Source organism: Coregonus lavaretus (assembly GCF_964263955.1).
Source record: "Coregonus lavaretus genome assembly, chromosome: 10".
Lineage (NCBI taxonomy): Eukaryota > Metazoa > Chordata > Actinopteri > Salmoniformes > Salmonidae > Coregonus > Coregonus lavaretus.
In genome coordinates, this window is record NC_139997.1 from 61861514 (window position 1) to 62005692 (window position 144179).

Sequence of the window (144179 nt, forward strand, 5' to 3'; positions counted from 1 at the left end):
TGAATCCGGCGTCGTTTTGCATATCATTTCATAAACACTATGCCATGGAATCGGTACGTCAAAAATCTCTTCCCAACCATTTTGCAATCTATATGGGACGGGTGTCAATCCTTTGGGCCTGAAATGAAACTGGTATACTTTTTTATCTATCACAATTTTCTTTAACCAATTATGTTCTTTAATGCAGGGCCGACAGTCAAGTTCCTTACTTTTTCCCCCTTCCACTTTCCTCTTCCATTTTTGCGGTAATGCTGCAATTACAGTGAGGGAAAAAAGTATGTGATCCCCTGCTGATTTTTTACATTTGCCCACTGACAAAGAAATGATCAGTCTATAATTTTAATGGTAGGTTTATTTGAACAGTGAGAGACAGAATAACAACAACAAAATCCAGAAAAACGCATGTCAAAAATGTTATAAATTGATTTGCATTTTAATGAGGGAAATAAGGTGTATTTTATACAGGTAACAAGCTGAGGTTAGGAGCACACTCTTAAAGGGAGTGCTCCTAATCTCAGTTTGTTACCTGTATAAAAGACACCTGTCCACACAAGCAATCAATCAATCAGATTCCAAACTCTCCACCATGGCCAAGACCAAAGAGCTCTCCAAGGATGTCAGGGACAAGATTGTAGACCTACACAAGGCTGGAATGGGCTACAAGACCATCGCCAAGCAGCTTGGTGAGAAGGTGACAACAGTTGGTGTGATTATTTGCAAATGGAAGAAACACAAAAGAACTGTCAATCTTCCTCGGCCTGGGGCTCCATGCAAGATTTCACCTCGTGGAGTTGCAATGATCATGAGAACGATGAGGAATCAGCCCAGAACTACACGGGAGGATCTTGTCAATGATCTCAAGGCAGCTGGGACCATAGTCACCAAGAAAACAATTGGTAACACACTACACCGTGAAGGACTGAAATCCTGCAGCGCCCGCAAGGTCCCCCTGCTCAAGAAAGCACACACACAGGGCCGTCTGAAGTTTGCCAATGAACATCTGAATGATTCAGAGGAGAACTGGGTGAAAGTGTTGTGGTGGTGTTTTTCTGCTAAGGGGACAGGACAACTTCACCGCATCAAAGGGACGATGGACGGGGCCATGTACCGTCAAATCTTGGGTGAGAACCTCCTTCCCTCAGCCAGGGCATTGAAAATGGGTCGTGGATGGGTATTCCAGCATGACAATGACCCAAAACACACGGCCAAGGCAACAAAGGAGTGGCTCAAGAAGAAGCACATTAAGGTCCTGGAGTGGCCTAGCCAGTCTCAAGACCATAATCCCATAGAAAATCTGTGGAGGGAGCTAAAGGTTCGAGTTGCCAAACGTCAGCCTCGAAACCTTAATGACTTGGAGAAGATCTGCAAAGATGAGTGGAACAAAATCCCTCCTGCAAATCAATTTATAACATTTTTGACATGCGTTTTTCTGGATTTCTTTGTTGTTATTCTGTCTCTCACTGTTCAAGAAAACCTACCATTAAAATGATAGACTGATCATTTCTTTGTCAATGGGCAAACGTACAAAATCAGCAGGTGATCAAATACTTTTTTCCCTCACTGTATTTGGTTGTAATTTTGGGTAGAGCAGACATTTCCATATGTTTTTATTAGCTGCATGTACGACATAACTCCACCAGTCCTAACTATGATATCATTTATGAAGATTACACCTTTTTGAATATTTTTTTCAAAATATAATATTTTTCTATCAATTAGTATTTTTGAGTTTAACCACAATATTTGTTGCATTATTTGTTCTGTCGTTTCTGGAGGATTAAATTGAAATTGCAACCAAATTTCTATGGCTTGTTTTAGAAATAGTGATATTTGGGAGATTATTTCCTTTTCAAATAACTGAAAGTGAGTTGTGTGTGTTTGTTAATCTTTTGTGTGTGTGTGTGAGGGAAGGACAGGACGAACACAGTGTGAGTTACATGCCAGTCATAGTCTTAACTCTCACTTTCTTTTACTCAATCTCTTTATTCATCAGTCTCATACATTTACCACGACAATCACAGTGACAGGCAATAGTGATGATGATGGTGATGAAGAAGAAGCTGATAATGATGTGGATGAAGAGCAAAAAGTTCTGAGGTGTTTTCGCTGTTCTGCGTCCAGCCTCTGGAAGGAGTCGTGGATGTATTCTTTCATGTTACTGCTTCTCTCAGTCATTCCCTCTATCTGTCTTTCTTTCTTTCAATTTGGCCTTTCTTTTTTTGTAGTTCTTTCTTTTTGTGCCAATAAGCACCTGAGGCCCGGCCTGAAATCCTGCCTGGACTAGCCTGATTAGTGGAACATGGAGCGGCGAGGGAGAGGAGGCGCAGGAGAAGGGAGAGAAGAGAGGGAAGAGGAGTAGGAAGTATAACAAGAGGAAGAAGAAGGAGAGGAGGAGTAGAAGAGGAGGGATGGTGTTTCCTGCTCAGTGCTGAATCCTCCTGATGGACTGGATCTGAGGGGTCTGAGCGTGGGAGCCAAACTCACGGTAACACTTGTACTCTCCTCCATGGCAGTCGCACTCCATGATGTACTGGTGGCCACGGTAGCCGGGGAACTGGTAGCACACGAAGCTACAGGGAGAGAAGAGATCAGGCCAATCAGATACACTGTTACTGTGAGGTGAGTCAGAGTGGGCCAATGGGAATGAGGGTGAGGATCAACTTGGCAATAGGACAGAGTAGTGCAGGCAATATAAGTGCAAAAATCACTACAGTAGTGTGGTATTGGAGTAGCAGCTTCAGGTATGCAATTATAGAGTAGAGGTTGGCCTTTGGCGGTAGTGTTGTTGTAGTAGTAGTAGAAGTATAAGTAGCAGTTATTATTAATAGTAGAGATTGGTCTGTGCCGGAAATGTACAGTAGTAGTAGCACTAGTAGTAGAAGCAGTCATTATTAGCAGTAGATATTGGTCTGTTACGGTAGTGTACAAGTAGTGGTAGTACAAGTGTAGTAGAGTAGTAGTGTACAGAAGTAGCAGTGGTAGTATATTTAGTGTGAAGTGGCAGTGTCCCTGTCATGGAATTAATATGCTTACGCTCCACTCTGGATGTGCATGGATCCAACCTCATTGTTGAACCAGCCCATGGCCTGCAGGGAGGGGTAGTCATCACACATCTCAAACTGGCGACCAATCATGTTCTCCTTCTCATAGATGGTCATACGGGACTCCTTGTGGCTCTGAGAGAGATGGAGAGAGGGAGATAGAGAGAGAAAGGAGGGATGGTGAGAGCGATGAGCAAGAGAGACATGATGGGATGAAAAGACAGACATTGTAACACACAGTTTACATTCTTATAGTATTTAATATATTGTTATTGCTAATCAAATGTATCATAAGGTTATACAATGTTATGCAATGTAAATATTATCTGGTAACATTGGCATGATAATGTAATGTGATCGGATGTTATGTTCATTATGTAATAAAGTAAAGGTAATGCAGTCTGATGTGATGTATTGTAGATACTGTTGATAATGTTGCTATGATAATGTGAGGATCTGTGATAATGTGGAGTGACTCACAGCGGAGCAGATGGGTCTGAAGGAGATCATCCTCTCGATGCGGTAGGAGTTGCTGCCGCTGTAGGCCTCGAAACGGGGGTAGTCTCCCTTCTCCAAGACAAACTGCTGGCCACTGAAACTGGAGTGCTCATAACCCACCCAGCTAGAGGGAGGAAGATGGATGGATGGATGGAGGGAGGGATGGATGGAGGGAGGGAGGGAGAGAAAGGGAGATGGAAAGAGTGAGATAGTGATGGAGGGAGATGGAATGAGAGAGAGGGCGATGTAGGGAGACAAAGGAAGGTAGGGAGAGGAAGGAAGAGAGAAAAGAAAGGGAGATATTTTGATTGAAATCAAGGAAAGAGAGACAGTGATGGATGGAGAGAGAACAGAAAGAAGAGATGAATAAGGAGAGAGAGAGATTAGTCAGTGCCCAATGTAATAATGGCTGCCATTGGCTCATGCTAGCCTGCTGGAAAACCTCTTTCATGTTTTGGGAAAGGTTTTGGGACTACTTACACTCCACACTCGACCTTCAGGGAGCGGATGTTCTCCATGCCACACTCCATGATGTTCTGGCAGCAGGCGGTGAACTCCATACGTTTTCCCTGGAAGTACTCCTGGTCGTACACAGTGATCTTCCATGGGCCCATGGGCATGGGGTTCATGGGGTTCATGGGGTTGGTCAGAGCCATTATGTCCTTCTGTCTCAGTGCTGACCTGGAGACAGAGAGGAGGGAGGGAGAGAGACAGGGACGGGAGTTAAAACAAATAAATAAACATGCAATCATCCATACTGACATTTTTCTCCAAGCATGTCTCTGCATATAGACAATCATCACTGTATATACATATAAATAATTCACTAAGACATCCCACATTGTCTTGACGCTCCCAGTGAATGGCCCATAGCCTCTGGTCCCCGGACATGTAGCTACAGAACAACACAGTTCATTGACTCATGAGGTAAAGCCTTCAGACAGATGCTTGACCAGCTCTATCCACCTTGTTATTCTGCTGCTCTTCCAAAGCCCTAATAAGCTCTTTTAAATAGAGTGATCTATGCATGATGACCAGCCATTCATACCTCTCCCACGGGGGGCCAGTATGAAAATGTATGCACTCACTAACTGTAAGTCGCTCTGGATAAGAGCGTCTGCTAAATGACTAAAATGTCAATGTAAATGTAAGCTCCCTATCATCATAGCCTCAATGGTTCTTAGACTATTTTATACCATGATCCACCTAAACTGAAGCCGTTCAAATAATAGTATTGTAATCCTCCAAAGAAGATAAAACAAAACAAAAATGTATTGTCTTCAGTGACAACTCCCAGGCACCACCCACCACTGGTTCCAGATACATCATTTAGGAAACACTACCCTATTGTCCCCTGCTCTAATAGCCCTGCTAAGCTCTATCACACAGACAAATAGAAGTCTATGGGCTGGATTCCGGGACCCAGATCAAGCCTGAAGCCTAACGTCATGAACTTAAAAAAACATGCTCAATGGAGAATCTCCAATGATCTAGCTTTATAGTTAGATAAACATAAAGCTATGTGTCAAGGCCCATCAGATCAGACCTATTCAAACAGATAGGACTAAATTAAGTCTGTTAGATAAACATGAAGCTATGTGCTAGCAGACCTACCTAAAACGTAAGCTGTGTGTCACAGGGTTCCACTGAGCGGTCTGCCAGGGAGGTGTGTGTGTGGGTATATATACACCCCCGAGGCCTGGGGCTAGGGGGTCGGCCACACCCACTTCACTGTCAGCACTTTGTTTTGGGATCCATTGTTACTGAGCTTGAGTCTGCCTGAGATGGGGTTAACACACATACATATACACACACGCACGCACACGCACAAATAACGTAGGAACACAGACCTACAGACACATACTGTCACACCAATGTAGACACAGACAGACCAACATAGAAAAACACAAACAGAATTCACACACTGTACACACGTTAAAACAAACACACCTAGAGTATACGATATCCACTGAGTATACAAAACATTAAGAACACCTGCTCTTTCCATGACATAGACTGACCAGGTGAATCCAAGTGAAAGCTATGATCCCTTATTGATGTCACTTGTTAAATCCACTTCAATCAGTGTAGATGAAGGGGAGGAGACAGGTTAAAGATGGATTTCTAAGCCTTGAGACAATTGAGACATGGATTGTGTATGTGTGCCATTTAGAGGATGAATGGGCAAGACAAAAAGTGTTTGGTGTTCCTATTGTTTGGTATACTCAGTGTGTAAAAACTATTATAAACCGGGTAGTTTGGGTCCTGGATGCTGATTGATTGAAACAGCATTTCAGCCGTGTGTATATCATTTACATTTTACATTTTAGTCGTTTAACAGACGCTCTTATCCAGAGCGACTTACAGTTAGTGAGTGCATACATTTTCATACTGCCCCCCCGTGGGAATCGAACCCACAACCCTGGCATTGCAAACGCCATGCTCTACCAACTGAGCTACACGCAATGCAATAGACCAAGGGTATGACACAAAAAATACTTGTTTACCGTTCTATTGATGTTGGCAACCAATTTATAATAACAATAGGCTTAGCGTCGTGCATAAGAACAGCCCTTAGCCTTGGTATATTGGCCATTATAAACCGGGTAGTTTGGCTCCTGGATGCTGATTGGCTGAAAGCCATGGTATTTCAGGCAATATACCACGGGTGTGACAAGAAATTACTTGTTTACTGTGCTAATTGTGTTGGTAACCAGTTTATAATAGCAATAAGGCACCTTGGGGGTTTGTAGTATGTGGCCAATATACAACAGCTAAGGGCTGTATCCAGGCACTCCGCGTTGCGTCGTGGAAAGAACAGCCATTAGCCATAGCATATTGGACATATACCACACCCCCTCGGGCCTTATTGCTTAAGTATACCACTAACTCTTTATTATGACAACAATATAATATAACTTTACTTACTAGGCATTTTTAGCTCAGTGTAACAGTGTTGGTCAAAAATACACTTTACGGGTCATTTGGGAATTACATAACTGATCAGCGTTTTGGAAATAGTAGTAGGACATTTGTTAGGGTGAGGGGGCAGTGGTACAATGCCAGGGGGGCAATGAGGGGGAAATAGAAACCTGGCCTCTGCCATGGGGGAGGGGGTGGTGGTTGGGTAGATCTATACATTGGCAAAGACTGGTGCTGTTTTTTTGGTATTGGCTGGTTATTTCTGATTGCCAGCGTGAATGGACCATGTGAATGGACCATGATTAAATAAAATATTAGATGTGGGGGTGGTGTAAAAGTGAGAGAAAGAGAGAAATAGATGGAGAAGTTCATTGATGAAAAAGAAGAGCTCTTCTTGCCATGGATACAGAGAGCAAATAGATCTGTTCTCCTCTGAAGTGATGTTGCAATATATGGATGAGATTCAGAAGAGTTGTTTGTCAATGTTACTCACTGTTCACATAGGCAATGTTCATTAGTTTGTGTTCTAAAGTAGTGTATAGTTAAGTATGTACCTAATTATTTACACAAGCTATCAACATCAACATTTCAGTCATATTCAAGATTCTTCCAAGATATCTTTGGTTTTTGTCTACAGTTCCAGTCAAAAGTTTGGACACACCTACTCATTCAAGGGTTTTTCTTTATTTGTGATATTTTCTACATTGTAGAATAATAGTGAAGACATCAAAACTATGAAATAACAAATATGGAATAATGTAGTCACCAAAAAAGTGTTAAACAAATCAAAATTGGTGTTATATTTGAGATTCTTCAAATATCCACCCTTTGCCTTGATGACAGCTTTGCACACTCTTGGCATTCTCTCAACCAGTTTCACCTGGAATGCTTTTCCAACAGTCTTGAAGGAGTTCCTTCACTCTGCGGTCAGACTCATCCCAAACCATCTCAATTTGGTTGAGGTCGGGGGATTGTGGAGGCCAGGTCATCTGATGCGGCACTCCAACACTCACCTTCTTGGTAAAATAGCCCTTACACAGCCTGGAGGTGTGTTGGGTCATTGTCCTGAAAAACAAATGATAATCTCACTAAGCCCAAACCAGATGGGATGGCGTATCGCTGCAGAATGCTGTGGTAGCCATGCTGGTTAAGTGTGCCTTGAATTCTAAATAAATCACAGACAGTGTCACCAGTAAAGCACCCCCAAACCATAACACCTCCTCCTCCATGCTTTACGTGGGAAATACACATGTGTAGATCATCCGTTCACCCACACCGCATCTCACAAAGACAAGGCGGTTGGAACCAAAAATCTCCAATTTGGACTCCAGATCAAAGGACAAATTTCCACCAGTCTAATGTCCATTGCTCGTGTTTCTTGGCCCAAGCAAGTCTCTTCTTATTATTGGTGTCCTTTATTAGTGGTTTCTTTGCAGCAATTCGACCATGAAGGCCTGATTCACGCAGTCTCTTCTGAACAGTTCATGTTGAGATGTGTCTGTTACTTGAACTCTGTGAAGCATTTATTAGGGCTGCAATCTGAGGTGCAGTTAACTCTAATGAACTTATCCTCTGCAGCAGAGGTAACTCTGGGTCTTCCTTTCCTGAGGTGGTCCTCATGAGAGCCAGTTTTATCATAGTGCTTGATGGTTTTTGCGACTGCACTTGAAGAAACTTTCAAAGTTCTTGACATTTTCCAGATTGACTGACTTCGTGTCTTAAAGTAATGATGGACTTTGGTTACTCTTTGCTTTTTTGAGCTGTTCTTGCCATAATATGGACTTGGTATTTTACCAAATAGGGCTATCTTCTGTATAACACCCCTACCTTGTCACAACACAACCGATTGGCTCAAACGCATTAAGAAGGAAAGTAATTCCACAAATTAACTTTTAAGAAGGCAAACCTGTTAATTGAAATGCATTCCAGGTGACTACCTCATGAAACTGGTAGAGAGAATGCCAAGAGTGTGCAAAGCTGTCATCAAGGCAAAGGGTGGCTACTTTGAAAAATCTCAATTATAACATATATTCTGATTTGTTTAACACTTTTTTGGTTACTACATGATTCCATATGTGTTATTTCATAGTTTTGATGTCTTCACTATTATTCTACAATGTAGAAATAGTAAAAATACAGAAAAACCCTTGAATGAGTAGGTGTGTCCAAACTTTTGACCGGTACTGTATATGCTTGTGTGCAGTGGGGAAAAAAAGTATTTAGTCAGCCACCAATTGTGCAAGTTCTCCCACTTAAAAAGATGAGAGAGGCCTGTAATTTTCATCATAGGTACACGTCAACTATGACAGACAAATTGAGAAAAAATTCCAGAAAATCACATTGTAGGATTTTTAATGAATTTATTTGCAAATTATGGTGGAAAATAAGTATTTGGTCACCTACAAACAAGCAAGATTTCTGGCTCTCACAGACCTGTAACTTCTTCTTTAAGAGGCTCCTCTGTCCTCCACTCGTTACCTGTATTAATGGCACCTGTTTGAACTTGTTATCAGTATAAAAGACACCTGTCCACAACCTCAAACAGTCACACTCCAAACTCCACTATGGCCAAGACCAAAGAGCTGTCAAAGGACACCAGAAACAAAATTGTAGACCTGCACCAGGCTGGGAAGACTGAATCTGCAATAGGTAAGCAGCTTGGTTTGAAGAAATCAACTGTGGGAGCAATTATTAGGAAATGGAAGACATACAAGACCACATGCAAGATCTCACCCCGTGGGGTCAAAATGATCACAAGAACGGTGAGCAAAAATCCCAGAACCACACGGGGGGACCTAGTGAATGACCTGCAAAGAGCTGGGACCAAAGTAACAAAGCCTACCATCAGTAACACACTACGCCGCCAGGGACTCAAATCCTGCAGTGCAAGACGTGTCCCCCTGCTTAAGCCAGTACATGTCCAGGCCCGTCTGAAGTTTGCTAGAGTGCATTTGGATGATCCAGAAGATGATTGGGAGAATGTCATATGGTCAGATGAAACCAAAATAGAACTTTTTGGTAAAAACTCAACTCGTCGTGTTTGGAGGACAAAGAATGCTGAGTTGCATCCAAAGAACACCATACCTACTGTGAAGCATGGGGGAGAAAACATCATGCTTTGGGGCTGTTTTTCTGCAAAGGGATCAGGACGACTGATCCGTGTAAAGGAAAGAATGAATGGGGCCATGTATCATGAGATTTTGAGTGAAAACCTCCTTCCATCAGCAAGGGCATTGAAGATGAAACGTGGCTGGGTCTTTCAGCATGACAATGATCCCAAACACACCGCCCGGGCAACGAAGGAGTGGCTTCGTAAGAAGCATTTCAAGGTCCTGGAGTGGCCTAGCCAGTCTCCAGATCTCAACCCCATAGAAAATCTTTGGAGGGAGTTGAAAGTCCATGTTGCCCAGCGAAAGCCCCAAATCATCACTGCTCTAGAGGAGATCTGCATGGAGGAATGGGCCAAAACACCAGCAACAGTGTTTGAAAACCTTGTGAAGACTTACAGAAAACGTTTGACCTGTGTCATTGCCAACAAAGGGTATATAACAAAGTATTGAGAAACTTTTGTTATTGACCAAATACTTATTTTCCACCATAATTTGCAAATAAATTCATTAAAAATCCTACAATGTGATTTTCTGGATTTTTTTTTCTCATTTTGTCTGTCATAGTTGACGTGTACCTATGATGAAAATTACAGGCCTCTCTCATATTTTTAAGTGGGAGAACTTGCACAATTGGTGGCTGACTAAATACTTTTTCCCCCCACTGTATGTACACTTGTATGCTGGAGGCAACTTTCCTTTTCTTTTCTTTTATGAATCTAAATGAACATGAATTGTGGAGCTGCCATTATTTCCATGTACAGTTTATTGCCTATCCATACGTAAGGCAGGGCTCGCTCTGTCTGGTACAATGGGAGAGCAGAGAGGACAGAGGATATAGTAAAACGCTACAGACTCTTCTAAATCTCTATGGCTCTATGCCTCTCTCCCATGTATGTCATTGTGCTGCTAAAGCAAACAAGCAGAGATGGGACAAAACAATATAGAGAGAGACTGGTGGGACTGTACAATGCTTAACATCTAACAGAGGCTACAGCATCCATCCACTCCACTCCTCTCACCAAACAATGAACTTATTGGGAACAGCTTACTAAGGTCAGCACATTTCTCAGGCCTCTCTCTCTCTCTGTGTGTGTGTGTGTGTGTGTGTGTGTGTGTGTGTGTGTGTGTGTGTGTGTGTGTTTCTCAGTGAATGTGGGTCTATGCATATGTTTTGGATGTGTTGGTGTGCTGCGGCTTTGCTGCTAGAATGTGTATAAAGCATATCAATGTGTGTGTGTGTTTGTGCGTCCGTGTGACACCCTTAGCATTTATTCCTCTGTGTGTGTGTGTGTCTGTGTGTGTTTCTGCTGATGTTTGCAGCAGCCCAGACGTGACAAAGAGTCAAGCACTGTCAGCAAGCCTATGGGAGGAGCTCTCTGTGACCATATATACTCTACCGTATACAGACATCAGCCATTCAACACACACGCACGCGCACACACACACACATACACACACATACACGCCTTAGATCTATGCTAAGGAACATAATCACTGTATCAGATGAACATTTAAAGTAAGGGAAAAAAGTATTTGATCCCCTGCTGATTTTGTACGTTTGCCCATTGACAAAGAAATGATCAGTCTATAATTTTAATGGTAGGTTTATTTGAACAGTGAGAGACAGAGTAACAACAAAGAAATCCAGAAAAACGCATGTCAAAAATGTTATAAATTGATTTGCATTTTAATGAGGGAAATAAGTATTTGACCCCCTCTCAATCAGAAAGATTTCTGGCTCCCAGGTGTCTTTTATACAGGTAACGAGCTGAGATTAGGAGCACACTCTTAAAGGGAGTGCCTGTATAAAAGACACCTGTCCACAGAAGCAATAAATCAATCAGATTCCAAACTCTCCACCATGGCCAAGACCAAAGAGCACTCCAAGGATGTCAGGGACAAGATTGTAGACCTACACAAGGCTGGAATGGGCTACAAGACCATCGCCAAGCAGCTTGGTGAGAAGGTGACAACAGTTGGTGCGATTATTCGCAAATGGAAGAAACACAAAATAACTGTCAATCTCCCTCGGCCTGGGGCTCCATGCAAGATCTTACCTCGTGGAGTTGCAATGATCATGAGAACGGTGAGGAATCAGCCAAGAACTACACGGGAGGATCTTGTTAATTGATCTCAAGGCAGCTGGGACCATAATCACCAAGAAAACAATTGGTAACACACTACGCCGTGAAGGACTGAAATCCTGCAGCGCCCGCAAGGTCCCCTGCTCAAGAAAACACATATACAGGGCCGTCTGAAGTTTACAATGAACATCTGAATGATTCAGAGGAGAACTAGGTGAAAGTGTTGTGGTCAGATGAGACCAAAATCGAGCTCTTTGGCATCAACTCAACTCACCGTGTTTGGAGGAGGAGGAATGCTGCCTATGACCCCAAGAACACCATCCCCACCGTCAAACATGGAGGTGGAAACATTATGCTTTGGGGGTGTTCTTCTGCTAAGGGGACAGGACAACTTCACCGCATCAAAGGGACGGTGAGAACCTCCTTCCCTCAGCCAGGGCATTGAAAATGGGTCGTGGATGGTCGTGGATGGGTATTCCAGCATGACAATGACCCAAAACACACGGCCAAGGCAACAAAGGAGTGGCTCAAGAAGAAGCACATTAAGGTCCTGGAGCGGCCTAGCCAGTCTCCAGACCTTAGTCCCATAGAAAATCTGTGGAGGGAGCTGAAGGTTCGAGTTGCCAAACGTCAGCCTCGAAACCTTAATGACTTATAATATAATAATAATAATATGCCATTTAGCAGACGCTTTTATCCAAAGCGACTTACAGTCATGCGTGCATACATTTTTTTTTTTTTTTTGTGTATGGGTGGTCCCGGGGATCGAACCCACTACCTTAGCGTTACAAGCGCCGTGCTCTACCAGCTGAGCTACAGAGGACCACTGGAGAAGGACTTGGAGAAGATCTGCAAAGAGGAGTGGAACAAAATCCCTCCTGAGATGTGTGCAAACCTGGTGGCCAACTACAAGAAACGTCTGAACTCTGTGATTGCCAACAAGGGTTTTGCCACCAAGTACTAAGTCATGTTTTGCAGAGGGGTCAAATATTTATTTCCCTCATTAAAATGCAAATCAATTCGTAACATTTTTGACATTAGTTTTTCTGGATTTTTTTGTTGTTGTTCTGTCTCACACTGTTCAAATAAAACTACCATTAAAATTATAGACTGATCATGTCTTTGTCAGTGGGCAAACGTACAAAATCAGCAGGGGATCAAATACTTTTTTCCCTCACTTTTTTCCCTCACAGGTTGCTGTTTGTTTAGGATGAATGAATGAATCCTGTTTTGTAACAGATTCTTCTCTCGCTGCAAAAAAATGTGGGGGTGAAAAAGCAAAAACATTATCTACAAAGAAAAGACTGCTAATCATTCTCCACAATCATAGAGTCCGCCCTTTTCTTTTGCAGTGTTCTCTTTCCGTTCTTGCACCTTTTATGGAAATGTACTATAGAAAACAAACTCAGCAATGTAATTTTTCCAAATGGACTTTTCAGGACAAATTAGAAAATGCTCCCTTTTCAGCATTGATGACACCCAAACCATGACAACCAACCCATCCTGAAATGTCCACTGTGACTGGCTCTGCAGTAGATGCAGCTGGCCTTTAGGATGTAGCATTTCCTCATGGATGAGTGAGAACTTGTAGAACTGCTGTGACATTCTGGAACAACTGTGACATTCCAGAATCTGTTTGACATTCCAGAATGTCTGGGATATTCACTAGAAATCTCATGGACTAGACTGTATGTCATTGGCCATACTGGCATAGGCCTGTCTGTTTTACCATATGGTACATTTTAATAACCTAAAGTTGCCTTGTCCACATGCACCTTCCTTCTCACTGATCTGAAAGAACAGGCCAGCCAGGTGAATGCAAACCTCAGCTTGACATCTGCTGTATTGCAGAGGCAAGGAGAGAAGGCCGCTTTTTTAATATGCAACCTATGACCCTATAGGAAATAAACCTAAATGATGTATAGACTGCTGTCTAGTTCAGTGACACTACACGGTCTGATCAGTACGGGGTTTGGTACTAATAGGCTATGTTATCCAATGAAATACTAGTCTCGGAAAGTCAGACCCACTCTCCGCGAAGTCGGCAGAAAGCAGATGTTTCTGGTTTTCAAGGGTACAGTATTTTCAACCTAACTTCCGTTTCCCCTGAAAAACGGAAGTTGGGATTCGGCTCAGGCATCTTTCTACGCCTTCTACGTTAGGTTAACTCAGACCCTAGGCAAGCCGGAATATTGGTACATCGTGTGAGGTAACTCGTATCTCTACGGAGACTAATTAAATACTACTAAGGCATTCAGTGTTGTGGTTCTGATCTATTACTCAACTGCACTTCCTAATGCATGTGCTGCAAATAATGAAATAATCTGGAGAAATATAGGCTATATAGGTTTATAGGCCTACCCCATATGATTAATATATCTGTTTGGTCCTCTGACAAACCAATAGGCCTACTTGCCTTCAATTGATGGAATCAGCAGGCAGCATAATTTCAGCTGATAAAACAAAACATTTTTTGAGTGACATCCAAACGGACCATACCATAATTATGAGAGAGGGGTAGCGCCCAATAGGGATCAAATAGGATATTATATCAGATGTCAAAGCTGCAGTTTGTGGATAAGCTGCAGTTTGGCCATTTGGATCTTAACCAGGGCTCGACAAAAGAAGATGATGCGCTGCCACTTCCTAGAGACGGTTTAAAAAACCATCAACCCACCACACCCCTTTTTCCAATTATTGACCAAAAGGCACAAATCTCACTTTGCCTTGCAATCTTTACGAGGCAGCTGCAAGCCAGCAGACGACACCACCAGAGACTGTTTTGGACATAGGATACAGTGCGTTGTTGGTGGATTTGTTTGATGAAGGGAGGAGAGAGAGCAACACTACAGCAGCATCATCTCCTGCAGACCTCAGCTTGGAAAGAAGAAGGGATTTGAATTAAGCACCAAGGAGCTACAGACAGCAGCTGTGCAGCCTTCGCAGAGGGAGAGAGAGAAGGAAGAGGGGAGGGAGGGAGGACGACTGTTTTGTATCTTGCAGGCCCGGGCTAGGAGAAGGGGGAGGAGGGACAGAGAATGAGCTATTCTTGCACCAGCAGACGCAACAGCCAGGACCCGTCAAGCCCTAAGAAGTCTACCGGTAATAATCCTGGCAGTTGCGGTGGCGGAAGAGATAGCGGAGGAAGCAGCAGTAACCCGAACGCAAGCCCAAACCCGAACGCAAACCCAAACCCAACCGCAGCGATGAAAGTCAAGAAAGGCTGCAACTCGACGGACGTGGGGGTCCCGGCGACCAAGGAGGAGGACCTTCTCGCGAACACAGTGATCACTCCTGAGGACGTACTGGGCTTGCAGAAGATCACCGAGAGTAAGTTTGATAGTCCACATACCACACTAGGCTAACCGATTGACTGGCTGCTTTGGGTAGTCTAATAATATGATGCTTAAAACACACGCATAAAACCCCACTCTTTCATTGAATGAAGAGTGAAGGGGCCAAAGCAAAGTGTTGCAGAGAGTTTATTTTTATTTTTATTAAACAGCTTCCTTCCTTTCCATTCTGTTCATGCATTCATTGCAACAATGTAACCACGTTCCATCTTCTCTGGTTAATCAATACATTGTCAACAGCTGATGTTTACAGGAAACTGGGCGCTATATTTGTTTGCATATCGTGCATAACATAAAGCCTCCTGTCCTGATCTGTGTCGAGGTAAGGCTACATGTTAGTGATCTGGCATAAGCTACAGCTTGTGTCATTGTCAGTGGGAGCTTATGTGTTTGAGAATACAACTAGGCTACCTATCTAGCTGGGGCTTGTTCATGAAGGCATAACGTTACAAAACAATAAAGATGAATTGTCTACAACAGACATGAATATACAGGTAACTGCCAGAATTATGGAAACACTTGAGTAAATGAAAGATACAAAGGTGTGTTTCCTGAGTTATTAAGCAATTAACATCCCATCATGCTTAGGGTCATATATAAAAATGCTGGGCAGGCCATTATTTTGTCCATTATTTTGGCTACCATGGCTATGTCCCCATAGGATGGCAATGGAAAAACACTTGGTTAGTTATGAAAAAAAAAAAAAAAAAACGCTATTCATAAATATGAATACAGAACTTGTTTTTGCGTGGATTCCACGACCCGGTTAGCTTTTAACAGCTAGGACCGCTATTTATTGTCCCGGAATCCCGCTTAAGAGAAAGGTTGTAGCCTGCTTGACAGAGACGCTAAGCTGCTAGCCACCAAGCTAACGAAGTTGGTACCATATGAGTTTTGCAATGGAGCCCTCTTTGTCTGGAGAACTAGATGAATGGTTCCAGCGCTGTAGGAGCTGTATCTATTACGCTTTGTTTCGGGACAAACCGGATCACTCGGATTTCCAATGCGGCAATAGTTTACTTGCCGAGGATTATAGGCTTGAGGTGGCTTCCTTGATCACGCAGGTCGCCAGCCTACGTAAGAAACTGGGGAAAAAGCAGAGTGGAATGTCTAAATTTTCTACGCCAGTGGATGGACGGTGTTCGTGCTTGTTGGATGCATCTCCGCCTTGTCGTTTGTCGTTATCCGACTGGCCGGTGTTGCCCGGAGCTCCCTTATTTGATAGCGCCGTCGAAGGAGCACAGCATGAGGAGAAAGGCAATCAACGATGGTCGCATGTCACAAGCCGTGGAAGCCGAAGACAGCAACCTCCCGCAAAGCACTCTACATTCCCAACAAGAGGCCCGGAGCGGATACAAACAACGAATAGTTTCGCCGTCCTGGAGCCTGATCTTCCCGCACCTTTGTCGCTGTGGGTGCCTGTGTCTGCGGCCGCAGTGCCTACTACTACGATTTCGAAGTCGACGTCGACAACTTTCCGTCCCTGCTCTGGATCGAGCAGGGCTTCTCCATCTGTCGGAGGCCTGCATCCTGTGAAGCGTGGGAGTGGGTGGATTTCCTTGTGCTTCTCGCCAGCCTTGATTTTGGGCAACTCCATGGTAAGAAATGTGACCGTTCCTGGTGCAAAAACAATGTCCTATCCCGGAGCTCGAGTAAATTACATTACTAAGCTGCTCTCTAATGTACTATGTCAGAACATGGAAATCGATTCTATCGTAGTCCATGTGGGTTTTAATGACATTATGAAGGGCAGCTCTGAACAGTTGAAACTGGATTTTAAAGAGCTGAAAGAGCTGCAAGACACTAACAAAAAACCCATCATATCTGGCACTGTGCCCTCTCTGAATTGTGGCATTGAACGCTTTAGCAGGATTCTTGCTCTTCACAACTGTCTATGTGATTATTGCAGCTCAATGGGGTGTAATTTTTGTTGACAATTTTGATACATTTTGGAAACAAAACACGTTTTATAAGGAGGATGGGATCCAACCAAATCATTTGGGTTCCTGGATCCTTTCACAGCATTATAAGGCTGCATTGAGACAATGACTTAGCAATTACCCAAGCCCAGCTCAGCTAATCCCTACCATTGTGACGCAGAGTTGTCAAAATGCTTCAGCAAATGTACATTACATCAGGGGCGTCGGTAGACACAATGTGGGTAACCTGGTTTGTGTCCCTTTAGCTGCCCTGGGTGCCTCTGCTGATCCTGCAGCTGTTGTTTGCAGTGATCATGTGCCTAGTAACCAGATTTATACTGTTAGCACTGAGCCGGTGTGCCTGAGGTGGTAGTCCACTGTGTGCAGCTCACCCTACACTAACATAAAGAACATGAGCACATCTAATGCTGGTAAGCTTCCCAGTAAAGCAATAAAAACAAGTAAGCATCCCAGAAGAAAAGTGCTCAAAATAGCCCACGATAACATATGTAGCTTAAGAAACTAGGTTAGATAACACCTTTGATGATACAGTGGTAGCAATACAAGGTTACAACATTTACAGAAAATATAAAAATTATAATGGTGGAGGTGTTGCTGTTTATATTCAGAACGACATTCCTGTGAAGATTAGAGAGGATATAATGTTAAATACTTGAAGTAATATGGCTACAGGTTCATCTGCCTCACCTAAAGCCAATTCTGGTGGGAAGCTACTATAACCACCAAGTGCTAACAGTGTACTTTCTGGGTGATTTAAATATTGACTGGGTTTCATCAGGCTGCCCACTCAAGAGAAAGCTTCGAACTGTAACCAGTGCCTGCAACCTGGTTCAGGTTATCAGTCAACCTACCAGGGTGGTTACAAACAGTACAGGAATTAAATCATCAACATGTATTGATCATATCTTTACTAATGCTGCAAAGATTTGTTTGAAAGCAGTATCCAAATCCATTGGATGTAGTGATCACAATACAGTAGCCATATCCAGGAAAACCAAAGTTCCAAAGGCTGGGCCTAATATTGTGTATAAGAGGTCATACAATATGTTTTGTAGTGATTCCTATGTTGTTGATGTAAAGAATATATGTTGGTCCGTGGTGTGTAATGAGGAGCAGACAGACACTGCACTTGACACATTTATGAAATTCCTTATTCCAGTTACTAATAAGCATGCACCCATTAAGAAAATGACTCTAAAAACTGTTAAATCCCAGTGGATTGATGAAGAATTGAAAAAGTGTATGGTTGTGAGGGATGAGGCAAAAGGAATGACAAATAAGTCTGCCTGCATAACCGATTGGCAAACATATTGCAAATTGAGAAATCATATGACTAAACTGAATAAAAAGAAGAAGAAACAGCACTATGAAACTAGGATAGATGACATAAAGAATGATAGTAAAAAGCTTTGGGGCACCTAAAATGACATTTTGGGAAAAAAGGCAAACTCCACTCCATCATTCATTGAATCAGATGGCTCATTCATCACAAAACCAACTGATATTGCCAACTACTTTAATAATTTTTTCATTGGCAAGATAAGCAAACTTAGGCATGACATGCCAGCAACAATTGCTGACACTACACATCCAAGTATATCTGACCAAATTATAAAAGACAAGCATTGTAATTGTGAATTCCATAAAGTGAGTGTGGAAAAGGTGAAAAAATAATTGTTGTCTATTAACAATGACAAGCCACCGGTGTCTGACAACTTGGATGGAAAATTGCTGAGGATAATAAAGGACGATATTGCTACTCCTTTTTGCCATATTTTCAATATAAGCCTACTAGAATGTGTGTGCCCACAGGCTTAGAGTGAAGCAAAAGTAATTCCGCTACCTAAGAATTGTAAAGACCCCTTTACTGGCTCAAATAGCCGACCAATTAGCCTGTTACCAACCCTTAGTAAACTATTGGAAAAAATTGTGTTTGACCAGATACAATGCTATTTTACTGTAAACAAATTGACAACAAACTTTCAGCATGCTTATAGAGAAGGACATTCAACAAGCACAGCACTTACACAAATGACTGATGATTGGCTCAGAGAAATTGATGATAAAAAGATTGTGGGGTCTGTTTTTTTAGACTTCAGTGCGGCTTTTGACATTATCGATCATAGTCTGCTGCTGGAAAAACGTATGTGTTATGGCTTTAGACCCCCTGCTATAATGTGGATAAAGAGTTTCTTGTCTAACAGAACCTAGAGGGTGTTCTTTAATGGAAGCATCTCAAACATAATCCAGGTAGAATGAGGAATTCCTCAGGGCAGCAGTCTAAGCCCATTGCTTTTTCCATCTTTACTAACGACATGCCACTGGCTTTGAATTCATCCAGTGTGTCTACAGTGGGGAGAACAAGTATTTGATACACTGCCGATTTTGCAGGTTTTCCTACTTACAAAGCATGTAGAGGTCTGTAATTTTTGTCATAGGTACACTTCAACTGTGAGAGACGGAATCTAAAACAAAAATCCAGAAAATCACATTGTATGATTTTTAAGTAATTAATTAGCATTTTATTGCATATTGTGGGAAACTTGTGGAAGGCTAACCGAAACGTTTGACCCAAGTTAAACAATTTAAAGGCAATACTACCAAATACTAATTTAGTGTATGTACACTTCTGACCCACTGGGAACATTACTAAATAAATTAAAGCTGAAATAAATCATTCTCTCTAAAATAAAGTGGTATTCCTAACTGACCTAAGACAGGGAATTTTTACTAGGATTAAATGTCAGGACTGTGAAAAACTGAGTTTAAATGTATTTGGCTAAGGTGTATGTAAACTTCCGACTTCAACTGTACATCTCGTAATGAATAATGTGGGTATTGAGCAAGTTGAGGAGACTAAACTGCTTGGAGTAACCCTGGATTGTAGACTGTCATGGTCAAAGCATATTGATACAACAGTAGCTAAGATGTGGAGAAGTATGTCCATAATTATACGCTGCTCTGCCTTCTTAACAACACTATCAACAAGGCAGGTCCTACAGGCCCTAGTTTTGTTGCACCTAGACTACTGTTCAGTAGTGTGGTCAGGTGCCACAAAGAGGGTCTTGGGAAAATTGCAGTTGGCTCAGAACACGGAGATCTAACATTAATGACATGCATGTCAGTCTCTCCTGGCTTAGAGTGGAAGAGAGATTGACTTCATCGCTGCTTGTTTTTGTAATAGGTGTTGACAAGCTGAATGTACCGAGCTGACTGTTTAAACTACTATCGGAAAATCCATGCATACCCCACAAGACATAACTCCAGAGGTCTCTTCACAGTCCCCAAGTCCAGAACAGACTGTGGGAGGCGCACAGTACTATATAGAGCCATGACTACAAAAACAGGTAAAAAGACACCTTATGGAACAACGGGGACTGTGAAGAGACACACACAAGGGTATAGACACATGAATACACACACATTGTGATATTGTTGTATGGTGGTATTAAACATTTTGTATTGTAGATAGGTAGTGGTGTAATAATGTCATATGATGTACTGTTTTATATTTTGTTTTATATGTAATGTAAAGTGCTTTAATATGTTTTGACCCCAGCAAGTGTAGCTCCTGCCTTGGCAGCAGCTAATGGGGATCCCTAATAAATGCAAATACAAATGCCTCCATCCAAAGGTCATGAGTGGTCACTGAATGATGTGATGAGCATGAAAACGATGTGAAACGTATGACATGGCCATCTCAGTCACCAGATCACAACCCAATTGAACACTTATGAGAGATTCTGGAGCGGCGCCTGAGATAGTGTTATCCATCACCATCAACAAAACACCAAATTATGGAATTTCTAGTGGAAGAATGGTGTCTCATCCCTCCAATAGAGTTCCAGACACATTTAGAATCTATGCCAAGGTGCAAATGCAGCTATTCTGGCTTGTGGTGGCCCAAAGCCCTATTAAAGACACTTTTTATGTTGGTGATTCCTTTATTTTGGCAGTTATCTGTATATCTATCTGCCTTACAGAACAGTAAAGAAGAATTGTGTTTTCTGCATTCAATTTCTATACATTCCATGTAGGCTATATCTATGTTCTAAACCTTGCACCCCACTGACTAGGCTAAACCCCTTATGATGCTACTAACCAAATAGAAGGCTTTCCTTCTAACCATCGGAGACAGGGGGGAGTGATGTTTTAACATGTAACTTGTCTCGCTTACCTAATGACATCTTGTTTGTCAAAGGAGGGGGGATAACACCGTTTTTAGGCCTAGTTAAGTGGCCTACACATATTAAGATAGTTGATTGATCCTCCAACATCTTTTAATTCTGTTTCACTCTTTCAAAGACTCAAATAAAAGAGGGGGAGAGGGAGATTGGCGTACTGATAAAGAGCGAGAGAAAGAGACTGATACAGAGTGCATTTGGAACATAGGAGGTTGGTGGCACCTTAATTGGGGAGAATGGGCTCGTGATAATGACTGGAGCAGAATCAGTGGAATGGTATCAAATGTATTCCAGGTGTTTGATGCCATTCCATTTGCTCCATTCCGGCCATTATTATGAGCCGTTCCACATTTTGTAACGTTAAAGCCTTATTCTAAAATTGATTAAATTAATGTTTTTCCTCGTCAATCTACACACAATACCCCATAATGACAATGTGAACAGGTTTTTATACATTTTAGCAAATTTATAAAAATTAAAAAGAAATACCTTTTTTACATAAGTATTCAGACCCTTTGCTATGAGACTCGAAATTTAGCTCAGGTGCATATATGTGCATCCTGTTTCCATTGATCATCCTTGAGATGTTTCTACAACTTGATTGGAGTCCACCTGTGGTAAATTCAATTGATTGGAGATGATTTGGAAAGGCACACACCTGTCTATATAAGGTCCCACAGTTGACAGTGCATGTCAGAGCAAAAACCAAGCCTTGAGGTTGAAGGAATTGTCCGTAGAGCCCCGAGACAGGATTTTGTCGAGGCACAGATCTGGGGAAGGGTACCAAAACATTTCTGCAGCATTGAAGGTCCCCAAGAACACAGTGGCCTCCATCATTCTTAAATGGAAGTAGTTTGGAACCACCAAGACTCTTCCTAGACCTGGCCGCCCGGCCAAACTGACCAATCGAGGGAGAAGGGCCTTGTCAGGGAGGTGACCAAGAACCCGATGGTCACTCTGGCAGAGCTCCAGATGTCCTCTGTGGAGATGGGAGAACCTTCCAGAAGGACAACGATCTCTGTAGCACTCTACCAATCAGGCCTTTATGGTAGAGTGGCCAGACGGAAGCCACTCCTCAGTAAAAGACACATGACAGCCCGCTTGGAGTTTGCCAAAAGGCCTCTAAAGGACTCTCAGACCATGAGAATCAAGATTCTCTGGTCTGATGGAACAAAGATTGAACTCTTTGGCCTGAATGCCAAGCGTCACGTCTGGAGGAAACCTGGCACTATCCCTACAGTGAAGCATGGTTGTGGCAACATCATGCTGTGGGGATGTCTTTCAGCTGCAAGGACTGGGAGACTTGTCAGGATCGAGGGAAAGATGAACGGAGCAAAGTACCGAGAGATCCTTGATGAAAACCTGCTCCAGAGCTCTCAGGACCTCAGACTGGGACGAAGGTACACCTTACAACAGAACAACCACCCTAAGCACACAGCCAAGACAACGCAGGAGTGGCTTCGGGACAAGTCTCTGAATGTCCTTGAGTGGCCCAGCCAGAGCCTGAACTTGAAACCGATCGAACATCTCTGGAGAGACCTGAAAATAGCTGTGCAGTGAAGATCCCCATCCAACCTGACAGAGCTTCAGAGGATTTGCAGAGAAGAATGGGAGAAACTCCCCAAATACAAGTGTGCCAAGCTTGTAGCGTCATACCCAAGAAGACTCAAGGCTATAATCGCTGCCAAAGGTGCTTCAACAAAGTACTGAGTAAAGGGTCTGAATACTTATGTAAATGTGATATTTCCGGGGGGGGGGGGGGGGGGGGGGTTATATACAGTAGAAGTCGGAAGTTTACATACACTTAGGGTGGAGTCATTAAAACTCGTTTTTGAACCACTCCACAAATTTCTTGTTAACAAACTATTGTTTTGGCAAGTCGGTTAGGACATCTACCTTGTGCATGACACAAGTAATTTTTCCAACAATTGTTTACAGACAGATTATTTCACTTATAATTCACTGAATCACAATTCCAGTGGGTCAGAAGTTTACATACACTAAGTTGACTGTGCCTTTAAACAGCTTGGAAAATTCCAGAAAATTATGTCATGTCTTTAGAAGCTTCAGAAAGGCTAATTGACATCATTTGAGTCAATTGGAGGTGTACCTGTGGATGTATTTCAAGGCCTACCTTCAAACTCAGTGCCTCTTTGCTTGACATCATGTGAAAATCAAAATAAATCAGCCAAGACCTCCGAAAAAATATTGTAGACCTCCACAAGTCTGGTTCATCCTTCGGAGCAATTTCCAAACGCCTGAAGGTACCATGTTCATCTGTACAAACAATAGTACGCAAGTATAAACACCATGGGACCACGCAGCTGTCATACCGCTCAGGATGGAGATGCGTTCTGTCTCATAGAGATGAACGTACTTTGGTGCGAAAAGTGCAAATCAATCCCAGAACAACAGCAAAGGACCTTGTGAAGATGCTGGAGTAAACAGGTACAAAAGTATCTATATCCACGGTAAAACTAGTCCTATATCGACATAACCTGAAAGGCCACTCAAAAAGGAAGAAGCCACTGCCCCTAAACCGCCATAAAAAATCCAGACTACGTTTGCAACTGCACATGGGGACAAAGATCTGACTTTTCGGAGAAATGTCCTCTGGTCTGATGAAACAAAAATAGAACTGCTTGGCCATAATGAACATTGTTATGTTTGGAGAAAAAAGGGTGTGACTTGCAAGCTGAAGAACACCATCCCAACCGTGAAGAACGGGGGTGGCAACATCATGCTGTGGAGGTGCTTTTCTGCAGGAGAGACTGGTGCACTTCACAAAGTAGATGGCATCATGAGGAAGGAAAATTATGTGGATATATTGAAGGAACATCTCAAGACATCAGTCAGGAAGTTAAAGCTTGGTCGCAAATGAGTCTTCCGAATGGACAATGACCCCAAGCATGCTTCCAAAGTTGTGGCCTTTTAGGACGACAAAGTCAAGGTATTGGAGTTGCCATCACAAAGCCCTGACCTCAATCCTATAGAAAATTTGTGGACAGAAAAAGCGTGTGCGAGCAAGGAGGCCTACAAACCTGATTCAGTTACACCAGCTCTGTCCGTAGGAATGGGCCAAAATTCACCCAACTTATTGTGGGAAGCTTGTGTAAGGCTACCCGAAACGTTTGACCCAAGTTAAACAATTTAAAGGCAATGCTACTTAATACTAATTGAGTGTATGTAAACTTCTGACCCACTGGGAATGTGATTGAAATAAATAAAAGCTGAAATAAATCATTGTCTCTACTATTATTCTGACATTTCACATTCTTAAAATAAAGTGGTGATCCTAACTGACCTAAGAAAGGGAATTTTTAAATGTCAGGAATTGTGAAAAACTGAGTTTAAGGTGTATGTAAACTTCCAACTTCAACTGTACATTTGCAGAAATGTCTTAACCTGTTTTTGCTTTGTCATTATGGGGTATTGTGTGTAGATTGATGAGGGGATAAAATGATTTAATCAATTTTAGAATAAGGCTGTAATGTAACAAAATGTGGAAAAGGTCATGGTTCTGAATACTTTTGAATGCACTTTATAGAGAAAGAGCGAGAGACTGAAAGAGACTCATAGAGGGTGATAGAGAGCGAGGGAGAGAGAAACTTATAAAGATAGAGACGGCGCTTCTTATGTGTGCAGAGAAAGGATCAGCAGCTACATCTATCCATCTCTGATGCCCTAACCCCACTAACCTCCATGTGCAGGAAGCAAGCTGTTAGGTAACAGGTGGCCAGTAGGGCCGGTGACTATTTTAAGTAATACCTTCTTACACAACAGGTGACGTCCCAAATGGCACCCTGTTCCCTATATACGTAAGGGATAGGGTGCCATTTGAGACATATCCAAACACCCTCTCTCCCCTCACACACAGCCTATAAAATGCTGGTTGTTGTTTTACTTAGCTGTTGTTCCTCTGGATAGCATGCTCACCTCCAGCCATACACTATTAGAAATAAGGATTCTTCCTCTGCACTACAGGGATGAGAGTTCCACATCCAGTAAGGTTCGGAACCTTCTCTATGGAAGAAATTGTTCTAAAATGGTTCTTTGTTAGGTGAAAAGGTTCTACCTGGAAGGGTCATTCTACATGGACAAGCTGGAGAACCCTTTATTTTCTTATACAGCGCTACTGCCATGAAAACAGAACAAACAGAATTTCTCTAGAGTAGTGTTGAACAAGGTCCAGCTGGGAATATTGTGATGGTTTTCTGGGAATACCCTAATGAGCCCAATTCCCAAGCTGGGACTGGCTCTGACTCGGAGTGTCGGGACGAGAGGGGAGTCATGCTTGGATGGCTGCTGTATCTTGGAAAATCTCTCCATGGTTACAGCAGCCTCTCTCTCTGTGGCCAAACAGGAACACACACACACAGACAGTCCTCTCTGTGTCAGGAGGGAGAGTCTGTCTCTCTGTCTGTCCATTCGTCCACCTGACTGTCTGTCTGCCTGTCTGTCTGCCTGCCTCGTTGGCTTGCTAGCTGGCTCATTCACTGTCTGCCTGGCTCATTCTCTGTCTGTCTGTCTGCTGGCCTTGTTTCCTCTGTCCCCTCAAGAACAAAGGGATCTCACTCTTTCAGAGGCTAACACCATTTCTTCCAGTCAGAGAGAAAGAGAGAGAGGGAAACCTTATAGTCAGTGTTTGTGTGTGAGTTTATTGAGTTCTAACAGAGCACACAATGGACAGGACAGGAGTCTGACAGTGTCTTTCATTTAGTTCACTGTCCTTTAAAGACAAGGTCTGGGACGAATTGGGCTAAACTATGTTAGTATTTTTTAAACATCCCGCTTTGGGCTGGATGTGTCAATGTGTAGTTCATACATGTATAATATATGAGCAGAATTACTGTCTTACCTTAATAAGCCATGAAATCCCTAGTTTGAAAGCGAATGTTTTTCGAAAACTGTGCGGCACCATTTTCCCTATTCAGGGAATCTACACACATTTTGGTGACGTACTGCAAGCTTGGCCCACGTCGGCCAGCCCCCTAGCGATTCGAGTTCCAGCCCCTTGCCATTTTTTTCAACATGTCAGCCAAAGAAGGTATTCAAGCTACAGTATGCATAGTGTTTTTATGAACACTGATTTACGAACTGATGTATTTTATAAAATCACTGTTTGTTAGTCGAGCTAGGCTAACCAGTTAGATATAGCCATAGCCATATATATATATATATATATATATATATATATATATATATATATATATATATATATATATGCCATATATAGAGCCATATCTAGAAATACATGGCTCTCTGGCCATAGCTAGCTAGTTTATCATAATAAGGCTCTAGATTATTTGAAAAATAAATAGAAAGGAAAATACTCCACATAGTAGCTTTGTAGCTAATGCAAATATTCTACTGATAAAACTACAGGATTAGCAGTACCTGTTCATAACTTCAGTAATTACATTTTATTACTTGCAATTTACATATGAAATTTAAAAACCATAAGTCTATTAGTAGCTTGCATTCCATATTGATAATCAACTTATACAATGTGTTGCTCATTATCAGACTAGCCGAGGGAAAGAACATGGTCCATGGATAAAAGGAGGACGAGGACGGGCTGTGCAAGGTGCTCCCCTGGGCCAGGCTTGAGCTACACAGGGGTGACGTTCAGCAGAGAGGGCTGGAATAGATGCTCAGAGTCTAGGGCCGAGGACCGAGAGAATGCGCTATGAAAACAAAGATAAACTATGAAACAAAGATAAATTACATAAAGAATGATAGTAAAACGTTTTGGAGCACCTTAAATTAAATTTTGGGAAAAATGGCAAACTCAGCTCCATCATTTATTGAATCAGATGGCTCATTCATCACAAAACCAACTGATATTGCCAAAGTACTTTTTTTCATTGGCAAGATTAGCAAACTTAGGCATGACATGCCAGTAACAATTGTTGACACTACACATCCAAGTATATCTGTCCAAATTATGAAAGACAAGCATTGTAATTTTGAATTCCGTAAAGTGAGTGTGGAAAAAGTGAAACAATTATTGATGTCTATCAACAATGACAAGCCACTGGGGTCTGACAACTTGAATGGAAAATTACTGAGGATAATAGCAGGTGATATTGCAACTCCTATTTGCCATATTTCAACTAGAATGTGTGTGCCCCCAGGCTTGGAGGGAAGCAAAAGTCATTCCGCTACCTAAGAATAGTAAATCCCCCTTTACTGGCTCAAATAGCCGACCAACCCTTAGTAAACTATTGGAAGAAATTGGTTTTGACCAGATACAATGCTATTTTACAGAAAACAAATTGACAACAAACTTTCAGCATGCTTATAGAGAAGGACATTCAACAAGCACAGCACTTACACAAATGACTGATGATTGGCTGAGAGAAATTGATGATAAAAATATTGTGGGGGCTGTTTTGTTAGACTTCAGTGCGGCTTTCGACATCATAGTCTGCTGCTGGAAAAACGTATGTGTTATGGCTTTACGCCACCTGCTATATTGTGGATACAGAGTTACAGAACACAGAGGGTGTTCTTTAATGGAAGCCTCTCCAACATAATCCAGGTAGAATCAGGAATTCCCCAGGGCAGCTGTCTAGGTCCATTACTTTTTTCAATCTTTACTAATGACATGCCACTGGCTATGAGTAAAGCCAGAGTGTCTATGTATGCGGATGACTCAACACTATGCATGTCAGCTACTACAGCGACTGAAATGACTGCAACACTTAACAAAGAGTTGCAGTTAGTTTCAGAGTGGTTGGCAAGGAATATGTTAGTCCTAAATATTTCAAAAACTAAAAGCATTGTATTTGGGACAAATAATTCACTAAACCCTAAACCTCAACTAAATATTGTAATAAATAATGTAAAAATTGAGCAAGTTGAGGTGACTAAACGGCTTGGAGTAACCCTGGATTGTAAACTGTCATGGTCAAAACGTATTGATACAACAGTAGCTAAGATAGGGAGAAGTATGTCCACAATTAAGCGCTGCTCTACCTTCTTAACAGCACTATCAACAAGGCAGGTCCTACAGGCCCTAGTTTTGTCATACCTGGACTTGTGGTCAGGTGCCAAAAAAGAAGACTTAGGAAAATTGCAATTGGCTCAGAACAGGGCAGCACGGCTAGCCCTTCGATGTATACAGAGAGCTAATGTTAATAATATGCATGTCAATCTCTCCTGGCTCAAAGTGTAGGAGAGATTGACTTCATCACTACTTGTATTTGTGAGAGGTATTGACATGTTGAATGCACCGACCTGTCTGTTTGAACTACTGGCGCACAGCTCGGACATCCTAGCGTACCCCACAAGACATGCCACAAGAGGTCTCCTCACAGTCCCCAAGTCCAGAACAGACTGAGGGAGGCTAACAGTACTAAATAGAGCCATGACTACATGGAACTATATTCCACATCAAGTAACTGATGCAAGTAATACAATTAGATTTTTTTTTAAAAGATTTAAAAAACACCTTATGGAACAGCGGGGACTGTGAAGTAACACAAACATAGGCACAGACACATGCATACACACACGATAACATACGCACTATTCACACACGTACGCGTGGATTTTGTACTGTAGATATGTGGAAGTGGTGGAGTAGGGGCCTGAGGGCACACAGTAAGTTGTGAAATCTGTGAATGTTTTTAAAATTGTATGAACTGCCTTAATTTTCCTGGACCCCAGGAAGAGTAGCTGCTGCCTTGGCGCCATAATAAATACAAATACAAAAAATATCTTATAAATAAATAATATATACAAATGCGGGATTAGATGATGACACAGTAGGATAAGAATTTGCAATTGCGCTCAGCATAGCAAAATGTCAATGGATAATGTCATAGGCCTAATGAATTATAAAATACATAACTTCTAAACAAAACTTTTTCCCACTGTAATGCATTGATATTTAATAGAATAAATAAACAATATTCAATATCATTCCAGTAGCCTATGAAATGTTTTCTAGCACAATAGTCCATCGTGTTACACCTGTATAACTGTGCCACTTATGGCCCTTTCGAAAGGGTCTCTATGAATCATGAGGAATCTTATATGGGTACTCCTGAAACATGTAACTAACATAAGTGGGCTATATCTTATTAAGTAGGCCACATTCATAAAAAAAGCATAATACAGAACTACATGCTTGACAGTATATTGTCACGTGAGAAACCGGAAGGTTGCTTGATTGAATCCCCGAGATGACAAGGTAAAGATTTGTCATTCCGCCCTTGTGCAAGGCAGTTAACCCCTGGCTGATGTCAATTAAGGCAGTTAACCCCCACAAAAACTTCTCCCCGGGCGCCGATGATGTCGATTAAGGCGGCCCCCTGCACCTCTCTGATTCAGAGGGGATGGGTTAGATGCGGAAGACACATTTTGATTGAATGGATTCAGTTGTGCAACTGACTAGGTACAGTGTATTCGGAAAGTATTCAGACCCCACTTTTTCCTCAAAAAATTATGTTTCAGCCTTATTCTAAAATCGATTAAATTAAAAACAATCCTCATAATTACAAAGCAAAAACAGGTTTTTAGAAATGTCTGCAAATGTATTACAAATAAAAAATAAAAAATAAAAACAGAAATGCCTTATTTACATAAGTATTCAGACCCTTTGCTATGAGACTCGAAATTGAGCGCAGGTGCATACTGTTTCCATTGATCATTCTTGAGATGTTTCTACAACTTGATTGGAGTCCACCTGTGGTAAATTAAATTGATTGGACATGATTTGGAAAGGCACACGTCTATATAAGGTCCCACAGTTGACAGTGCATGTCAGAGCAAAAACCAAGCCATGAGGTCAAAGGAATTGTCCGTAATTCTCAGAGACAGTTTTGTGTCGAGGCACAGTTCTGGGGAAGGGTACCAAAACATTTCTGCAGCATTGAAGGTCCCCAAGAACACAGTGGCCTCCATCATTCTTAAATGGAAGAAGTTTCGAACCACCCAGACTCTTCCTAGAGCTGGCAACCCGGCCAAACTGAGCAATCGGGGGAGAAGTGCCTTGGTCAGGGAGGTGACCAAGAACCCGATGGTCACTCTAACAGAGCTCCAAATTTCCTCTGTGGAGATGGGAGAACCTTCCAGAAGGACAACCATCTCTGCAGCACTCCACCAATCAGGCCTTTATGGTAGAGTGGCCAGACGGAAGCCACTCCTCAGTAAAAGGCACATGACAGCCCACTTGGAGTTTGACAAAAGGCACCTAAAGGACTCTGACCATGAGAAACAAGATTATCTGGTCTGATGAAACCAAGATTGAACTCATTTTGCTTGAATGCCAAGTGTCACGTCTGGAGAAAACCTGGCACCATCCCTACGGTGAAGCATGGTGGTGGCAGCATCATGCTGTGGGGATGTTTTTCAGCGGAGTCAGGATCTAGGGAAAGATGAACGGAGCAAAGTACAGAGAGATCCTTGATGAAAACCTGCTCCAGAGCGCTCAGGACCTCAGACTGGGGCGAAGGTTCACCTTCCAACAGGACAACCACCCTAAGCACACAGCCAAGACAACGCAAGAGTGACTTCGGGACATGTCCTTGAGTGGCCCAGCCAGAGCCTGGACTTGAACCTGATCGAACATCTCTGGAGAGACCTGAAAATAGCTGTGCAGCGACGCTCCCCATCCAACCTGAAAGAGCGTGAGAGGATCTGCAGAGAAAAATGGGTGAAATTCCCCAAATACAGGTGTTCCAAGCATGTAGCGTCATACCCAAGAATATTCAAGGCTGTAATCGCTGCCAAAGGTGCTTCAACAAAGTACTGAGTAAAGGGTCTGAATACTTATGTAAATGTAATATTTCAGTTCTTTTATTTTTAATACATCTGCTAAAAACTTCAAAAAAACAGTTTTTGCTTTGTCATTATGGGGTATTGTGTGTAGATTGATGAGGGGAAAAACAATTGAATCAATTTTAGAATAAGGCTGTAAGGTAACAAAATGTGGAAAAAGTGAAGGTGTCTGAATTCTTTCCGAAATGCATTGTATAAAACGTTGGCGAGCATCCACACTAGAGGAAAGTTTATCATTCTACAGTTGCCTACACCTGTCAATCAACTGATCAAAGCATCCTACTGGACACTGTATAGGCCTATTATTAAATTATTGGATGGCTCACAACTTCCTCCAGCTAAATCAAATCAAGACAAGACCAAGGTACTTATTGTTGGAGCCAAAGCACAGAGAGAGAATCTAGCCGCACATTTTAATTCACGGGCAATAAAGATAAAACACCAGGCAAAAAACCTGTATCTCCCCTTTCCCTTTCATATATGTTGTGTGTTTTTATATAATATTGGCCTTTAAAAATGTGTGTACATTTTCATATGGGACATTACAAAGTTATTACAGCTTACTGGAGCCACAGCTTCATAGAAGTCTTGGTGTATTATGAAAACCCATGTTGACATTTGTCTGTGTGAATTTATTTTTTATTGGGATGGCACAGTCCATCACTCTAAGACGTGATACTGAAATTGTATATGGTTATATTATTTAAAAATAATTGTGTGACACTATTAAATGTAATATTATTTTATAACAAATGTGCTTTCTCCCACAACAGATATGGTCGCTGTCAGCGGTTCTGAAACAATCTTCAGTGCGCTGTAGAATTGGCGCCTTTCCCCATGTTGCTATATGCATAATAGCAAAATTATCCAGAATATTGGGATTAAGAACAGCAGCAGAGACGAGGAAACAGCCCTTGCCTAAAGCCCTATTTGGATAGAATTAGTTTTCCTGGGGGGTGGTCAGGTATTGTAATTATGCGCACAAGCATCTGTCATTTTAGACCCTTCTGAATCTGCCATGTCAGTAACAATTCCATCTCCAATAACTCCAAGGTCCTCTGATAATACTAGTCCTGTGCGAATCGACATCCCTGTGTTTTGAGTAAAATGTCTGAGTTTGACAAGTGTTGCTCACGGTTTGAGCAAGAAAACAACAACTGACTCGATAAATTGAACGAAGTGCTGCGCATAGCCTATATATGAATGGCCTACATGTATCAACTTCACAGTGAATGCTTTTCTTCATATGTTTTGTGCATATGAATTGAATATTGCCAAATGCTTCAGTAAAAAATATTGTGCCTATTTAATGTAACCCTTGCTGTTAATAGATCGTAAAGTAGGATACAACTGACCTAAACGTTTGGAAATGATAAATTCACTTTCACGTCCCATAGCCTTAAAACGCATCTCAAGTGCAAGTGCACTGTTTAGCTCACATCTGAAGGCTGGGGGGAATTTAGGGCGTCTACTGCTGATTGCTAAAATATCCTAATGATTATGATCATACTTCCTCAATTCAAATATTATGGCGACACTATACCAAAGATGGTTTGGTATAGTTTAGAAACTTGTAAACCAAGCTCGAGTTATCAGTGTAGCCCTGTTATCACCTGGAAATATCTTCAAGCCTAGCAAAAAACCTCCAGGCTTCCGTCATAACTGTCAATTTATTGGAATAAGAAAAATGACTACAGGGGCAGTTTAAAAAAAAAAATAATCCCGTCCGAATCATCCTCTGGAAAAATGAACATTCTGAGGTAATAATTACATAACCAACGTTCTCTAGTAATACTAGTCATACTGGCTAGTAATACTAATAATAATACTAGCTAGTAATACTAGCTTTTACTTTTTTGGTCCTCTGTAGCTCAATTGGTAGAGCATGGCGCTTGTAACGCCAGGGTAGTGGGTTCAATCCCCAGGACCACCCATACGTAAAAATGTATGCATACATGACTGTAAGTCGCTTTGGATAAAAGTGTCTGCTAAATGGCATATTATTATTATTATTATTATTAGTCCTGTGCAAATAGGGATTAGCCTAATTATCTAAGAAGATTGAGGAGAGAGCAAACCCCAACTTATTAGGTCTATTATCAAAAGCCTAACTGTTAAATGTGCCTGGCTTTATAAATCATCCATATATATATATATATATATATATATATATACATACAGAAATAAGACAACTTGCTTCTGTTGCCTGTTTGAGTGTTTGTTTAATAGCCTGCTGATTCTGTGAGCACCAAGCCTCACGCAATTTCACAGATTTGACCATTTTTAATCTTTGCTATGCTGTAATAAAGGCTTTAAAATTATTATTATTATTATGATCATCATTATAGTAAAAAGTACTGCCGTTATCATTAGTAGGCTTTGTATAGTAGCCTTGTATAACCACCATCAAGCTGTAGGCCTAAGAGTGCATCCTGTTTAGTCTTAATACCATAAGTTACTTAGGCCTATATTTCAATATATATATGATATACCATATCAATCATTCATTCATTCATTCATTCATTCATTCATTCATTCATTCATTTGTTCCTGCCATCACACAGCATACGAGACAATCATGTTTTGAAATGCAATCATGCATTTTAGTTTAAAAATTAAATAACAAAAGGAGCTTTGAATAATTAGCCTAAACAATAAATAAACCGCAATTCACGAATGCATGCAAATGTTTTTAGTCTGCTGTAATAAAGGATATCTTTTTTTTATTTGTTAGAACAGACTCTCTGGTACACTTATTTATTTAGTGTTCACACTGTTCCAAATGGTCAGAAACAAATTATAATATTGTAATCTAACAGCAACTGTTCGGCACAAATAATACCCATGCAACGCTTGCTCCTATATCCTCCTTTTTCTTGATCTCCAGTAGTTTCCACAACTAAGTCAAATGTCGTCCACAGATCTAACTTCCCCTTTCCCTCCTGAGCAACCAGTAAACATTCGCCCGTTTCGAGTTTCTTTTTCACGTCCTCCACATCCATTTTGTTGTCGACATTACCGTGTTCGGAGTTTGTTATAACCAATTTATTGATGTGATTATGATAGGCTATAGGTCAGGCCCTATTGGTCACATGCATGCGATGCTTACATGTTTCACGTAAAGAGAGCAAGGGTTGAGGGAATAGGGAATGTTTTTCCTAAACAAATTAGGGATTTTGGTGACATAACTTTTCAGTCAGAAACAAGTAAGAAACTAAATGGCTGAAATTATTTTGCAGCTTCAGCACGGACAGTGCAATAAACACTTCCTGTGGTGCCTTTTCGCTGCAGAGAGACACAGTCACTCGCTGTCATTTTTATTTTTTACACAGTGTGACCAATTACTATTTTTGGAGTAATTTGTGTGTCTTAATTATTTAATCAAACAGTGTGCTTAAAGCATCAGACAAGCTCAGTGTATATATAGTTGGTTTTGTTCAAACACGTAGGGTGTGTCTGTCCATATATGGACAAATAAGTTAAAACTTTTCGACCAATCGATTGGTCGAAAGAATGGGACGGCTCTCAGTCGACCAAGATAATGATTTTTTTGTCGGGGGACAGCCCTACATTTAGCAGATGTTTTTATCCAAAGCGTGCATACATTTTACATATGGGTGGTACCGGGAATCGAACCCACAACCCTGGTGGTGCAAGCGCCATGCTCTACCAACTGATCCATACAGGACCAAAAAAGTAAAAGCTGTCCACCAGATTTACCTAAATGTAAACATGTCGATATTGTGGATTGATGTTCTTATACCTTGTCCTCTGCTCATGTGAACCCTAAAGTAGAATTGGCTATGAGTGTGTTAGTGGATTTGACATTCGTGTGATATGATCAAACACTTTAAAACCACTAGCAATCTCAGCATCATCTTCTTGTCCAGGTGTGGAGTGCAATAGAGATTGCGTCATCTGTGGATCTGTTGGGGCGATATGCGAATTGGAGTGGGTCCAGGGTGTTGAAATTTGATAAACTTGTAACCCCATTTTTTAGAAAATGGCCATTGAATGTTTTGGTACATCTAAAGCATTGTTCACACCCTCTTAAGCCTTAGTCCCACCCATCTCTTTAAGGATTCACATGTGAGGCCATGTGATAAACACACGCTATATCAAATAAAATCTACAGAAGATGTAAACGGTACAGTGATAGTACTTCCATACTTGCATAGTAGCAATATCAAAAACAGAAAGTGTCCAGATAAAAATATTTTATAAATATTTTATCGTTATTAGATTACGCTTACCTGACACACTTCTAAATTGATGGGTCACGTGAAGGAAATTATTTAACCACCCCTCACCCACATCTAGCTAAGTGGATGGGTCACTATTGTCTACACAGATCGTACACGTAACGATAGCTAGCGAGCCAGCAAGCTAACATTTGCTAACTAACGGTATGCTTTAACTTGCAATAAAAATGACTTTCTGACAAAATTAGAAACGTATATCTGAAAAATGTAGCTAGACTCTTACCCGTATACATGGATGAATGCTTCACGGCAGACAGGAACCATTTAACTCAGTTTTGTTAGTAGCTACATCTTGTTTGGCCAGCTTTGTGTTAAGTCGCTCAGGTTCACACGTACCGTGATGTGGTCCTCTGTAGCTCAGCTGGTAGAGCATGGTGCTTGTAATGCCAAGGTAGTGGGTTCGAACCCCGGGACCACACATACACGAAAATGTATGCACGCATGACTGTAAGTTGCTTTGGATAAAAGCGTCTGCTAAATGGCATATTATTATTATTATGTGTGCATAAAGTAGCGCATCACTTTTTTCTACTGATCTGTCAATAGTGCCTGCTAAATTCAGGGCATCAATGTTGTTGAGAAAAGTGGCTAACATTATATATTTCAAAAACGGCGCGGTAGAATGGATTGTCAACACATACTGAACAGCTCACGTTATAGACAGAAGCGTGCTACATGGCATACCAATCCAAACTCATCTCCCGGCATGTCCAGCCCATACATTATCTCAGACAATCATGGCTAGTAGGAAGGTTCCTGTCTTTTTCCATGGTTAAACCAACTAGGCTCGTAATTTAACAATTGCATTCGTATTTATGGATGGAATACACTTTTTTATTAAGGCACATGAAAGTGCACATGTTCCAGAAGGCATTTATGCCAAAAAACACATTTTGATAAAAAATTAATGTTTACATTCAAATGCTGCTCCTGTGAAGTAGTGACATGCTACATATGCCTAGTTTCCTGAAACGAGTCACATATATGGAAATCAGTCATTTGAAAAAATGCATTAGGCCCATATCTATGGATTTCACATGACCGTGCAGGGGCGCAGCCATGGGTGGGCCTGGAAGGGAATACGCCCAGCCACTTGGGAACGGGGCCACCCACTGGGGAGCCAGGCCCAGACAATCAGAATGAGTTTTTCCCCACAAAAGCGCTTTATTACAGACAGAAATACTACTCAGTTTCATAAGCTGTCTAGGTGGCTGGTCTTCAAACGATCCCACAGGTGAAGAAGCCGGATGTGGAGGTCCTAGGCTGGCGTAGTTACATGTGGTCTGAGGTTGTGAGGCCGGTTGGACGTACTGCCAAATTCTCTAAAATGTTGTTGGAGGCGGCTTATGGTAGAGGAATTAACATTCAATTCTCTGCCAACAGCTCTGGTGGACATTCCTGCAGTCAGCATGCCAACTGCATGCTCCCTCAAAACTTGAGACATCTGTGGCATTGTGTTGTGTGACAAAACTGCACATTTTAAAGTTGCCTTTTATTGTCCCCAGCACAATGTGCACCTGTGTAATGATCATGCTGTTTACATTTTAGTCATTTAGCAGATGCTCTTATCCAGAGCAACTTACAGTTAGTGAGTGCATACATTTTCATACTGGCCCCCCGTGGGAAACGAACCCACAACTCTGGCGTTGCAAGCACCATGCTCTACCAACTGAGCTACACGGGGCCCCAATCAGCTTCTTGATATGCCACATCTGTCAGGTGGATGGATTATCTTGGCAAAGGAGAAATTTTCACTAACAGGAATGTGAACAAATTTGTGCACAAAATTTGAGAGAATTAAGCTTTTTTTCTACAGTGGGGAAAAAAGTATTTAGTCAGCCACCAATTGTGCAAGTTCTCCCACTTAAAAAGATGAGAGAGGCCTGTAATTTTCATCATAGGTACACGTCAACTATGACAGACAAAATGAGAAAAAAAATCCAGAAAATCACATTGTAGGATTTTTTATGAATTTATTTGCAAATTATGGTGGAAAATAAGTATTTGGTCAATAACAAAAGTTTCTCAATACTTTGTTATATACCCTTTGTTGGCAATGACACAGGTCAAACGTTTTCTGTAAGTCTTCACAAAGTTTTCACACATTGTTGCTGGTATTTTGGCACATTCCTCCATGCAGATCTCCTCTAGAGCAGTGATGTTTTGGGGCTGTCGCTGGGCAACACGGACTTTCAACTCCCTCCAAAGATTTTCTATGGGGTTGAGATCTGGAGACTGGCTAGGCCACTCCAGGACCTTGAAATGCATCTTACGAAGTCACTCCTTCGTTGCCCGGGCGGTGTGTTTGGGATCATTGTCATGCTGAAAGACCCAGCCACGTTTCATCTTCAATGCCCTTGCTGATGGAAGGAGGTTTTCACTCAAAATCTCACGATACATGGCCCCAGATCAGTCGTCCTGGTCCCTTTGCAGAAAAACAGCCCCAAAGCATGATGTTTCCACCCCCATGCTTCACAGTAGGTATGGTGTACTTTGGATGCAACTCAGCATTCTTTGTCCTCCAAACACGACGAGTTGAGTTTTTACCAAAAATTTATATTTTGGTTTCTTCTGACCATGTGACATTCTCCCAATCCTCTTCTGGATTATCCAAATGCACTCTAGCAAACTTCAGACGGGCCTGGACATGTACTGGCTTAAGCAGGGGGACACGTCTGACACTGCAGGATTTGAGTCCCTGGCGGCGTAGTGTGTTACTGATGGTAGGCTTTGTTACTTTGGTCCCAGCTCTCTGCAGGTCATTCACTAGGTCCCCCGTGTGGTTCTGGGATTTTTGCTCACCGTTCTTGTGATCATTTTGACTCCACGGGGTGAGATCTTGCGTGGAGCCCCAGATCGCGGGAGATTACCAGTGGTCTTGTATGTCTTCCATTTCCTAATAATTGCTCCCACAGTTGATTTCTTCAAACCAAGATGCTTACCTATTGCAGATTCAGTCTTCCCAGCCTGGTGCAGGTCTACAATTTTGTTTCTGGTGTCCTTTGACAGCTCTTTGGTCTTGGCCATAGTGGAGTTTAGAGTGTGACTGTTTGAGGTTGTGGACAGGTGTCTTTTATACTGATAACAAGTTCAAACAGGTGCCATTAAGACAGGTAACGAGTGGAGGACAGAGGAGCCTCTCAAAGAAGAAGTTACAGGTCTGTGAGAGCCAGAAATCTTGCTTGTTGTAGGTGACCAAATACTTATTTTCCACCATAATTTGCAAATAAATTCATAAAAAATCCTACAATGTGATTTTCTGGATTTTTTTCTTCTCATTTTGTCTGTCATAGTTGACGTGTACTATGATGAAAATGACAGGCCTCTCTCATCTTTTTAAGTGGGAGAACTTGCACAATTGTTGGCTGACTAAATACTTTTTTTCCCCACTGTATGTATATATATATATACAGTTCCAGTCAAAAGTTTGGACACACCTACTCATTCCAGGGTTTATTTTTATTTTTACTATTTTCTACATTGTAAAATAATAGTGAAGACATCAAAACTGTGAAATAACACATATGGAATCATGTAGTAACCAAACAAGTGTTAAACAAATCCAAATATATTTTATATTTGAGATTCTTCAAAGTAGCCACCCTTTGCCTTGATGACAGCTTTGCACACTTTTGGCATTCTCTCAACCAGCTTCATGAGGTAGTCACCTGGAATGCGTTTCAATTAACAGGTTTGCTTTGTTAAAAGTTAATTTGTGAATTTTGGCTTGTGGTGGTAAATAGACAGCTACGACAAATATAGGTGAAAACACTCTTGTAAATAGTATGGTCTACAGGTTATCATGAGGTATTCTAACTCAGATGAGCAGAACCTCAAGACTTCCTTAGTATTAGAGATTGTGCGCTAGCTGTTGTTAACAAAGAGACACACACCTCCTGCCTTGAGTTTAACCAACGCTGCCGTTCTGTCCTGCAGATGCATAGAAAAACCAACCAGATGCATATTATCCATGTCCTTGTTCATCAACGACTGAGAGAAACATAGGATATTACTGTTCTTCAGGTACCGTTGATAGCATAGTCTCGAACGGAGCTCGTCCAGTTTGTTCTCCAGTGATTGTACGTTCGCCAATAGAACAGAGGGTAGAGACAGTTTATGTACTCACAACGTAGTTTCGTCAGGTTGCCCGCACGTCGGCCTCTCTTGTGCCGTCTATTTTCCCCCCGAGTTTATGGATTAGGGCCTGGTCCGGATTGAGCAGTATGTCCTGCGCCTCCTTCATACAAATTGAGGTTATTGATTGCTGTGCTAATGTACAGAAGCTCTTTTCAGACATAGGAAACGATGGCGAAAACATTACGTACAAAAAAGGTTAAGCACCAGCATTGCAGTGCCATTCTCTCGATTGATTGATGGAGGTGAACCAATCACCTGGGCTGATTGTAACAACCGGTTGTTCGTAAGCATTCTGAATTTGTAGACCCTGAAGTGCTTGTTTAGGTCATGCAGGTCTAACATCGGAAGCAAAGTCCCGCCCCTTCTGGGAACCAGGAAAAAACGGTTGTACCAGCCGTCCCGGGCCTCTGACATAAGAACCACTCTGCCAAAAACATGGGGGACACACAGCGAATTGTAGCCTGTACCTCAACATAACTGTTCGCACAATCCAGGGTGACATTGCGCATGCGCGCCATTGGTCAACACAGACAGCGAGTCTCCCGTAAAGTGCAATCTGAAGGGGCGGAACGCCACCTTGTGGACTGGGAGGATTTGATTATTTTTCCATTCATTTGTCTTTTTCACCATTCTTGACAACCCAGTGTCTGACTGTGGGGAAGGGACTATTTTTATACAGCTCACATGTGGAGGACACAACACTCTTGACACCTGTGAACACCGTGGAACTTGGGGTAGAAAATATGTGTTTAAGTCACAACGTTTGCCTGAAGCCCAGTCCACTCTGGGTTCGGGGGCTTCAGCTACCAGTGACACACCCCGATTGGCCCTTGCCACTTGGGGGTACTGTTGTCACAGCGAACATCTGGGGAGGGCGGCAAGAAGGCACCCCATGCCACCTCCCCTCCCATCATGCTAGGTGTGCAAGGGCTTCACGCATAAAAAATAGACCCTTTTAACCATCAGCAATGAATCCTAGTAATAAGCCAACTATTGGGCAGTGGTGCCCCTTGTGGAGAGAGAGTGCCTGGCCCCTTTTATGGGCACAGGATCTCCAGTAATGGCCGACGTAGTACCCCATTCTGCCGCAGCTAAACACTGAGGCACTGTTGTCACAGTACCGTATGCTAGCCGACGTCAGTCATGCGGCTTTTCAATCTTGCTAAGCCAGTAGCCAGCTACCTGGCATTATCCCCGCAGGCTAGCATTAGCCTAGCCCACTGTCAACACAGGGCTAGCCAAACAAAACCACGTGGTGTCTTCCTTCGGTCTCAAGAATGTATATGACCGCAGCACGGCACATTTAGAATAACCAAGAGACTGAGCACTACATATGCTAAACGAGAGAGCTACACAAACAATTCCACCTCTGGAGGCAGGAATCGCCAGTGGCAGTAGGCTAGCTATCTCGCCTTGACGAGTCAGCTAACCTGACTAGCACGCTTTGCAGCACTGTTTAGTTAGCCTAATCCCGTCCACATAACAACGGATCGTCGACCAAGTCTGGGAAGAGAGGTAAACAGTGTTTGACCGAGGCAGGCACAGGCGGCAAGAGTGCCCACCGACCCAGCCGTCCTCTTGCTTCAAGTCGCCTCCCTTACCCTTACCCGTTGAGATAGAGCAGCTTTCGCATGCCTAAGCCCACGCAGACAACACCAAATTCATCCCTGGGTCCCGTAACTCAGATCCAGCCGATGTACAGGCACCTGTGAGAGGAAGCCGTAAGAATTCCACACGTTTACCAAGGGAACTAGGGGAACAGTGCGAGGTGTGGTCAAGCCACTGTTATGTGTTCGTCCTGCACACAAGCTTACCCGAGCGGGGGCAGCCGGCGCATGCACCGCGCCGAGACATACCCAGACATCAGGAGCATCTTTTAATTTATTTGGGCATGGTTTTGAACCCGAACCCGGTTTGTTAGCTTTTGTTGTTTTGGTTGTGTTAGCCATCTTACTCAGCCAGTTAGCAAGGCTAAACAGGCCTAAGAATAACTAACAGATTCAACAGGAAACTCACAAAACCAGTTACCAAGCTTTAACACACAATGTCCACGTCCTCTTTAAGTGGGACAGTTAAGTGGGAGTAAAGCCTGATGGATTTCACGTTTCCATGTTTATTTTAAAGAATGCGTGAAATTGTTCTACTCAGCTCGAGGTGAATAGCGGAAGATTTGAAGGAATTAATCTGTGCCTCGGTTATCAGCTGTGGCTTCCGGTGAGGCACGGTGTTCATTGGCCTTGTCAGGCGTGATTCTAATGTTCTTCAGTAGAGGGCGCTAGCGCAAACTCCCCAAAGCTGTGTTGTATCGAGTTGACCGACAAAGGGAACTAAACAAACACTCCCAATAACAGCCTCTGCTTTAGACTTAGGTGTCAAGTCTCTAATATGCTGGCCAAATTACTACACTCTGTCTCTGTTCTGTGAGGGTTCTCTCTCTCTGTCCCCTGCTTCCGTCTGTCTGTCTGCCTGCCTGCCTGCTTGTCTGTCCGTCTGTCTGTGTAGTGTTGTGGTGTTGTAGTAGAATAAAGTGACCCATCCTCTGATTGGAGAGGACTACAAGGTCACACCATGGATCACCAAGCCCTGGGGAGTTAGTGTTCAGAAGCAGGGCTGGACATACACTACATGACACTGTTATGAACGCGTTAAAATATTAATTTCCTGTTATGAATGTGATATCAGATTGTTTCAGATCTACAACGGGCCATTAAGTGGTGTCTTAGGGTAGATGTTAGGGTAGGGCCTGATTTTGGAACTAGGCATCTGTCTTTCACCTGCAACACGGCCCCAGCTCCATCCTCATCCCCATAGCCAGCCCCAACCCGATCCCATTTGGGCCAGCACAAAACATTTTGGCAGCAGACCACCTTACTGTACCCTCCTTCCCTCCCTCTTCACTCAGATCTCTCCTCCTCTGCCTCCCCACCTCACCTGCTCCCTTCCTCCACTATCCACTAACCATACTGTACTCTCCCCTGCCCCTCCAGTCCTAAACCTTCTCCCCTGCACCCTCCCTTCCTCCCCCTGCCTCACCTCTCTCCCCCCACTCTCCAGTGAGTGATGAGATGGATTTGCGTCCTTCCGAGTCACTAAACCGGATTAGTCGGTTGAGCTGTGTTGAACTGCAGTGGCTTCCTGCTCGTCCCTGATTGGCTGTTCAAACAGACCTCAGTGGTCGCTCATTGGCTGCACACGTATTCTTTTATCATCCTGTTTTATTCTCCTCTCCTTTGATGGCTAGAGAGTTACACAACATGGTCATCATGATCTTCAAGTTAATCTATTGAGTGTGAAAAGGAAAAGACAGGCAAACTAAGCTTTATATGATGTTAGTTTTGAGAAATACAACTTTGTTATCTATCAACCAAAAACTGTAGCCTAGCCTAACACTAACACTAAAAGCTTCACTCCCCACAACTCCAGTTCAAACCAGCAATGTTTCCTTTATGAGGCCTGCTAGATGTATGTAGCCTTCAGACAGTATGTCTGTTTAATTATATCCTTACACAACTAAAAGCCAAACTCTGTGGTGACAGTGACACAGACTCTGCCGTTAATTTCACAACTCTGTTTTATGTAATCCCTACTGTATGTATTTACAGCCACATCCTGATTCACATTCTGATTGGCTCAGTGGAGAAAAAACAAGTCCTCATTGGTCAAAGGCCGGAACAACTGTGATGATGTAAGGGTGATGATGTCATCAAAACATTGGCAGTTAATGGTGTCATCATACTCCATTACATCTCCAGGTGGGGGGGTTCGGGTGGAGAGGTGAAGTGACCAATTTGAGCAAGCGATTCGAGGGCAAGGGACAGAGAATTAGGTTTCCATGGTAACACTGCTGCCAGCTTCCAGTGATTAGAAGGCCACCCATCTCTGTGAGACTCAGTTGGCCTTTTCAGGGTTGTTATACAGTCCAGCTGACGAGGACTGGGTCAAATGTACCTACAGTTAGGGATCGTGGAGAAGGGCTATTTGGGCTGTATGGATAAGGTGGTCTCCTATTGTTATTGTATGAAGCCTATAGCTTACTTAGTGAATGGACTGATAATGGTGATTTAATATAATACCTGTTCTGCTCTCCTCTCTTGTTCTTTTTTGGTTCCCATCTGCTCCTCCCTTGTGCTCCGTCTCTCTCTCTCTCTCTCTCTCTCTCTCTCTCTCTCTCTCTCTCTCTCTCTCTCTCTCTCTCTCTCTCTCTCTCTCTCTCTCTCTCTCTCTCTCTCTCTCTCTTCTTCTCTCCTCTAATGTCAATTTTCTCTCACCATGTTTTCTGTTCTCTAAACACACACACACCCTGCAAATCCCCAGGAGGCTAATCTGGGATCGAGGATTAGTGTCTAAATAAGGCCACCGTCGTCCCTCAGCTTTCTGTCCCCATATACCACCATCACATGACATCACCCACATGACCCAGGCCAAGAGTTATACCTCACCTCACCATGTGACCTGTACAGCATCCCACTGCTGGCTTGCCTCTGAAGCTAAACAGGGTTGGTCCTGGTCGGTCCCTGTATGGGAGACCAGATACTGGTAAAAGTGGTGTTGGAGGACCAGCAGGACAGGTGTCCTGAATCTCTATGATCACTGAAGATCCCATGGTACTTATTGTAAGAGTACAGGTGTTAACCCTGGTGTCCTGGCTAAATTCCCAATCTGGCCCTCATACCCATGTATGGGTAGCTAAAGCCCAATATGGCGACCGGAGTATGGGCGAGTGGGTTTGTCGAAAGAAGTGGGTGTATGTAAAGGGAATCAGCTAATTGAGCAGATTTGTTGACACTCAAGACCGTTTTGCATGGCTGATTGGGCTGCACTACGAGTCGATAGTAGGCTACCAGTGCTCCGGTGTTGTGCCTGCCAACTTGAAGTTATTCCTACTGGGTAGCATGGTCGTGTCACCGGCGGTAGCTACAGTGCAGAGCCCTTCCCTTTTTCCACATTTTGTTACGTTACAGCCTTATTCTAAAATTGATGACTTTCATTTTTCCCTCATCAATCTACACACAATACCCCATAATGACAAAGCAAAAACAGGTTTTTAGAAAATGTTGCAAATGTATTAAAAATAAGAAACAGAAATACCTTATTTACATAAGTATTCAGACCCTATGAGATGTTTCTACAACTTGATTGGAGTCCACCTGTGGTAAATTCAATTGATTGGACATGATTTGGAAAGGCACACAACTGTCTACATAAGGTCCCACAGTTGACAGTGCATGTCAGAGCAAAAACCAAATCATGAGGTTGAAGGAATTGTCCGTAGAGCTCCGAGACAGGATTGTGTCGAGGCACAGATCTGGGGAAGGGTAACCAAAAAATGTCTGCAGCATTGAAGGTCCCCAAGAACACAGTGGCCTCCATCATTCTTAAATGGAAGAAGTATGGAACCACCAAGACTCTTCCTAGAGCTGGCCGCCCAGCCAAACTGAGCAATCGGGGGAGAAGTGCCTTGGTCAGGGAGGTGACCAAGAACCTGATGGTCACTGTTGACAAAGCTCCAGAGTTCCTCTGTGGAAATAGGAGAACCTTCCAGAAGGACAACCATCTCTGCAGCACTCCACCAATCTGGCCTTTATTGTAGAGTGGCCAGACGGAAGCCACTTCTCAGTAAAAGGAACATGACAGCCCGTTTTTCAGCGGCAGGGACTGGGAGACTAGTCAGGATCGAGGGAAAGATGAATGGAGTAAAGTACAGAGAGTTCCTTGATGAAAACCTGCTCCAGAGCGGTCAGGACCTCAGACTGGGGCGAAGGTTCACCTTCCAACAGGACAATGACCCTAAGCACACAGCCAAGACAACGCAGAAGTGGCTTAGGGACAAGTCTCTGAATGTCCTTGAATGGCCTAGCCGGAGCCCGGACTTGAACCCGATCAAACATATCTGGAGAGACCTGAAAATAGCTGTGCAGCGACGCTCCCCATCCAACCTGACAGAGCTTGAGAGGATCTGCAGAGAAGAATGGGAGAAACTCCCCAAATACAGGTGTTCCAAGCTTGCAGTGTCATACCCAAGAAGACTTGAGGCTGTAATGGCTGCCAATGGTGCTTCAACAAAGTAAAGGGTCTGAACACCTATGTAAATGTGATATTTCTGTTTTTTTTGTTTTAATAAATTAGCAAATATTTCTAAAAACGTGTTTTTGCTTTGTCATTATGGGGTATTGTATAATTTTAGAATAAGGCTGTAACGTAACAAAATGTAGAAAAAGTCAAGGGGTCTGAATACTTTCCGAATGCACTGTATGTAGTGATTTTTTTTCTCTCACATGATTTTATTTCAAGTAGGATAGCAACCTACACAAGAAATAACTGATAACCATCTATACTGAACAAAAATATAAACGCAACATGCAAAGTGTTGGTCCCATGTTTCATGAGTTGAAAGAAAATATCCCAGAAATTGTTCATATGCACAAAAATCAGATTTCTCTGCAATGTTGTGCACACATTTTTTACATCCCTGTTAGTGAGCATTTCTACTTTGCCAAGATAATCCATCCACCTGACAGGTGTGGCATGTCAAGAAGCTGATTAAACATTATGATCGTTACACAGGTGCACCTTGTGCCGGGGACAATAAAAGGCCACTCTAAAATGTGCAGTTTTGTCACACAACACAATGCCACAGATGTCTCAAGTTTTGAGGGAGCGTGCAATTGACATGCTGACTGCAGGAATGTCTACCAGAGCTGTTGCCAGAGAATGTAATGTTCATTTGTCTACAATAAGCCGCCTCCAATGTCGTTTTAGTGAATTTGGCAGTACGTCCAACCATCCTCACAACCGCAGACCACGTGTAACCACGCCAGCCCAGGACCTTTACATCCGGCTTCTTTTCCTGCAGGATGGTCTAAGACGAGCCACCCAGACAGCTGATGAAACTGTGGGTTTGCACAAGTGAACAATTTCTGCACAAGCTGTCAGAAACCATCTCAGGGAAGCTCATCTGCGTGCTCATCGTCCTTACCAGGGTCTTGACCTGACTGCAGTTTGGTGTATTAACCGACTTCAGTGGGCTAATGCTCACCTTCAATGGCCACTGGCACGGTGGAGAATTTTTGTTCAGTGTAGATGTCACCTTGATACATACAATACAGTCTACTACTCAATGGTGAGGGCATGAACGGCAACAACACGGCAACAATACCGGGACACAGTGCTCTTTGCTCCCGCTTGACAAGCACTACTGTCTGGCAATGGCATGGGAAGTAGCTACCTAGCCAATATCAGGGTGTCACAGTAAGCACACGCATACAACACATGAAGAAACAGTAGACCCATCAGCAATACTTTTAATAAAAAATAAAAAATTGTTAGTTTTATAACTGAAAATGTGCAATTATTTGTGTAAATCTAACAGTGAAATACGACTCAGACTCATCCTCTGGCTTAAAAACTCATTCTCACGGTACGGTAGCTCAATACAGTAGTTGCATGGTAAGAAACGGAAGAAGGGACACACCCACTCCTTTCCACACGCCCACTACTTTCCTTTCGACGCACCCACTACTTTCCTTTCTACACACCCCACTACTTTCCTTTCGACACCCACTCGCCCATGCTCCGGTCACCATATTGGGATGCAGCTACCCCCTTCTCCTCATGCCATCATGGCCACCTAATCATCCCCAGCTTCCAATTGGCTCATTCATCCCCCCTCCTCTCCCCTGTAACTATTCCCCAGGTCGTTGCTGTAAAAAATTATGTGTTCTCAGTCAACTTACCTGGTAAAATAAGGGGGAAATTAAATTAAACAGGGAAAAACTCTATGATACATTATTGGCCAGGTAGTGTACACTACAGAAATGGGCCCTGCTCAGATATGAATTAGATGAGATTCAGGGTAGATATTGAATGTGCAGTAGCTGGGTTACAGTGCCTTCAGAAAGTATACATACCCCTTGACTTATTCCATATTTTGAATTAAAAATGGATTACATTTATTTTATTCTTTTTTGCACAAAATTGCCCATGTTTTAAGAAATGTTTGCAAATATATTGAAAATGAAATACAGAAATATCTCATTACATACACTACCAGTCAAAAGTTTGGACACACATATTCATTCAAGGGTTTTTCTTTATTTTTACTATTTTTTACATTGTAGAATAATAGTGAAGATATCAAAACTATGAAATAACACATATGGAGAAAAAAAGTGTTAAACAAATTAGCCTTCCTTCTTTTCACTCTGTCATTTAGGTTAGTATTGTGGAGTAACTAAAATGTTGTTATTCTATCCTCAGTTTTATCCTATCACAGCCATTAAATTCTGTAACTGTTTTAAAGTCACCATTGGCCTCATGGTGAAATCCCTGAGCGGTTTCCTTCCTCTCCGGCAACTGAGTTAGGAAGGACACCTGTATTTTTGTAGCGACTGGGTATATTGATACACCATCCAAAGTGTAATTAATAAATTCACCATGCTCAAAGGGATATTCAATGTCTGCTTTTTATTATTTTTAGCCATCTACCAATAGGTGCCCTTCTTTACACAGCATTGGGAAACCTCACTGGTCTTTGTGGTTGAATCTGAGTTTGAAATGCACTGCTCGACTAAGGGGCCTTATAATTTTATGTGTGGGGTACAGAGACGAGGTAGTCACCCTTCCAAATATAATGTGGGGAGGTCAGAATATTGAAAAACTATCTACCAAATACATTCATTTTAAGATGATGATAACTTCTTGCCATTACCATTCACCTGTTGATTAGACAAGACGTGAAAAAATTTATGTTTTGCTAACATATGATAGGGGTCCCTGGGTCGCCGTTTTGCCTGGGAGGGGGTCCCTGGGCAAGATTACCTCATAACCCTGAGCATGCTGCCAGGACAAGATTATAGCCTCCCTGTTCCCTAATGCAGGACACACACACACCTACTACACACACACCATATTTTCCTCCCCATCGTTCTCACACAACAACCTCTCACATCAACACACAAATGCAGTTCCTCACAGCAACACAGAAACTACAGAGATCTGATCCCGGATCACGTTAGCTTTTATCAGATGGAGGTGAGCTTTAATAGGTTTCAGAGAGGAGAGGGGGGTAACAGGGTAAACAGCTAATATTCTTATGTAAAGGCCATGCTGTGTACCCTAACAGAGAAACAAAGCATTTGTGGAAGACACACAAAAAAACACGCATACACACCAAACAAAACACCTAACACAGACACAAACGTGCAAGCAAAAACAGGAAACTGTCAGCAAAGGACAAACCACTTCAGTCACGCTACAATAAATCCCTTTCTCACTCTCTCTCTCACACACATACACACACAAACACAAACACACACACACACACACGCACACACATACACACAATTCCAGCTAACAGTACACCACACAAAGCACAGACAGGAAGTCACAGCTCACCAAAAAAGGCCTTTCTCTCATCATGAAACACACTCACACGGTTGACAGCTTCTTTCACACTCAGAGTGGCTGAACTCTGTCTCAGTCACCATCACCTAGCAACCAGCCTAGCAGTGTCATAATTGGCTAATCCCCTGCTTCGCTGTCCCCTTTCCACATATAGAACACTTCAAGATTAATCAACATTTAACATACATCTAACATTTATTCTACCTACAGTACCAGTCAAAAGTTGGGACACACCTACTCATTCTAGGGTTTTTCTTTATTTTTACTATTTTCTATATTGTAGAATAATAGGGAAAACATCAAAACTATGAAATAACACATATGGAATCATGTAATAACCAAACAAGTGTTAAAGTAGCCACCCTTTGCCTTGATAACAGCTTTGCACACTCTTGGTATTCTCTCAACCAGCTTCACCTGGAATAGTTTTCCAACAGTCTTGAAGGAGTTCCTACATATGCTGAGCACTTGTTGGCTGCTTTTCCTTCACTGCCGCGTCCGTAGGGGAGTTGCAGCGATGGGACAAGACTGTAACTATCAATTGGATGGGGCAAGCGTGATGAATATCTATTTGGCCTATATTAATAATAGGCTATGACTCACATTTAAATTGCAAAGATATAACATATACAGTGAGGGAAAAAAGTATTTGATCCCCTGCTGATTTTGTACGTTTGCCCACTGACAAAGACATGATCAGTCTATAATTTTAATGGTAGGTTTATTTGAACAGTTAGAGACAGAATAACAACAACAAAATCCAGAAAAACGTATATCAAAAATGTTATAAATTGATTTGCCTTTTAATGAGGGAAATAAATATTTGACCCCTCTGCAAAACATGACTTAGTACTTGGTGGCAAAACCCTTGTTGGCAATCACAGAGGTCAGACGTTTCTTGTACTTGGTCACCAGGTTTGCACACATCTCAGGAGGGATTTTGTCCCACTCCTCTTTGCAGATCTTCTCCAAGTCATTAAGGTTTCGAGGCTCACGTTTGGCAACTCGAACCTTCAGCTCCCTCCACAGATTTTCAATGGGATTAAGGTTTGGAGACTGGCTAGGCCACTCCAGGACCTTAATGTGCTTCTTCTTGAGCCACTCCTTTGTTGCCTTGGCCGTGTGTTTTGGGTAATTGTCATGCTGGAATACCCATCCACAACCCATTTTCAATGCCCTGTCTGAGGGAAGGAGGTTCTCACCCAAGATTTGACGGTACATGGCGCCGTCCATCGTCCCTTTGATGCAGTGAAGTTGTCCTCCTCCAAACACGGCGAGTTGAGTTGATGCCAAAGAGCTCGATTTTGGTCTCATCTGACCACAACACTTTCACCTAGTTCTCCTCTGAATCATTCAGATGTTCATTGCAAACTTCAGACGGCCCTGTATATGTGCTTTCTTGAGCAGGGGACCTTGCGGGCGCTGCAGGATTTCAGTCCTTCACGGCATAGTGTGTTACCAATTGTTTTCTTGGTGACTATGGTCCCAGCTGCCTTGAGATCATTGACAAGATCCTCCCGTGTAGTTCTGGGCTGATTCCTCACCGTTCTCATGATCATTGCAACTCCACGAGGTGAGATCTTGCATGGAACCCCAGGCCGAGGGAGATTGACAGTTATATTGTGTTTCTTCCATTTGCGAATAATCGCACCAACTGTTGTCACCTTCTCACCAAGCTGCTTGGCGATGGTCTTGTAGCCCATTCCAGCCTTATGTAGGTCTACAATCTTGTCCCTGACATCCTTGAAGAGATCTTTGGTCTTGGCCATGGCGGAGAGTTTGGAATCTGATTGATTGATTGCTTCTGTGGATAGGTGTCTTTTATACAGGTAACAAGCTGAGATTAGGATCACTCCCTTTAAGAGTGTGCTCCTAATCTCATCTCATTACTTGTATAAAAGACACCTGGGAGCCAGAAATCTTTCTGATTGAGAGGGGGTCAAATACTTATTTCCCTCATTAAAATAAAATCAATTTATAACATTTTTGACATGCGTTTTTCTGAATTTTTGTTGTTGTTATTCTGTCTCACTGTTCAAATAAACCTACCATTCAAATTATAGACTGATCATTTCTTTGTCATTGGACAAAAGTACAAAATCTGCAGGGGATCAAATATTTTTTCCCTCACTGTACGTTCAGTCTTTTATTTTTCTTAAAAGGCATTTGAAATTAAATGAAAGGTATGATAGGTATAGCTCATGACTGATTTTGATTTATTTCATTTTATTTCCAAGATATCTTCCTCAAATTACTCAAACTGCTTAGGCTATTTCAATGATGTTTTCTTTTAGGCCCAACAACATAAGCCTAAAGGCATGTCATGTTCCCAATGGGCACAGGTCAGTTGTAAAGATGTCATAATGACGTCTTTTCCCGACGTCGTATGCCGGTCAGATTTTGGTAGATTTTTAAAGGTTTTAGATGTCTTTTTTAGACGTCAATATGATGTCTTCTAGGAGACATCTAAAATACATTCATATACAACCAGAATCCAACTTAAGATGTCTTATTTACTTATAACTCATATCCAGACAAAATATGACCAGTTTATGACCTCCCAATATTAATAATGTGCTCATGCATCTCACAGCAGCAATGGTCACTGCAAATCCTTATACAGCTCTGGAAAAAATTAAGAGACCACTGCAAAAATATTAGTTTCTCTGGTTTTACTATTTATAGGTATGTGTTTGGGTGAAATTAACATTTTTGTTTTATTCTATAAACTACTGACAACATTTCTCCCAAATTCTAAATATTATGTCATTTAGAGCATTTATTTGCAGAAAATGTCAACTGGTCAAAATAACAAAAAAGATGCAGTGTTGTCAGACCTCGAATAATGATAAGAAAATAAGTTCATGTTCATTTTTAAACAACACAATACTAATGTTTTAACTAAGAGTTCAGAAATCAATATTTGGTGGAATAACCCAAATTTTCAATCACATATTTCATGCGTCTTGGCATGCTCTCCACCAGTCTTTCACATTGATGTTGGGTGACTTTATTTACATTTTAGTCATTTAGCAGACGCTCTTATCCAGAGCGACTTACATGAGCAATTAGGGTTAAGTGCCTTGCTCAAGGGCACATCGACAGATTTTTCATCTAGTAGGCTCGGGGATTAGAACCAGCAACCTTTCGGTTACTGGCACAACGCTCTTTACCACTAAGCTACCTGCCGCCCCCATGGCACTCCTGGCGCAAAAATTCAAGCAGCTCGGCTTTGTTTGATGGCTTGTGACCATCCATCTTCCTCTTGATCACATTCCAGAAGTTTTCAATGGGGTTCAGGTCTGGAGATTGGGCTGGCCATGACAGGGTCTTGATCTGGTGGTTCTCCATCCACACCTTGATTGACCTGGCTGTGTGGCATGGTGCATTGTCCTGCTGGAAAAACAAATCCTCAGAGTTGGGGAGCAATGTCAGAGCAAAAGGAAGCAGGTTTTCTTCCAGGACAACCTTGTACGTGGCTTGATTCATGCGTCCTTCACAAAGACAAATCTACCCGATTCCAGCATTGCTGAAGCACCCCCAGATCATCACCGATCCTCCACCAAATTTCACAGTGGGTGCGAGACACTGTGGCTTGTAGGCCTCTCCAGGTCTCCGTCTAACCATTAGACGACCAGGTGTTGGGCAAAGCTGAAAATTGGACTCATCAGAGAAGATGACCTTACTCCAGTCCTCTACGGTCCAATCCTAATTGTCTTTTGCAAACCTCAGCCTGGCTTTTCTTTGCTTCTCATTGATGAAGGGCTTTATTCTAGCTTTGCACGACTTCAGCCCTGCCCCTAGGAGCCTCTTTCGAACCGTCCTCGCTGTGCACTTCACCCCAGCTGCCGTTTGCCATTCTTTTTGTAGGTCACTTGATGTCATCCTATGGTTGTTGAGTGACATTCGAATGAGTTGGCGGTCATCCCGGTCAGTAGAGTTGTTTTCGTCCTCTGCCGGTCTGTAGCTTTGTTGTCCCCAATGTCTGCTGCTTGACCTTGTTCTTATGAACCGCCGTCTTTGAAATTTTAAGGATGGAAGCAACCTGACGCTCACTGTATCCCTCTGCCAGTAAAGCCAGAATTGAACCCTTCTTTTCCTCACTCAAAATTTCCTTTTAAACTCTTTTGGCATGGTCAATAGTTATTTTTTTATTAATATTACTTTTGAGGTACTATTAACACTGTTTTTGCCATCCAGCTGGTCCTATTGCAAGAGGATAGTGATGACCACAGCAGTGGTCTCTTAATTTTTTCCAGAGCTGTATATAGTACTTTACACCACTATATCACAATATCCAGTTACTATGACAACGGTGAGATGATCTACAAAGATGAAATAGGCTATTTAAAATATAGAAAATATCCTAGGGTCCCATTAACAATAACTGTTGAACATTTATTTTGTACCACCATATAAAATCACATCAGTAAAGAAATACAATTTCTAGGTCAAATAACATGTATTTATTAACCAAACAATAAATCATTTTTGTGTCCGTCCTCCACTACCGCGTCTGTCCGGGGCACTAGTCCAAGGTCCTGCTACACCTGTACCCCCAGAGGGGTCAGGTCTCTTCGTCGCCCGGCGGAGGTATTCAGCCATGTTGGTTCCGACCTGTCTATTAGAGGATTTGCTTATAAAATGTTGAACCAATAATTATAAGACACATGGCATGTTTACACGTGTGCACACACACACACAAAATGTGACCTTTCCTATTGTTCAGAACATGTTATACTCATAAGTCTATCGCTTTGTGCAGGATGTTAATCTGTATGGTGTTGAGTCTCTGCCACTTTTTCTGTGGTTTACAATTTAAGACATACTTAATATTTCACCTATATTTTCATCTATACTTACAGGTTGCAAGTCAATGAATGACTTTCTGGGCTCGAGGATGGTTGAGCGGACATTATTTTTCCAAACTCGGTACATTGGTGGTGGGAGCAGCATCGAGAGCGCCATCGGGCCATGTGGCCTTTTTTTTTATCTAGGGGAGAAAGTCGATAAAAGTGGATGAACATTTGAGACTACGTTTATTTCAAATCTGATCCAAAAGTCAAACAAGCACTAGATGGCACGCGCAAGAGCAAGATGAAACATCATTGCGCGAGCAAACACTTGAGTCTAGAGAGAAAAAATGTGGTTGAGCAAGAAGAGGATGGTTTCCGTGAGCGCAGGCCAGCATGGTGCGCGCAAATTAAACTTGAGAGCTTATGAGTGTGACTTTGAGCAAGCAGAACTGCATTTCCACATGCAGTGAATTAATTAGAGAGCAGAGATATATACAGTACAAGTCAAAAGTTTTAGAACACCTACTCATTCAAGGGTTTTTCTTTATTTTTACTATTTTCTACATTGTAGAATAACAGTGACGACATCTTTTATTATAGCCTAACTCTTTCTCTCTTTTACAATTTAAACACATTTAACATATACATTGACTTGCAAAATATTAATTCCCCTTGGCGTTTTTCCTATTTTGTTGCATTACAACCTGTAATTTAAATTTATTTTTATTTGGATTTCATGTAATGGACATACACAAAATAGTCAAAATTGGTGAAGTGAAATGAAAAAAATACCTTGTTTCAGAAAATTCTAAAAAATAAATAATGGAAAAGTGGTGCGTGCATATGTATTCACCCCCTTTGCTATGAAGCCTCTAAATAAGATCAATTACCTTCAGAAGTCACATCATTAGTTACATAAAGTCCACATGTGTGCTATCTAAGTGTCACATGATCTGTCACATGATCTCAGTATATATACAGCTGTTCTGAAAGGCCCCAGAGTCTGCAACACCACTAAGCAAGGGGCACTACCAAGCAAGCGGCACCATGAAGACCAAGTAGCTCTCCAAACAGGTCAGCGACAAAGTTGTGGAGAAGTACAGATCAGGGTTGGGTTATAAAAAAAATATATGAAACTTTGAACATCCCACATAGCACCATTAAATCCATTATTTAAAAAATGGAGGTAGCTTAGTGGTTAAGAGCGTTGTGCCAGTAACCGAAAGGTCGCTGGTTCTAATCCCCGAGCCGACTAGGTGAAATCTGTCGATGTGCCCTTGAGCAAGGCACCTAACCCTAATTGCTCCAGTAAGTCGCTCTGGATAAGAGCGTCTGCTAAATGACTAAAATGTAATATGGCATCACAACGAACCTGCCAAGAGAGGGCCGCCAACCAAAACACACAGACCAGGCAAGGAGGGCATTAATCAGAGAGGAAAAAAAGAGACCAAAGATAACCCTGAAGGAGCTGCAAAGCTCCACAACGGAGATTGGAGTATCTGTCCATAGGACCACTTTAAGCCGGACACTCCACAGAGCTGGGATTCACAGAAGAGTGGCCAGAAAAAAGCCATTGCGAAGAAGATACTCTGGTCAGATGAAACTAAAATTGAGGTTTTTGGCCATCAAGGAAAACGCTATGTCTGGTGCAAACCCAACACCTCTCATCACCCCGAGAACACCATCTCCACATTGAAGCATGGTGGTGGCAGCATCATGCTGTGGGGATGTTTTTCATCGGCAGGGACTGGGAAACTGGTCATATTTGAAGGAATGATGGATGGCGCTAAATACAGGGAAATTCGTAAGGGAAACCTGTTTCAGTCTTACAGAGATTTGAGACTGGGACAAAGGTTCACCTTCCAGCAGGACAATGATCCTAAGCATACAGCTAAAGTAACACTCGAGTGGTTTAAGGGGAAACATTTAAATGTCTTGGAATGGCCTAGTCAAAGCCCAGATCTCAATCCAATTGAGAATCGGTGGTATGACTTAAAGATTGCTGTACACCAGCAGAACCCATCCAACTTGAAGGAACTGGAGCAGTTTTGCCTTGAAGAATGGGCAGAAATGTGCCAAGCTTATAGAGACATACCCCAAGAGACTTGCAGCTGTAATTGCTGCAAAAGGTGGCTCTACAAAGTATTGACTTTGGGGGGGTGAATCGTTTTTTTGTCTTATTTCTTGTTTGTTTCACAAAAATATATATTTTTCATCTTCAAAGTGGTAGGCACGTTGTGTAAATCAAATGATACAAACCCCCAAAAAATCAATTTTAATTCCAGGTTGTAAGGCAACAAAATAGGAAAAATGCCAATGGGGGGTGAATACTTTCACAACCCACTGTACAATGTAATTGTTGTTGTAATCTTAGGCAAACCATCTTCATTATCACAGTGGCACCTCCAAGTGCCACTAAGACCTTCTGGGAGAGAAGTTTCCCAGTTAACTCTTGCAGGACTCCAACCTTAAATAAGTGCTCAGCAATCAGTGTATTCCTCTCAAAGAATTCAACATCTCTCTCTATTCTTTCAATATGAATGACAGCTTCAGTCCAGACAACTAAGTCTGAATACAGGACATTGCATGTGTTCATCTTGGTGGTAGTATTGGTGGTAGTAGTAGTTGTGCATATGTTTTAAGCTAAGGATCCCATCATCTGCTTCAGATATTTCACACTTCCATGCTCATATCCTGGTTTGACAGCATCCTTCCTCTGGCAGAAAGGACATTACATTTCCACACAGCCCATTCCACAGCAATCGCAACTGACAAGTCCATCTGGACTGGCACCAATAAAGGGGTACTGCTGGTTGATGAATAGACCTGCCTTCATAATTACTAAGTTCTCATGAGAGCAGGTCATCATGCTCTGATACTGAGCCCGTGCAAGACTTTCATGTGAGCAACCCCATGCAGTGGCTGCAGACTTGAATTTGCCCGCTTCAGGGTAGCAGATTGTTTTGACAAGGCTTCTGGGATGGCTTTAAGGGGTCAGTTTTGCAAACAGATCCAAAGCGGGATGCTGTAACCCTCCCAGCTCTGTAGCGAAACCACAATTTGCTTGAGGATTATTCTTGTTGCCTCTTCAACATTCTTGGCCTGTTCTTCTGTCACTGATATTTTGATGGTGTCACAGTGGGCTTTTAACTCCTCAGGACTCATTATGCTGCAGGCTTCGCTCCACAGAACCGGGAGTACTTAGGGGAAGTCCTCTGTAGCTGACCTTGGTGTGTATTTTTCGGAATACTGTGAAATGAGTGACAGGATGGCGTGCTTGGACTTGCACATACTGAGCTTCTCCAAGGGACTTGAAAGATCAGCTGGAGAGGTTGGCTTTATCTCAGAGCACATGGACTTCACTCGTGGGGCTTGTGGCTGAGCTGAACAAGCTCCTTTGATTGAACAGTCCAATGACTGCTGTTTTGACCTGACACTCTGAAAATCAATGTCAGCTACTGGCTTGTACTCCAAGTTGTGCATGACAGATGGTAGCTTCCAGTAAGCTTTCTCCGCTGTGACAGTCTTGGTGTCTCTGATTCTGACAGCAGCATCAATGTAAAATAGGACTGCAGCTATGTGGGAGCAAGCTTCGTCCAATTACGCCATGCACAGTGAGCTGCCAGCACTTTTCCTGACTGTTCTGCCATAATCCAGGGAGAGGTTGTGGTTTCCCGCAGAGTGTAACACCTGTCAAACAGGTTAAAAACATATTGGCTAATGTTAGTAGCCTAAGCAAGATTCAAAGGTCTGTATGGGTTTTAGTTGACTGACAGAAAATACAGTATACATTTTGTGACCAACATTTAGTATTATCCTAATTAGGCTATGGATGAGTGAGGCAAAAATGGAATGGGGGTTTCTCACGTTTAGTCATTGGTTTTGCAGTGTTGTATCTCCCCCTTGTGGCTTCATTGGATATTACATGTATTATTACGTTTCAACAGGTGGTTTATCATTGAATGGGTCATTTGAGCAGTGCACAAACTGTGGAAGTAGCAGCAAGAATAGGGAAGAACAGGGATGCCGCAAAGTAAGCTAGCTTACCAGTATCATGTAAAATGAAAAACACACTTACCCTAGCTGTCAAGATATGGATCCCATTTCGGATTGCCACCCTCAGTTGTCTCACCCATCCAAAAATGAAAAAGTATGCCTGTAAACCTTTTGTATGCTTTCAGATCTTCCATAGAGTAGGGGCTTGGGCTGAAGACTAGTTAACAATGTGACAATAGCTAATAAATGGATACAAATCCACATTTTGGGACCATTCCGTTTTAGCTATGTTGATCTGTACCTACATTTTTTTTATTTATTGCGCTTTTTCTGACCCAGAAAGATATTAAAAAGAAATTGTGCCATCAACGTAAATGGCCAGCAGGAGGCACTATTCTTCCACCATAATGACTCTGGTTTTACAATAGGTTGCCTGGTGTGGTTGCTAGATGATTTGTGATGCAACTGCCAGCCCCCTCTCTCTATCTATGTATGTATGTACAGTACCAGTCAAAAGTTTGGACACACTTACTCATTGCCTTGATAACAGCTTTGCACACTCTTGGCATTCTCTCAACCAGCTTCACCTGGAATGCTTTTCCAACAGTCTTGAAGGAGTTCCCACATATACTGAGCACTTTTCCTTCACTCTGCCGTCTGACTCATCCCAAAACATCTCAATTGGGTTGAGTTCTGGTTGTTGTGGAGGCCAGGTCATCTGCAGCATTCCATCATTCTCCTTCTTGGTAAAATAGCCCTTACACAGCCTGGAGGTGTGGTTTGGTCATTGTCCTGTTGAAAAACAAATCATAGTCCCACTAAGCCCAAACCAGATGGGAGGGTGTCGTGAGTCCTCTGTAGCTCAATTGGTAGAGCATGGCGCTTGTAACGCCAGGGTAGTGGGTTCGATCCCCGGGACCACCCATACGTAAAAATGTATGCACGCATGACTGTAAGTCGCTTTGGATAAAAGCGTCTGCTAAATGGCATATTATTATTTATTATTATATTATAGGGTGTATCGCTGCAGAATGCTGTGGTAGCCATGCTGGTTAAGTGTGCCTTGAATTCTAAATACATCACAGACAGTGTCACAAGCAAAGCACCCCCACATCATAACACCTCCTCCTCCATGCTTTACGGTGGGAAATACACATGCAGAGATCATCCGTTCACCCCCACCGCATCTCACAAAGCCACGGCGGAGTGCAAATCTCCAATTTGGACTCCAGATCAAAGGACACATTTCCACCGGTCTAATGTCCATTGCTCGTGTTTCTTGTCCCAAGCAATTCTCTTCTTCTTATTGGTGTCATTTAGTAGTGGTTTCTTTGCAGCAATTAGACCATGAAGGCCTGATTCACACAGTCTCCTCTGAACAGTTGATGTTGAGATGTGTCTGTTACTTGAATTCTGTGAAGCATTTATTTGGGCTGCAATTTCTGAGGCTGGTAACTCTAAGGAACTTATCCTCTGCAGCAGAGGTAACTCTGGGTCTTCCATTCATGTGGTGGTCCTCATGAGAGCCAGTTTCATCATAGCGCTTGATGGTTGACGCTTTGTGACTGCAAGTTCTTTAAATCTTCCATATCGACTGACCTTCATGTCTTAAAGTAATGATGGACTGCCGTTTCTCTTTGCTTATTTAAGCTGTTCTTGCCATAATATGGACTTGGTCTTTTACCAAATAGGGCTATCTTCTGTATACTCCCACTACCTTGTCACAACACAACTGATTGGCTCAAATGCATTAAGATGTAAAGAAATTCAACAAACTAACTTTTAAGAAGGCACACCTGTTAACTGAAATGCATTCCTGTGTGTGCGTGTGTGCGTGTGTGTGTGTGTGTGTGTGTGTGTGTGTGTGTGTGTGTGTGTGTGTGTGTGTGTGTGTGTGTGTGTGTGTGTGTGTGTGTGTGTGTGTGTGTGTGTGTGTGTGTGTGTGTGTGTGTGTGTGTGTGTGTGTGTGTGTGTGTGTGTGTGTGTGTGTGTGTGTGTGTAGAGAATTAAGAAGATAAAATTGGTAGAGGAGAGGAAGAGAGGAGAGAAATGAGAGTAGAACAGGAAGAAGATGGAGAGCGGAAGAGAGAAAACAGAAAGTAGAGGAGAGCAGTTTTATGGTAGTGGAGAAAGGATCAACCTCAGAACAGATGGAAGCATCCCTGTGGAACGCTTTCAACACATTGTAGAGTCCATGCCCTGACAAATTAAGGCTGTTCTGAAGGCAAAAGGACAGGGGGGGTAGGAGGGGGGGGAGACGGGACTCAGTGTAAATATCTGGGAATCTGGATTGATGAAAAGCTATCTTTCAAAAAGCATATTGATAAATTGGTTAAGAAGTTAAGAATTAAAAATGGGCCTCCTTTATAGGAATTCCTTTAGTTAAATAGCAGAAAACAAATAATTCAGTCGACATTCATTCCGGCTTTATATTATGGTGATATTGTCTATATGAATGTCACAGTATTTAGGCCATTGGACGCAGTTTATCATAGCGCACTACACTTTATTACGGGTGATAGGTTCAGTACACATCACTGAATTCTGTATCAGACTGGCCCTCTCTTAAATCTCGTAGATCAGTGCACTGCTCTCTTTTTGTTTATAAAACCCTTACATCATTATTGAATTACAGACATTTGAGTCACCAGACCAGATCACAGGTATGGCTAACTTTCGAGATCCCTTCGGTCTCCACAGAGTTAGGTTTAGTTTTTTTGGAATGATTTCCAGTTTGATGTTTTGGTGCCACTAGGGGCAGTTCAGACAGCTGGTTGAGGAATGTGTTTGTTTTTCAATTTTGTAAGTTACTTTTCTGAAATAGCTTGTAAATATTGTTATTTTTTGCATTGGAATTGTAAAAATTGTGAATTTATATGATTGTGTGCAGGGCTCCATTGTAAAAGAGGACTTGGTCTCAATAGGATTTCTCTGTTTAAATCTTTTAAAAATAATAATAGAACATTGCTTTGGTAATCTCCTCCCTTTGTATTCCTGGTAACCTAACCTATTTACAGTGTATGTGTGATCCTCAAGGTTGTTGTTATGCACTCAACATTGGCAACCATATGGGGATTTACAGTATTTAAAGACTTTACAGAAACAGGGGATCAGTGGATGCAGACTTTCTTTCTTCTATAAAGAATGAAAATAAATAGTATATAATTGTGATTATATTAACATCCTCTCTTTCTCTCCTTTTCCCTCCCCCCCACTGCCCTCTCTGTCCCTCTCTCTCTCCCTCCCTACCTCTCTATCTCCCTCTATCAGACTACTTGTGTGGGCCAGGTGAGAATGTGTACTGCATTGACTTCACCAGGTTCAAGATCAGAGACATGGAGACAGGCACAGTGCTGTTCGAAATCACCAAACCTCCTAATACAGGTGAGACACACACACAGGGGTCTGACTGGCCTATTATGATGAGTCTTACCTTTGAGTGCTATCTCTCTCTCTCTCTCTCTCGCTCTCTCGCTCTCTCGCTCTCTCTCTCTCTCTCTCTCTCTCTCGCTCGCTCGCTCGCTCGCTCTCTCTCTCTCGCTCGCTCTCTCTCTCTCTCTCTCTCTGTGTGTGTAGATAAAGCAGGAGATAAAAGGGCCATTGATCCAAATGCCGGGAGGTTTGTCCGCTACCAGTTCACCCCCGCCTTCCTCCGCCTAAGACAAGTTGGTGCCACGTAAGTCTAACCCCTTAACTCAGAAGGAAGTCTGTAACCCTAACCCCCAAAGAGGGATGCATTTTAATCCCAAGGAAATTGCCTCTCCCCCTCCCCCCTCTCTGCCTTTATCTCACCATTCTTCCATCCTTCCCCCCTCTCAGTGTTGAGTTCACCATAGGAGACATGCCCATAGAGAACTTCCGGATGATTGAGAGGCACTACTTCAGAGAGAAGCTGCTCAAAAGCTTTGACTTTGAGTTTGGCTTCTGTATGCCCAGTAGCAAGAACACTTGCGAACACATCTATGAGTTCCCCCCTCTGTCTGAGGACGTCAGTGAGTACACACACACAAACACACACACACACACATACACACAGCGAGAGAGAGAGGCCTGGGAAATGTGCTGACAGACAGTAGCTGTGTCCGAATTCCCATACTTGCGTCCTAAATAGTAGGCCGTTTGAGTACACATAAAAATGACGTTTAATAGTATGCAACATTTCCAAAATCAAGCATACTTTAAATGCCCGGATGTCATTAATTTCAGCTTTGACAACAGCTGATCAATTAGATATGGGGATGTGCTACCGAAATCAATGAATAGCAGGAAAAAATGCAATCGCGCATGACGCATTCTCAGTATGCGAAAATAGAATGAGTTATAGTATGTACATTTTCAAAAATCCAGTATGGTTTAAATGCCAGGCTTTTATACTCATTTCGGCTCTTCATCTAGTAGAATTCGATGCACACTTGTCCACAATGCATTGGAAGAGGTGGGCTGTGAGTGATAGGACCTAGTTCTCTTCAAGTAGCCAAACAACAAAACTAGGCTACTTTGCCGAATAGCAAAGCTTCTGCGGGGGTGTTCAAATGTAGGCTAAGTAGTTTTTGTTCTCCTTAAAATGATCACAAGTATTGCATCGTAGGCTACTTGAAAACAGAAGTCTATATATATGTTTTTTTTACCCAAAGTGGATTTCTGTTTTCTCATTGAAAAGTGTTTCTGGTTTTCTTGGCCTTCGTCAGAGTTTTTAAACTGAATACTCAACCATATTTCGATTTCTGAATGTGTCGGCACCAGAGACTCGGGATGTGGCTGTTGATGTCATGTTAATCAGGCCTTTTGATTTGAACATATGGATTGTTTTAGTTTTGTAGGCGAGGCTACCTTGCCTTAGCAGTTATTCTGATCTCGTTCCCAATGATCAGTGCTTTAGTTTATTATGTTGCTGTCCAACGGTTCTGAATATGCGATGCACCTGACTGTCCATGTTTTTCAGAAAGTATTCACACCCCCTGACTTTTTCCACATTTGGTTTTTTTACAGCCTGAATTTCAATTGGATTAAATTAAGACTGTTTTGGTCACTGGTCTACACACAATATCCCATAATGTGAAAGTGGAATTCTGTTTCTACATTTTACAAATTAATTACAAATGAAAGGCTGAAATGTCTTAAGTCAATAAGTATTCAACCCATTTGTTATGGAAAACCAAAATAAGTTCAGGAGTAAAAATTTACATAACAAGTCACATAATAAGTTGCATGGACTCACTCTGTGTGCAATAATAGTGTTTTAACATGATTTTTTAAAGACTATCTCATCTCTGTACCCCACACATACAATTATCTGTAAGGTCCCTCAGTTAAGCAGTGAATTTCAAGCACAGATTCAAGCACAAAGACCAGGGATGTTTTCCAATGCCTCGCAAAGAAGGGCAACTATTGGTAGATGGGTAAAAATGAAAAAATCTGACATTTAAGTAATTAATTACACTTTGGATGCTGTATCAATACACCCAGTCACTACAAAGATACAGGCGTCCTTCCTAACTCAGTTGCCGGAGAGGAAGGAAACCGCTCAGGGATTTCACCATGAGGCCAATGGTGACTTTAAAACAGTTACAGAGTTTAATGGCTGTGATAGGAGAAAATGGAGGATGGATCAACAACATTGTAGTTACTTCACAATACTAACCTAACTGACAGAGTGAAAAGAAGGAAGCCTGTATAGAATACAAATATTCCAAAACACGCATCCTGTTTGCAATAAGGCAGTAAAGTAATTCTGCAAAAAATTTTGCAAAGCAATTAACTTTTTGTTCTGAATACAAAGTGTTATGTTTGCGGCAAATCCAATACAACACATTACTGAGTATCACTCTCCATATTTTCAAGCAAAGTAGTGGCTGCATCATGTTATAATGGGTATGCTTGTAATCATTAAGGACTGGGGAGTTTTTCAGGATAAAGAAAATCCTAGAGGAAAACCTGGTTTAGTCTGCTTTTCACCAGACACTGGGAGATGAATTCACCTTTCAGCAGGACAATAACCTAAAACACAAGGCCAAATCTACACTGGAGTTGCTTACCAAGAAGACAGTGAATGTTCCTGAGTGGCCGAGTTGACAGAGCTTGAAGAATTGTTTAAATAATAATGGGCAAATGTTGCGCAATCCAGGTGTGGAAAGCTCTTAGAAATGTACCTAGAAAGACTCACGGCTGTAATCACTGCCAAATGTGCTTCTACAAAGTGTTGACTCAGGGGTGTGAAAATTCAGACGTTTGATTGCAAATGCAGAGGGAGTCGAAAAGAGAACACAGAAGGCTGTTGTATAAAACACCTGTCTCTGGATTACATCTTCAAACTAAGGGCAACCATGCCATCCGTGACCGAGAGGGAGAAAGATATGATGATTCTTATGGCATTGCACACGGTCAATGTGAACCAGAGTGACTTGACACAACGGGCCAAGCAAGCTGTACAAACAAAACACAAACAACAGAGGACTTCTTACTTAGGGAAAGGGGTTCCAGTCTGCCGTGAAGCATTCATCCATGTATACGGGTAAGAGTCTAGCTGCATTTTCAGATATTTTAAGTTTCTAATTTTGTCAAAGTCATTTTCATTGCAAGTGCAAGCGTACTGTTAGCTAGCTAACATTGACCCTAGTTGGTTAGCTTTAGCTACCTGCAGATTCATACTACATAATGTCATGCATGGTGTATAGCTATGTTTCTATTGCTACTGTATGGGTTGGAATTATGGTTTATTGTTTAGCTAGCTAGCTAGTAACATGTCTAAACAAAAGAGTCCACTTCGACAGATGATTACATGACCCATCAAGTTAGCCAGGTGTACATGTATAGACAATAGTGACCCATCCACTTAGCTAGATGTGGCTGGGGGGTGATTATAGCATTTATTTCACATGACCCATCAATTTAGACAAGTGTGTCTGGGTATGCATCATCTAATATTATAAAATATGTATAAAATTATGACTCTATTAGGTCCCGGTTTAAATGACGTGCAGCTTATAAAGCCTTCATAAAGCCTACATAAACACTTCATAAACACTACATAAATGTGTCACAAATCACCTACAACCGTATGTCATGCTCTATAACGGGTTCATAAATGTGGCACAACTGTGTGATATAACCACCAATGTAAAATGTGACATAACCCACTATGTCAAATATGACATAAACCTGTGCTTTATAAAGGGTTGCATAAGCACCACTTAATAAAGGCTTTATAAATCATATTAAATTGAGGCTTCACAAAGCATTTATACATTTGTCTTGTATCTTGGTAGAGCATTGCAACACCAGGATAAAGTGTTTGATTCCCGGGACCACCCATACGTAAACATTTATGCACGCATGACTTTAAGTCGCTTTGGCTAAAATCGTCTGCTAAATTGAATCAATTATATTACTCTAAAACATTTCTAGGATGGCCCAACCACTTTCCCTCTTGGGTGCATAGACAATATTGGACCTGACCTCAACATTCCCCAAAATGCTGTGCTGCAGGATGACACACTCTAAGGTGCAGTTATGAACAGCAAAAGACGTTGGTGGGGCCTTTTAAAATCTGTAAAAAATATTTGGCCCCCCAATTCAGTATTTTTCCCAAATTCCATTTTCTCGGTTTAGTTTTTCCAGGTTTCGTATCCCCCCCATTTAAAAAAAATATGTTTTCCCCCCAGTTTTTCACACTTTTAATATATTTATTTGTTTTAAAATGGATTTGTTGTGTTCCCAAAAATGCTTAAACCACATAAGGGGACGACTTTTGATGTCTGGGAAAAATCTAAGAAACGTTTAGTTTTTTTGTGTAGTTGCCCTTTAATTTAGTGTGTTTGGTTAGTGGTGTTTCTGTAGCGCAGTAAAGCGCAGATCTGTGTTTGCAAATCAAATGGCCACTTTTGTTTATTGTAATTTTAATTTGTTTGTAGTAGTTAATTCTTTAGAGTCTAAGATGCTGGGGGGACGGGGTGCTAAACTGACATATGGAATTGTTTTAAGATGGTCATACTATGTATTATTTAGCTATTTGATTTGGAATTTTAGGACCCCTTTAGGTATCAAAAGAAAATTCATAAATGGCTAAAAGTAGTAGGTCAAACCGTTCGGATGCTACAGACGTTTTCGTGAAAAGACCGATTTTCAGGATGTCTCATGGTCTGACAAAAAACACTATAGCTCTGCCACCTTTCACCGCAGATGCGGAAGTGCGACATAGGTGGATGCGGCAGATTGAGAAACAGCCCATGCAAAAAAACTGATATCTCTAACTTAAACTGACAGATTTTGATGGGGATTTTTTTGTTATGTTACTTAGATTGACGCACCGGTGCTCTATGTAGTACTGTGCACCTCCCATAGTCTGTTCTTGACTTGGGGACTGTGAAGAGACCTCTGGTGGCATGTTTTGTGGGGTATGCATGGGGGTCCAATGCGTTCAACATGTCAATACCTCTCACAAATACAAGTGGTGATGAAGTCAATCTCTCCTCCACTTTTACATTAATGGCCGAGCGGGTTGGGTGTGGAGCCAGAGACAACAGGGGTTCAAACTGTAGAACCCAGTTCCTACATTTGAATATAAAAATGGATTTTATCAAACAAAACGATGCTACATTTTATCTCTGGGACCCTTAGAATGACAAATCAGAGTAAGTATGTATGTAAGTACATAATTTACCTTCAGAGGTGAATGTATCAAACCAGTTGCCGTGATCATTTTTTTGTTGTTGTGCACTCTCCTCAAACAACAGCATGGTATTTTTACACTGTAATAGCTACTGTAAATTGGACAGTGCAGTTCGATTAACAAGAATTTAAGAGTTCTGCCCATATAAGACATGTCTATGTCCTGGAAAGTTTGCTGTTACTTACAACAGTCATGCTAATCACATTAGCGCACGTTAGCTCAACCGTCCCGTATACGGGACACCGATCCCGTAGAGGTTAAAGAACACCCTCTGCGTTCTTTTAGACAGGTAACTCTTTATCCACAATATATTAGGGGGTGTAAAGCAATAACACATACGTTTTTCCAGCAACAGTGTATGATCAATAATGTCAAAAGCCGCACTTAAGTCTAATTAAATAGCCCCCACAACCTTTTTATCATCAATTTCTCTCAGCCAGTTATTTGTGTAAGTGCTGTGCTTGTTGAATGTCCTTCCCTATAAGCGTGCTGAAAGTCTGTTGTCAGTTTGTTAATGTAAAATAGCAAAAGTTTACTAAGGGTTGGTAAGAGGCTGATTGGTCAGCTATTTGAGCCAGTTAAGGGGGCTTTACTATTCTTAGATAGGGGAATAACTTTTGCTTCCCTCCAGGCCTGAAGGCACACACCTTCTAGTTGGCTTAAATTGAAGATATGGCAAATAGGAGTGGCAATATCATCCGCTATTATCCTCAATAATTTTCCATCCAAGTTGTCAGACCCCGGTGGCTTGTCATTGTTGATTGACAATAATATTTTTTTCACCTCTTCCACACTTACTTTACGGAATTCAAAATTACAATGCTTGTCTTTCATAATTTGGTCAGATATACTTGGATGTGTAGTGTCTGTGTTTGTTGCTGGCATGTCATAACTAAGTTTTCTAATCTTGCCAATGAAAAAATCCTTAAAGTAGTTGGCAATATCAGTTGGGTTTTGTGATGAATGAGCCATCTGATGGAGCGGAGTTTGCCTTTTTGCCCAAAATTTCATTTAAGGTAATCCAAAGCTTTTTACTATAATTCTTTATGTCATTTATCTTTGTTTCATAGTGTAGTTTCTTCTTCTTTTTATTCAGTTTAGTCACATGATTTCTCAATTTGCAGTACGTTTGCCAATCGGTTGTACAGCCAGACCTATTTGCCATCTCTTTTGCCTCATCCCTCTCAACCATACAATTTTTCAATTCCTCATCAATCCGTGGCGATTTAACAGTTTTTACAGTCATTTTCTTATTGGGTACATGCTTTTATTAGTAACTGGGATAAGCAGTTTCATAAATGTGTCAAGTGCAGCGTCTGGTTGCTCATCATTACACACCACGGACCAACAAATATTCTTCACAACAACATAGGAATCACTACAAAACGTATTGTATGACCTCTTATACACAATATTAGGCCCAGCCTTTGTAACTTTGGTTTTCCTAGATATGGCTACTATATTGTGATCTCTACATCCGATGTATTTGGATACTGCTTTCAAACTAATTTCTGCAGCATTAGTAAAGATGTGATCAATACATGTTGATGATTTCATTCCTGTACTGTTTGTAACCACCCTGGTAGGTTGATTGATCACCTGAACCTGGTTGCAGGCACTAGTTACAGTTTGAAGCTTTCTCTTGAGTGGGCAGCCTGATGAAAGCCTGTCAATATTTAAATCACCCAGAAAATATACATCTCTATTAATATCACATACATTATCAAGCATTTCACACGTTATCCAGATTCTGACTGTTAGCACTTGGTGGTCTATAGCAGCTTCCCACCAGAATGGGCTTTAGGTGAGGCAGATGAACCTGTAGCCATATTACTTCAACAGTATTTAACATGCGATCCTCTCAAAGCTTTACAGGAATGTGGTTCTGAATATAGACCGCAACATCGCCCCCGGTGGCATTTCTGTATTTTCTGTAAATGTAATAACCTTGTATTGCTACCACTGTATCATCAAAGGTATTATCTAAGTGAGTTTCAGAGATTGTCAGAATATGAATGTCATCTGTTACTAGCAAATTATTGATTTCATGAACCTTGTTTCTTAAGCTACATGTTTTAACGTGGGCTATTATTAATACTTTTCTGGGATGCTTGATTATTTTTCTTGCTTTACTGGGAAGATTAGCAGAGGTATACATACTCAGGTTATTCTTATTAGTGCAGAGTGAGCTGTACACAGTGGACTTCCTACTAGGGCACACCACCTCAGTGCTAACAGTATTACGCTGGTTCATAGGCATATGATTACTGCATACAATAGCTGTAGGAACAGCAGAGGCATTCCGGGCAGTAAGAGGGACATAAATTAGGTTATTTACATTGTGTCTTCCAACGCCCCTAGGATAATGTACATTTGTAAAACGTTATGACAACTCAGCGACACAATGGCAGGGATTAAATGAGCTGGACTTCGGTCATTGATAAGTCATTGTCTCAACGCAGCCTTATAATGCTGTGAAAGGATCCAGGAACCCAAATAATTTGGCTGGATCCCATCCTCCTTACAAGCTTTGTTTCCAGAAGGTATCAAAATTGTCAATAAATATTACACCCACAGAGCTGCAATAGTCTCGTAGCCAGTTACGGAGGGCTAAAAGTCTGCTGAACCGTTCAATGCCACGATTTAGGGACGGCAGAGGGACAGATATTATGGGCCGTTTGTTGGTGTCAAGTAGAGACCCAATCAGTTCTTTAAAATCAATCTTCAGCTGTTCTGAGCTGCCCTTCATAATGTCATTTGACCCCACATGAACCATAACAGTATCAGCCCCCGATGACTGACTCACAGCTTCGGGAAGAACTGAACTTTTGCCCATGGAAAACACAAAGTCTTTGCCCCAGGTACAGATACAGTGGGGAAAAAAAGTATTTAGTCAGCCACCAATTGTGCAAGTTTTCCCACTTAAAAATATGAGAGATTCCTGTAATTTTCATCATAGGTACACGTCAACTATGACAGACAAATTGAGAAAAGAAAATCCAGAATATCACATTGTAGGATTTTTTATGAATTTATTTGCAAATTATGGTGGAAAATAAGTATTTGGTCAATAACAAAAGTTTCTCAATACTTTGTTATATACCCTTTGTTGGCAATGACACCGGTCAAACGTTTTCTGTAAGTCTTCACAAGGTTTTCACACACTGTTGCTGGTATTTTGGCCCATTCCTCCATGCAGATCTCCTCTAGAGCAGTGATGTTTTGGGGCTGTCGCTGGGCAACACAGACTTTCAACTCCCTCCAAAGATTTTCTATGGGGTTGAGATCTGGAGACTGGCTAGGCCACTCCAGGACCTTGAAATGCTTCTTACGAAGCCACTCCTTCGTTGCCCGGGTGGTGTGTTTGGGATCATTGTCATGCTGAAAGACCCAGCCACGTTTCATCTTCAATGCCCTTGCTGATGGAAGGAGGTTTTCACTCAAAATCTCACGATACATGGCCCCATTCATTCTTTCCTTTACACGGATCAGTCATCCTGGTCCCTTTGCAGAAAAACAGCCCCAAAGCATGATGTTTCCACCCCCATGCTTCACAGTAGGTATGGTGTTCTTTGGATGCAACTCAGCATTCTTTGTCCTCCAAACACGACGAGTTGAGTTTTTACCAAAAAGTTATATTTTGGTTTCATCTGACCATATGACATTCTCCCAATCCTCTTCTGGATCATCCAAATGCACTCTAGCAAACTTCAGACGGGCCTGGACATGTACTGGCTTAAGCAGGGGGACACGTCTGGAACTGCAGAATTTGAGTCCCTGGCGGCGTAGTGTGTTACTGATGGTAGGCTTTGTTACTTTGGTCCCAGCTCTCTGCAGGTCATTCACTAGGTCCCCCTGTGTGGTTCTGGGATTTTTGCTCACCGTTCTTGTGATCATTTTGACCCCACGGCGTGAGATCTTGCGTGGAGCCCCAGATCGAGGGAGATTATCAGTGGTCTTGTATGTCTTCCATTTCCTAATAATTGCTCCCACAGTTGATTTCTTCAAACCAAGCTGCTTACCTATTGCAGATTCAGTCTTCCCAGCCTGGTGCAGGTCTACAATTTTGTTTCTGGTGTCCTTTGACAGCTCTTCGGTCTTGGCCATAGTGGAGTTTGGAGTGTGACTGTTTAAGGTTGTGGACAGGTGTCTTTTATACTGATAACAAGTTCAAACAGGTGCCATTAATACAGGTAACGAGTGGAGGACAGAGGAGCCTCTTAAAGAAGAAGTTACAGGTCTGTGAGAGCCAGAAATCTTGCTTGTTTGTAGGTGACCAAATACTTATTTTCCACCATAATTTGCAAATAAATTCATTAAAAATCCTACAATGTGATTTTCTGGATTTTTTTTCTCATTTTGTCTGTCATAGTTGACGTGTACCTATGATGAAAATTACAGGCCTCTCTCATCTTTTTAAGTGGGAGAACTTGTACAATTGGTGGCTGACTAAATACTTTTTTCCCCCACTGTATATGCCTCACCATCGAACTCCCTGTCACAATCGCCGGAATGATCCAGCCTCTGCTGTGTCTTGAAGCAGATTGCGAAGACAGAGCCACAGAACTCACCTGAGAAGAGCGCTGCTGAGACGCCGGCTGCGTGCAGGCCACAACCGCCAAAGGGACAGAGCTCTGATCCAGAGAGCAATGCCCAACGGAGGTGGGCCGCGGTGGTCCAGGCTGTGCCCAGGCAGTTGATTGACTAGGACAGGGAGAGGTAGCTGGAGGGTCATCCACAGCCATGGAGGGAACACCCAAGCCCCCGGCAGAAGACAGCTGGTACAGGGGCTCAAAGCCATTTGAAATTCTTAAGTCCGGACGCGGGGGAAGAAGGCAGGCTCGCCGAGAATGATTCTTCTCCTTCTTTCTGGTTCCGACACGCATCCATTGACGCTCACCTGGAGTCAAACAGTGAGCAGCCATTTTCTGGTTCCATCTAGTAGAGGGGTGCAGTGGCGGAAATTGATCATAGTCCAGGAAGGTCCCATTATGATCCTCTTGGATGTTTTGATAGGAAGCATTTAAAGATGCTGATAGTCTCATAGGATCCTTATTCAGTTCAAGGCGCTTGGTCAAATGTTTTATTTCTTCATGAAGAGTAATAATCATTTTTTTTTAGCTGCATCAAGTTCAATAAATGTTTCACAAATGAAGGTATCCATCAGACCTTTCCCCGTGACAACTACGAACATGTTGCATAGTATACATTTAATAGCTTGCGAGTACCCAGCAGATTCAAATTAGTTTTCACTGCTGCACGCCGACAGTCCAAGGGAACAAACATTTCCCAGCTCTGCCGGGGACTTAGATGATCCCTCCATGGCCGTGGACGCCCCCACCAGCCCCCCGCACAACTGTGTTGTTGTCTGTCTCTCGTAGAATGTGAGAGCGAGAGAGAAGCGCAGGGGGTCGGGAGATGTCTGGTCAGTTATCAGTGGCAGGTCGCCGGCTGTTCCTTCTATGCACTGCGTGTTAGTGTTCGGTGTAGCCTCTCAGAGGACACAGCTCTGAGAGGCTCAGTTTGCACTCACTCCTTTTCCAGTGTCTGTCGACCCTCCACCGTAGTCGTCTGTCACACTCTGTCGTCTGCTTGATTTGGTTTTGAAGATGAGTCCATGCAACTTATTACGTGACTTGTTAAGCACATTTTTACTCCTGAACTTATTTAGGTTTGCCATAACAAAGGGGTTGAATACGTTTTGACACAAGACATTTCAGCTTTTGATTTTTTATTAATTTGTAAACATTTCTAAAAACATAATTCCACTTGGACATTGTGGGATACTGTGTGTATGCCAGTGGAACAAAATCTCAATTTAATCCATTCTAAATTCAGGCTGTAACACAACAAAATGTGGAAAAAGTCAAGGGGTGTGAATACTTTCTGAAGGCACTGTATAACTCCATTCCTATTCTATTCAGAGTTTAGAGAGAAAATCAAATAGGAAATTAGCTATTATCAGGCTGGTTAATGAGATGTATGTCTGTTGAATTTGGAAAAACCACCCACACTCGGCCCGCCCCACCTACTCAGCCAGTCAGGATCCGCTAGTGCGTTGTGGCCATGGCATACTGCATGCTTTTTATTAAACGGTATGTGCTAAATAGTACGTGACGATGAGTACATATTATGCAGTTGAAGTATATAATACTCTAGTATGGGTATCCGGACACAGCCATGTGGGGATTTTTATATGTTTGGCTTTAATATATATCATGTGACTGTGTTTCACTGTCGCCCCCTGTAGTGCGAGAGATGATCCTGCACCCATACAAGACGCAGTCCGACAGTTTCTACTTTGTGGACAACAAGCTGGTTATGCACAACAAGGCAGACTACTCCTACAGTGGCGGCCCCTAGAGGATGGAGGACCAACCAGGCTCCTGCAGACAGACAGACAGCGGGACCATGTTACTCAGTGGCACTGATACCATGCTCTCATCCTCCGTCTCAGCCCCCGGTGGAAAAGCTACGGAAACAACACTGAACAGACCCAACTAGAACACAGTTGCAGCGTGTGACTGTGCCTGTGTGTGTGTGTGTGTGTGTGTGTGTGTGTGTGTGTGGGTGCACAAATAGCTTGTCTGTGTCAGAGCCTGGGAACACATGCACCAACACACATACACACACACACACAAAGCGACACAGAGACAATAAGACCAGCAAGTCTCTGTATAGGACCAGTAGAGGCTAGAGAATAAACAAATGGATGTGTGTGTGTGTGTGTGTGTATAAAATGTATCTTTCTGTATATTTATTCTGTGGGTGTGAGTATGATTGTGTGTACACGTCTGTATGTTTGTTATGACTGTGTGTGTGCGCGCATGCATATATGAGTCTGTCATAACATATCATGGTAAATCACTGGTAAATATACATGTACATTTCACATTATATTTTATGTTTATAGACGATAGGGAATTTTTATGGAACTTTATGGTCAGAGGACTTTCCAAATACAATTTAAACTAGTTCATTTTGTACAGTGCCTTCAGAAAGTATTCACACCCCTTGACCTTTTCCACATTTTGTTGTGTTACAGCCTGAATCTAAAATGGATTAAATTGAGATATTGTGTCACTGGCCTACACACAATACCCCATAATGTCAAAGTGGAATTGTGTTTTTAGACATTTTTACAAATTAATTGAAAATGAAAAGCTGAAATGTCTTGAGTCAATAAGTATTCAACTCCTTTGTTATGGCAAGCCTAAATAAGTTCAGGAGTAAATATGTTCTTAACAAGTCACATAATAAGTTGCATGGACTCACTCTGTGCGCAATAATAGTTTTTAACATGATTTTTGAATGACTACCTCATCTCTGTACCCCACACATTCAATATTCTGTAAGGTCCCTCAGTCGAGCAGTGAATTTCAAACACAGATTCAACCACAAAGACCAGGGAGGTTTTCCAATGCCTCGCAAAAATAAGGACACCTATTGGTAGATAGGTAAAACATACAAAAAGCAGACACTGAATATCCCTTTGAGCATGGTGAAGTTATTAATTACACTTTAAATGGTGTATCAATACACCCAGTCACTACAAAGATACAGGCTTCCTTCCTAACTCAGTAAAAAACATAAAAAAGAACAGTCAAAATCCTAGAGGAAAACCTGGTTCAGTATGCTTTCCACCAGACACAGATGAATTCACCTTTCAGCAGGACAATAACCTAAAACACAAGGCCAAATATACACTGGAGTTGCTTACCAAGATGACATTGAATGTTCCTGAGTGGCCTAGTTAAAGTTTTGACTTAAATCGGCTTGAAAATCTATGGCAAGACTTGAAAATGGCTATGTAACAATGATCATCAACCAACTTGAGCTTGAATAATTGTTTTATAATAATGTGCAAATATTGTACAATCCATGTGTGCAAAGCTCTTAGAAACTTAACTAAAAAGACACAGCTGTTATTCGCTGCCAAAGGTGATTCTAACATGTATTGACTCAGGTGTGTGAATACTTCAAAAAATGTGCAAACATTTCTAAAACATGTTTTCACTTCGTCATTATGGGGTATTGTGTGTAGATGGGTGAGAAAAAAATATATTGAATCCATTTTGAATTCAGGCTGTAACTCAACAAAATGTGTAATAAGGGGTACGAATACTTTCTGAAATCACAATATATAATAGCAAATAGATTGGTAGTGTATCCATTCAAAACAAAATCATTATATTTACCATAAGTATATCTGTATTTTGCACTGTTCCTTAGCAATCGTTCAAAGCACAACACCTTAATTTGTCCATTGTCATCATGGGAGAAAAACTAACATTTTACAACATTACCATATACCAGCAGACCTGTCCAATCAGTCCTTGTTGTCACACAACGTTTGTGTTAGGTTCTATAAACGTTACAACTGCGTTATTATCAGCATTATGCAATTGGGGCTAGGTCAGGGCTCAAGAGGCATCCTACGTTGATTTTGACATGTGTTTTTCTTTTAGGAAATTTAGAAAATCATGTTGAGAATGTTCAGAAGTTTCTTTGTTATGAAACATATTGCAAAAGGATTCATATGTAGCCACGTGTTGCAGGAATTGCTGTTATAAAATTCCAATATTTTGGATACTTTTCTCACTCTTGCTTTCTCTTTCATTCTTTGCACGTCTGTGTACTCGGAGTTCCTCTTACTCTCTCTTTTTGTCTTTCCCACATCTCTCCGTTACCCCTCTCTCTCTCTCTGCCTCTGTCCCTCTCTCTCTGCCTCTGTCCCTCTCTCTCTGCCTCTGTCCCTCTCTCTCTGCCTCTCCCTCTCACTCTCTCCCACTGTCCCGACACATCCCTCTCAGTCTCTCACTTTTCCCTCCTTCTCTCTTTCTATCAGAAACACATTCCAGTGTGTTAAGCAACTTACAGGTGTCATGTTCCCCAGGAAGATAAAATGGATTAACTTGAATTACCATGTTAGTCAAACAAGTTCAACATATTTTGTGATTCATTCATGTAACATGATTTAGAAAATAAACTGATAAATATGTAACGTTTTTGACCATTCTAATGCCAGTCTGGGTGAACCCCCAAAAAATAAAGGTTTATGTGATTTTTTTAAATAGAAAAATACAGGTTTTGTGTGTGCACGTGCGCGTGTGTGAATGTGCTCATGTGTGTATAGTGTATCTGTATTTGTAGCTGGTCCTGAAGTTGACAGTGAAAGTGATGTGACCAGTCTGCACAGATTCTCTAGATACAGTACAGTACCTCTAGATAAAGTAGATAAATGTGATGTACACATCCCTGAGCAAACCTTGTTACTTGATTTAAAAGAAACAACAGCATGAATGGTATATTATATACAACGTATTTATTTATTTGACAGGGACAACCCAGCAAACCAAAATTGTTTCAGTGAAAGGTCCCAGAACATCCGTAAGGTTGCGGCAAATGTTCTGATAACACAAAATCTGTTTGCCTGATGTTGCAAGAATGTTCCCAGAACGTTGCTCTCAAATTTTGTTGCTGCAGTATGTTCTAAAAACATTACTTGTGTTATTAAATTACCTGGAAACCTAATGAGAACATTTGGGGAATGTTCTGTGGTGGTTGTCACAGATGTTGTGCACAACATTTGAGTGAATGTTAGGAGAATATTCCCAAGGATATTTCATTTAAAACATTTTCTGAAAAACAACATTTTGTTATCAAAAACATTATTTGAATGTTTTGGGGATGTCATCATCCTAATGTTACAACTAATGTTCTGGGAATGCAAATCAGTCAAAATTTCTGTATATAACGACACAGGGTGAGACCCAGATGCAGACACAGGAGGCAGATGGTTAGAGTCTCTGATATTTATTAAATACAAGGGGCAGGCAAGAGGCAGGTTGAGGACAGGCAGAAGTTCATTAACCAGGTCAGAGTCCGAAAGTTACAGGGCGGCAAGCAGGCTCGAGGTCAGGGCAGGCTGAATGGTCAGGCAGGTGGGCTTAGTGTCAGGGCAGGCAGAAAAGGTTGGAACCGGGAGGGCTAGAAAACAGAGACTATGAAAAACAGGAGCATGGAAAAACACGCTGGTAGGCTTAATGAGACAAGACAAACTGGCAACAGACAAACAGAAAACACCGGTATAAATACACAGGGGATAATGGGAACAAATGGGAGACACCTGGTGGGGGGTGGAGACAAGCACAAGACAGGTGAAACAGATCAGGGTGTGACACTGTAAATGTGCCAGATTTAGACTTCTGGCTAGTTTTCAACTGTAGTCCCTGGGCAGATCGATATATACAACAGTATGGATAGAGAAGCACTGTAATAATAATTATTATACCGGAGTTAGAACGGCAGGTGCTTACTGTGTATTCAGTAGGACTGTGGGAACGTCCCAAATGGCATCCTATTCCCGATATAATGTACTACTTTTGGCTCTGGTCAAAAGTAATACACTATATAGGGAATAGTGTGCCAATTGGGACACATCCTGATTATTGCTAAGAGGAGCCATAAATATGATCCATAATAAGGAAGTTCTAAAAGTCCAATTGATGTCATCTCATATCTCAGATGTTCCGATTAAAGTCAAACTGAGGGCAAATTCCCTGTATTACCCATGAAATCACCATCCTATTTCACTCACCACTCAACCCACGTCCTCACCCCACACCCTATTCCACTCATACATCAGATACCTTACCCACATATGAACATTTACTATTGAGAGAAATGCGTAGGCTTTCCTCATAAGCCCTGTCTTCATATGACAATGCTTGTCCTCATACCAGAAGCCTTGTTCTCACATATTGTCAGGCTTGCCCTCATAATCCAAAACTCTTCGTATCATGCGTATGAATTGTAAAGTCTTGTCCTCGTAAGCACAATGCTGGTCTCCATATCGCCAAGCAAGTCCTCCCGTTGACCAAATAGAGGGCAGGAGCTGCATAGAAACCCCGCCCCAAAGAGGAGTAGCACTGTGGTGATAAATCCCACGTAGAGCGATGCACCAATCTCCATCTCACCCACTTGGTTGCTGTAGCGATCTTGGCCCTGGGAGATTTTGTAGGTTACCCAGGCGATGAGGATGAAGAGGCCCAAGACACTGAAGAGGATCCCATTAGTGAACTCTTTCCCCTCGCCGTCTTCACCAGTAGTCTATGTAGGATATTTTCTGTCAAAAATGTTATGGGGGCATTTTATGACAGGGGAATTCCACCACGTGCTTTTGCAGCATGGGCTTTTCACCACGTGTTATAACATATGTTTTGGATCTTTCATCTGGTGTGTGTGTGTGTGTGTGTTAGAGAGGAGCAGGAAGGAGAGAGAGAGAGAGAGAGAGAAAGAGAGAGAGAGATGTATGGGTGTAGTGGTTCTTGTCGACTCGTTCACACCCCCATGCTAGACTGGCAGGGGAATTTGATTATACGATACCCCAATTTCTACTTTCCATGGGCCTCAAAGCATGGGAATAACTACCTACCGATGCATAGCAAGGGATTGCACTCAAAGTGTGTCAAACTCTATTGTAGTGATAATGTATCTATAGTGACGTAGGCTAGTTAGCTGGTAATCATAGGCCCTTGTTTTTTTCTGTGCCTCTCCAATACATACTGAGCACAAATTTAAACGCAACATGCAACAATTTCAAAGATTTTACTGAGTTACAGTTCATATAACAAAATCAGTCAATTAAAATAAATTCATTAGGCCCTAATCTATGAATTTCACGTCTGGGAATACAGATATGCATCTGTTGGTCACAGATATCTTAAAACAAAGGTAGGGGCGTGGATCAGAAAACCAGTAAGTATCTGGAGGGACTACCATTTGCCTCATGCAGCGTGACACATCTCCTTCGCACAGAGTTGATCAGGCTGTTAATTGTGGCCTGTGGAATGTTGTCCCACTCCTCTTCAATGGCTGTGCGAAGTTGCTGGATATTGGCCGGAATTGGAACACATCAATCCAGAGCATCCAAAACATGCTCAATGGATCACCACTGAAAACACTGCTACTCCTACTGCTCTCTCCTCGTCTGACCATGTGTTCTCGCATACCCCGAGAGCATCTGGTCAGAGGGGTGGTGGTACAGGAATCCTCATTTCTCCCAAGTGGACATTCTCAATTTTTCCCCTAACCCATCTGTCTATCTCCTCATTTGAATTCCATGCTGTCACAGTCACTAGCCCATTTAAGCTTAATATCCTTGTCATCTATCGCCCTCCAGGTTCCCTTGGAGAGTTCATCAATGAGCTCGACGCCTTGATAAGTTCCTTCCCTGAGGATGGCTCACCCCTCACAGTTTTGGGGGATTTCAACCTCCCTATGTCCACATTTGACTCATTTCTCTCTGCCTCCTTCTTTCCACTCCTCTCCTCTTTTGACCTCACCCTCTCACCGTCCCCCCCTACTCACAAGGCAGGCAATACGCTTGACCTCATCTTCACTAGATGCTGCTCCTCTACTAATCTCACTGCAACTCCCCTCCATGTCTCCGACCACTACTTTGTTTCCTTTTCTCTCTCGCTCTCCTCCCACACTACTCACTCTGCCCCTACACAGATGGTAATGCGCCGCCGCAACCTTCGCTCTCTCTCTCCCACTACTCTCTCCTCTTCCATCCTATCATCTCTTCCCTCTGCTCAATCCTTCTCCCTCCAATCTCCTGATTCTGCCTCCTCAACCCTCCTCTCCTCCCTTTCTGCATCCTTTGACTCTCTGTGTCCCCTATCCTCCCGGCCGGCTCGGTCCTCCCCTCCAGCTCCGTGGCTTGATGACTCATTGCGAGCTCACAGAACAGAGCTCCGGGCAGCGGAGCGGAAATGGAAGAAAACTAAACTCCCTGCCGACCTGGCATCTTTTCACTCCCTCCTCTCTACATTTTCTTCATCTGTTTCTGCTGCTAAAGCCACCTTCTACCACTCTAAATTCCAAGCATCTGCCTCTAACCCTAGGAAGCTCTTTGCCACATTTTCCTCCCTCCTGAATCCTCCCCCCCCCCCCCCCCCCCCCTCCTCTCTCTCTGTGGATGACTTCGTCAACCACTTTGAAAAGAAGGTTGACGACATCCGATCCTCGTTTGTTAAGTCTAATGACACTGCTGGTCCTGCTCACACTGCCCTACCCTATGCTTTGACTTCTTTCTCCCCTCTCTCTCCAGATAAAATCCTGCGACTTGTGACTGCAGGCTGCCCAACAACCTGCCCGCTTGACCCCATCCCCTCCTCCCTTCTCCAGACCATCTCCGGTGACCTTCTCCCCTACCTCACCTCGCTGATCAACTCATCCTTGACCGCTGGCCATGTCCCTTCCGTCTTCAAGAGAGCGAGAGTTGCTCCCCTTCTCAAAAAACCAACACTCGACCCCACTGATGTCAACAACTACAGACCAGTATCCCTTCTTTCTTTTCTTTCCAAAACTATTGAGCGTGCCGTCTTTAGCCAACTCTCTTGCTATCTCTCTCAGAATGACCTTCTTGATCCAAACCAATCAGGTTTCAGGACTGGTCATTCAACTGAGACTGCTCTTCTCTGTGTCACGGAGACTCTCCGCACTGCTAAAGCTAACTCTCTCTCCTCTGCTCTTGTCCTTCTAGACCTGTCTGCTGCCTTTGATACTGTGAACCATCAGATCCTCCTCTCCACCCTCTCCGAGCTGGGCATTTCCGGCGCGGCTCACTCCTGGATTGCGTCCTACCTGACCGGTCGCTCCTACCAAGTGGCGTGGCGAGAAGCTGTCTCCGCACCACGTGCTCTCACCACTGGTGTCCCCCAGGGCTCAGTTCTAGGCCCTCTCCTTTTCTCCCTATACACCAAGTCACTTGGCTCTGTCATATCCTCACATGGCCTTTCATATCATTGCTACGCTGACGATACACAATTAATCTTCTCCTTTCCCCCTTCTGATAACCAGGTGGCGAATCGCATCTCTGCATGTCTGGCAGACATATCAGTATGGATGACGGATCACCACCTCAAGCTGAACCCTGGCAAGACGGAGCTGCTCTTCCTCCCGGGGAAGGACTGCCCGTTCCATGATCTCGCCATCACGGTTGACAACTCCGCTGTGTCCTCCTCCCAGAGTGCGAAGAGCCTAGGCGTGACCCTGGACAACACCCTGTCGTTCTCCGCCAACATCAAGGCGGTGACCCGATCCTGCAGGTTCATGCTCTACAACATTCGGAGAGTACGACCCTGCCTTACACAGGAAGCGGCACAGGTCCTAATCCAGGCACTTGTCATCTCCCGTCTGGACTATTGCAACTCGCTGTTGGCTGGCCTCCCTGCCTGTGCCATTAAACCCCTACAACTCATCCAGAATGCCGCAGCCCGTCTGGTGTTCAACCTTCCCAAGTTCTCTCACGTCACCCCCCTCCTCCGCACACTCCACTGGCTTCCAGTTGAAGCTCGCATCCGCTACAAGACCATGGTGGTTGCCTATGGAGCAGTGAGGGGAACGGCACCTCTGTACCTTCAGGCTCTGATCAGTCCCTACACCCAAACGAGGGCATTGCGTTCATCCACCTCTGGCCTGCTGGCTCCCCTTCCTCTGCGGAAGCATAGTTCCCGCTCAGCCCAGGCAAAACTGTTCGCTGCTCTGGCACCCCAATGGTGGAACAAGCTCCCTCACGACGCCAGGACAGCGGAGTCACTCACCACCTTCCAGAGACATTTGAAACCCCACCTCTTTAAGGAATACCTGGGATAGGATAAAGTAATCCTTCTAACCCCCCCCCCCCCCCCCCCCAAATTGTAAAGTGGTTATCCCACTGGCTATAGGGTAAACGCACCAATTTGTGAGTCGCTCTGGCTAAGAGCGTCTGCTAAATGACGTTAATGTGCCCTTGAGCAAGGCACTTAACCCTAATTGCTCCTGTAAGTCGCTCTGGATAAGAGCGTCTGCTAAATGACCAAAATGTAAATGTAAAAATGTAAATGTGACATGTCTGGTGAGTATGCAGGCCATGGAAAAACAAGAGGTGATGGCGGTGGATGAATGGCACGACAATGGGCCTCAGGATCTCGTCACGATATCTCTGTGCATTCAAATTGCCATAGATAAAATGCAATTGTGTTCGTTGTCCATAGATTATGCCTGCCCATACCATAACCCCACCGCCACCATGGGGCACTCTGTTCACAACGTTGACATCAGCAAACCACTTGCCCACATGATGCCATACACATGGTATGCAGTTGTGAGGCCGGGTGGATGTACTGCCAAATTCTCAAAAACTACGTTGGAGGCGTCAATTCTCTGGTAACAGCTCTGGTGGACATTCCTGCATTCAGCATGTCAATTGCACGCTCCCTTAAAACATGAGACATCTGTTGCATTGTGTTGTGTGAAAAAACTGCACATTTTAGAGTGGCCTTTTATTGTCCCCAGCACAAGGTGCACCTGTGTAATGATCAAATCAAATCAAGCATTATTTATACAGCACATTTCAGACATGGAACACAACAAAATGTGCTTTACAGGGAAAGAAATATGAAAAACAATGAAAATAAAAGCTGAAATATTTACTACACAACAAACATAAGATAAAAAAAACTAAAAAATGACACAAACTGAACTACTAAAAATCACCCTAAGGAAAAGCAAAGCTAAAAATATATGTTTTAAAGTCTCTTTTAAATATATCCACAATTTCGGCCCTCTCTTAGGTTCTCTGGCAGGCTATTCCAGAGGCTGAGGGCATAATAACTAAAGCTGCCTCTCCATGCCTCTTGGTCCTAGGATTTGGGATAGTTAAATGGCCAGTGCCAGAGGACCTGAGGGATCTCGTGGGTACATAACTTAAAAGCATGTCTGGCATGTATTGGGGTGCACAATTGTGGATTGATTTAAAAACCAACAGAAGAATCTTAAAATTAATTATGAAACTCACAGGCAGCCAGTGCAGAGACCTTAAAACCGATGTAATGTGTGCTCTCCGTCTGGTCTTGGTCAGTACCCGTGATGCAACATTCTGTATGTTTTGCAGTTGACCAATGGCTTTCTTGGGCAGACCAGATAAGAGAGCATTACAGTAGTCAAGCCTGCTTGTAATAAAAGCATGGATGAGTCTCTCTGTATCAGCCTGAGAGAGAAACGTCCGCACATTGGCTACGTTTCGAAATGTAGTTCAGAATCTAAAAAAACACCTATGTTTTTTATCTGGTCTTTTACCTTTATTGCCCGTGAATTAATGTGTACGGCTAGATTCTCTCTCTGTGCTTTGGGTCCAACAATAAGTAACTCGGTCTTGTCTTGATTTGATTTAGCTGGAGGAAGTTGTGAGCCATCCAAGTATTTAATAATAGGCCTATACAGCGTGCAGTAGGATGCTTTGATCAGTTGATTGACAGGTGTAGGCTACTGTAGAACAATAAACTTTCCTCTAGTGTGGATGCTCGCCAACGTTTTATACAATGCATTCGGGAAAGTATTCAGACCCTTGACTTTTTCCACATTTTGTTAAAGCCTTATTCTAAAATTGATTTTTTTTTTTATTCCCCCTCAGCAATCTACACACAATACCCCATAATGACAAAGCAAAAACAGTTTTTGCAAATGTATTTTAAAAAAACAATGGAAAACTCACATTTACATAAGTATTCAGACCCTTTACTCAGTACTTTGTTGAAGCAACTTTGGCAGCGATGACAGCCTCAGGTTTTCTTGGGTATGACCCTACAAGCTTGGCACACCTGTATTTGGCGAGTTTCTCCCATTCTTCTCTGTAAATCCTCTCAAGCTCTGTCAGATTGGATGGGGAGCGTTGCTGCACAGCTGTTTTCAGGTTTCTCCAGAGATGTTCGATCGGGTTCAAGTCCGGGCTCTGGCTGGGCCACTCAAGGACATTCAGAGACTTGTCCCAAAGCCACTCCTGCGTTGTCTTGGCTATGTGCTTAGGGTCATTGTCCTGTTGGAGGGTGAACCTTCGCCCCAGTCTGAGGTCCTGAGCGCTCTGGAGCAGGTTTTCATCAAGGATCTCTCTGTACTTTGCTCCGTTCATCTTTCCCTCGATCCTTACTAGTCTCCCAGTCCCTGCCGCTGAAAAACATCCCCACAGCATGATGCTGCCACCACCATTCTTCGCTGTAGACACCGTGTAGCTCAGTTGGTAGAGCATGGCGCTTGCAACGCCAGGGTTGTGTGTTCGATTCCCACGGGGGGCCTGTATGAAAAAACAAAACAAAAAACATGTATGCACTCACTAACTGTAAGTCGCTCTGGATAAGACTGTCTGCTGAATGACTAAAATTTAAATGTAGAGATGGTGCCAAGTTTCCTCCTGACGTGACGCTTCGGATTCAGGTCAAAGAGTTCCATCTTAGTTTCATCAGACCAGAGAATCTTGTTTCTCATGGTTTGAGAGTCAGATGCCTTTTGGCAAACTCCAATCAGGCTGTCAAGTGCTTTTTACTGAGGAGTGGCTTCCGTCTTGCCACTCTACCATAAAGGCCAGATTGGTGGAGTGCTGCAGAGATGGTTGTCCTTCTGGAAGGTTCTCCTATTTCCACAGAGGAACTCTGGAGCTTTGTCAACAGTGACCACCAGGTTCTTGGTCACCTCCCTGACCAAGGCCCTTCTCCCCCGATTGCTCAGTTTGGCCGGGTGGCCAGCTTTAGGAAGAGTCTTGGTGGTTCCACACTTCTTCCATTTAAGAATGATTGAAGCCACTTTGTTCTTGGGGATCTTCAATGCTGCAGAAATGTTTTGGTACTCTTCCTCAGATCTGTGCCTAGATACAATCCTGTCTCGGAGCTCTACAGACAATTCCTTCGATCTCGTGGCTTGGTTTTGTGGGACGTTATATATAGACAGGTGTGTGCCTTTCCAAATCATGTCCAATCAATTGAATTTACCACAGGTGGACTCCAGTCAAGTTGTAGAAACATCTCAATGATGAACAATGGAAACAGTATGCACCTGAGCTCAATTTCGAGTCTCATAGCAAAGGGTCTGAATACTTATGTAAAAAGGCATTTCTGTAAAAAAAAAAAAAAAAAAAAAAACATGAATATGGTATGAATACAGCAGTGGTTCTCAACCACGGGTTGATTTGATAGAAATCACAACTTCAACAATGGTTTTAATGATCATTTTGGAGGGGAGGGTTACATGTTTCTTTTTTTCAAACGCTCAGGGAGGGCCAGGTAAAAAATATACTATTTTCTCAGGGGGAGGGCCATCCATTTTCTTTTCAAAGAGGTCCGATTACCTTCAGGTATCCCTCAATATAATGAAAGATTACTCCCTTAGCTATTACATTTGGAATTGTAGGGACGCCTGTAGTTATAAAAAAAAAATGATATTTAAAATGTATTTGATGAAACTTACTGCTATAAGCCCATAGAAACACAGTGAATAACAGATTCATACATGGAAAAACAGATAGTCAAAACATAAATAAAAAATAAGTGTTTGTCCTATCTATATCTTAGATCCATATCTCTCGTGTTCGAGAGAGTCTCATCTTTCCATAGAGGGGCCATATTAGTTTGTAGCCCAAACCATTCATAAGCTACAAACATTTAAGTGAGAAGACCGATATTTGGGATGTCTCCTGGTCTGGTCCGGCGTAACTCTGCCACCTTCCACGTCAGATGCACAAGGCTGACATCGGCGGATTGATCCCATGCAAAAAAAAAAACCATATCTCTAGCTTAAAGGGATACTTTGGGATCTTGGTAATGAGACACTTTATCTACTTCCCTAGAGTCAGATTAACTACTGGATACCATTTTTATGTCTCTGTGTCCAGTATGAAGGAAATTAGAGTTTCGCAAGCCAATGATTGGAAGTCTATGCAAATCTGCTAGTATGCTAATTAGATTTCCGTACGGGCGTGGACATCGACTCTATCTTTCAAATGCAAGGGTCGTATTCCTTCCCTATAACAAAGAGTACTAAAACATTTTAGTGTATGATAACATTGCAACTGTTAACTTCTATGTTTGCTTTGCTATGCTATTCTAATAAATATGATCTTGTCATTCTCCATTATTATGTATTTTTGTGATAATTGCCAACTGCTGTATGTTTGTAATCCCTGCCAACTGACATAATGCAACGTTCAGTACGACTGATAAACACTATTAAAAAGAGTAAATAGACATGCCTGTACATCAAACTAATGAACATAACAAAAAATCCCCATAAAAATCAGTCAGTTTAAGCTAGAGATATCCGTTTTTTTGCATGGGCTGCGTCTCAATCCACCGCATCCACCTATGTCGCCTTTCCGCAACTGCGGTGGAAAGTGGCAGAGCTACAGCGCTGTTTGTCAGACCAGGAGGCATCCGGAAAATTGGTCTTCTCACAAAAACGTCTGTACCAAACCGTTTGGGCGACAAACTAATATATGACTCCACCATGGAAAGGCGAGACTCTCACGAAAAAGATGGTATTCTCTACAACCCCCACAAGTCTCACGGGACTCGTCTGAATGTATCCAGGTACCGGTTAAAAAAATTATTGATCAATTTCATATGATAACGGAATTCTAAATCTGTCTGAATCCCGCCGGTGAACTCATGGGACTTTTCTGTTTTTTTTTGTCTTATCCACTAGGACTTGCCCATGCCTCTTCAAAGGGGGTGACACTCTAGATAAAATACAGTACTGTGCAGCCGTCTTCATCGACCTGTCCAAGGCTTTTGACTCTGTCAATCACCGCATTCTTATTGGCAGACTAAATAGCCTTGGTTTCTCAAATGACTGCCTCGCCTGGTTCACCAACTACTTCTCAGATAGAGTTCAATGTGTCAAACCGGAGGGCCTGTTGTCTGGACCTCTGGCAGTCTCTATGGGGATGCCACAGGGTTCAATTCTCGGGCCGACTCTATTCTCTGTGTATATCAATGATGTCGCTCTTGCTGCTGGTGACTCTCAGATCCACCTCTACGCAGAAGACACAATTTTGTATACATCTGGCCCTTCATTGGACACTGTGTTAACAAACCTCCAAAAGAGCTTCAATGCCGTACAACACTCCTTCAGTGGCCTCCAACTGCTCTTAAACGCTAGTAAAACTAAATGTATGCTCTTCAATCGAACGCTGCTTGCACCCGCCCGCCCGACTAGAATCACTACTCTCGGCGGGTCTGACTTAGAATATATGGACAGCTACAAATACCTAGGTGTCTGGTTAGACCGTAAACTCTCCTTCCAGACTCACATTAAGCATCTCCAATCCAAAGTTAAATCTAGAATCAGCTTCCTATTTCGCAACAAAGCCTCCTTCACTCATTCTGCTAAACAAGCCCTCTTAAAACGGACTATCCTACCGATCCTTGACTTCGGCGATGTCATTTACAAAATAGCTTCCAACACTCTACTCAGCAAATTGGATGTAGTCTATCACAGTGCCATCCGTTTTGTCACCAAAGCCCCATATACTACCCACCATTGTGACCTGTACGCTCTCGTTGGCTGGCCCTCACTACATATTCGTCGCCAAACCCACTGGCTCCAGGTCATCTATAAATCACTTCTAGGCAAATCCCCACCTTATTTTAGATCATTGGTCACCATAGTAACACCCACCCGTAGTATGCGTTCCAGCAGGTATATTTTACTGGTCATCCCCAAAGCCAACACCTCCTTTGGCAGCCATTCCTTCCTGTTCTCTGCTGCAAATGACTGGAACGAACTGCAAAAATCTCTGAAGCTGGAGACACTTATCTCCCTCACTAACTTTAAGCATCAGTTTTCAGAGCAGCTTACCGATCACTGCACCTGTACACAGCCCATCTGTAATTAGCCCACCCAACTACCTCATCCCCATATTGTTTTTTGCATTGTTATTTATTTTGCTCATTTCGACCCCAGTATCTCTATTTGCACATCATCTTCTGCACATCTATCACTCCAGTGTTAATACTAAATTGTAATTATTTTGCACTATGGCCTATTAATTGGCTTACCTCCATAACTTACTACATTTGCACACACTGTATATAGATTTTCTATTGTGTTATTGACTGTACGTTTTGTTTATTCCATATGTAACTCTGTGTTGAAAATGTATGAAAATGTATGCACTCACTAACCGTAAGTCGCTCTGGATAAGAGTAAAATGTGTTGTTGTTTTTATCGCACTGCTTTGCTTTATCTTGGCCAGGTCACAGTTGTAAATGAGAACTTGTTCTCAACTGGCTTACCTGGTTAAATAAAGGTGAAATAAAATAAAATAAAATAGGGGGAGATGCATTGTTTGTATTCTACATTAGGCTACCAGGAAATAATGACAAATAGGAGGACAATTCTCACGTTGCATTGTTTACAACAAGGTTGACAGGGAATGTTTTGTAAAGTCTTGTCTAATGGGCCGTATAAAGCAGAAGGAGGCCCTATGGGAAGATCTGGAGGAGTAGTGGTATTAACTGAAGAGTTTAATGCTCTGTTGCGTTCTCTAGTAAGAAAACCGATATATCGAAATATCGCTCAAACAGAAGGGGGAACAAACAAAGAGTTACTGACAACAACAAAATGAAACGGGCTCTAGGATGGGTTCTAAAAGAAACTCATGGGGGTGTTCACTGAAAGTTGCATAGCAACAACAACTGGGAACTAAAAGACACCCACCATGAGCACCCATTAAACTTGCCCACTAAGACGCAAACAAAATAAAAACCCACACCAAACTTAAAGACAGGAAACAAACTAAAAAGTTGAGCAAATCGACAACAGGGAAATCAAATAGGGAGAGGCACAGGGCCAGTCAATCTTAAATATCACCTGGTGACACCAATCGGTGCGCCCTGTGCTAAAAGTCCAACCTCAAAACAAAAATGGAAAAACCAAAACCTGTAAGACATTCCCCCTTAAGACAACAAATATATTCTAAATTTGTGTTGGACAATTTTGTTCACCACAAACAGAAAACAACTTCCATTGCACAACAGAACCAACTTAAATGCGTTGCTACTTAAACACGTTGCCTTCTCCAATATAAAACATGGCGTCTACTGGCTGTCAACAATTAAATACAAGACAAAACAGCCACCTCTTTTATTTATTTTTAAATATATATATTAACAGGTGTGCCTTGTTAAAAGTTAATTTGTGGAGTTTCTTTCCTTCTTAATGCGTTTGAGCCAATCAGTTGTGTTGTGACAAGGTAGGGTTGATATAGAGAAGATAGCCCTATTTGGTAAAAGATCAAGTCCATATTTTGGCAAGAACAGCTCAAATAATTAAAGAGAAACGACAGTCCATCATTACTTTAAGACATGAAGGTCAGTCAATCCTCAGATTGCAGCCCAAATAAATGCTTGACAGAGTTCAAGTAACAGACACATCTCAACATCAAATGTTCAGAGGAGACTACGTGAATCAGACCTTCATGGTCGAATTGCTGCATACAAACAACTACTAAAGGACACCAATAAGAAGAAGAGACCTGCTTGGGCCAAGAAACACGAGCAATGGACATTAGACCGGTGGAAATCTGTCCTTTGGTCTGATGAGTCCAAATTTGAGATTTTTGGTTCCAACTGCCGTGTCTTTATGAGACACAGAGTAGGTGAACGGAATATCTCTGCATGTTTGGTTCCCACCGTGAAGCATGGATGAGGAGGTGTTTTTGGTGTGGGGGTGCTTTGCTGGTGACACTGTCTGTGATTTATTTAGAATTCAAGGCACACTTAACCAGCATGGCTACCACAGTATTCTGCGGCGATACGCCATCCCATCTGGTTTGCGCTTAGAAGGACTATCATTTGTTTTTCAACAGGACAATGACCCAACACTCCTCCAGGCTGAGTAAGGGCTATTTGACCAATAAGGAGAGTGATGGAGTGCTGCATCAGATGACCTGGCCTCCACAATCACCCGACCTTGAGATGAGATGGTTTGGGATGGTGTGAGATTGAGATGGTTTGGGATGAGTTGGACCGCAGAGTGAAGGAAAAGCAGCCAACAAGTGCTCAGCATATGTGGGAACTCCTTCAAGACTGTTGGAAAAGCATTCCAGGTGAAGCTAGTTGAGAGAATGCCAAGAGTGTGCAAAGCTGCCATCAAGGCAAAGGGTAGCTACTTTGAAGAATCCCAAATCTCAAATATATTTTGATTTGTTTCACTTTTTTGGTTACTACATGATTCCATATGTGTTATTTCATAGTTTTTATGTTTTCACTATTATTCTACAATGTAGAAAATAGTAAAAAAATTAAGAAAAACCCTTGGATGAGTAGGTGTTCTAAAACTTTTGACCGGTAGTGTATGTGTTATGGCTTTTCAACCTCTGCCATATCATGGATTCAGAGGTATCTATCTAATATAAATAAAAGGGTTTTCTTTAATGGAAGCTTCTCTAATGTGGCTTCCATTGGTATACAGAAGATAGCCCTATTTGGTAAAAGATTAAGTCCATGTTATTGTCACGGTTCAGACAGACGACCAGAGGACCACAATTGCGTCACACCAGAAAGTTTATTAAAACTTAAGGGAAAAGGGAAGTAGGGAGTGAGTGAAGGCTCCAGGGGTAACAGGGATCCCGTCCAATGTGCTGGGTCTGTGCCCCCCCCCAGTGGCAGCGATGCGTCCTATGAAGCCGGTGGTGGGTGGTCCAGAAGTCCTGGGGGGGAGGGAGACACAGACACAACAGGGCGGATGAAACAAGGCAGCAGTACAGTTCAAGGGAAATCCAAATACGTAGTAGCAAGGCAGAAGGCTGGTCAGAGTTACCGGGATCGAAGAGTAGTCAGGAGTCGTTATGGCAAAAAGCAGGTCTGGATCTCCTGGGGCAGAAGAGTATCCAAACATCAGGCAGGTCCGGGAACACAAAACCAGGGTGAGCCAGAAGCGCGAGCAAACAGGTTCCGGGTGTGAGCTTTGCAGACGATCTGACAAAGGAGAGCTGAAAGACAGGGCTTTAAATACTGGGAGAGGTAGTGGGTAATGCAGCGCAGCTGGCAGAGTAATTAGAGCAGAGCAGAGCAGGGACAGGTGGAGCTAGTTAGGCTGAGTAGAGAGAGTGGTGAGCAGAGTGGAAGAAAATTAAGGTGGTAACCCGGTGGAGTGAGAGGCTCATGACAGAACCCCCCCCCCAAGGGACGGCCCCAGAAGTCCCAAGAGCAACACCACGCCGGGCGGGAGGAGGGGAGCCGGAGGAGGGCTAGAACTCCTCCGAACGGTCCGAGTGAACGTCCTCATCCTCGGAGGAAGCCGGAGGGCCGTGGTCGGGAGATGGGACAGGTCCCGAGACAGGATCAGGCACAGGACAGGAAGCCGAGCGGGCAGGACGGTTAGGGACCCCTCTGGGGCGGCCCCTACGGATTGCAGGTTGATCAGGATGCCGTTGGTGGAAGGCGGTGATGAGAGTCCTATCCACAATCCGACTAGCTGGCACCCAGGTCCTTTCCTCAGGTCCATAGCCCTCCCAGTCAATGAGGTACTGGAGACCCCTACCCCTCCGTCTGGACCGAAGCAGGCGGCGGACGGTGTAAACCAGACCACCATCGACGAGCCGTGGAGGAGGAGGACAAGGCGCAGCAGGGACCAGCGGACTCTCATGAATGGGCTTAATCTTAGACACATGGAAAGTGGGGTGCACCCTCAGGGAATTAGGCAGTTGGAGCCGGACAGCAGTTGGGCTAATCACTCTTATGATAGGGAATGGGCCAATGAACCGAGGTGCCAGCTTCTGCGACTCCACCCTGAGTGGCAGGTTCTTCGATGACAACCACACCCTTTGACCAACATGGTAGGTGGGAGCAGGAATTCTCCGACGGTTGGCCCCGGTAGTGTAGCTGGCAACGGATCTGAGGAGTGTGGCTCGGGCTTGTGACCAGGTGCGGCGACATCGACGGGCAAAAGCAAGTGCAGATGGGCAAGTAACCTCCTCTTCCTGGCTGGCAAATAGAGGAGGCTGGTATCCATAAACACATTGGAAAGGGGACATACCGATGGCAGAGCAGGTCAGAGAATTGTGTGCGTACTCCACCCATGTCAATTGCTGCGACCAGGAGTGGGGGTTGCGTGAAGTCATGCATCGCAGTGCCTTCTCGAGCTCCTGATTAGCCCGCTCTGACTGCCCATTGGATTGGGGATGGAATCCGGAAGTCAGACTGACTGTGGCTCCCAGCAGGTGACAGAACTCCTTCCAAAAAGCGGAGGAGAATTGTGGACCACGGTCAGAAACTACATCCTTTGGCAGTCCGTGGATCCGGAAGACGTGTTCCAGGACCACCTGGGCGGTCTCCTTGGCGGTTGGGAGCTTGGGGAGGGGAATGAAGTGTGCCATCTTGCTGAATCGGTCAACTATGGTGAGAATGACGGTCATGCCACTTGAAGGGGGCAGCCCCGTGACAAAGTCAAGGGCGATGTGAGACCAGGGACGTCTGGGCACAGGCAGGGGCTGCAGCAATCCGGCTGGGGGCTGGCAGGACGACTTGTGTTGGTTGCAGATGGGGCAGGCTTGGACGAATTCCCGTACATCCTTTCTCAGAGAGGGCCACCAGAACCTCTGGGCGAGCAGGTTGTAAGTGCGGGTGGAGCCAGGGTGACAAGCTAGGCGGGAGTCATGTCCCCACTGAACGACCTGGGACCTCAGGTTCTCTGGGACAAAAAGGCGGTCAGCTGGGCAAGTGCTGGGACCTGGCTGGTTACGGAGAGCTTCCAGCACCTGTTCCTCAACAGCCCAGGTCAGAGCTGCTACGATGCAGGGACTTGGCAGAATCGACACAGGGTCCTTGGAGGGGGTGTCATCCTTCTGGAATTGACGGGAGAGGGCGTCTGGCTTGGTGTTGCGTGATCCAGGCCGGTATGACAGAGTGAAATTAAACCTGGTGAAGAACAGGGCCCAGCGGGACTGCCTGGAGTTCAACCGTTTGGCCGTGCGGATGTACTCCAAGTTCTTATGATCGGTCCAAACGAGAAATGGAATGGTGGACCCCTCCAGCCAGTGACGCCACTCCTCCAAGGCAAGCTTCACAGCCAGCAGCTCACGGTTCCCTATGTCGTAATTGCACTCAGAGGGGGACAACCGACGTGAGAAAAAGGCACAGGGATGGAGCTTCCTATCCTCCGCAGCCCACTGAGAAATCACAGCACCAACTCCCACATCCGAGGCGTCCACCTCCACAATTAATTGCCGGTCCACATCAGGCATCTGGAGGATGGGAGCGGAGGTGAACCTCACCTTGAGGGTACTGAAGGCTTTGTCGGCTGCTGGGGTCCAGGTGAAGGGTTGCTTGGTGCTAGTTAGAGCAGTGAGAGGGGCAGCAACGGTACTGTAGTTCCGGATAAACTTTCTATAGAAGTTAGCAAACCCCAGAAACTGTTGCAGCTTCTTTCTGTTCTCCGGAACTGGCCATGAAGTGACTGCTGATACCTTGGCAGGATCCATTTGGATACTTCCCTCTGCCACTATGTACCCCAGGAAGGCCACTGTCTTGACGTGAAACTCACATTTCTCTGCCTTGGCGTAGAGGGAATTCTCCAGAAGACGGTGAAGGACTTGCTGGACATGGCGGGTGTGTTCAGACAGGTTTCTGGAGTAGATTAAGATGTCATCCAGGTAAACGAAGACAAACTTGTTTAACATGTCCCGCAGTACATCATTCACTAGAGCCTGGAACACAGCAGGAGCATTGGTGAGTCCAAAAGGCATAACCAGATACTCGTAGTGGCCTGTTGGTGTATTGAATGCGGTTTTCCATTCATCTCCCTCCCGGATCCGCACTAGGTGGTAAGCGTTTCTGAGATCCAACTTGGTAAAAACAGTGGCTCCCTGGAGCAACTCAAAAGCAGAGGTGAGCAGAGGCAGAGGGTAACGGTTTTTCACTGTGATGTCGTTGAGTCCCCTGTAGTCGATGCAGGGGCGAAGAGATCCGTCCTTCTTCCCCACAAAGAAGAAGCCAGCACCAGCAGGAGATGAAGATGAACGGATTAATCCTGCGGACAGAGAGCCATTGATGTAGTCCTCCATGGACTTTCTTTCAGGAGCAGACAACGAATAAAGACGGCCCTTTGGAGGGGCTGTTCCAGGGAGGAGGTCGATGGCACAGTCGTACGGTCGGTGAGGGGGCAGAGATGTGGCTCTTGCTTTGTTAAACACTTCTCTGAGACCATGGTAGCATTCTGGGACATTGGAGAGGTCAGGAGCGGAGTTAGTAGGTACTGGCCGAGGGGGTAGTGCGGCAGCAAGCAGGCAGGTTCGGTGGCAGTCCTCTCCCCACTCCCTGATCACCCCGGTCACCCAGTCGAGCTGAGGGTTGTGCCGGCGGAGCCATGGGTAACCCAGGATGAGGGGTTGGCCTGGAGAGGGGAGCAGGTGAAACTGGATAGTTTCTTGATGGTTTCCGGACAGACCCATCGAGACCGGGGCCGTGACATGAGTGACCGATCCGAGTAAGTGTCCGTCCAGTGCCCGGGCAGGAATAGGAGGTGTCAAACGGAGGTTCTCCAGTCCCAGTTGGCGTGCCAGCTTGATGTCCATTATGTTGGCTTCGGCGCCAGAATCCACCAGAGCAGCCAGGGTGTGAGTTGAGTCAGAGAGGCGGAGGTGAACTTGCAGCAGGGGTTTGCGGTCGGAGGACTGGATGGTCATTGAACTCAACCGGACTCCCCCTATGCCCGGTGAGCTTCGGCCCTTTAAAGGGCAGGTTACCACACGATGTCCATCACCTCCACAATAGAGGCAGAGGTTTGAGGTGAAGCGGCGCTGGCGCTCTGCAGGAGTGAGAGAGGCTCGCCCAATCTCCATAGGCTCAGACTGATCAAGCTGACCTGGGTGAGTGGCAGTAGATGACAGGAGCCCAGTCGGATCTCTCCGAATGCCGGTAGTAGGTGGACCTTGGCGCCCCCTCTCACGACGACGGGTCTGTATCCTTCTGTCGATCCTGACAGTCAGTGCGATGGCTTCATCAAGAGTGGAAGGCAGTTCATGGGAGACCAACTCGTCCTTGATATAGTCAGCCAAACTATGGAAGAACGCGTCCACCAACGATGGTGTGTTCCAAGAACTTCGTCTAGCCAGGGTTCGGAAGTCGATGGAATGGTCTGCGACTGTACGTCTGCCTTGTCGAATACTGAACAGTTCACGAGACGCCTCTGCGGTTGGTGAATCCAGGTCAAACACCTTCAGCATCTCCTCAGCAAACAGGTCGAAGGTTGCACATGCGGGGGTTTGACGTTCGAACTCTGCTGTTCCCCAGAGTCGAGCTCGGCCCGTCAGGTGAGTGATGGCATACCCAACTTTAGCCCCCTCCGTGGCGAAGGTCCTTGGCTGCAAGGAGAACTGAAGTCGGCAGCTAGTCAGGAATGGCCGGACCTGGGTTGAATCGCCGTTGAACCGCTCGGGGTTTCCAATCTTGGGTTCCGGAGCAGCGGCTGCAATGACCGGGGCAGGTAACTCGGGGGCAGGGCTGGTGGGCAGACTGGCTGGGGTAAGGTTGGTGAGGAGTTGAATGATCATGGCGAGTTGTTGTTGCTGCTGCTGGAACTGCTGCTCATGCTCGTCGGTTTCCATGTCGGGGGAAGTGTGCGCTGAGTCCATAATGGTCAGATCGTACTGTCACGGTTCAGACAGACGACCAGAGGACCACAATTGCGTCACACCAGAAAGTTTATTAAAACTTAAGGGAAAAGGGAAGTAGGGAGTGAGTGAAGGCTCCAGGGGTAACAGGGATCCCGTCCAATGTGCTGGGTCTGTGCCCCCCCCCAGTGGCAGCGATGCGTCCTATGAAGCCGGTGGTGGGTGGTCCAGAAGTCCTGGGGGGGAGGGAGACACAGACACAACAGGGCGGATGAAACAAGGCAGCAGTACAGTTCAAGGGAAATCCAAATACGTAGTAGCAAGGCAGAAGGCTGGTCAGAGTTACCGGGATCGAAGAGTAGTCAGGAGTCGTTATGGCAAAAAGCAGGTCTGGATCTCCTGGGGCAGAAGAGTATCCAAACATCAGGCAGGTCCGGGAACACAAAACCAGGGTGAGCCAGAAGCGCGAGCAAACAGGTTCCGGGTGTGAGCTTTGCAGACGATCTGACAAAGGAGAGCTGAAAGACAGGGCTTTAAATACTGGGAGAGGTAGTGGGTAATGCAGCGCAGCTGGCAGAGTAATTAGAGCAGAGCAGAGCAGGGACAGGTGGAGCTAGTTAGGCTGAGTAGAGAGAGTGGTGAGCAGAGTGGAAGAAAATTAAGGTGGTAACCCGGTGGAGTGAGAGGCTCATGACAGTTATGGCAAGAACAGCTCAAATAAGCAAAGAGAAACGACAGGCCCTCTACTGTTTTCTATTTTTACCAATGACATGCCACTGGCATTAAACAAAGCATGTATGTCACGGATTCAGCCGAGGCTGCTTCTCCTCCTTGCTCGGGCAGGCTTCGGCGTTCGTCGTCCCCGCAGTACTAGCTGCTGCCGATTGATGTTTCAGTGTTTGTCTTGTTTGTCCTTTATTGTTTACACCTGTTTCCCATTATGTTGGATTGTATTCCCTATATTAACCCCTGTCTCTCATTTGGTTATTTTGTGTGTGATTGTTCGTTTGTCATTCTGGCAGTTTCTCGTATGTACAGGTCTTTGTGTTTTCCTCCCTGTTTTGGAGGTTTGTTGTTTTGTATGTTTATTTTACTGTGTTCAGTAAAGAACGTTGCTAGCCGCTCTGTGTCCTGCATTTGACTTCGCTAACCGCATACACGTCGCTTGACAGAATCACACACCAAAACATGGAGTCAGCAGGAGCGGCGGTGCCAGATGGATCACTGGAGGAGCGCGTATCACAACAAGCGGCCATGATCCAGGCTCTTGGCACCGCCATGGAAGGGGTGATGAACACCTTGGAGCGATGGGAAAGAGGAGGTTTGCCCACACCTCCTCCGAGGATACCACCACCATCAGCTATACCCATCGCCTCACCAGTGGGATTCAGCTCTCGCTCTCGAGGGCTTATGATGGCACCGCGGCCGGGTGTCAGGGTTTCCTGCTCCAAGTGGAACTCTACCTGGCAACCATCCACCCGGTGCCCTCGGGATACGAGAGCGTGTCCGCCCTCATCTCCTGTCTGTCCGGCAAGGCACTGGAGTGGGCCAACGCCGAGTGGGGGGGGGAATAGACGCCGCTACAGTCAACTATGCGGAGTTCACCCGCCGCTTCAGGGCGGTGTTCGATCATCACCCAGAGGGTAGGGCGGCGGGTGAGCGTCTGTTCCACCTCAGACAGGGGAAGAGGAGCGCGCAGGAGTTCGCACTGGACTTCTGGACTCTGGCTGCCAATGCGGGATGGAAAGAGAGGGCCCTCATCGACCACTACAGGTGCAGCCTGAGGGAGGACGTGCGTCGGGAGTTGGCCTGCAGGGACACCAACCTAAGCTTCGATCAGCTGGTGGACATGTCGATTCGCCTAGATACCCTGTTGGCTACCCGCGGACGTCCGGAGTCAGGGCCGTCCATTCCATTCCCCAGCACTTCCGAGCCGAGCCCTATGGAGCTCGGGGGTGCTGGTGCTAGGGAGACGAGGAGAGAGACCAGGAGAGAGGCCGTCCCCTGCACCAACTGTGGCCGCAGAGGACACACTGCGGTTCGGTGCTGGGGAGGGTCTCCTAGGAATCGAGGCAGTAGGCCACGCACTGATGAGTCATACCAGGTGAGTAAGCACCCAACTCACCCAGAGCTCTCTGTTGTACATATGTGTATTAAAGTTGTGTTTCCCGAGGTTTCTTCTCATTCCCAGCATAAGGCGCTAGTAGATTCAGGCGCAGCTGGGAATTTTATCGATCGCCGGTTCACGTACAGTGGGGAAAAAAAGTATTTAGTCAGCTACCAATTGTGCAAGTTCTCCCACTTAAAAAGATGAGAGAGGCCTGTAATTTTCATCATAGGTACACGTCAACTATGACAGACAATGTGATTTTCTGGATATTTTTTCCTCATTTTGTCTGTCATAGTTGACGTGTACCTATGATGAAAATTACAGGCCTCTCTCATCTTTTTAAGTGGGAGAACTTGCACAATCAGACTGGAACGAATTGCAAAAATCTCTGAAGCGGGAGACTCTTATCTCCCTCAATAACTTTAAGCATCAGTTGTCAGAGCACCTTACCGATCACTGCACCTGTACACAGCCCATCTGAAATTAGCCCACCCAACTACCTCATCCCTATATTGTTATTTATTTTGCTCTTTTGCACCCCAGTATCTCTATTTGCACATCATCTCTTGCACATCTAGCATTCCAGTGTTAATACTATTGTAATTATTCTGCACTATAGCCTATTTATTGCCTTACCTCCATAACTTGCTACATTTGCACACACTGTATATATATTTTCTGTTGTATTTCTGACTTTATGTTTTTTTTACCCCATATGTAACTCTGTGTTGTTTTTATTGCACTACTTTGCTTTATCTTGGCCAGGTCGCAGTTGTAAATGAGAACCTGTTCTCAACTGGCTTACCTGGTTAAATAAAGGTGAAATAAAAAAAATAAAAATAAAAAAGTATTCCCTATATTAACCCCTGTCTCTCATTTGGTTATTTTGTGTGTGATTGTTCGTTTGTCATTACGGCAGTTTCTCGTATGTACGGGTCTTTGTGTTTTCCTCCCTGTTTTGGAGGTTTGTTGTTTTGTACGTTTATTTTACTGTGTTCAGTAAAGAACGTTGCCAGCCGCTCTGTGTCCTGCATTTGACTTCGCTAACCGCATACACGTCGCTTGACAATGTATGTCCATGTATGCTGATGATTCAACCATATACGCATCAGCACCCACAGCTATCTCTCTAGGCCATCTACTCTTTTCTATTTTTACCAATGACCTGCCACTGGCATTAAACAAAGCATGTATGTCCATGTATGCTGATGATTCAACCATATACACATCAGCACCCACAGCTAATGAAGTCACTGAAACCCTTAACAAAGAGTTGCAGTCTGTTTTGGAATGGGTGGCCAGGAATAAACTGGTCCTGAACATCTCTAAAACTAAGAGCATCGTATTTGGTACAAATTCCTAAGTTCTAGACCTCAGCTGAATCTGGTAATGAATGGTGTGGCTGTTGAACAAGTTGAGGAGACCAAATGTAAACTGAGATTGTAAACTGATTGGTCAAAACAGATTGTAAACTGTCATGGTCAAAACATACAGATTCAATGGTTGTAAGTATGGGGAGATGTCTGTCCATAATAAAGAGATACTCTGTTCTTTTGACACCACACTCCAAAAGCAAGTTCTGCAGGCTCTAGTTTTGTCTTATCTTGATTATTGTCAAGTCGTGTGGTCGAGTGCTGCAAGAAAATACCTAGTTAAGCTGCAGCTGGCCCAGAACAGAGCGACACATCTTGCTCTTCATTGTAATCAGAGGACTGATATGAATGCTATACATGCCAGTCTCTCTTGGCTAAGAGTTGAGGAGAGACTGATTGCATCACTTCTTCTTTTTATAAGAAACATTAATGTGTTGAAAAACCCTAATTGTTTACAGTAGATCAAATCAAATAAATTCAAATTGTATTGGTCACATGCGCCGAATACAACAGGTGCAGACATTACAGTGAAATGCTTACTTACAGCCCTTAACCAACAGTGCAAAAATAAAACAACAACAAAAAAAGTGTTGAGAGAAAAAAGAGCAGAAGTAAAATAAAAGAACAGTAGGGAGGCTATATATACAGGGGGGTACCGGTGCAGAGTCAATGTGCAGGGGCACCGGCTAGTTGAGGTAGTTGAAGTAATATGTACATGTGGGTAGAGTTAAAGTGACTATGCATAAATAATTAACAGAGTGGCAGCAGCGTAAAAAGATGGGGTGGGGGGGCAGTGCAAATAGTCTGGGTAGCCATGATTAGCTGTTCAGGAGTCTTATGGCTTGGGGGTCGAAGCTGTTGAGAAGTCTTTTGGACCTAGACTTGGCACTCCGGTACCGCTTGCCGTGCGGTAGCAGAGAGAACAGTCTATGACTAGGGTGGCTGGAGTCTTTGACAATTTTGAGGGCCTTCCTCTGACACCGCCTGGTATAGAGGTCCTGGATGGCAGGAAGCTTGGCCCCAGTGATGTACTGGGCCGTACGCACTACCCTCTGTAGTGCCTTGCGGTCGGAGGCCAAGCAGTTGCCATACCAGGCGGTGATGCAACCAGTCAGGATGCTCTCGTTGGTGCAGCTGTAGAATTTTTTGAGGATGCCTGTTCTACTCAATTGTTTGTAAACAATGTAATTTTAAACAAACACTGCTTAGCCTCTGAATATGGTTAAAATGGTCAATGTTGTATCCATAGCTCTATCAATGAATTTGAGAGTGGTTACATTATTATTATTTCTCTACCACCAATTCTTTCTTTTTTTACGAAAACAGGCTTTGTTGATGTTTGAACTGCAGATTGCCCCTTTAGAACTAATGGGTATACAATGAGGGAAAAAAGAGTATTTGATCCCCTGCTGATTTTGTACGTTTGCCCACTGACAAAGAAATGATCAGTCTATCATTTTAATGGTAGGTTTATTTGAACAGTGAGAGACAGAATAACAACAAAAAAATCCAGAAAAACGCATGTCAAAAATGTTATAAATTGATTTGCATTTTAATGAGGGAAATAAGTATTTGACCCCCTCTCAATCAGAAAGATTTCTGGCTCTCAGGTGTCTTTTATACAGGAAACGAGCTGAGATTAGGAGCACACTCGTAAAGGGAGTGCTCCTAATCTCAGTTTGTTACCTGTATAAAAGACACCTGTCCACAGAAGCAATCAATCAATCAGATTCCAAACTCTCCACCATGGCCAAGACCAAAGAGCTCTCCAAGGATGTCAGGGACAAGATTGTAGACCTACACAAGGCTGGAATGGGCTACAAGACCATCGCCAAGCAGCTTGGTGAGAAGGTGACAACAGTTGGTGCGATTATTCGCAAATGGAAGAAACACAAAAAAACTGTCAATCTCCCTCGGACTGGGGCTCCATGCAAGATCTCACCTCGTGGAGTTGCAATGATCATGAGAACGGTGAGGAATCAGCCCAGATCTACACGGGAGGATCTTGTCAATGATCTCAAGGCAGCTGGGACCATAGTCACCAAGAAAACAATTGGTAACACACTACGCCGTGAAGGACTGAAATCCTGCAGCGCCCGCAAGGTCCCCCTGTTTAAGAAAGCACATATACAGGCCCTTCTGAAGTTTGCCAATGAACATCTGAATGATTCTGAGGAGAACTGGGTGAAAGTGTTGTGGTCAGATGAGACCAAAATCGAGCTCTTTGGCATCAACTCAACTCGCCGTGTTTGGAGGAGGAGGAATGCTGCCTATGACCCCAAGAACACCACCCCCACCGTCAAACATGGAGGTGGAAACATTTTGCTTTGGGGGTGTTTTTCTGCTAAGAGGACAGGACAACTTCACCGCATCAAAGGGACGATGGACGGCGCCATGTACCATCAAATCTTGGGTGAGAACCTCCTTCCCTCAGCCAGGGCATTGAAAATGGGTCGTGGATGGGTATTCCAGCATGACAATGACCCAAAACACACGGCCAAGGCAACAAAGGAGTGGCTCAAGAAGAAGCACATTAAGGTCCTGGAGTGGCCTAGCCAGTCTCCAGACCTTAATCCCATAGAAAATCTGTGGAGAGAGCTGAAGGTTCGAGTTGCCAAATGTCAGGCTCGAAACCTTTAATGACTTGGAGAAGATCTGCAAAGAGGAGTGGGACAAAATCCCTCCTGAGATGTGTGCAAACCTGGTGGCCAACTACAAGAAAAGTCTGACCTCTGTGATTTCCACCAAGTACTAAGTCATGTTTTGCAGACGGGTCAAATACTTATTTCCCTCATTAAAATGCAAATCAATTAATAACGTTTTTGACATGCGTTTTTCTGGATTTCTTTGTTGTTATTCTGTCTCTAACTGTTCAAATAAACCTACCATTAAAATTATAGACTGATCATGTCTTTGTCAGTGGGCAAACGTACAAAATCAGCAGGGGATCAAATACTTTTTTCCCTCACTGTATGTCAAGATTAGGAATATTGAACAGATTCCCAGATGGCAGATTGCATGTGTGTCTTACATGAAAAAAATACATTTACATTACCAAGTACATTAATGGGTTAAAACTATTCTAAGAGTATGTATTAGGCTATTTGAGAGAAGGTTTGAATCCTGATCAACCCATCCAATCTGAGTACATCTGTTGTGGAAGTACAGTAGATCAATGAAGCTACAGTACTCTAGAAGTAGTCAAGCTGCTTATGCTGAAAAGCCTTGTTAGTGCATAAGTCAAATTAGATTTTAAATTTCTTGTCTTTTTCAGCTTCAGACAAAGGCTAATATTTCACTTAAAACATAGTTTTAAGTCCTGCCACCAAACATTATTACTGTGCAATATAACTATTTGAAATGGCATAAAACAACATGGCTGTCAATGGCAGCCTGAACTGGTTGGTTTTATAAATGGTAGAGCTCTCTCACAGTTTAAGATACAGACACTAGACCAATTGTAAAAAGGTCTTACAATTACATAACTATTTTATGAACTATACTATAATGATTTAAATATGCATACATTTGCATAAAAGGAATACATTTACCACAGTACCTAACTTCTCCCATGATGGATTTTTGGAATATCGCGTCGGGAAGCAGCAGCTACTCTTCCTGTGGTCCACAAAAAAACACAAAACATGACAAGTAACAAAACACTGAGACACTGATAGACAAGGACAGTCACACAAATTTAAAATACAACGACATACAAACAATACAACAACAAAAATAAACCACACCTGGCCCCCTGTTGGGGAACCCTGATACACGGTCAAGTTAGTTCATAAAGTATGACCGGGAGAGGTAGGTGAGGCCAAATGTAATATTAGAGCCATTATGATAGATGTGTGGCAGCGTGCCCAAGGGCCGGCATTTATATGCCCTCCAAAGAGAGGTCGGTGAACCAAGATTCAAAGGTCAGATTAGGAAGGAAGAGGTGTTTGCACCTATGAAATTGTACATTGAACTCATCATTACATCTGGTTGGCAAGCATCTGTATGGTTTGTGTACAGAGTGTATGGTTGATGAAACAGTGAAGCATGTGTTGAATCATTGTTATAATTACCAGTATGTGGGATTTTTATTGATTCCATATTTACAAGGTAAGTTGACTGAGAACACATTCTCATTTACAGCAACAACCTGGGGAATAGTTACAGGGGAGAGGGGGGGAGGAATGAGCCAATTGGAAGCTGGGGATGATTAGGTGGCCATGATAGTTTAAGGGCCAGTTTGGGAATTTAGCCAGGACACCAGATTTAACACCCCTACTCTTACGATAAGTGCCATGGGATCTTTAGACCACAGAGAGTCAGGAAACCCATTTAACATCCCATCCGAAAGACAGCACCCTACACAGGGCAATGTCTCCAATCACTGCCCTGTGGGATTGGGATATTCTTTTGGGGACCAGAGGAAAGAGTGCCTCTTACTGGCCCTCCAACTCCACTTCTAGTAGCATCTGGTCTCCCATCCAGGACCGACCCTACATAGCTTCAGAGGCAAGCCAGCAGTGGGATGCAGGGTGGAATATTGCTGGAAGAGAGGGAAATATTGTTTTGTTGGGTTATTGAGCTTGGATGGGGATGAGTGGGGACTGGAAGAGATTTTGGGTATGGGGAGGGTTTATTAGAAGTTAGTAGGGCTCTATTTTTATTTTCTTCATAGCACAGGATTAGGGACAAGGGTTAAATTTTTCTTCATGTTTGTTTCTTTATTCATTTAGTCTGTAAACTGTGATTGACTACACACTCCAGTACAGTAGGTGGCGGCATTCACCTATAACGTTTGTTTGTGGCCGCCATAATACCATAGAAGATAAAGAAGACTGGGAGAGGTTTTGCCACAGAAATACAGTGAGAATAAATAGAATGGCTTGGAAGCTCTAACCCTGTCAATTGACTGGTAAACTCATGAGTTTTAACCTGTAAGACGTATTTACAAAGCATATTCTGTGATGTTGAGATTACAGCTGTTTGTTTTTTGTTTTTTACAAACTGTAAAAACTGTTTAACTGTAAAATACCATATTTGGAGGAGGATTTGATTTTTGGGGGGAAGTATTACATTTGACAGATGTTGGAATCTGTCTCTTGGGTTTCGGTGGACTTTGAAAGGCTTCACAAGCTAGGGGCTCAGCTTCCGGTAGTGCAGGCGGAGCGGGAGCTTCCAGGTGGGGAGCCAGACACGATCAACAGGATGGAACATGCGAGCCTCACTGAGTTGGCGGTCCGGCTGCTCCTTCTGGTGGCAGAAGGCGCGTTGGAGCCTCACATGGGCAGCGTTCCAAAGCTCCTCTGTGTGCTGGAACCACTTGTCCAACCGCAGGGGCTTCGGTCTGGCTCAGGGTCCATGGGGCCAGGGCCGGCTGATATCCCAGGATGCACTGGAAGGGAGTCAGCCCGGTGGAGGAGTGACGCAGTGAGCTGTGGGCGTACTCTGCCCAGGGAAGGAACCAGGCCCACTCATTTTTCCATTTACATTTTAGTCATTTAGCAGACGCTCTTATCCAGAGCGACTTACAGGAGCAATTAGGGTTAAGTGCCTTGCTCAAGGGCACATTAACGTCATTTAGCAGACGCTCTTAGCCAGAGCGACTCACAAATTGGTGCGTTCACCCTATAGCCAGTGGGATAACCACTTTACAATTTTGGGGGGGGGGGGGGGGGGGGGGGGTAGAAGGATTACTTTATCCTATCCCAGGTATTCCTTAAAGAGGTGGGGTTTCAAGTGTCTCCGGAAGGTGGAACCTCCACAGGTCCTGGTTGGTCCTCTCCACATGCCCGTTGAACTGAGGCTGGTACCCAGATGCAAGGCTGGCCGTGGCCCCCAGCATCTCCGTGAAGGCTCTCCATACCTGCGACATGAATTGGGGGCTACGTTCGGAGATGATTTCCTCCGGAAGGCTATAGTGCCGGAAGACCTGCTGGAACAGTGGCTCAATGACCTGGAGAGTGGTAGAGAGACCAGAAAGAGGGATATAAAGGCAGGATGTTGAGAATCTGTCCACAACAACCATAACAGTGGTGAAACCATCAGATGGGGGAAGATCAGTAACAAAATCTATGGACAGATAGTACCAAGGCCTCTGAGGCACGGGAAGGGGAAGGAGTTTCCTTGCTGGAGCATGCTGGGGAGATTTGGTTTGGGCACATACGGAACAGGAGTTGACGTAGCGGGCAACGTCCTGCATCAAAGTGGGCCACCAGTACTTAGCGGAGATGGATTGAATGGTGCGGGTGATACCTAGAATAATGGGCGCACTCAGAACAGGTGTGTTGGGTCATTGTCCTGTTGAAAAACAAATGATAGTCCCACTAAGCGCAAACCAGATGGGATGGCGTATCGCTGCAGAATGCTGTGGTACCCATGCTGGTTAAGTGTGCATTGAATTCTAAATAAATCACAGACAGTGTTACCAGCAAAGCACCCCCACACCATCACACCTCCTCCTCCATGCTTCACGGTGGGAACGACACATGCAGAGATCATCCGTTCAACTACTTTGCGTCTCACAAAGACACAGCGCTTGGAACCAAAAATCTCACATTTAGACTCATCAGACTAAAGGACAGATTTCCACCGGTCTAATGTCCATTGCTCGTGTTTCTTGGACCAAGCAAGTCTCTTCTTCTTATTGTTGTCATTTAGTAGTGGTTTCTTTGCAGCAATTCGACCATGAAGGCCTGATTCACGTAGTCTCCTCTGAACAGTTGATGTTGAGATGTGTCTGTTACTTGAACTCTGTGAAGCATTTATTTGGGCTGCAATCTGAGGTGCATTTAACTCTAATGAACTTATACATTTACATTTACATTTTAGTCATTTAGCAGACGCTCTTATCCAGAGCGACTTACAGGAGCAATTAGGGTTAAGTGCCTTGCTCAAGGGCACATTTACGTCATTTAGCAGACGCTCTTATCCAGAGTGACTCACAAATTGGTGCATTCAGCCTATAGCCAGTGGGATAACCACTTTACAATTTTGGGGGGGGGGGGGGGTAGAAGGATGACTTTATCCTATCCCAGGTATTCCTTAAAGAGGTGGGGTTTCAAATGTCTCCGGAAGGTGGTGAGTGACTCCGCTGTCCTGGCGTCGTGGGGAGCTTGTTCCACCATTGGGGTGCCAGAGCAGCGAACAGTTTTGACTGGGCTGAGTGGGAACTATGCTTCCGCAGAGGAAGGGGAGCCAGCAGGCCAGAGGTGGATGAACGCAATGCCCTCGTTTGGGTGTAGGGACTGATCAGAGCCCGAAGGTACAGAGGTGCCGTTCCCCTCACTGCTCCATAGGCAAGCACCATGGTCTTGTAACGGATGCGAGCTTCAACTGGAAGCCAGTGGAGTGTGCGGAGGAGGGGGGTGATGTGAGAGAACTTGGGAAGGTTGAACATCAGACGGGCTGCGGCGTTCTGGATGAGTTGTAGGGGTTTAATGGCACAGGCAGGGAGGCCAGCCAACAGCGAGTTGCAGTAATCCAGATGGGAGATGACAAGTGCCTGGATTAGGACCTGTGCCGCTTCCTGTGTAAGGCAGGGTCGTACTCTCCGAATGTTGTAGAGCATGAACCTGCAGGAGCGGGTCACCGCCTTGATGTTAGCGGAGAACGACAGGGTGTTGTCCAGGGTCACGCCAAGGCTCTTCGCACTCTGGGAGGAGGACACAACGGAGTTGTCAACCGTGATGGCGAGATCATGGAACGGGCAGTCCTTCCCCGGGAGGAAGAGCAGCTCCGTCTTGCCAGGGTTCAGCTTGAGGTGGTGATCCGTCATCCATACTGATATGTCTGCCAGACATGCAGAGATGCGATTCGCCACCTGGTTATCAGAAGGGGGAAAGGAGAAGATTAGTTGTGTATCGTCAGCGTAGCAATGATAGGAGAGGCCATGTGAGGATATGACAGAGCCAAGTGACTTGGTGTATAGGGAGAAAAGGAGAGGGCCTAGAACTGAGCCCTGGGGGACACCAGTGGTGAGAGCACGTGGTGCGGAGACAGCTTCTCGCCACGCCACTTGGTAGGAGCGACCGGTCAGGTAGGACGCAATCCAGGAGTGAGCCGCGCCGGAGATGCCCAGCTCGGAGAGGGTGGAGAGGAGGATCTGATGGTTCACAGTATCAAAGGCAGCAGACAGGTCTAGAAGGACAAGAGCAGAGGAGAGAGAGTTAGCTTTAGCAGTGCGGAGAGCCTCCGTGACACAGAGAAGAGCAGTCTCAGTTGAATGACCAGTCCTGAAACCTGACTGGTTTGGATCAAGAAGGTCATTCTGAGAGAGATAGCAAGAGAGTTGGCTAAAGACGGCACGCTCAATAGTTTTGGAAAGAAAAGAAAGAAGGGATACTGGTCTGTAGATGTTGACATCAGTGGGATCGAGTGTTGGTTTTTTGAGAAGGGGAGCAACTCTCGCTCTCTTGAAGACGGAAGGGACATGGCCAGCGGTCAAGGATGAGTTGATCAGCGAGGTGAGGTAGGGGAGAAGGTCACCGGAGATGGTCTGGAGAAGAGAGGAGGGGATGGGGTCAAGAGGGCAGGTTGTTGGGCGGCCTGCAGTCACAAGTTGCAGGATTTTATCTGGAGAGAGAGGGGAGAAAGAAGTCAAAGCATAGGGTAGGGCAGTGTGAGTAGGACCAGCAGTGTCATTAGACTTAACAAACGAGGATCGGATGTCGTCAACCTTCTTTTCAAAGTGGTTGACAAAGTCATCCACAGAGAGAGAGGGGGGGGGGGGGGGGGGGGGGGGATTCAGGAGGGAGGAAAATGTGGCAAAGAGCTTCCTAGGGTTAGAGGCAGATGCTTGGAATTTAGAGTGGTAGAAAGTGGCCTTAGCAGCAGAAACAGATGAAGAAAATGTAGAGAGGAGGGAGTGAAAAGATGCCAGGTCGGCAGGGAGTTTAGTTTTCTTCCATTTCCGCTCCGCTGCCCGGAGCTCTGTTCTGTGAGCTCGCAATGAGTCATCAAGCCACGGAGCTGGAGGGGAGGACCGAGCCGGCCGGGAGGATAGGGGACACAGAGAGTCAAAGGATGCAGAAAGGGAGGAGAGGAGGGTTGAGGAGGCAGAATCAGGAGATTGGAGGGAGAAGGGTTGAGCAGAGGGAATAGATGATAGGATGGAAGAGGAGAGAGTAGTGGGAGAGAGAGAGCGAAGGTTGCGGCGGCGCATTACCATCTGTGTAGGGGCAGAGTGAGTAGTGTTGGAGGAGAGCGAGAGAGAAAAGGAAACAAAGTAGTGGTCGGAGACATGGAGGGGAGTTGCAGTGAGATTAGTAGAAGAGCAGCATCTAGTAAAGATGAGGTCAAGCGTATTGCCTGCCTTGTGAGTAGGGGGGGACGGTGAGAGGGTGAGGTCAAATGAGGAGAGGAGTGGAAAGAAGGAGGCAGAGAGAAATGAGTCAAATGTGGACATAGGGAGGTTGAAATCCCCCAAAACTGTGAGGGGTGAGCCATCCTCAGGAAAGGAACTTATCAAGGCGTCAAGCTCATTGATGAACTCTCCAAGGGAACCTGGAGGGCGATAGATGACAAGGATATTAAGCTTAAATGGGCTAGTGACTGTGACAGCATGGAATTCAAATGAGGAGATAGACAGGTGGGTTAGGGGAAAAATTGAGAATGTCCACTTGGGAGAGATGAGGATTCCTGTGCCACCACCCCTCTGACCAGATGCTCTCGGGGTATGCGAGAACACATGGTCAGACGAGGAGAGAGCAGTAGGAGTAGCAGTGTTTTCAGTGGTAATCCATGTTTCCGTCAGCGCCAGGAAGTCGAGGGACTGGAGGTTAGCATAGGCTGGGATGAAGTCAGCTTTGTTGGCAGCAGAACGGCAGTTCCAGAGGCTGCCTGAGACCTGGAACTCCAGGTGTGGGGTGCGTGCAGGGACCACCAGGTTAGAGAGGCAGCAGCCACGCGGTGTGAGGCGTTTGTGTAGCCTGTGCAGAGAGGAGAGAACAGGGATAGGCAGAGGCATAGTTGACAGGCTGTAGCAAATGGCTACAATAATGCAGAGGAGATCGGAATGAAATGAACTAAACATCTGGAAGAGGAGAGAGCAGGGTCTCCCTCACCAAAACTTCCACCTCAGAAACTATAATTGTTTCACTGAACCACACGAACAAAAACTCTCCCAACTTCCACCTTTAGAAATCAGAATTGTTGTGAACCATAGCGGTTCGATGTTTAAAGGAGTAGACTCAACCCAATTTATTCAGCTAGCTAACTATGACACCATAGCTAACTAGCATGCTAGCATCCAATAACACACAGTTTAGCACCAACACTTGGTCACAACAAACCACCAATAGTGTGTTAACACACTAAGCAGATAATTCGTGTCCGTGTCCAGTTCCTTTCATAACGCAGCAATAATTAAACGTTGGCTAGCTTAGCACAAATATATTGTATTTAGCTGCCACAGTACAGCACAAATTGGCTACTGTGTTGACTCTGTTCAAAAAACGGCTAGCTAGCTAGCTTCGTGCTACACCGAAGACAATGCCAACCTACAGTAACTACCCACAACAGCCCACGATGCCTAACTATGACGCCATAGCTAACTAGCATGCTAGCATCCAATAACACACAGTTTAGCACCAATACTTGGTTACAACAAACTACCAATAGTGTGTTAACACACTAAACAGATAATTCGTGTCCGTGTCTAGTTCCTTTCATAACGCAGCAAAAATTAAACGTTGGCTAGCTAGCACATTAACATTGGAAACAACTCTCCACCGTTGCTAAACGTTACCAGTAGCTACCCGCTAGCTAGCTAGCCTCGTGCTTTCTCCGGGCTCCGCCGTAAACAATACTTACCTACAATAATTACCTACGGAAACCTACAATAACTACCTAAATAAACTACCTACAATACCTAACTACAACTACCTACCTACGATCAAATGCATGGTTTAAGCTTTACTCAACACCATATAAGAAGCCAAGCTTACCTCAAGCTTACCTCCTGCTAGAGAAAACACAACCTCTCCCGACCACAGCTCCGAAAACATATCCTCTGCAGCAGAGTTAACTCTGGGTCTTCCTTTCCTGTGGCGGTCCTCATGAGAGCCAGTTTCATCATAGCGCTTGATGGTTTTTGCAACTGTCTTCAAGTAATGATGGACTGTTGTTTCTCTTTGCTTATTTGAGCTGTTCTTGCCATAATATGGACTTGGTCTTTTACCAAATAGGGCTATCTTCTGTATACCACCCCTACCTTGTCACAACACAACTGACTGGCTCAAACGCATTAAGAAGGAAAGAAATTCCACAAATTAACTTTTAACAAGATACACCTGTTAATTGAAATGCATTCCAAGTGACTACCTCATGAAGCTGGCTGAGAGAATGCCAAGAGTGTACAAAGCTGTCATCAAGAAAATGAGTAGGTGTGTCCAAATTTGACTGGTACTGTATATGCTGAGAGATGTTGCAGATCGGCATCCTACAGTGGCTTGCGAAAGTATTCACCCCCCATCCCCCTTGGCATTTTTCCTATTTTGTTGCCTTACAATCTGGAATTAAAATGGATTTTTTGGGGGGTTGTATCATTTGATTTACACAACATGCCTACCACTTTGAAGATGCAAAATATTTTTTATTGTGAAACAAAGTCAATACTTTGTAGAGCCACCTTTTGCAGCATTTACAGCTGCAAGTCTCTTGGGGTATGTCGCTATAAGCTTGGCACATCAAGCCACTGGGATTTTTGCCCATTCTTCAAGGCAAAACTGCTCCAGCTCCTTCAAGTTGGATGGGTTCCATTGGTGTAGAGCAATCTTTAAGTCATACCACAGATTCTCAATTGGATTGAGGTCTGGGCTTTGACTAGGCCATTCCAAGACATTTAAATGTTTCAACTTAAACCACTTGAGTGTTGCTTTAGCAGTATGCTTAGGGTCATTGTCCTGCTGGAAGGTGAACCTTAGTCCCAGTCTCAAATCTCTGTAAGACTGAAACAGGTTTCCCTTAGGGTCATTTTTTAAATGTATTTTATTTCACCTTTATTTAACCAGGTAAGCCAGTTGAGAACAAGTTCTCATTTACAACTGCGACCTGGCCAAGATAAAGCAAAACAGTGCGATAAAAACAACAACAAAAAGTTCATATGGGGTAAACAAAACAAAAGTCAAAAATACAACAGAAAATATATATTGAGTGTGTGCGAATGTAGTAAGTTATGGAGGTAAGGCAATAAATAGGCCATAGTGCAAAATAGTTACAATTTTGTATTAACACTGGAATGATAGATGTGCAAAAGATGATGCATTGTCCTGCTGGAAGGTGAACCTCCGTCCCAGTCTCAAATCTCTGGAAGACTGAAACAGGTTTCCCTCAAGGATTTCCCTGTATTTAGCGCCTTCCATCATTACTTCAATTCTGACCAGTTTCCCAGTCCCTGCCAATGAAAAACCTCCCCACAGCATGATGCTGCCACCACCATGCTTCACTGTGGGGATAGTGTTCTCAGGGTGATGAGAGGTGTTGGGTTTGTGCCAGACAGAGCATTTTCCTTGATGGCCAAAAAGCTCAATTTTAGTCTCATCTGACCAGAGTACCTTCTTCCATATGTTTGGGGAGTCTCCCACATGCCTTTTGGCGAACACCAAATGTGTTTGCTTATTTTTTTCTTTAAGCAATGGCCACTCTTCTGTAAAGCCCAGCTCTGTGGAGTGTACAGCTTAAAGTGCTCCTATGGACAGATACTCCAATGTCCGCTGTGGAGCTTTGCAGCTCCTTCAGGGTTATCTTTGGTCTCTTTGTTGCCTCTCTGATTAATGCCCTCCTTGCCTGGTCTGTGAGTTTTGGTGGACAGCCCTCTCTTGGCAGGTTTGTTGTGGTGCCATATTCTTTCAATTTTTTAATAATAGATTTAATGGTGCTCCGTGGGATGTTCAAAGTTTCGGATATTTTTTTATAACCCAACCCTGATCTGTACTTCTCCCCAACTTTGTACCTGACTTGTTTGGAGAGCTCCTTAAACTTCATGGTGCCGCTTGCTTGGTGGTGCCCCTTGCTTAGTGGTGTTGCAGACTTTGGGGACTTTCAGAACAGGTGTATATATACTGAGATCATGTGACAGATCATGTGACACTTAGATTGCATTTACATTTGAGTCATTTAGAAAACGCTCTTATCCAGAGCGACTTACAGTGAGTGCATACATTTTCATACTGGCTCCCTGTGGGAAACGAACCCACAACCCTGGCACTGCAATATATGCTCTACCAACTGAGCTACAGGGGACTTTATTTAACTAATTATGTGACTTCTGAAGGTAATTGGTTGCACCAGATCTTATTTAGGGGCTTCATAGCAAAGGGGGTGAATACATATGCATGCACCACTTTTCCATTATTTATTTTTTAGAATTTATTGAAACAAATTTCTTTCATTTCACTTCACCAATTTGGACTATTTTGTGTATGTCCATTACATGAAATTCAAATAAAAATCCATTTAAATTACAGGTTGTAATGCAACATAATAGGAAAAACGCCAAGGGGGATGAATACTTTTGCAAGGCACTGTATATAATTACAATACAACATAGCTACAGGTATAAGAGCAGGTATAGTAAGTAGGCTACTTTGGATGGAGACCACAGGTCATAAGTTACCTTGGCTTTAAGGGGAGGGCAATATCTGCACTTGCAATGTCATCGTAAGGTAAGACTGATTCCTCAGTGTGTGTGACAGCATTAGTAACTATTAAAACCTGAAGTGTTCAATTGTAGATACACTATATATGCAAAAGTATGTGGACACCCCTTCAAATTAGTGGATTTGGCTATTTCCGCCACACCTGTGTATAAAAACGAGCACACAGCCATGCAATCGCCATAGACAAACATTGGCAGTAGAATGGCCTCACTGAAGAGCCATCTGGCAGTCCGACAGATAAATCTGGGTTTAGCGGATGCCAAGAGAACGCTACCTGCCCCAATGCATAGTGCCAACTGTAAAGTTTGGTGGGGGATGAATAATGGTCTGGGGGTGTTTTTCATGGTTCGGACTAGGCCCCTTAGTTCCAGTTAAGGAAAATGTTTACGCTACAGCATACAATTACATTCTAGATGATTCTGTGTTTCCAACTTTGTGGCAACAGTTTGGGGAAGGCCCTTTCATGTTTCAGCATGACAATGCCCCCGTGCACAAAGTGAGGTCCATACAGAAATGGTTTGCAGAGATCGGTGTTGAAGAACTTGACTGGCCTGCACAGACCCCTGACCTCAACCCCATCGAATACCTTTAGGATAAATTGGAACGCCGACTGCGAGCCAGGCCTAATCGCCCAACATCAGTGCCCGACCTCACGAATGCTTGTGGCTTAATGGAAGCATGTCCCCGCAGCAATGTTCCAGTTCTAGTAGAAAGCCTTCCCCGGAGAGTGGAGGCTGTTATAGCAGCAAAGGGGGGACCAACTCCATATTAATGCCCATGATTTTGGAATAAGATGTTCGACGAGCAGAGGTGTCCACATACATTTGGTCATGTAGTTTATGTTGCATGTTGTATCTGATCAATTAAGTTTGTATCTAATAATATTTCCCTCTCTATGAAGAAATTCAGGAGCCAAGTAGAGAGGAGGCTCGTCATGGAGCGGAAGCGCGTTTTGAAGAGGCTCTTAAGACTAAAGATATACAGAATATTAAGCTGAAATGGTGGCAGCATTTCACATTATGTAACAAGATCTCCACTTAAAATTAAAAGCACAATGTACAACATGGTCTGATAGTAGCCTTCACACTGGGCGATTTCACAAGCCGATTGGTTACACTCGAGCCCCTTCATTCCTTCTCTCCCTACATTCTCTGTACGAAGACATTAGGAGAAGATAAAGACCATTATCCTAATGTTGTCAACCCTCACACTGTGAGAGCAAGGGAGCCTTGACCGCCTCATATGGCGTCCCGATGACAAGCAATGGCAATTAGTGACATATCTATTAGACATGACTAGTGAAAAAACGGCTAGCTGGAGCTTGTCTGAGTGGTTGGCTTCTGAACCCAAATGATTCTCTCCTCCCCATGGCAAAATGAATAGAATTGCATGGAATTAGTTATAACATTGCTAAATCTTCTCTCCGCCCCATTGCAAAATGTGTGGAATTGCAGGAAATTAACTTTAAAACAACAGCAAAAAGTATATTTGTGGATACACAGACCCCACGAGCCACTGCGGCCCCTCATTATGAGTTCCGCTTTTTTGTGCCCCCCACCCCCATCAAAGTTGCCCATCCCTGCTCTACAAGATGTCCGGTAAGAACAAGGTAGATGCTTCTCCTTTCAGGGTTTTAGTTCCATTTCTTCGTCACCACCATAAACTAGAGACACACAGACACACTTCGGTTCTTTACAATGGATCTTGATTGGAATGACTTGGAATCTTACTTGTGTTAACCCGAATGATTTGTGATCTTACTTGTTGTGGTTCTATAAGGCAAAGATATTCACACATGTAAAAAGTATTAGTAAGTGTTATACAGTTGAAGTCAGAAGTTTACATACACCTTAGCCAAATACATTTAAACTCAGTTTTTCACAATTCCTGACATTTAATCCCAGTAAAAATTCCCTGTTTTAGGTCAGTTAGGATCACCACTTTATTTTAAGAATGTGAAATGTTAGAATAATAATAGAGAGACTGATTTATTTCAGCTTTTATTTATTTGATAACATTCCCTGTGGGTCAGAAGTTTACATACACTCAATTAGTGTTTGGTAGCATTGCCTTTAAATTGTTTAACTTGGGTCAAACATTTCGGGTAGCCTTCCACAAGCTTCCCACAATAAGTTGGGTACATTTTGGCCCATTCCTCCTGACAAAGCTGATGTAACGGAGTCAGGTTTGTAGGCCTCCTTGCTCGCACACGCTTTTTCAGTTCTGCCCACAAATGTTCTATAGGATTGAGGTCAGGGCTTTGTGATGGCCACTCCAATACCTTGTATTTGTTGTCCTTAAGCCATTTTGCCACAACTTTGGAAGTATGCTTGGGGTCATTGTCCATTTGGAAGACCCATTTGCGACCAAGCTTTAATTCCTGACTGATGTCTTGAGATGTTGCTTCAATATATCCACATAATTTTCCTTCCTCATGATGCCATCTATTTTGTGAAGTGCACCAGTCCCTCCTGCAGCAAAGCACCCCCACAGCATGATGCTGCCACCCCTGTGCTTCACGGTTGGGATGGTGTTCTTCGGCTTGCAAGCCCCCCTTTTTCCTCCAAACATAACGATGGTCATTATGGCCAAACAGTTCTATTTTTGTTTCATCAGACCAGAGGACATTTCTCAAAAAAGTACGATCTTTGTCCCCATTTGCAGTTGCAAAACGTAGTCTGGCTTTTTTATGGCGGTTTTGGAGCAGTGGCTTCTTCCTTGCTGAACGGCCTTTCAGGTTATGTCGATATAGGACTCGTTTTACTGTGGATATACAGTGGGGAGAACAAGTATTTGATACACTGACGATTTTGCAGGTTTTCCTACTTACAAAGCATGTAGCGGTCTGTAATTTTTATCATAGGTACACTTCAACTGTGAGAGACGGAATCTAAAACCAAAATCCTGAAAATGACATTGTATGATTTGTAAGTAATTAATTTGCATTTTATTGCATGACATAAGTATTTGATCACCTACCAACCAGTAAGAATTCCGGCTCTCACAGACCTGTTAGTTTTTCTTTAAGAAGCCCTCCTGTTCTCCACTCATTACCTGTATTAACTGCACCTGTTTGAACTCGTTACCTGTACAAAAGACACCTGTCCACACACTCAATCAAACAGACTCCATCCTCTCCACAATGGACAAGACCAGAGAGCTGTGTAAGGACATCAGGGATAAAATTGTAGACTTGCACAAGGCTGGGATGGGCTACAGGACAATAGGCAAGCAGCTTGGTGAGAAGGCAACAACTGTTGGCGCAATTATTAGAAAATGGAAGAAGTTCAAGATGACGGTCAATCAACCTCGGTCTGGGGCTCCATGCAAGATCTCACCTCGTGGGGCATCAATGATCATGAGGAAGGTGAGGGATCAGCCCAGAACTACACGGCAGGACCTGGTCAATGACCTGAAGAGAGCTGGGACCACAGTCTCAAAGAAAACCATTAGTAACACACTACGCCGTCATGGATTAAAATCCTGCAGCGCACGCAAGTCCCCCTGCTCAAGCCAGCGCATGTCCAGGCCCGTCTGAAGTTTGCCAATGACCATCTGGATGATCCAGAGGAGGAATAGGAGAAGGTCATGTGGTCTGATGAGACAAAAATATAGCTTTTTGGTCTAAACTCCACTCGCCGTGTTTAGAGGAAGAAGAAGGATGAGTACAACCCCAAGAACACCATCCCAACCGTGAAGCATGGATGTGGAAACATCATTCTTTGGGGATGCTTTTCTGCAAAGGGGACAGGACGACTGCACCGTATTGAGTGGAGGATGGATGGGGCCATGTATCGCGAGATCTTGGCCAACAACCTCCTTCCCTCAGTAAGAGCATTGAAGATGGGTCGTGGCTGGGTCTTTCAGCATGACAACAACCCGAAACACACAGCCAGGGCAACTAAAGAGTGGCTCCGTAAGGAGCATCTCAAGGTCCTGGAGTGGCCTAGCCAGTCTCCAGACCTGAACCCAATAGAACATCTTTGGAGGGAGCTGAAAGTCCGTATTGCCCAGCGACAGCCTTGAAACCTGAAGGATCTGGAGAAGGTCTGTATGGAGGAGTGGGCCAAAATCCCTGCTGCAGTGTGTGCAAACCTGGTCAAGACCTACAGGAAACGTATGATCTCTGTAATTGCAAACAAAGGTTTCTGTACCAAATATTAAGTTCTGCTTTTCTGATGTATCAAATACTTATGTCATGCAATAAAATGCAAATTAATTACTTAAAAATCATACAATGTGATTTTCTGGATTTTTGTTTTAGATTCCGTCTCTCATAGTTGAAGTGTACCTATGATAAAAATTACAGACCTCTACATACTTTGTAAGTAGGAAAACCTGCAAAATCGGCAGTGTCTCAAATACTTGTTCTCCCCACTGTAGATACATTGTACCTGTCTCCTCCAGCATCTTCACAAGGTCCTTTGCTGTTGTTCTGGGATTGATTTGCACTTTTCGCACCAAAGTACATTAATCTCTAGGAGACAGAATGCGTCTCCTTCCTGAGCGGTATGACGGCTGCGTGGTCCCATGGTGTTTATACTTGCGTACTATTGTTTGTAAAGATGAACGTGGTACCTTCAGGCGTTTGTAAATTGCTCCCAAGGATGAACCAGACTTGTGGAGGTCTACCATTTTTTTCTGAGGTTTTGGCTGATTTCTTTTGATTTTCCCATGATGTCAAGCAAAGAGGCACTGAGTTTGAAGGTAGGCCTTGAAATACATCCACAGGTACACCTCCAATTGACTCAAATTATGTCAATTAGCCTATCAGAAGCTTCTAAAGCCATTACATCATTTTCTGGAATTTTCCAAGCTGTTTAAAGGCACAGTCAACTTAGTGTATGTAAACTTCTGACCCACTGGAATTGTGATACAGTGAATTATAGGTGAAATAATCTGTCTGTAAACAATTGTTGGAAAAATTACTTGTGTCATACACAAAGTAGATGTCCTAACCGACTTGCCAAAACTATAGCTTTTTAACAAGAAATGTGTGGAGTGGTTGAAAAATGAGTTTTAACGACTCCAACCTAAGTGTATGTAAACTTCCGACTTCAACTGTAGATGAGATGATCTGCATAGAAGAATGGGAGAAACTCCCCAAACACAGGTGTGCCAACCTTGAAGCGTCCTACCCAAGAAGACTAGAGGCTGCAATCGCTGCCAAAGGCACATCAATAAATTACTGAGTAAAGGGTCTGAATGCTTATGTAAATGTAATATTTCATTTTTTAAAATTTTCTTTAATAAATTATCAAATATTTCTAAAAATCAGTTTTTGCTTTGTCTTTATTGGTATTGTGTTTAGATTGATGAGGTAAAAAAACGATTTAATCAGTTTTCAAAATGTGGAAAAGTCCAAGGGGTCTGAATACTTTCCGAAGGCACTGTACATGTCAAGACGACAAAACAGTCAATTAATAGAGGTGTAATTTTTGTATATGCTGCAAAACAAAATGTCTCACAGGCATCTCCTAAAGATATCAACCACCAGACTAAATGGGGCTCCGTTTGTAATGTTGTGGTGCCTTAGAACTGGCCTACTGTAGTTAACTTCCTTGACATATTTATTTTCTGATGAGATAGAATGGATTAAAGGATATCCATTAAAACATATCACTTCTTGAAATAGAAAATAAATATCTGGAAATGCCAGACTCAAACAAAGTCTGTCTGGCTCTTTTAAATGTTTAGAAGAAAAACTCAACAAATGAAATGAATATTGAAATATCCCCATTGTTCTTTCTTTAAAATAGTTACTTTGTTCCATGAAAGGAACAAACTTCCAACAGTTAACCTAAATTTAAGTGCACATTTTTTAAGACAAATAAAGGAGTTGTGGGACGAGTGCACGTCACACCTCCGTCTTCATCTCCCCCCCCCCCCCCCCCCCCCCCCCCCTCTCGCTCTCTTGGTCTCTCTCTCCATTTCTCTCTTTCTCTATCCCTGTCTGCCTACAAATTCATAAATGACATGTTTAATCTATCACTCAACAGAACAAGAGAACTCTTGACCACCATCCCTAGCCAATTTTCACCTTCCAATAAACACTCCCTGATCTTGTCACAAAAATATACTATAACTCAGACAGGGCCAGGGTATAAATAGTCCTAACTCAGACAGGGGTGATTCAAGGATAGACCTTGTCCTGGGTGTCCTTGTCTTACACCCAGGACGGCCTCTCACTTCTGTCAGTCACTATGGCTGTCTCTCTCTTACTATAAGTCCCTCTTACAGTAAATCCACAAAACAAGCAAAGCTAAAGTCATCTAAGCTTAAGTGCAACAATATCATGACGGGATATCTATCTTTGTACATCCAGTTAACCTCTTAAGGATCAGACCCTTCTTTTCAATTTCCACCTAAAATGACGTACCCAAATCTAACTGCCTGTAGCTCAGGACCTGAAGCAAGGATATGCATATTCTTGGTACTATTTGAAAGGAAACACTTTGAAGTTTGTGGAAATGTGAAATTCATGTAGGAGAACATAACACAATAGATCTGGTAAAAGATAAAAACGAAAATACATGTTTTCTATTTCTATTTCTGTTGCATCATATTTGACATGAAAAACAAAAGCCATACATTCAGATAGGAAGCTGGAGATAATGTAGATGTTGTCTGCAAGAGGGCAACAGTGTATGTGCACAGTTTCAGACTGATACCTTCAAGAATGAGGGAGCTACATAACATTTAGTATGAAGTCACCCAGGTGTCCCTCACGAGTTTGCCCAAATGTACCCAAGTGGCCGAATTGGTAAGTTGATACATTTTCAAGTACATAACTATAGAGAACATACAAAAATGCTATGGTAATAAAAAATACAAGTTTACACACTCCCAGGAATGTCATACATGATGGATCATTAGCTACCCTACATAAGACACTAACCTTCACACATCTAGATGGCCGGGCGGGGTGGGTGTGGAACCAGAGACAGCAGCAGGGGTCAGACTGAATGAACCAGTTTCTACTGGAGGACTTGAATGTGGTCTCTTTGGTGTTGGCTCCCAGAGGTCATCTGAGTCAGAGTCTCTAGCACTATAGAAGATTTTTGAAAAATCATTAAGAACTCAAGTTCACTATTACTTATTTTATTGAACCTTTATTTTAGCAATACTTTCACGGATGAGCCCTGCATTAATACATCAAATAAACAACACATATCTATACAAATATTTTTTATAGAGTTTGGGGAACACAATCACTATAATGAAATATGTTTACCAATAGTAAATAGGGCACAGACCTACAATGTATTTATACAGACCTAGAATGTATTAGCATAGCCAGCTTCAACGCCATACAACACTCCTTCCGTAGCCTCCAACTGCTCTTAAACACTAGTAAAGCTAAATGCATGCTCTTTAACCGAACGCTGCTTGCACCCGCCCACCCGACTAGAATCACTACTCTCGGCGGGTCTGACATAGAGTATGTGGACAACTACAAATACCTAGGTGTCTGGATAGACTGTAAACTCTCCTTCCAGACTCACATTAAGCATCTCCAATCAAAAGTTAGATCTAGAATCGGCTTCCTATTTTGCAACAAAGCCTCCTTCACTCATGCTGCCAAACATGCCCTCGTAAAACTGACTATCCTACCGATCCTTGACTTCGGTGATGTCATTTACAAAATAGCCTCCAACACTCTACTCAGCAAATTGGATGTAGTCTATCACTGTGCCATCCGTTTTGTCACCAAAGCCCCATATACTACCCACCATTGTGACCTGTACGCTCTTGTTGGCTGGCCCTCACTACATATTTGTCGCCAAACCCACTGGTTCCAGGCCATCTATAAATCACTGCTAGGCAAATCCCCGTCTTATCTTAGCTCACTGGTCACCATAGCAACACCCACCCCTAGTCTGCGCACCAGCAGGTATATCTCACTGGTCATCCCCAAAGCCAACACCTCCTTTGGCCGCCATTCCTTCCAGTTCTCTGCTGCCAATGACTGGAACGAACTGCAAAAATCTCTGAAGCTGGAGACTCTTATCTCCCTCACTAACTTTGAGCATCAGTTGTCAGAGCAACTTATACCGATCACTGCACCTGTACACAGCCATTCTGAAATTAGCCCACCCAACTACCTCATCCCCATATTGTTATTTATTTTGCTAATTTGCACCCCAGAATCTCTATTTGCACATCATCCTTTACACATCTATCATTCCAGTGTTAATACGAAATTGTTACTATTTTGCACTATGGCCTATTTATTGCCTTACCTCCATAACTTACTACATTCGCACACACTGTATATATATTTTCTGTTGTATTTTTGACTTTATGTTTTATTTACCCCATATGTAACTCTGTGTTGTTGTTGTTTTTTTCGCACTGCTTTGCTTTATCTTGGCCAGGTCGCAGTTGTAAATGAGAACTTGTTCTAAACTGGCTTACCTGGTTAAATAAAGGTGAAATAAATTGTGTATTTTATGTTGACTGAATCTCTAGCACTATGGAAGATTTTTTAAAATCAGTAAGAACTCAAGTTTACTATTACTTATTTTATTGAACCTTTATTTTAGCAGGGGGTGAGCCTGCATCAATTATTTTAGCAAGGGGGTGAGCTCTAGCCAATGTGTATTTTATGTTGACTATCACATGCTGTGCCTGTGGTTTTCAAGTCCCCTATTTAATATTGGCAAGCATATTTCATTATAGTGATTACATATATAGCAATCCCAAAAAAAATATCTCAAAAGAATTTAAACAACTGCATGAGAAGAAAGAAAGTGTTTTACTTACCAGTCTAAAGTTACGCCTTTCCCATCCAAAATAAATCAGTGTGAGTCTACAGTGTAATCACGAACTGAGTCCTCATCAATTTAGCCATGTTCTACTTTCTAAAATAGCAATGAACTTGGTAGAACTAATCGAGCGTGCATGCGTAATTTGAGTCCCTCTTTGTTCTCTCGATTTGATCTGCCCAACGTACAGTGAGGGAAAAAAGTATTTGACCCCTGCTGATTTTGTACGTTTGCCCACTGACAAAGAAATTATCAGTCTAGAATTTTAATGGTAGGTTTATTTGAACAGTGAGAGACAGAATAACAACAAAAAAATCCAGGAAAAAACGCATGTCAGGAGTATGACAAGGAATTTAGGCCCTTGCCTTGAATGACCAAGCACAAATGGGATTAGATCTCCCAAAGCACTGCCTTAGTATCTGAGCAGCCGCAACAGCTGAAAATAGCTGGGTTCTGTCTCTGATCTGATAAAAGAATGTCACAATGCAGCGCAATCCAAAGTCTGACATAAAAAGCCCTAGCATTTCTCCAGCTCCTAGCTTCCAAGGAAATGTTTGTTACCATGGCAGCCAAACGAACACTGCTCTGGGACAGTGACACAGACTGTGGAGAAGAGAGCATCATCCCATCATTTCCTATCCTCCCTCAGCTGAGGAGGGTTCCAGTCAGCAGCTTTTCTTTCAGTTTTATATATGAGATGGGCCTACAGAGTGGCGCAGCGGTCTAAGGCACTGCATCCCAGTGCTTGAGGCGTCACTACAGACCCGGGTTCGATCCCAGGCTGTGTCACAACCGGCTGTGACTGGGAGTCCCATAGGGCGGCGCACAATTGGCCCAGCGTCGTCCAGGTTAGGGGAGAGTTTGGCCAGGGGAGCTTTATTTGGCGCTCTAGCGACTCCTTGTGGCGGGCCAGGCGACTGCAGGCTGACACATTGGTGCGGCTGGCTTCCGGGTTAAGAGGCGCGGTTTGGCGGTTCATGTTTCGGAAGGCCGAATGACTCGACCTTTGCCTCTCCCGAGGCAAATGAGACAGCGATGAGACAAGATCACAATTGGATATCACGAAATTGGGGAGAAAAAGGGGGTACAAGAAATTAATAAAAAATGTAGGATATAGCACAGAAAACACACATGCAACACACACACACACACAGCTGGTTAATCGTGCTGGCAGCCCTGCGCCTCCAGATGGGGAAGAGAGCTCTTCAATAGCCACCATTTCCCCTCCACAGTGTGGCTGTGGCATGGTGACTGCATGAGGTTGTTGGGATAGGCAGCGGGAAGAAGACCCCTCCACAAGGCCTCAGAGTGACAGTCATATGCAGACCAGGCCAGTCCAAATCAAATTTGATTTGTCACATACACATGTTTAGCGGGTGTAGTGAAATGCTTGTGTTTCTAGCTCCAACAGTGCAGTATATCTAACAATTCACAACAATACACAATACAAAGAACCTAAAAGTAAAAGAATGTAATTAAGGAATATATAAATATTAGGATGAGCAATGTCAGACTGGCATAGACTAAAATACAGTAGAATAGACAACAGTATATACATATGAGATGAGGAAAGCAAAAATATGTAAACATTATTAGAGTGACTAGTGTTCCATTATTAAAGTGGCCAGTGATTTCAAGTCTATGTATATGGGGCAGCAGCCTCTAAGGTGCAGGGTTACGTAACCGGGTGGAAGCCACCTAGTGATGGCTATTTAACAGTCTGATGGCCTTGAGATAGAAGCTGTTTTTCAGTCTCTCGGTCCAGCTATGATGCAAAATAGATACATATGAAGGGAAAGTCAGCACTTTCCAGATGGCATTTTGGCTGTTGAATGGCCTCATGACATGTGACAGTCCAGTTCTATGGTGTCTCTGTCTGTAGTAACTGCCAGAGGGGATGGCTGATGGTGGAGTGGGCCTATTGAGGACAGTTCTGGGAGATTCAGGATGGCATTGACATTGGAGAGGTGCAATTCCTATTACATGTGAAGGCCCACTAAGTTTATGGCATTTCTTTTCAATGAGTGTCAGGTTGTGTTGGTTCACATGCCTTATGTGCTATTTATGTGTGGTTGCATCTTCCCCATACATCATAATGTCACCAAGTCAACATACACTAACTTACCAAAAGTATGTGGACACCTGCTCGTCTAACATCTCATTCCAAAATCATGGGCATTAACATGGAGTTAGTGAGGTCGGACACTGATGTTGGGCGATTAGGCCTGGCTTGCAGTTGGCGTTTCAATTAATCCCAAAGGTGTTCAACAGGGTTGAGCTCAGGGCTCTGTGCAGGCCAGTCAAGTTCTTCCAAACCGATCTCGACAAATAATTGCTGTATGGACCTCGCTTTGTGCACGGGGGCATTGCCATGCTGAAACAGGAAAGGGCCTTCCCCAAACTGTTGCCACAAAGTTGGAAGCACAGTATCATCTAGAATGTCATTGTATGCTATAGCATTAAGATTTCCCTTCACTGTAACTAAGGGGCCTAGCCCGAACCATGAAAAACAGCCCCAGACCATTATTCCCCCTCCACCAAGCTACAGTTGGCACTATGCATTCGGGCAGATAGCGTTCTCCTGGCATCCACCAAACCCAGATTCGTCCGTCGGACTGCCAGATGGTGAAGCGTGATTCATCACTCCAGAGAATGCGTTTACACTGCTCCAGCGTCCAATGGCGGCGAGCTTTACACCACACCAGCCGACGCTTGGCATTGCGCATGGTGATATTAGGCTTGTGTGCGGTTGCTCGGCCATGGAAACCAATTTCATGAAGCTCAGTTCTTGTGCTGAACAGTTATTGTACTGACGTTGCTTCCAGAGGCAGTTTGGAACTCGGTAGTGAGTGTTGCAACTGAGGACAGACGATTTTTATGCGCTACGCGCTTCAGCACCTGGTGGTCCCGTTCTGTGAGCTTGTGTGGCCTACCACTTCACGGCTGAGCTGTTGTCGCTACTAGACGTTTCCAATTCACAATAACAGCACTTACAGTTGACCGGGGTAGCTCTAGCAAGGCAGAAATTTGATGAACTGACTTGTTGGAAAGGTGGCATCCTATGATGGTGCCACGTTAAAAGTCACTGACCTCTTCAGTACTGCAAATGTTTGTCTATGGAGATTGCATGGCTGTGTGGTCGATTTTACACACCTATCAGCAACGGGTGTGGCTGAAATAGCCGAATCCACTAATCTGAAGGTGTGTCCCCATACCTTTGTATATATAGTGTATTAGGCAACTCCATGGCAGAGAGCCAGGATGGTGGATGTATTGTCCAGAAGAAGCAATGTGCCAGCTCAACCCAAACAGGACAAAAATGCACCGGAACATCCCAATGTGCATCACAAATATAGTGAGCCAGCAGAAGGTCATGTTGGATTCAGGCAGATGTATTGGACTAGCAATGAATCAAAGCTCACTTCTAAATGATATTAGGTGACTTAAGAGCCCAATCCTGGAGGCGCAAGTTATACCACCTTAAGAGCCCAATCCTGGAGGCGCAAGTTATACCACAGTGGGGGCAAGTTGGAGATGGTGTCAGAGTCCATGATTCTCTTTTCTTTCATTGGAGCATCCCAGTTGCCTCATTGATCCTCAAAGAGGCTTGTGACTTGGAATGCTTGGTGTTGCCATACCAAGCAGTCTGCTGCCTTTTTATATATCCAGACAAAGGTATTTGAGTGTATATGATGGGCATATTGGATTCCTAACATAGTTGAAGTACACAAAAATAGTGTTGAGTACAGGTCATAAGTGCAGTACACAAATCTGAAAAAAGTATCTCATTTAAAACTTGTACTTATACAGGTGATTAAACCACCATTTAATGGTATTGTGGAAGCGATATTGGATTTTGGACACCAAATTGGATTTGGAGTCAAGTCTAGGACTGGCCCCTAACGTAATTGCAAGCATGGGGGCTGAACATATAACATCCACAGAGGAACCTTTGACTGGAAAACATGACAGTTTTCAGAGTCTGAGATCACTTGCCTTAGAGCTGATTCCAGTAGCCACAACATTATATAACGTTAACTATATGCATTTTTGTCAGGCAGGCCGTACAGCACTGAATTAGAGCACATTTTACTTGTAAACGTGTCTATTGAACAGCTACCAAAGAGTTAACTTCATCATAAATATTCAAAGTTGATATTTCTGCCTATTGTATCTGTGTGTTTACAGGTTTATATTTCCAAAATGCTTTAAGATATTCTGATGCTTTTTTTAAAATGCATGTAGCGCAGACAATTTACTATTTGTAGTTCACATTTTTGCAATATCAGAGCTTGCAATATTGGGTTACATGAGCTTATGTGGTCCCCTCTCACTCCAGCCAATTCTATTGAAAACAAACTATTTTCCATTTCTAATTGGCATTGAAACAAATTTTCACAACGAAAAAATATTTGCAGTATGGCAATTGGCTGCAACCAACATGATGATAAAACAACGATTTTGTAAAGATGCGTTGAATGAATGAGCAACCCAAAGGTTTACGCAAGTTGTGCATTCTCACTCATTCATTGTGAACGTTAGTGTCTCGTCAGCCTTTCTCTATGCTGCTTTTGTGTCACACAGAAAGGCTTGCTGTTCTCTTCAACAATAACGTCTAACGACAAAACTCTATACAGTTATTCACTTTAGATTGAAAAGATACCATTTATTTTTTGTGTAATATTTTCAGTGCTCCTCAACTTTTCCTCCACTTTTACCAACCTGTCAAATCATCGAGGGGCGGAGGGATTACGGTTGGACCAGGTTTGGTTGCCGAGGAAACGGACTATTGTCCCATCGCGATAGGTGCTTTCAGCTGATGCAAAGACTGCCCGCGGACAGTGAAGTGATACTTTTATAAAACATACTTGAATTCTTATCACATGTTCGTTGAGGACTATTGAGTTACGTCGGTTATTACTGTAGAATCAGCGGGATGTCTGGAAGGCCACGTGAGTTTGCTGTGTGAAAAAAAGGATTTGGTAATGGTTGAATGAGTAGGCTAGACTGGTGCGTAAAAGTGTGCTCGATACTCACCTGTCAAATCACCCAGTAGATTGTAAAGGCTCTCGTGCGTTGCATAATTCTCCTGTGATGTTGCAGGCAGGTGGATTTTCCATTCTGTTCTACTGTAAACTGTAGTCTCGTTCTGTTATACACAATCTTTATGTGTTTTAGAAACTATGAGATAATGACACATTTACACATACACCTATAACATCTTTGGGTACATTTTTAAATAAATGGACCACTTTTTTATAGAAAATAAGCTATTTGTAAAAGCACACCTGATACATTTTCTTCTTGAATATTTGGTTATCTTACTTTCATCAGCAATTTATGGAGAGGACAGAGTTGACAATAAGCCCAGATGTCTTTTGTCCTCTTATGTGAGCCACCCTTCACCTTCACACACACACAGGGAATGGGTCAACAACTTCTAACACTCCTGTGTCTGTGTGTGTGTGTGTGTGTGTGTGCATGTTTGTGTGTTTGGGGGGGTGGGGGGTGGGGGGGTGTCATCACAGATTGTAGCGAGTTGCTGGACGTCGACCCAGACGATGCTTCTGAAGAGCTGACAGAGGTGGTGTGTCTGGAGTCAGAACTAAAGGACGGACAGTAAGAAAAAGAGGGGAGAGGGGTGGAGGAAGAGAGGGATGGGGAGTGAGAGAGAGATATAAAAGACTGAGAAGGTGTGTCTGGAATCAGAATTACTGGATGGTCAGTAATAGGGATGTGGCAAAAAAAAAACGGTAATTCTTTCTGTTAAAACGATACGAAAAATTCATACATTTCAACATGAATTCCTAATGGAGCTGTGCTGCTGCCAGCAATGGTTTGGGTCTCACGGTGCGCCTCTTTAGATAAGCATTGCACCTGTACTACCATTACTGTACTTTAATTCCACTTCGCAACGTTTGGATTTCCTTTCTTATTTAACTTCTCAAAGTATTGCCATAGCCATACAGGACTTCGCCGCTATCGCTTGCCTTTTTCTGCAATTTTTCCAATTGTTAACGATGATGACGTAGTGGTGGAGAGTCGACTACAAAATAATTGATTCCTCGACTCCTTGCACGTGTGCTCCAGGTGTTGACTCCCATTTCTGAGTGTCAAGATTGTGCAGTTATCACAAAACATATTATTTTCCATGTTATAGCCTAACTAGGTGATAGGCTATAAAGGCCTGGGGAAAGTTGCATAAAGGTAGATTCATCGATATGACGTAGATGCAGAAAGTAAACAGCATAGTGGGTCAATTTCCGCAACAACTAAGAGTGCTTAAGCACGATGCTCAACTTCTCCGCTGTTTTGGCAAGTTGAGCATCGTGCTTAAGCACTCTTAGTTGTTGCGGAAATTGACCCACTATGCTGTTAACTTTCTGCATCTACGTCATATCGACGAATCTACCTTTATGCAACTTTCCCCAGGCCTTTATAGCCTATCACCTAGTTAGGCTATAACATGGAACTCCTAAGATTCTGTATTTTTAGAACAGAGGAGACTGATTAGTTGCCGTACTTCTAAGAACACAAACACACGCATCTTTCATGGCGAGGTAGCGAGGGACGGAGAGAGAGGGGAGAGGCAGGTGGGCCACCAGGCAGACAGAGTCAGAACTGTGAACCATGCCTATTTATCGGCAATCAAAAGCTGTATCTCACAATGGAATGCTGTACCTCAAAATGTCTGCAATATCTCGCAACTTCAGTAAAGCAGGGCCTATCATCAATGAATAGGCCAGGATACAAAGATGATTGCGATGCAACACTGGGTGGTAGCCTAGCGGTTAAGCAGTTGGGCCAGTAACAGAAAGGTTGCTGGTTCGAATCCCCGACCTGACTAGGTGAAAGCTGTCGATGTGCCCTTGAGCAAGGCACTTAACTCTAATTGCTCCTGTAAGTCGCTCTGGAAAAAGAGCGTCTGCTAAAATGACAACAAACAAAAAAACACGTTGTGCATGGGTTTGCTTCATGCTGTTCACAGCGTGGTAGCCAGAGCACCAAAACAGCGGAGAAGTTGAGCATCGTGCTTAAGCACTCTTAGTTGTTGCGGAAATTGACCCACTATGCTGTTTACTTTCTGCATCTACGTCATATCGATGAATCTACCTTTATGCAACTTTCCCCAGGCCTTTATAGCCTATCACCTAGTTAGGCTATAACATGGAAAATAATATGTTTTGTGATAACTGCACAGTGATTCAAATTTTTTGGGATTTTTCTTAACGTTAAGGATCCCAATTTCATCACACCCTAGTCAGTAAGAAAGAGAGATGGAGATGGGTCAGAAAGTACAGAGAGACAGATCAGTATACATGTTGTACACACATTCGTTTGTGTGTGTGTGTGTGTGTGTGTGTGTGTGTGTGTGTGTGTGTGTGTGTGTAGGATGATGGAGGTGGAGGTGGGACGTCACAATGTTCTGTTGGTACGGAGTGAAGGCATATACAGCGCCATCGGCAACCAGTGTACACACTACGGAGCTCCCTTGAGCAAAGGTGAGGAAGTACAGTCAGTGTGTGTGTTTGTGTGTATGTCCGTGTGTGTTAGATAGAGAGAGGGAGTTTCTTTCTTGTGGTTTGTCCGTGTGTGTGTGTGTGTCCTCCTAGTCATGTTACACAATGTATTGGCTGTCATAATAGTGTATTTGTGTGTGTGTGCGCATTTGTGTGTGTGTGTTTGTGTGTGTGTGTGTAGGGGTTCTATCGGGACACAGGGTGCGCTGCCCGTGGCACGGTGCCTGCTTCAACATCCAGACAGGAGACCTGGAGGAATTCCCTGGCATGGACTGTCTACCCTGTCACACGGTAGGGAGGGAGAGGGTGGGAGGAAGGGGGAGGGAGGAGAAGGGGAGGGAGTAATATAGAAACAGAAACCTGGAGGAATACCCTGGCATGGACTGTCTGCTACAAGGTGGGTCTAACAGACAGAAAGACAGGCAGGAAGACAGAAAGACAGACAGGCAGGCAGGAAGACAGGCTTTGATTGACTTTGTTTGATATATTTTCCAGGTGAAAGTCGAAAACAACAAAGTGTATGTGTCCGTAAACAAAAAGGTAAGCATCACTTTTCAAAATCACGTTGATTTTATTAAATGCCAGAATATTACAACATGCTGCATTTACTAACAAGCTGAAGCTCTCATTATGGTTTCGATTTACTGCCACTGTTGCCTTTACCATGTTATACAGAAACAGTAAGACCAGAACAACTATTTGAGTTAGTTATAGATGGATTATAAAGCAGTTATGAAGTCTTTATGACCCTTTATGTCACTCTATGTCATGTGGTGTATGTGTGTAGGCAGCGAGACAGACCAAACGAATAAAGAGTATGTGCTCCAGAGTAGAAGGAGTCATCCACACCATCCTACTGCTCGGGGGAGGTGAGGACGGAATACTGGGGCTCAGTGTGTGTGTGTGTGTGTGTGTTTGTGTGTGTGTGTGCACATGCGTGTTGTGGTTGTGCGCGTGAGCGTGTGTGATGGAGGGCTCTCTCTCTGTAAGTGCAGGGTCTGCGTCGTTAGTGTGTGCAGAGACTCTGAGACAGGAGAACTTTGGAGGCAGAATCATCATGGTATCCAGGGACAACCTTCTGCCCTATGACAAAACACGACTCAGCAAGGTAAATTACCCTTAGGCACATCTAGTATCAGCTTACTAGGGTTTCCAAATTCTGTAAGTTTTGCAAAATTCCCAGGTTTTTCCAGAAATCCTGTTTGTAGGATTCCAGATTTCCTACTCATTCCCTCCTGATTCCGGGCATCAACCGACCAGAATTTCGGAATAACCTGACAATTTTGGGAGCGCAACCAGAATTCCATAACCCTAGCGCTTACCCTCCCCAAATCCTAACCTTATTCATTAGCTGAGAAAATGGAAAACCAACCTTAGATCAGTGTCAAAGGCCAGCTTCTATTCTGGTAGGGGCAAATGTCATGGGGTCAGGGGTCAGGTCAGGTGAGGATCTATAATAAGTAGAATAGATGGGAAACTCATTCTGGAGTAAAAGAAAAAGTAAAGTTTTTATTCTCTCTAACCGTCACCTAGTTGTGTTCGAGTATGTTATGAATAACACATCATTGTGCTAACCCACCCTCCTCAGGTGATGAATGTGGAGAGTGACAGCATTTTGCTGAGGAGGATGGAGTTCTTCCATAAATACGACATCGAGGTGTGGCTCCTCAAAGAGGTGGATACAATACAACTTGATTTATCCAACTGTTACATAGTCCTCATTCTCCTGGCCTTTACTTGCTGTTGGGTTCATTAAGGAAGGATGAGTTTCTTAGACAAATTATTCTCAAGATTCTATTGGAATTCTACTGTTGACCTCAAAGGGTTAATTTAGATAACGCATCTCGCTTCTCTTTTGCGCTCACTGATCTGTAGTATATCTGCCTGTATTTACAGCATATGAGTGCACTATATTTCTGGCCAATGCTTGGTTGTTTGCAAGCTCTCAGAAGCCTTCTCAAGCTCTGTGTTATTGTCATGGCAGGCCATGTCGTTGGACACCAAGAAGAAGAAAGTAACATTTGATGACGGTTCAGTCCAGAGATACGACCAGCTCCTCATATCCACAGGCTGCAGGTGTGTACACACAAACACGCACACTAACACGCATGCACGGCAGGTAGCTTAGTGGGTAAGAGCGTTGTGCCAGTAACCGAAAGGTCGCTGGTTCTAATCCCCGAGCCGACTAGGTGAAAAATCTGTCGATGTGCCCTTGAGCAAGGCACTTAACCCTAATTGCTCCTGTAAGTCGCTCTGGATAAGAGCGTCTGCTAAATGACTAAAAATGTAAAAATGTTTAAAAAATGCACGCAGAGAACAGTAACCCCAATATGGCCAGTAGTCCACCCACCCCAGAACACAGCAGTAGTTAGAGAATGGGACTAGGAACTCTACTTATTACTCTACTTATTCTAAATCTGTGTTCTGCTCCATTCTAATTATGTTGTGTAGAGCGAAGGGTCTGGAGTGTCCAGGTAAAGACCTGGAGAATGTAAAGATGCTGGAGACACCAGAGGATGCCAGGCAGATCCATGTTGCCTGTATGGGCTGTCATATCGTCATCGTGGGGACATCCTTCGTTGGTACACTGTCTCATTCTGTCTCAAACTGACACTTTATGCCTCATCTATAGTGCACTACTTTTGTCCAGAGCCCTCTATCTTTGTGTGGCTCTGGCCAAAAGTAGTGCACTACACTAGGAATAGCCCTGATCTGTGTATTTCCCTGGCTGTGTGTTGTGTTTAGGCATGGAAGTGGCATCCTATATGACAGACAAGGCCTCCAGCGTCACAGTGATTGGCAGCAGTGAGCTGCCCTACCAGAAGACCCTGGGCCCTGAGATCGGCAAGGTCACTATGATGGTGAGAGACAGGAGAGGGCGCTCCGAACCCGCCTTTTATTTAAGCGTCCAATGTATAACTAAGCTGTGTTTAAAACTGTGCTTAGAAGTCATCTTCCTTTCTGCCTGATCACCCCTCTGCCCTCTCATTCCCTCCCCTCCTTGTGTTGTGTTGACAGATGCTTGCAGAGAAGGATGTGGCGTTCTATATGAATGACAATGTGACAGAGGTCCGCGGAGAGAACGGCAAGGTACTGTAGAAAGACCTCCCTGTGTCTGTGTCCTGGCAACATGAACAGTATCCCATTATAGTTGTATAGCTGTGTTGGGTTATTGAATGAGAATGTGTTTGTCTCTGTGCAGGTAAAAGAGGTTGTGCTGAAGAGTGGGACAGTCATTCCTGCTGATGTTTTAATCGTTGGTATCGGTATGTCCAACACAGGACAATTTTTACACTTTAAATTCACTATACTACACAACCTCATAAAGACCTACTACTTTATGACAAATCTGAAATATAAAGACAGCTTTCTCTCTTTTCTTTGTACATCTCATACTTTCCTCTTTCCATCTCCTTTATCTCTCTCTCTTTCCTGTATCTCTCTCCCTCCAGGTGTGATCCCTAACTCAGAGTTCCTGCAGGGTACTCCCATAGCGATGGACTCTAAGAGCTCAGTCATCGTGGACAAGGTGAGCTCCAATTGGATGGCTTGATACATCATGTTGTTGTCCTACTGAATCAAACCAAGGGTTGCTTTGTTTGTTAGTAAGAATGTTGACATCTAATTTGTGGCCTTTGTCGTAGCTTTATTTGTGGGAGGTTAGGAATAAATAAAGCTTAACTCTTTTGAGGGAATGTAGGCTCTATGTTAGCCCAAAGGCCTGGCTGATAGCGATATTGAGTCATTTCATTTTACCGTCCAAAGGGAAGGTATACAGCCGGCTATACACTCGTATCCACCGTGGACCGGTTCGTACAAAAACATTCTCCATTCAGGCTGCAAAGGCGTCGGTTTCCTCCTTGACTAAATTTAATGGCGAGGGAAAATATGCATACTTTCTTTATGAAACACCATTTTCCACCACCATTCTAGAGGCTAATGCTAGTCCCGAATGTTGCATAGCGTGTTCAGCCAATCAGGTTGCAGCAATCTGTTTTTTTCACCGCTGGTCTGATAGTCCGGGACCTCTGACTTTCTCATCCAATGTGTTTTGAGAAGGAGGCGTGGAGAGAGGACGTGAGGAGTATGCAATTGAGATTCTTCCCCAGAGTTTATTTATAGAGTAACTATCAGTGATGTAGTGGAGAAAAACGCTTATCACCTTTCACCAGTGTTGGGGAAGCTAGTCTGAAAATATAGTTTACTAAAGTTCCAATTACTTCACACTGGAAGAATTCAAGCTACACTAAAGCTACCTTCAAGAAAAAGATAGTTTACTTAACTAAAGTTAGTTTGAAAAAGTAGTTCATTACATCCAAACTACTTCGTGAAAAATTATCATATCTATCTAATATGTCATAGACTACAAATTGCAAGAACAGATCACTTTGGAATCAGATGTTAACAGAATGTGTACTTTAGCCTATGAAACACAAAAGGTGAGAATTAGGCACACAAAAAGTGTTTTAAATGAGAATAAGGCAGATCTGATGCTGAAAAAGAAAGGAAATTCTTGCATACTTCACCCATATCTTATTTTTGCACAAAAAAAGAGTGTAGTTCCAGTAGTTAGCTACACCACTACATGCCAAAAAGTTATTAACTACTGAGATTTTAATTTAGTTCAACTACCACTAAGCTACTATAAAATGTACCGTAATTTTCGGACTATAAGCCGCGCCTTTTTTCCCATTTTTTGACCCTGCGGCTTATATAACGGTGCGGTTAATCTATGGATTTTTACAGCTAACGGCCACTAGAAGACCTCCTAAATCTATGGATTTTACAGGTTACAGTCCACCAACTTTAACTCTATGGGCTCTATGACCGGTCCGCGCCCTCCACCTTTAAGCGGCGGGCTCCAGCAGGAAAAGCTGGAGGCCGGAAAAGAGTGAGACAGGTAGCGCGCAAAAGTAAAAGTGGAACCGAGAGTGGTACGAGAGAGAGAACGAGAGACAGAACGAGAGCAAGACAGACAGACATTACGAGAGCGAGACAGTTTGTCTCTTTCCCGACAATCCCCTCTGTGCACGAACCCTTACATATGGTAATTAAACATTAAAACACCTGCGGCTTATAGTCCAGTGCGGCTTATATATGTACACAACATTCAATATCATTCAATTTAGCTGATGCGGCTTATACTCCGGTGCGCCTTATAGTGCGGAAAATACGGTAATTAAATTACTAGTTGAACTACATGTAGTTCACTACTCCTCAACACTGCCATTCGTGGTTTGAATGCATTGTTCTGCAAAAGGTGGGTAACTGCCTGCGCAAAATAAAAAAGCGGCGTTTACATGTGCTTACCCTCCACTACACCACTTGGTTCCTCTTCTCTCCTGCAGTGCATGAGGACCAATGTTCTTGAAGTGTTCTGTGGAGGAGACCTGGCTACCTTTCCCCTGACCATGGCCAAAGACCAGAGGGTCAATATAGGACACTGGCAGATGGCACAGGCACACGGTAACTCACCCAGGCCAATTTAAACGCATATGCATCAGGCTTTTACCTTTGCTGTTAAAGAAAATATGGCGTCAATAATCTTTCAGATAGAAATATCTAGAAAGCAAACCTTGTTTGTGCAAAGGTCTCTAGGGTTTTCCTAATGTGGGTTTTTACTGGGCTTTTACTTATATCATTGCTATTGATTTTGATGTTGTTGCTGTCTGTGTGGTGTTGTTGTAGGGAGAGTAGCAGCCCTGAACATGCTGAATATACCCACTGAACTCAACTCTGTCCCTTACTACTGGACCGTCCTACTGGGGAAGAACATCAGATACACAGGTAGGCCTATCTACTACACACACCTTAACACACCTGAACACACACTGATCATTTGTGTGTATGTGTCCTTTGCAGGCTATGGGGAAGGATACACTGACATCGTAGTAAAAGGGAAAGTGGAGGAACAAAAGTTCCTGGCCTTTTATATCAAGTGAGTCAACAAAAAACGGCATCGTTCAAATGGACGTGTGTGTGAGAATGTGAGTATGTGATGTCTGTATGCGTGTACAATACCAGTCAAAAGTTTGGACACACCTACCCATTCAAGGGTTTTTCTTTATTTTTACTATTTTCTACATTGTAGAATAATAGTGAAGGCATGAAAACTATGAAATAACACATATGGAATCATGTAGGTCATCAAGGCAAAGGGTGGCTACTTTGAAGAATCTCAAATTATAAAATTGTACACTTTTTTGTTTACTACATGATTCCATATGTGTTATTTCATAGTTTTCATGCCTTCACTATTATTTTACAATGTAGAAAATAGTAAAAAAATAAAGAAAAACCCTTGAATGAGTAGGTGTATCCAAACGTTTGACTGGCACTGTATGTGTGTGTGGCTGTGTGTGTTTGTATGTGTGTGTATACTTTAACACAGCATGTGTGTGTGTGTGCATGAATGCATGGCAGGGTTTCCATTAACCGGTAATTGGCTGCTTTTGGCCAATAAAATAATTGAAAAGCCGATAAATATAATTGTAGCCTGCTAAATTGTCCGGGGCTGACCTGCTGCTGAGGAGAGAGAGTGAGAGAGTAGCTTTGGCCTATGCTACTGTTGATTGCGAAGACGGAGGCTGTTTTCATTGAAGTAGAACAACAGTTAGAGAGAAAAACCTACAAGGCAGGGCTCCAGACTGCGACCCTTTGACTTGGGTGTGGTAGCAAAAAAAAATATGTGTTGCATCAGTGCGAGCTGCACATTCATTCACATCACTCAAAACGTCCTATTTTTTAGGAGGCTTAAACAGTAAAGTACATTATCCTCATGATTCCTGTAATGAAAGTGTCTGCCTGCCTGCCCCTGTACCTGTTTCACTGGGGCTGCTGCTGTGTCGAGCGAGCCACTCTCTCTCTCTCCTTTCCCAGGGGAAAGAAAAGTGTTCTGATTGTATAATTTTGTTAAAATCCAATTGCGGGGAAAACACAGCTAATCTGTTGTAACAGATGGAAAGAGGATGTTCTCAGCTTTTTGTAGGTATGCTGTTTATTTCTCAACTCTAAATATTGAGCTCAATAGCAACCATTTTACCAGTTATTAAAAAATGCAAAACATATTTTGTTTCAATCTGAATTAAATTAAGTTAGATCTGTCTTTTTAATTGTGCTCCGTATTAAGTTTAAAGATAGGTTATAAGTAGGCCTGTTGTAAAATACATGTAATTAGCCTATTGCTGTCATTTGTTGGGTATGGTAGGCACAAGCGTTTCTTGGTAATTGCTGCAAAATAGCCTGTTCAAAACTTTTGTGAAGGTTTAAACCAGTTCGCAAGTGTTTTGTTTCATTCGGTTGAGCAATTTTCTTTGGCCAAATTAAGTTCCAACTGTAATGTTTGTGTTTGCCGCAATATAATATCCTGCTCGTATTTTTCCTATAAACAATGACTTGACTTACTTTTGATATTACCCTAATAAAGTTTAGAAACTTTTGCGAAGTTTTGGTGTGTAGGCCTATGATATGAAGGCAGTGCGCGCCGGCGCTGCAACTAGCTCCGTCAGTTGAACTTGAGGTGAGGAAGGATGTTTTAGGCCTACCAGAGTTACTCATATAATCTAACAATATAATGCTTATCTTTATAAATAATATTCTGATTGAAAATTTCCAAATTAGCCTCCTTCTGTACACCTATATCTGTATCGCAGACGCAGTAAATTATTGTTTTACGAAAGTAAAAACCAATAAAACAATAGGCTATAAAGTTTAGCATTCATTGCCTTCGGAAATTATTCAGACCCCTTTACTTTTTCCACATTTTGTTACATTACAGCCTTATTCTAAAATTGATTAAATTTGTTTTTTTCCCCCTCATCAATCTACACACAATACCCAATAGTGACAAACCAAAAACAGGTTGTTGTTTTATTTGTGCACTTTTATACTTTTTTCCCAGAAATATCACATTTACATAAATATTCAGACCCTTTACTCAGTACTTTGTTGAAGCAACTTTGGCAGCGATTACAGCATCGAGTCTTCTTGGGAATGACGCTACAAGCTTGGCACACCTGTATTTGGGGAGTTTCTCCCATTCTTCTCTGCAGATCCTCTCAAGCTCTGTCAGGTTGGATGGGGAGTGTCACTGCACAGCTATTTTCAGGTCTCTCCAGAAATGTGCAATCGGGTTCAAATCCGGGCTCTGGCTGGGCCACTCAAGGATATTCAGAGACTTGTCCCGAAGGCACTCCTGCGTTTTCTTGGCTGTGTGCTTAGGGTCATTGTCCTGTTGGAAGGTAAACCTTCGGCCCAGTCTGAGGTCCTGAGCGCTCTGGAGCAGGTTTTCATCAAGGATCTCTCTGTACTTTGCTCTGTTCATCTTTGCCTCAATCCTGACTAGTCTCCCAGTCCCTGCCGCTGAAAAACATCCCCACAGCATGATGCTGTCACCACCATGCTTCACCGTAGGGATGGTGCCAGGTTTCCTCCAGACGTGACACTTGGCATTCAGGCCAAAGAGTTCAATCTTGGTTTCATCAGACCAGAGAATCTTGTTGTTCATGGTCTGAGAGTCTTTAGGTGCCTTTTGGCAAACTCCAAGTGGGCTGTCATGTGCCTTTTACTGAGAGGTGCCTTCTGTCTGGCCACTCTACCATAAAGGCCTGATTGGTGGAGTGCTGCAGAGATGGTTGTCCTTCTGGAAGGTTCTCCCATCTCCACAGAGGAACTCTATAGAGTTCTGTCAGAGTGGCCATCTGGTTCTTGATCACCTCCCTGACCAAGGCCGTTCTAACCCCGATTGCTCAGTTTGGCCGGGCGGCCAGCTCTAGGAAGAGTCTTGGTGGTTCCAAACTTCTTCCATTTAAGAATGATGGAGGCCACTGTGTTCTTGGGGACCTTCAATGCTGCAGAAATGTTTTGGTACCCTTCCCCACAATCCTGTCTCGGAGCTCTACGGACAATTCCTTCGACCTCATGGCTTGGTTTTTGTTTTGACATGCACTGTCAACTGTGGGACCTTATATAGACAGGTGTGTGCCTTTCCAAATCATGTCCAATCAATTGAATTTACCACAGGTGGACTCCAATCAAGTTGTAGAAACATCTCAAGGATGATCAATGGAAACAGTATGCACCTGAGCTAAATTTTGAGTCTCATAGCAAAGGGTCTGAATACTTATGTAAATAAGGTATTTCTGTTTTCTAAAAACCTGTTTTCGCTTTGTCATTATGGGGTATTGTGTGTAGATTGCTGAGATTTTGTATGTATTTAATCCATTTTAGAATAAGGCTGTAACGTAACAAAATGTGGAAAAAGTCAAGGGGTCTGAATACTTTCCGAAGGCACTGTATGCTACACATCAAAACACAAGGAATGGTGTTTTTGTAATAAGTTATATGGTCTGTAAGGACACATAAATGTTGCTCATTTTGACAATATATTGATGGCACTGGCTGCGTGGGTGGACGGCCTAATGTGTTACGCACCCAATGCATATGGATGACAAGTAAATTTCTCAAATGTCCGATAAATGAAAATCTTCCCCTGGTCACTTGTCTGGCGTGAAATTTTCCTAACAGAAAATCTGGTGCATGGGTGCATGTATGTGTGAATACTACTGTGTATTAACCATTTGTCTCCCCACAGGGATGATGAGGTAATAGCAGCAGCCAGTCTGAACTATGACCCAGCTGTTTCTGCTGTGGCCGAGAGGTTCGCTGCAGGAAACGTCATCACTAAGAAAGAGGCTGAGTACGTGGCTACGCACATCTCTCTCTCACTGTAAAGTCATTATTTTATCTTCTCCAACTAACTGACAGAGTGAAAATAAAGAAGCCTGCACAGAATAAAAATATCCCAAAACATGCATCCTGTTTGCAATAAGGCACAAAAGTAAGACTGCCACAAATGTGCCAAAGAAATGAACTTTATGTCCTGAAAGTGTTATGTTTGGGGCAAATCCAACACAACCCGAATAATCACTGAGTACCACTCTCCATATTTTCAAGCATCGTGGTGGCTGCATCATGTTATAGGTAAGCTTGTCATCGACAAGGACTAGGGATTTTTTTTACAGTGGGGAAAAAAAGTATTTAGTCAGCCACCAATTGTGCAAGTTCTCCCACTTAAAAAGATGAGAGAGGCCTGTAATTTTCATCATAGGTACACGTCAACTATGACAGACAAAATAAGGAAAAAAATCCAGAAAATCACATTGTAGGATTTTTTATGAATTTATTTGCAAATTATGGTGGAAAATAAGTATTTGGTCAAAAACAAAAGTTTCTCAATACTTTGTTATATACCCTTTGTTGGCAATGACACAGGTCAAACGTTTTCTGTAAGTCTTCACAAGGTTTTCACACACTGTTGCTGGTATTTTGGCCCATTCCTCCATGCAGATCTCCTCTAGAGCAGTGATGTTTTGGGGCTGTTGCTGGGCAACACGGACTTTCAACTCCCTCCAAAGATTTTCTATGGGGTTGAGATCTGGAGACTGGCCAGGCCACTCCAGGACCTTGAAATGCTTCATACGAAGCCACTCCTTTGTTGCCCGGGCGGTGTGTTTGGGATTATTGTCATGCTGAAAGACCCAGCCACGTTTCATCTTCAATGCCCTTGCTGATGGAAGGAGGTTTTCACTCAAAATCTCACGATACATGGCCCCATTCATTCTTCCCTTTACACGGATCAGTCGTCCTGGTCCCTTTGCAGAAAAACAGCCCCAAAGCATGATGTTTCCACCCCCATGCTTCACAGTAGGTATGGTGTTCTTTGGATGCAACTCAGCATTCTTTGTCCTCCAAACACGACGAGTTGAGTTTTTACCAAAAAGTTCTATTTTGGTTTCATCTGACCATATGACATTCTCCCAATCCTCTTCTGGATCATCCAAATGCACTCTAGCAAACTTCAGACGGGCCTGGACATGTACTGGCTTAAGCAGGGGGACACGTCTGGCACTGCAGGATTTGAGTCCCTGGCGGCGTAGTGTGTTTCTGATGGTAGGCTTTGTTACTTTGGTCCCAGCTCTCTGCAGGTCATTCACGTGTGGTTGGGAGAGATCTTGCATGGAGTCCCAGATCGAGGGAGATTATCAGTGGTCTTGTATGTCTTCCATTTCCTAATAATTGTTCCCACAGTTGATTTCTTCAAACCAAGCTGCTTACCTATTGCAGATTCAGTCTTCCCAGCCTGGTGCAGGTCTACAATTTTGTTTCTGGTGTCCTTTGACAGCTCTTTGGTCTTGGCCATAGTGGAGTTTGGAGTGTGACTGTTTGAGGTTGTGGACAGGTGTCTTTTATACTGATAACAAATTCAAACAGGTGCCATTAATACAGGTAACGAGTGGAGGACAGAGGAGCCTCTTAAAGAAGAAGTTACAGGTCTGTGAGAGCCAGAAATCTTGCTTGTTTGTAGGTGACCAAATACTTATTTTCCACCATAATTTGCAAATAAATTCATAAAAAATCCTACAATGTGATTTTCTGGATTTTTTTTCTCAATTTGTCTGTCATAGTTTACGTGTACCTATGATGAAAATTACAGGCCTCTCTCATCTTTTTAAGTGGGTGAACTTGCACAATTGGTGGCTGACTAAATACTTTTTTTCCCCACTGTACCTGGGATAGGATAAAGTAATCCTTCTACCCCCACTTACCGTCTGCTAAATGACGTAAATGTAAAAAGGAGGACAATAACCTAAATATACACTGTAGTTGCTTACCAAGATGACATTGAATGTTCCTGAGTGGCCTAGTTAGAGTTTTGACTGAAATCAGCTAGAAAATCTATGGCAAGACTTGAAAATGGCAGTCTAACAATGATCAACAACAAACTTGACAGAGCTTGAATAATTTTTTAATAATAAATGTGCAAATATTGTACAATCCAGGTGTGCAACACTTTTAGAGACTTACCCAGAAAGACACACAGCTGTAATCGCTGGCAAAGGTGATTCTAACATGTATTGACTCAGGGGGTTTCTAATTAAGATAATTTTTTATTTTTCATTCATGTTTTACAAATATTTTTCTTCCACTTTGACATTACAGAGTATTTTGTATAGATTGTTCAGAAAAAATTTACAATTAAATCAATTTTAATCTCACCTTGTAACACAACAAAATGTGGAAAAAGTCAAGGGATGTGAATACTTTTTGAAGGCAATGAATCTCTTTCCCTTCTCTTCCTCACAGATCAGATGACCTGAGGTGGCTGAAGCTGAAACTGTCCTGATCATCCCTCCTTCCACTCATCCGCCTCATCATCACTTCATCTCCGACACACACACACAGAATGTCCCCCCACTGTCCATCCCTCCCTCCTCCTCAGGCATCCCTCCTTATCCCCTCTCTCTTCCCCCTCTTCTGGAGAACAGGTCATCTGGCTGGAGGCTCGACAGACACACAAGAGACTTATCAGAAGAGGACAACGTGACGTTGCTGAGTTATAACCAGTAGTGTAGTGGAGTGTAATCGCATGTAAACGCCGTTTATGCACCTTTTTTTATTTTGTGCGAGCGTTTACTCACCTTTTGCGGAAAATTCATAGAAAGTGTACAGAGCGTTACTTTACTCAACTGAGAACGGCGATCAGCGTTTACCCACCTATTTTGTTTTACCACAACATCACTGGTTATAACATCAGACAGGGCGAAACTCAACAGTTTGTCTGTTCTGTTCTTTGCCAGTTTGTTTAGAGGTGGGGGGGGAGGGGGGACAGAAAAACCAGAGATACCTCAGACAAACAGATTTTGTGGGTTTCACATTTTTCATTCACAAGGATGAGTTTTATATGTTCTCCGTTTTGGGGAAACTACACGATCATGATGTCACCAATGTCCTCCTGTTGATGTAGATATCTCTTACTTCACATTCTGAAAATGGAGAAGAGATGACTGTATGTGTTCTACTGTCGATATGGTAGTCATGGTAGCTACCCACTGGGCACACACTGGTTGAATCAATGCTGGTCAAAATGAGATGAAAATAGTACTGGTTGATGATTTTTTTCAAATCCAATGTATTTTCCACATTGATTCCACATCAAAATACGTTGAGAAATTATGTTGAAACAACGTTGATTCAACCAGTGTGTGCCCAGTGGGTAGTGTTCTACTGTCGACATGTTAGTGACATCATAGCTAAGTAGTCATGGTAGTTAGTGTTATACTGTTGACACGGTAGCAACATGATGACATGCCAGGTTGGAAGTCATGGTAGCTAGTGTTCTACTGTCGAAACTGTGGTCACATGACAGGTTGGTAGTCATGGAAGCTAGTGTTGTACTGTCAAAAATAAACCAGTGGTGGTGGCGTAGTCTGAGTTTACGCTTACTTTGGGGTTCCATGGAAGGGGTTGCTAGGGAGGCCATTGTCGGGGTCATGGGCAGTGGAAAAACACAAGCGACCTTAAAGGCCGCTGTGGCCATGTGGATGGACCAATCAGAATGCAGATTGGGGGATTAGAGGGACAGAGGGCCAGGGCCGGGGTCTTTGAGGCAGGGATGCTGAATTAGGCAACGTGAACAAAACAGGCTGCAGGGAGAATAATAGACATGGACAAACACAACACAAAGAGATAACACCAAAATGCTTCTCTCTCTCTCTCACCTATCTCTCTTTCTATCTCTTACATCTCTCCATCTCACCCCACTGGGCACACTACGTCGTTTCAACGTGGATAATTGGGTAATATTTGGTTGAGACGTTGATCAATGAGTTTACAACCTATATTCACTCACTCAAAAAAACAGCCAAACGTTTGTTGAATTTCCAATGTGTTATCACTATGCTTTCAACCATCTAAAAGCACAACCTAATTCCAATGGAAAAACAATGCCAGATTTTTTGATTATTTATCAAATAGATTAATGTGGTATCATTGTTCTTCATCTAATATCTGAACCACATGACCTGGGCCCGGTTTCCCGATAGCGATGGAATTTAGGCGTATGAGAGTTTTAATGATGCATTGTTCCAACAACGGCCCAAAGATGTAACATGCGTTTCCCAAAACACCACGCAGAGAGAACATTCACTAAATGCGTTGTTGAGGCATAGGCCTACAGTCGATACTGATAGGATCGAAAGAAAGTTAGCGCTGCTCTCGGATCAGCTTTCTGATCTCATTCCTAGTCGATCCCTGCGGCTCCCTGCGCTCCTTTTTTTTTTTTATTCATGTTGCGTTGTTGACGGTAGGTGCACTTCATTCAGATGCCCATTTTGGACCATTTCATATGTCTGAAAAGATATCTGTGGCTAAATCGAGTGTGCCTATGAGCTGGCCAATCAGTGTCTACAGCTTCCACAACCTCATTTGAGACTAGCCTACGTGAGATTTCAGAACTTTTAAAACCATGACCAGAGAGACTGTCAAAGAATACAGCAAAGAACTGCTATTTTTATGAGTGAGTTCATGTTTAACTTTTTATTCAGCACTGTCAACACTGTTTAAATTCCCTACTTCCACTCGCGCTGCAGCTGCAATGAATGAGTAGCCAAGTGTATCGATAGCCCTGCATTTTTATTATTATTAGCAGCTCGTGTCTATTTTAATATCGAGGAATATTTCACTTTCTCTGGTCATAGGAACGACATGAATATGTGCATGAGGCAGAGGCAGATGCAGATGCGACTCGTGTTTTGCCATCAGGTGGACAACGGTGTCCCCTCTCTGGTCAGTAAAGTAAGGAGAGAGCAGGGACCATGAGAGGTGGACCCTCTGCTGCTCTCTCCCTCCCTCTGCTGAAACTAATGTTGTGTTCACAACAACTGGGAATTCGGAAATCTCCGACTTCAGTGCATTCAAGACAACTGGGAAAAAAAGAAATCCGACAGGGAAAAAGTGTTTTGAACGGTCATCCAACTCGGAATTCCAAGTCGAAAACTCTGGCATCTTTGTTTTTTTCAGTTGTCTTGAAAGGACCATGACCATCAGATGCAGGTACCATCAGTCCAGTGAAATAAAAAAGCAAATTATTTGCAAATTATTTGAATTAATGCTCAGCTGTGCCTTACATGTGCTACACCAACTGATCAATTTTTTTATTTTTTATTTTTTTATATATATTTCTTGAATATTTAAAACATTCAATGTACTTGCAGTGAAGCCGATCAACAACTACATCACATTAGTCATCTAACAGACTCCCATCCAGAGCGACACACAGAAGCAACCAGGGTCAACGCCCTGCTCAAGGGTACGTCGACAGATCTCCCACAAGGTCAAAAACGGGGACCCGAACCAGCGATCCATGATCCGCCCCCCCCCCCCCCCGAAGACCACCGCCCCCCCCCCAATGCACCAACAACCAACAAAATGAACAAAAGAGAAAAAAGACAAAGGAAAACAGAAAACAACAACGCAAAAAACAAAAGACATCAAGGACAACAACAATCATAACAGCAAGGCCAACTGAATATGTTTGAGTGCATGTATGGCACTATTTACGTGTGTGTGTGTCCGTGTATGTGCACATTTGAATGAGTGTGTGTGTATATGCATGTATACAAACACCTGCACGGCATCAGCCTCAGGCAAACAGGCATTAGCTGTAACAACACTGCCCCTCAGTGTCATTCAAACATACTTTTTGTTATGTTTTATTTTGACTTAATTTTTGTAAACTTTTATCTTTGACTGTCATTCATTCCCCCGCCCAGCAACTCCAATTCCACATCCAATTCCACAGCCCATCCCACCTATATTTGCTGGCCACCCTCTTCAGATTTCTACGCCCCATATATCTTTCAACTATGCTGTGATGTTTAACATACAATTTCAGTCTATCTAACCGAATAGAATCCACAGGTTGCGAGTTGAAGATAAATACTTTTACTACGAGTATTAGTATATTAGTAACTGACTGACCCGGTCTTTCCAGATCTCCCAACAGTACTATTTCTAGGGTCAATTTTAGATCAATGTTATGCATTTTCAGCCATTCCTGAACCTGAGACCAGAAACAGGCTACCTGCAGGCAATACCAAAATAAATTGTCTATTGATTCTGTATCCTCACAACAAAATCACAACAAAATCTGCAGAGCTTCGATGATTGTATGCCCCAAATATTCAACATTTTGTTGGTGGCAAGAATTCTATATAATAATTTTAGCTGAAAAGCACGAAGTCTTGAATCTTGCGTCGTTTTATATATCAACTCATACATCCTGTACCATGGAATCGGTACAT

At 43.3% G+C, this 144179-nt stretch overlaps 3 protein-coding genes across 5 annotated transcripts; 2 read left to right on the forward strand and 1 right to left on the reverse strand.

Annotated features, from left to right (window-relative positions):
- Nucleotides 1–2422: 2422 nt before the first annotated feature.
- On the reverse strand, nt 2423–4195 carry LOC311135597 (beta-crystallin A1-like; the record flags this gene model as incomplete). Its single annotated transcript, XM_084169607.1, has 4 exons — nt 2423–2570; nt 3034–3176; nt 3522–3663; nt 4020–4195. The coding sequence occupies 4 exons, from the start codon at nt 4193–4195 to the stop codon at nt 2423–2425; spliced, it is 609 nt and encodes a 202-aa protein (XP_084025733.1).
- A 10498-nt stretch (nt 4196–14693) lies between these two features.
- On the forward strand, nt 14694–72545 carry LOC311135598 (protein unc-119 homolog A-like; the record flags this gene model as incomplete). Of its 3 annotated transcripts, none has more annotated exons than XM_084169608.1 (5): nt 14694–14985; nt 60785–60898; nt 61091–61190; nt 61334–61506; nt 72433–72545. In XM_084169608.1, the coding sequence occupies 5 exons, from the start codon at nt 14694–14696 to the stop codon at nt 72543–72545; spliced, it is 792 nt and encodes a 263-aa protein (XP_084025734.1). The 3 variants fall into 3 exon arrangements, with proteins under 3 accessions (XP_084025734.1, XP_084025735.1, XP_084025736.1); XM_084169609.1 differs by having other exon boundaries at nt 14862–14985; nt 61097–61190; XM_084169610.1 differs by having other exon boundaries at nt 14862–14985; nt 61100–61190.
- Nucleotides 72546–125453: 52908 nt separating this feature from the next.
- On the forward strand, nt 125454–140221 carry LOC311136135 (apoptosis-inducing factor 3-like; the record flags this gene model as incomplete). Its single annotated transcript, XM_084170222.1, has 19 exons — nt 125454–125469; nt 126046–126136; nt 127910–128019; nt 128219–128328; nt 128533–128577; nt 128825–128906; nt 129033–129145; nt 129626–129712; nt 130022–130113; nt 130489–130619; nt 130783–130898; nt 131056–131127; nt 131240–131303; nt 131490–131566; nt 133386–133503; nt 133726–133824; nt 133900–133975; nt 137630–137734; nt 140182–140221. The coding sequence occupies 19 exons, from the start codon at nt 125454–125456 to the stop codon at nt 140219–140221; spliced, it is 1644 nt and encodes a 547-aa protein (XP_084026348.1).
- Nucleotides 140222–144179: the final 3958 nt, after the last annotated feature.